Source organism: Lithobates pipiens, unplaced genomic scaffold (genome assembly GCF_037356315.1).
Source record: "Lithobates pipiens isolate NorthernLeopardFrog02 unplaced genomic scaffold, aLitPip1_a1.2 Scaffold_10, whole genome shotgun sequence".
In the NCBI taxonomy this organism is placed as follows: Eukaryota; Metazoa; Chordata; class Amphibia; order Anura; family Ranidae; genus Lithobates; species Lithobates pipiens.
The window spans coordinates 10,682,592-10,826,770 of NW_027507686.1; positions in this window are offsets into that span (position 1 = coordinate 10,682,592).

A 144,179-nucleotide genomic window follows, 5' to 3' on the forward strand; every position below is an offset into this window, starting at 1 on the left:
CCCCCTACAGTTAGAATCACTCCCTAGGTAACACATTTAACCCCTTGATCGCCCCCTAGTGTTAGCCCCTTCCCGGCCAGCGACATTTATACAGTTATCAGTGAATTTTTATAGCATCGATCGCTGTATAAATGTGAATGGTCCCAAAATAGTGTCAAAAGTGTCCGATCTGCCAGCCGCAATGTCGCAGTCACGATAAAAAATCACAGATCGCCGGCCAATTACTAGTAAAAAAAATAAAAATAATAAAAATTCCATAAATCTAGCCCCTATCTTGTATAACTTTGTGTAAACCAATCAATATACACTTATTGAATTATTTTTCTACCAAAAATATGTAGAAGAATACATATCGGCCTTAACTGAGGAAAAAGGAAAAAAATACTTTTTTTTTTAAACTGGGATATTTATTATAGCAAAAAGTAAAAAATATTGTGTCTTTTTTATTCAAACTTGTCGCTTTTCTTTTGTTTATAGCGCAAAAAATAAGAGTCGCAGAGCTGATCGAATACCACCAAAAGAAAGCTCTATTTGTGGGGAGAAAATGATAAAAATATCATATGTGTACAGTTTAGCATGACCGCGCAATTGTCATTCAAAATGCAACGACGCTGAAAACAGAAAATTGGCCTGGGCAGGAAAGGGGGTGAAAATTCCCTGTATTGATGTGGTTTTAAAGTTGAACTTTTTAGTATTTTTTAAATGGTGCTCCAGCCATAGACAAAAAGCAGCCCTGGCCTCAATATTCACCTCCTCTATGGTGATGTGCCTTGCAGTGATTTAATTTGACCACTAGATGTCCTCAGTCTTCCAGGTTAGAATGACGCCCAGCATCTTGGAAGACTGAGGACATACTGTGAGTGTATAGCAGGCCATAGATGATGTGATTTTCTTTCCTGCAACCACAGGTTGCAGGACAGAAAAACACTTGATTCCCCTATCAGCACTGACTAAAAGAAAACTAATGGAGCCATCACATCCAAGAATTTGAAAGCTACAATATAAAAAATGTTTGTTTTTGGGTTTAATACCTCTTTAAGGCTGCAACCTGCAAGACCCCAGTGCTAGGAGATCTTCAGTTGTACTTCTGTTACTCGTGGTTCTGCTTCTGGTCCTGATCACCGTTACTGACCGGGCTTGTTGCCTAACTCCTTCCGTGGTTCTCCTCTTCCTGCTTAACTGCTTCTGTAATGACTCCAACTTTCCCAACTACGATTGTTGCCTACCACTACCACTTTGTCTGAAAGTTGCTGGCCCAGCTTGTCTTTGACTCCATTCCTGTCTACCGTATTGTTATCAACCCCCCCCCCCCCCCCCCACCCAACTGGTAGGCAGGTGAAGCTTGTCTGCAGCAGCAATGCAGGTGGAGGAGGAACCCAGTTTCTCTATGGCTTCCTCGGTCATAGGGAGGCAGTTATCTGATTGGATACTGGCACCCCATGTAACTTTGGTGGCCATCTTGGGTCAGCCAGTATCTATTTAAGTCCCTGGCTCCCGGGTTTGGCATGCATTTCACGAGTGATTAGAGAAGGGACAGGTCACCTGTCTGGCAGGGACAGTGCTTAGCATTAGGGAAAGGCTCCAGAGGAGTAAGAAAAGTGAAGGAACATGCTGTTCTTCCTGTAAGCCTTTTTGTTTTTGTGCAGACCAGCCAGGCTGCACTTTGCCCCTCGAGACAGACGCTGTTGGCACCTCTGGTCCACCGCTCTACTGTGATTTTGCTGTTTCGACTTGTGAGTGCTTTTGGTTGGGTTGCCTTTCTGCTGGGCCTGTTTGTATTGCTGGACTTTTGTTACAATATATTTCTGGTACTGCACCTGGACTCTGTGTGTTTCCCTTTGCCACATCACACTGCATCCCACCCACACGTTGACCTTGGCTTGTTCTGTTTCTCTTATTATTGGCGTCCTGCATCATCTGTCACCATGGGATGGCAGCACTCATGAACTCCATTGATATCAGTGGCACCGAAATCCACCGATACTTGCCACTCCTTTCTTTGTCCCCACACTCTCTGCCCCACTGCTCAGGCATGCTTGGACTGGAACAGTAAGAGAGATTGGCTTATTATCTCAGGCACCCCATTAAGGTTTGCGGCACTCCCCTTAGGTTGTAAGGTGGCCTTGGAGCCATGAGTAAACTTCTGAAAAGTTCAACAATTTGTAGTTTTGCCAAACTTTTTAATTCCTTCTAATCCTATGAAATTCAACATTTCTGAATTGGAAGTCCCACTGAGATCAATGAAAATCCAAACTGAGCCCCAAAAAAGTGTGTATTACAGAAGTGAAAATGATTATGCAGAATGGTTTAGGAAGCCCTGATGAGATGATGGGGACAGCCGGAGCCACGTCCTCTAAAAATTCTACCAGGGACACTAAGCCCCTGTACACACGGTTGGAGATTCCGACAACCAAATCCGTCGGATTTTGTGTCACGGATCTTGTCCGAAACTGTTGCATACACACGGTCGGACAAAGTTGTCAGAAAATCCGATCTTTCAGAACGTGATGACGTAATTTCGTTACGATGGGACTACGTTCAGGCTAGTAGCCAATAGCTTTGATGTAGGAATTTGATCTGAGCATGCGTGGCACTTTGTCCGATCGGAATTCTCTACACATGATCGGAGTATGTCCGATCGGAGCGGTTTGTCTGAAAATATTTCTAGCAAGTTGGAAAATTTGGTCCGACCGATATTCAGACGGAAACAGTCCGATGCAGACCACACACAGTCGGAATATTCGACAAACCGATCCGATCGGACACATTCCGACGGAATCTCCGATCGTGTGTACAAGGGCTAAGATAGAAGGAGTTGAACCTCAGGTCTCTTTGTAAACATGGTAGACCCAGATTTCAGGTTCCTTTGTAAACCCAGTAGACCCGGATCTAATGTCTCTGCAAGGGATCTTAGCACTGAAAGCCAAGCGAAGGGTGCTCGGGCATCAGCAGAAGTAGATATAATGCAAAAATAGCGTTTGGAATCTTTGTCCCAGAATCTTTTTGGAGACTTGAAACACCGACATTAATATTGAAATAAAGATCCAGATTTGGCCACCCAAATCCAATAAATTTGTTCTGGATTTAGCATAATTTACTTTATCTTTAGGGTGCCCAACCATCAACATCTTTTTTTATGAAAATATTCAAAACGCCATCATTTTTCAATGCATAGCCCTCTTCTTCTCACTGCTGTAACTTCCTGTTGGCCAGCAAGCCTCCCTATCCCATTTGCTGGCCAGTGCTTGTATGTATTGTTGCAGGGCCTGGGGGGATTAGGTATGGCTGCTCCCACTGCAGGTTATGGATGCATACAGAAGAAAGGGTTACTTTAGCATCAGAGATTAATTTAGAAATCCAAGATGAAGTGGGGTTGCTAAAATGGATATGGATCCTCCTCCAACAAGAATGAATCCCTTAGTGGAGCCAAATGGCTTGGGTTTGGCAACTCTTAATTCACTGAGAGGCCATGATGATTTATTGGTTCAATGCAGGACAATAGAAAGGTCTATAAACATGGGCCCATAGGTCTCTTCCTTCCATATGGCTTAAGTACAATAAAATGGTTGAGGGCAGCCATTCTCAATCATGGTCCTGGGGAGACCTAGGGTTCCTCCAGAGGTTAACAGAGTTTCCTTGGGTTGAGGCTGATTCCCCCCCGCCCCTTTTGATGGTGCCTGCACAGTTCTAGGGCCAACACCAGCTGGCAAAGCCAGAAGCATAACATCAAGTATCTATTTAGCTGTCTGTAAAGGTGGTATTCTGACCAACACTGTAAAGATTGCAGTCTTCCTACTGATGACCAACAAGTGGCATCTTTGCTATTGCTCCATAATGAATTGGTTTTAGCAAGTGTCCCCCAAGACCGGAATATTACGTTAGGGTCTCCTCTGAGGTACAAAAGGTTGAGAATCTGAAGTGACATCATCACTAGGGTTTGAATGCTTACTGTGTGAAAAGTCAGATATGATCAGGATCAGTGAATCAATGAATTGGCAATGGACAATAATAGCTCATTGTTGGACTCTATGATTGTGTATTTAGAGCACTTTCTGGTGCAACAGATGTTAGTTGAGAGTGGCCTTTCTTAAAACAGTATAAATCCCAAAAACACAACTTTATTATTTTGCAGTTTGCCAATCCTTAGATGTGGTAGCTACATTACTTTTTTTTTATAGGATTTTTTCCCCCTTTATTTTCACCTGGTGATCAAGCCAGTAACAAGTCTTATATAAAAAAACAAAAACAAAAAAAAAAACAATGGCAGTTGTTTATGATACACAATGCTTCGGCAAACCAAATAGAATTCAACTAAGGTCTATGTCCACTATGGCCCCTTTCACACATGCGGACAGTATGTCCGTATTTCATCCATCCGTTCGCGGATGAAATACGGACATACATGCATCCCTATGGGACAGCGGGTGTCTGCGGATGAACATCCGCAGACACCCGCTATTGTCCGCCTCCGCAACAGTCCAATTCTGCAGACGGAGGAAAATCCTATTTTTCTATTCGTCTGCAGAGCGGACCGGATGAACACGGACAGACGGTCCGTGCTCATCCGATCCCCATAGAGGAGAATGGAGAGCTGACAGGGCGGTCCCTGCACAGTGTGCAGCGACTGCCCTGTCCGCCGCCGGCTCAGAGGGGACAACGGAGCGATCCCCGCTGAGCGAGCGGATCATCACGGGGCAGATCATTACTGATCCGCCCCGTGTGAAAGGGGCCTTAGAGATATTATTTTAGGGTCAGAATTATGTTTCCAGGTAAGAAGCAGTTAGATGTTCGCAGTGCTTTATTTTTCGGGACATAAAGTAGAACAATATAACTTTAACCTGTTTGTGGCACTGGAAACCTGACTCCAAAAACTTCCATCTCTCTGGACATTCTCATTCTTACTATTGCAGAATGCCATGGTGTTGAAAACCTCAAACCTGGTTTACAAAGAGACCTGAGATCGGGGTCTACCAGGTTTACAAAGATACCTGAGATCTGGGTCTGCCAGGTTTACAAAGAGACCTGAGATCCGGGTCTACCGGGTTTACAAAGAGACCTGAGATCTGGGTCTGCCAGGTTTACAAAGATACCTGAGATCGGGGTCTACGGGGGAGTTTACAAAGAGACCTGAGATCCGGGTCTACCAGGTTTACAAAGATACCTGAGATCTGGGTCTGCCAGGTTTACAAAGATACCTGAGATCGGGGTCTGCCAGGTTTACAAAGATACCTGAGATCGGGGTCTACGGGGGAGTTTACAAAGAGACCTGAGATCCAGGTCTACCAGGTTTACAAAGATACCTGAGATCTGGGTCTGTCAGGTTTACAAAGATACCTGAGATCTGGGTCTGCCAGGTTTACAAAGATACCTGAGATCGGGGTCTACGGGGGAGTTTACAAAGAGACCTGAGATCCGGGTCTACCAGGTTTAACAAGAGACCTGAGATCCGGGTCTACCGGTTTACAAAGAGACCTGAGATCCATGTCTACCTAGTTTACAAAGAGATCGGAGATCCGTGTCTACCAGGTTTACAAAGAGATCTGAGATACAGGTCTATCAGGTTTACTAAGAGACCTGAGACCTGGGTCTTGCAGGTTTACAAAGGTAGCCGAGATCTGGGTCTACCAGATTTATTAAAAGCACTGAGATCCGGGTCTACCTAGTTTACAAAGAGACCTGAGATCCACATCTACCAGGTTTACAAAGAGACCTGAGATCCACATCTACCAGGTTTAAAAAAGAGACCTGAGATCCAGACCTACCGGGTCTACCAGGCCTATGGAAGATGATTTAGTAGAAGTTTGTTGAATGGTTGTTGGGTTAATAACTTTGTATCATAGTCCATGGATTAGCCTGACAACAAAACAATTTTTTTTTTAGGTGGGGTCAATGGCGACCTACATATTTCCTTTATTATAGATCCCTTTTATACAAGTGTGTGGTAAGGGTGAAAACTGCACCATGAATAAACCTTTAGCAACTTATATATTACTATCCAAGCACAGGTCTCAGTTTGGACGTTATCCTGCTCAGCTGTCATTGGTGGTGATGATGGGATGGGGGGCGGGGGGGGGGGGTGTAGGTGTACCTACAGTGGAAAGCACCATTAGCCAATAGACTTGCAGGGCCTACCCTAGCCCAAATATTGTACAAGCAGTAATGCTTATCCAGCAAATGCAAAAATAAGCGTTTAGGCTTGCTAAGCCCGTTCAGATCCGAAGGCTGCGTGGCGCTCGGCGAGATCCGCCACCCATCTGAAAGAGGCCTTGAGAATGATTTATACCCCATTTCCATCCTACTAGAAAGAAATTGGCAACACAAAAGTCTCGCTGAAGTGACATCATGATTCAAAAAGAGAGTTTTGCTTTCAAAGAAAAACGTTTGCCCTCGCCTCGAGTGCTGGGATTGTCTGCAATTCTTCCATCGGCGCACGGGGGAAGCTGATTGGGCAGATAGATTGCTCTGTTTAAAGGTAGCTGGGAGCCTTGCCAGCCGCTCAGTCATAAGGCAGTAAAAGAATTTTAAAATCAATAGACTGCTGCACCAAAGTCAATAAAGATTATGCAGGAGCAGACTAATACCAAGCAGCGGATAGTGATGTGAAAGAGGCGAGACATTGGCATTCTGAACTGCGAGGAACTAACGGGGCAGCTGGTCAGGTTTGAATTATAGCAGCAGAGCTCTGGGAGCGCCGGGGCACCGGATACAGAGGCGGCAGGGGCAGCTAACGCTTTCTACGAAGCTGGGTTGCCTAAAGCTGAACCGACACACACATTACCATATTTTTTTAATTTTTTTTTCTAAGATATTGTCAAGCAATGCCAATACAAATCATTAGGTGCCCAGCCACTGGTCCAATGCCTTTCCCTGAATTACTGCACGTATGTATTATGCATGCTAATGTGCATTGCAATAAAGCTGACAATTCCTATTTTAATGGATATGCAGCATTTTTTCTAACGCAGCGAACCACAATACACAGCAGCCCCTGGTTTGGGGGGGGGGGGCAAGGTCTCCCCCCCCCCCCATAATTTAGATGCACCCCCCAGGTCTCTGAGAGTACATCCACTGATCCATGAGACAGTCTGTTTGCGCCAGTTGTTATAAGAAGGTATTCTGATGGGTACACTTGATGTAAGGGAGGAGCCTTAAGGGGCAATTGATGTAATGAGGCACTCTGATACGAATGGTTGGAGTAAGAGGGAACTCTGCTGGGGACAGTTGATGTAAGGGGTCACTCTGCTGGGGACAGTTGATGTAAGGGGGCACTCTGCTGGGGACAGTTGATGTAAGGGGGCACTCTGCTGGGTACAGTTGATGTAAGGGGCACTCTGCTGGGGACAGTTGATGTAAGGGGCACTCTGCTGGGTACAGTTGATGTAAGGGGCACTCTGCTGGTGACAGTTGATGTAAGGGGCACTCTGCTGGGTACAGTTGATGTAAGGGGGTACTCTGCTGGGGACAGTTGATGTAAGGGGGTACTCTGCTGGGGACAGTTGATGTAAGGGGCACTCTGCTGGGTACAGTTGATGTAAGGGGGTACTCTGCTGGGGACAGTTGATGTAAGGGGGTACTCTGCTGGGGACAGTTGATGTAAGTTGGCACACTGCTGGGGACAGTTGATGTAAGGGGGTACTCTGCTGGGGACAGTCGGTGTAAGGTGCACTCTGCTGGGGACAGGGACTAAGGGTGTCAAACTCGATTTCATTGTTTGAGGCATCAGCCCTCAAAGGACCGGTTGTATCTGCCAAGAGAACCCTACCCCTCTTAACATCAAATGTTAAGAGCCTCCCCCCCCCCCCACCATTAGATGTGAAGAGTCCCCCTCCCTCTTTTACATCACAGTGCATTCCCCATACCTTGTGCTGTTGCTGGGAAGAAGCTGGGGGCAGAGATGGGAAGCAGAAAGTGCAGGATCTGGAGGAGGACCAGAGAAGGGCTGGAGTCAGCTGCCGGAGTCTATTGAATACTGAGACCAGGGGGTGCTGCGGCTGCACAGAGAGGCACAGGATCTGCTGGAGGAGTTTTGTCCTCCTCTCTGCTGCTGGGGGCAGAGCTGGGAAGCAGAAAGGGCAGGACCTGGAGCAAGGTAAATAAACACATGGATGAGCGAGTTTGGGGTGGAGGAACTTGAGTGAGTTCCTCCACCTTCACCCTGTTTTCTCAAAAAAAAAAAAAAGAAAGGAATTTAAATATGAACAACAGAAATCATCTTTCCCTTTTAAACATACATTGGTTCAGCTTGGTTACATAGAATGCTCAGCATAAATGAGTACACCCCTTTTTGAAAAGTAACATTTTATTTAATATCTCAATGAACACAAGAACAAGTTTCAAAATTTTGACAAAGCTGAGTTTTATAGAAGAATTATTTAGCTCATTATATGAAAGTAAGATTAATAATATAACTTAGATTCCAAAATCTTCAATTTTATTCAAACTCGTTGATGCAAAAAAATGAATACACCCCACAACAAAAACGACTCCATCTAGTATTTTGTATGACCTCCATGATGTGTAAAGCCTCGTACACATGATCAGATTTTCCGCAGGCAAAACCTCAGACTTTTGTTCGAAAGGCGTTGGCCAGGAACTTGTTTTGCATACAAACGGCAAGGGATTGATGGCCAACAAACACAAACATAGTGACTTACTACATGGTTTTCAGCTCTTTAGCGCCACCCTTTGGACTCCTTCTGCTAATTTAGTGTTAGTAGAGTGTTGGTTCGCGCTTTTCATTTCGCACTTTTCAGCTCGTTTCTGAACGGCCGTTCGTCAACCAGACATGTTGCGGAATCGTAGGAGATAACATGTTATTTATTATTGCTTTGACCCAAGTTCAGTCCAGGAACAGGAGGAGGAGGATTTCTCGAACCCAAAATTGGTTGCTTCATTAATCGTGACCAATTATGTCATATGCCTTTGCTGCGGGAGCTCCAGGAGAATAATCCGGATGATTTTCGGTATTATCTCCGGATGACGGACCCCTGCTTTCACCAACTCTTGGCATTGGTGACCCTCCTATATTAAGAAGCAGGACACATGCATGAGGCTTTTATTTTATTTTTTGGTTAAATAATAATGATTTGATTTGGTATATTTTCTATATTTTTGGATGCATAGAATGCACGTTTTGGTTAAGTTCTATTGGCAGATAGCATGTCTAATTTTATTTGTTTTCTTTTTTTAATGCACAATAAAAAAATTGTGTAGAATAATACTATGGCTATATGTTTTACTTCAAATGACAGTTTGGGAGTAGGCAGTTACATTTAAAAAAATACAATGTAATTGTAATACAATGTAATAAATACAATTGTTAATTAACATGGGACACCAACATAGTTGTATCGTTGATCTTAAAAACTACGGGATAATGGTGTTGTGGTAACTTGCACCAAAAAAAAAGCATAATAATATTATTCTTGATATCACTAGAAAAAAAAAGCCTTTGAAAATGTGTTTGCTATAACGCCATCAGTATCACCAGAAAAGCAGCTTCATTATTATCCCATTATAGAAGAAGAGAATTGTGCTCTGCATTTCAAGATTTCATAATTTTCAGCATCACGAATGTTAATTCTCCATTACGAATGCTCGTTTACAAGACCGACCGCTTCCGGCTCATCCTTGCTTCCGATCATGCGTGTTTGTACTTTGGACTTTTGTCCGACGGACTTGTGTACACACGATCGGAAAATCCGACAACAGACATTTATCCGTGGAAAATTTTAAAGCCTGCCATCCAACATTTGTCCGCGGAAAATCCAGCAACAGTTGTCCGATGGAGCATACAAACGGTCGGATTTTCCCGCCAACAGCCTGTCATCACGCATTTCCCGTCGGAAAATCCGATCGAGTGTACACGGCTTAAGGACAGCACCAAGTCTTCTAGGCATGGAATGAACATGAATGATGGCGACATGTTGAAACATTTATCTGTTTTCATTCTTCAAGAACGACCTCTTTTAGAGCCTGGATGCTGGATGGAGAGTGATGCTCGTCTCTTCAGAATTCCCCATAGGTGTTCCCCGTTGGGTTTAGATCGGGAGACATACTTGGCCACCGAATCACTTTCACCCCGTTCTTCTTCAGAAATGCAACAGTGGCCTTAGATGTGAGTTTTGGATCATTGTCATGTTGGAAAAGTGCATGACGACCAAGGGCGCGGAGTGATGGTGGCATCTTCTCATTCAATATAGAGCAGTACATCTGGGAGTTGATGATTCCATCAATGAAATGCAGCTCCCCGACACCACCAGCCCTCATGCAGCCCCACAGAAGGACACGACCACCACCATGTTTCACTGTAGGCACCATACATTTTTCTTTGTACTCCTCACCTTTGTGACGCCATAAAGTTTTTAAGCCATCAGTTCCAACAACATTTTTCTTGGTCTCATCCCTCCAGAGTACAGAGTCCCAGTAGTCTTCTTTTTCAGCATGGGCCCTGGCACTAGACGGGCTTTTCTGTGCATGGGCTATAGGAGAGGCTTCCTCCGTGGAGGACACCCATGCATTCCATTCCTCTGCAGTGTACGCCGTATTGTGTCACGGGAAACAATCACCCCAATTTGGCTTTACACTTCTTAAGCTAACTGTAGTGAACTTTGCATGGCGATTTTCTTCAACCCTTCTTATCAGAAGACGCTCCTGTCGAACTTCCGTGGACGTCTCTGTGAGATGGTTGCAGCTCCATCTTTGTTACATTTCTTTGTATCTCTTTTGCTCCAGAATTCTGACTGATAAGTAAAGCTTTGCTGATCTTCTTGTAGCCGTCACCTTTCTTTTTTTAAGAAATGATTTCCTTTCTCAGGCCTTGTGATGTTTCTATTCCTTGTGGTGCCATTGCTGACAGCATGAAATGGGCGGGGTTTTCTTTGTTAAGCAACGCCCTTTTATAATCCCCGGTCTGCCGGACACCTGTTTAACCACGAGCGCCCACCGCATATATACTGCGGCAGGGCGGCTCTATTGTGCGAAGCAAGGTGCCTGTACGTCATCTCGTGCAATAGACACTGTGTGCACACGCGTGTCCGCCGGGCCACCCGGGATCACTCCACAGAGAGCCAGAACGGGGATCTGCCTATGTAAACAAGGTACCTGTACGTCATCTCAGGCAATAGATATTGTGTGCACACGCGTGTCCGTTGCATGCCAATCAGCGGGTCCGGCGGACCCGGTGTCTCCGCCCGGCCACCCGGGATCGCTCCACAGAGAGCCAGAACGGGGATCTGCCTATGTAAACAAGGTACCTGTACATCATCTCATGCAATAGATACTCTGTGCACACCTGTGTCCGCTGCATGCCAATCAGCGGGTCCGGCGGACCCGGTGTCTCCGCCCGGCCACCCGGGATCGCTCCACAGAGAGCCAGAATGGGGATCTGCCTATGTAAACAAGGTACCTGTACATCATCTCGTGCAATAGATACTGTGTGCACACCTGTGTCCGCTGCATGCCAATCAGCGGGTCCGGCGGACCCGGTGTCTCCGCCCGGCCACCCGGGATCGCTCCACAGAGAGCCAGAACGGGGATCTGCCTATGTAAAAAAGGCAGATTCCTGTTCTGACAAGGAAACTACACAGAGATCTTCTGTTCCTTGTAAGCGGAAGCACAGATCTCTGTGTTCTTCCTGTCAGTTCATCCCCCACACTCCCAGAGAGCACACTTATGCCGCGTACACACGACCGGACTTTCTGGCAGAAAAAATCAGACGGAATCATTTAATCGGATATTCCAATCCTGTGTGAGCTTCAGCGGATTTTTTTTTTAAAAAATTCTGACAGACCTAGAATTAGAACATGTTTTAAATCTTTCTGACGGAATCAATTCTTATCGGGAAAACCGTTCGTCTGTGTGCTATTCTCACGGACCAAATAGGACGCAAGGGCAGCTATTGGCTACTGGCTATTGAACTTCCTTTTTCTAGTCCCGTCGTACGTCACCGCATTCTAAACGAACGGACTGTGGTGTGATCGTGTGTAGGCAAGTCAGTTTCAGCGCAACTCCATAGGAACGGAAGGGCCGTCAGAGTTTATTCTGAGGGAAAGTCTGGTCGTGTGTACGCGGCATAACCCTTTCATCACCCCTGATGTTAACCCCTTCCCTGCCAGTGTCATTTATACAGTAACGGTGCATTTTTTTTAGCACTGATCACTGTATTGGTGGTCCCCAAAAAGTGTCACTTAGGGTCAGATTTGTCCGCTGCAATGTCGCAGTCCCGCTAAAAATCGCTGATCACTGCAATTACCAGTAAAAACAATAAATAAAATAAAAGTCCATAGATCTTTTCCATAGTTGGTAGCTGCTATAACTTTTGTGCAAACCAATCAATATACACTTATTGTGATTTTTTTTTTTTTACCAAAAACATCTAGCAGAATACACATTGGCCTAAATTGATGAAGAAATTTGATTGTTTTACTTTTTTTTTTTGGATATGTTTTATAGCAGGAAGTAAAAAAATATTGTTTGTTTTTTTTTTTTCCAAAATTGTCGCTCTTTTTTTGTTTATAGCGCAACAAATAAAAACCGCAGAGGTGATCAAATACCACCAGAAAAAAGCTCTATTTGTGGGGAAAAAAAGGACAAACTTTATTTGGGTACAGAGTCGCACGACCGCGCAATTTTCAGTTAAAGTAACGCAGTGACGTATAGCAAAAAATGGCCTGGTCAGGAAGTGGGTAAAAACTTACAGGGGTGAAGTGGTTAATAAATAACTACACTAACCTGTAGTTGAATTCTGCTTAAAGTTGAATTCCACCGACATTTTGCTATTTTTTTATTTTAAAACCATCTGCTGTTATCATCCTAATGTAATGCCATGTAAGTGAACCCACTGGGTTGAAATTTGGAGGCAGTCATGTTTTGCCCCCCGCCCCCCAACTGAAAGTGTAAACCTAGATTGGATACATCTAATTATTCATATCTCACATCTGGAGGGCTGCTGGACATGCAGAAATTCTCCGTAATAGCCTGTGCCCACGTACAGTCAGTGCCCATCTCCTCCAGGTGCTGCTCATGCCACATACCTTCTGTATACTGAACAAAGGGGGGGGGGCACATACTTGGCATTTCCAACATACAGAGAACATCAATAAATACAAGACATTCTCCGATTGGACAAGGCAGAAAGGAGAAGCAGATGGCATCACAATCTCTGTCCAATAAGAGAGCTCCTTGTAATCACTGAAAAAAAAGAGTTCTCCCAATGGATGCCAAAAGTTCTCCCAATGGATGCCAAGAGTTCTCCCAATGGATGCCAAGAGATCTCCCAATGGATGCCAAGAGTTCTCCCAATGGGTGCCAAGAGTTCTCCCAATGGATGCCAAGAGATCTCCCAATGGGTGCCAAGAGTTCTCCCAATGGATGCCAAGAGATCTCCCAATGGATGCCAAGAGTTCTCCCAATGGGTGCCAAGAGTTCTCCCAATGGATGCCAAGAGATCTCCCAATGGGTGCCAAGAGTTTTCCCAATGGATGCCAAGAGATCTCCCAAAGGATGCCAAGAGATCTCCAAATGGGTGCCAAGAGATCTCCCAATGGATGCCAAGAGATCACCCAATGGATGCCAAGAGTTCTCCCAATGGATGCCAAGAGATCTCCCAATGGATGCCAATAGATCTCCCAATGGGTGCCAAGAGATCTCCCAATGGATGCCAAGAGATCACCCAATGGATGCCAAGAGTTCTCCCAATGGATGCCAAGAGATCTCCCAATGGATGCCAAGAGTTCTCCCAATGGGTGCCAAGAGTTCTCCCAATGGATGCCAAGAGATCTCCCAATGGGTGCCAAGAGTTCTCCCAATGGATGCCAAGAAATCTCCCAATGGGTGCCAAGAGTTTTCCCAATGGATGCCAAGAGATCTCCCAAAGGATGCCAAGAGATCTCCAAATGGGTGCCAAGAGATCTCCCAATGGATGCCAAGAGATCACCCAATGGATGCCAAGAGTTCTCCCAATGGATGCCAAGAGATCTCCCAATGGATGCCAAGAGATCTCCCAATGGGTGCCAAGAGATCTCCCACAGGATGCCAAGAGATCACCCAATGGATGCCAAGAGTTCTCCCAAAGGATGCCAAGAGTTTTCCCAATGGGTGCCAAGAGATCTCCCAATGGATGCCAAGAGTTCTCCCAATGGGTGCCAAGAGATCTCCCAATGGATGCCAAGAGTTCTCCCAATGGATGCCAAGAGTTCTCCCAATGGGTGTCAAGAGTTCTCCCAATGGGTGTCAAGCAAGTGACCCCACCAGTGTTCAGTTTATAGATGGCAAAATGCTCCAGCAGCACCCATAGGAGATCAATTCTGCACAGGCTACTGCAGTGAATTTCTGCATCCCCAGCAGGCCCCTGGATGTAAGATGTACAGTGCTTAGCACAAGTGAGTACACCCCAACAGATTTGTCAGAAAAACTTTACAGTAAAACCTTGGTTTGAGAGAGTTTTGCAAGACAAGCAACAATTAAAAAAAAACTTTGACTTGATAGACAAGTGATGCCTTGATATACAAGTAGTATAATTTCACAACTGGCCATAAAAGAGAAGAGAGGCGCCTCTAAGTGTAGCAATATGGTTACATTTAATGAAGAAGGACGGTCTATGTGGTCTATGTTTATCCCAGATGCCTGCAATGCCGCGTACACATGACTGGACTTTTCGATGGACTAGGTTCTGACGGTCTTCCCGAAGGACTTTTGGCGGAGTTCCGACTGACTTTCTGAACAAACAGACTTGGCCACACACAATCACACCAAAGTCCAACGGATTTGAATGTGATGACGTACAACTGGACTATAATAAGGAAGTTCATAGCCAGTAGCCAATAGCTGCCCTAGCGTCGGTTTTCGTCCATCGGAATAGCATACAGACAAATGGATTTTTTGGCCGGATTTGAGTCCGTCGGAAAGATTTGAAACATGTTTTAAATCTAAAGTCCGTCTGATTTCTAGACAGCAAAGGTCCGATGAAGCCCACACACAATCGAATTGTCCGGCGGATTCGGTCCCTCGAAAAGTCCGGTCGTGTGTATGCGGCATTAGATGTGCCCGTTTATATCATCAACCATGTGAGTTGCTAAATGTTGTACCTTCATTAAATGTAACCATATTGCTACACTTAGAGGTGCCTCCCTTCGCTACTTGTATATCAAGACATCGCTTGTTTATTAAGTCAAAGTTTATTTAAAATTTTTGCTTGTCTTGCAAAACGCTCTCAAACCAAGTTACTCTCAAACCAAGGTTTTACTGTAAAGGTTTTCTGACAAATCTGTTGGGGTGTACTCACTTGTGCTAAGCACTTAATATCTTACATGCGGAGGCCTGCTGGGGATGCAGAAATTCACTGCAGTGGACCTGTGCAGCATTGATCTCCTATGGGTGTTGCTGGAGCGACTTGCCGTCTGTAAACTGAACACTGGGGGGGTCACTCGCTTGGCACATTGGGAGATCACTTGGCATCCATTGGGAGATCACTTGGCATCCATTGGGAGAACTCTTGGCATCCATTGGGAGAACTCTTCGCATCCATTGGGAGAACTCTTGGCACCCATTGGGAGAACTCTTGGCATCCATTGGGAGAACTCTTCGCACCCATTGGGAGATCTCTTGGCACCCATTGGGAGATCTCTTGGCACCCATTGGGAGAACTCTTGGCACCCATTGGGAGATATCTTGGCACCTATTGGGAGAACTCTTGGCACCCATTGGGAGAACTCTTGGCATACATTGGGAGATCTCTTGGCACCCATTATGAGAACTCTTGGCACCCATTGGGAGATCTCTTGGCATTCATTGGGAGATCTCTTGGCACCCATAGGCAGAACTCTTTTTTTTTCAGTGATTACAAGGAGCTCTCTTATTGGACAGAGATTTTGATGCCATCTGCTTCTCCTTTCTGCCTTGTCCAATCAAAGAATATCTTGTATTTATTGATGTTCTCTGAATGTTGGAGATGCCAAGTATGTTGCCCCCCCTTTGTTCAGTATACAGAAGGTATGTGGCATGAGCAACACCTGGAGGAGACAGGTACTGACTGTACGTGGGCACAGGCTATTACAGAAGAATTTCTGCATGTCCAGCAGCCCTCCAGATGTGAGATATGAATAATTGTATATTGGATGTATCCAAGCTAGGTTTACACTTGCAGTTGGGGGGGGGGGGGGCAGTAAAAACATGACTGCCTCCAAATTTCAACCCAGTGGGTTCACTTTAAGAGCACGCCATGCCTTTCTCACACTCCACCTTCCTCGCTGATCCAAGGACTCAATGAAAGTCCTTGATGTGTGATGAAGCTTTTTCTTCTGTTCCTGCTGGAAGAAGGAAGTACCTCATTGCCACGTTGCTAAGTGTATCCTTAATTATACCCAAGTGACCAAATACAGATGAGGTCATCACGGCTCAGTAATTAGAGGGGATGTTTAGTCATTCTAATAAGCCCAGGTGTTTAATTCCACTCAAGCTAAGAGTAGGAGGGCGCGCTGGGAGCAGCAAGGCGAAAAACGTGATGACCATCGATGACATTGGGGTTCTTTTTTTACCCTTTCGGTGAATGTAGGTAAGCTATATGTCTGCTATGCATCTGCTTAAAGAGAGGCACCACCCAAAAGGAATTTGTGTTTTGGGTAGTCACTGGAGGCTTGAACCCCCCCATCTGGATTCTTGCATCTCTAGTGACCCCAATGGAAAATCTCAAGGGAGTGGTATTCCCCGGTTATAAAGTCACCAATAGAAACACAGAAACATAGAAGATTGACAGAAGAAAAAAGACCAAATGGTCCATCAAGTCTGTCCTAGATATACACTCACCGGCCACTTTATTAGGTACACTTTGCTAGTATCGGGTTGGACTCCCTTTTGCCTTCAGAACTGCCTTCATTCTTCATGGCATAGATTCAACAAGGTGTTGGAAACATTCCTCAGAGATTTTGGTCCATAGTGACATGATAACATCATGCAGTTGCTGCAGATTTGTCAGCTTCACATCCATGATGCAAATTTCCCAATCCACCACATCCCAAAGGTCCTCTATTGGATTGAGATCTGGTGAGTGTGGAGCTCTATCTGATTGAGATCTGGTGAGTGTGGAGGCCATTGGAGTACAGTGACCTCATTGTCCAGTGGTGAGATGATTGGAGCTTTGTGACATGGGGCATTATCCTGCTGGAAGGAGCCATCAGAAGATGAGGACACTGTAGTCATAAAGGGGTGGACATGGTCAGCAACAATACTCAGGGTGGCCGTGGTGTTTAAACGGTACTAAGGGTCCCAAAGTGTGCCAAGAAAATATCTCCCACACCATTACACCACCACCAGCCTGAACCGGTGATACAAGGCAGGATGGATCCATGTTTTCATGTTGTTTACTCCAAATTCTGACCCCACCATTTGAATGTCACAGCTGAAATCCAGACTCATCAGACCAGGCAACTTTTCTCCAATCTCCTATTGTCCAATTTTGGTGAGCTTGTGCAAATTTTAGCCTCAGTTTCCTGTTCAGAAGTTGCACCTGGTGTGGTCTTCTGCATCTGTAGCCCATCTGCTTCAAGGTTCAATGTGTTGTGCATTTAGAGATGGTATTCTGCATACCTTGGATGTAACGAGTGGTTATTTAAGTTACTGTTGCCTTTCTATCATCTGGAACCAGTCTGCCCATTCTCCTCTGACCTCAACAAGGCATTTTCCTCCACACAACAATGGACAAGTTCCTCCGCTCACTGGATATTTTCTCTTTTTGGACCATTCTCTGTAAATCCGAGATATGGTTGTGCGAGAAAGCTTTTGAAAAACTCAGACCAGCCTGTCTGCACTGCGTGCAGAAAATGTTTTAGGGAATGCATTAAAGTAAAAAAACAAAAAATAAAAAAACTTCTGCCTTTAGAACTACTGAAGTAATTATTTTCTTTAAGTTTTAAAGTAGAGAGGGATTAGAACACCTGTCAGGCTTTTATCGATTGTCGTATATTAATACCAAAGAGAGTTGCACAGCCAATGGAGACAATATAAAAATCCATAAACAAAAATGGGCAGCACACCGGGATTTTACTGTGGTTTGTGTCCCTGTTTGGAAGGGGAGGGAGGAAAGAAAGAATAAGGAAGGAAAAAAAAGAAAGGACATGAAGGTGGGAGGAAAAAAAAAGAGAGAAGGGAGGAAGAAAGGGGGATGAAGTAAGAAAGGGAAGGGAAGGAAGGGATTTAAGGAAGGAAAGAAAAGGAAAGGGAAGAAAGAAGGGTAGGAAGGAAAGGAAAGGAATGGATGGAAGGGGAAGGATAAAAGGAACAAGAAGGGAGTGGAAAGAACAGGAAGGGAAGGAAGGAGGGAGGGAAAGGAAAGGGAGGAGAAAAAGAAAGAAAAGAAAGGGGGCGGGGGATAGAACGAAAGGGGGGGGGCACAGAACGTAAGAAAGGGGATGGGGGGGTAGAACGAAAGGGGGGGGGAGAAAGAAAGAAAGAAAGAAAGAGAGACAGAAAAAGGAAGAAATGATGGGGGGGGGGGGGGGGGGGGAGAAAGAAGAGCAAAGAATGGAAAGGGGAGAAAGAAATAAAGAGAGAAAGAAAGGGAGGGGGTAGAAAGAGGGGGGAAGAGAATAAATAAAGAGGAGGGAAAGAAAGTGGGCCGAAAGAAAGGGACAGGGAAGAAAAGGGGGGGGGGAAGGGGAAGGGGGGAAAGAAAGTAAGAAAGAGAGAGTGAGAAAGAAAAAGGAAGGAAGGGGTGTAGAACGAAAGAAAGGAAGAGGGGAGAAAGAAGGGGGCAGGATGAAAGAAAAAGAAAGAAAAGAAGAGGGGGGGGGGGGAAGAAGGGGGAAGGAAAGAAATAAAGAGGAAGGAGAGAAAGTGAGCATAAATAAAGGGGAAGGAAAGAAAGAAAGAGAGAGAGTGAAAAAAAGAAAGAAAGGAAGGGGGGGGAGGGGGAAAAAGAAAGGGGAAGGAAAGAAAGAATGTAAGGGGGGCAGAAAGAAAGAGAGAAAGAAAGGGGAGGGGGTAGAAAGAAGGGGAATGAAAGAAAGAAAGAAGAAGGAAAGAACATGGGCAGAAAGAAAGAGGAAGGAAAAAAAGGGGGGGGGGGGGTTTGAAAGAAAGGGGAAGGAAAGAAAGAAAGAAAGAGAGAGAGAAAAAGGAAGAAAGGGGGGTAGAAAGAAAGAAAGGAAAGGGGGGAGAAAGAAAGGGTAAGGAAATAAAGAAAGAAAATAAAAGAAAGGAAAAGGGGAGGGGGGAGAAAGAAAGAAATAGAGAAATAAAGGGGAGGGGGTAGAAAGAAGGGGAAAGGAAAGAAAGGAAGAGGGAGGAAACAAAGTGGGCAGAAAGAAAGGGGAAAGAAGAAAAGGGGGGGTGGAGAAGGTGAAGGAAAAAAAAAAAAGAAAGAAAGGAAGGGGGGCAGAAAGAAAGAAAAGGAGAAAGAAAGGGGAGGGGGTAGAAAAAAGGGTGAAGGAAAGAAAGAAAGAGCAAGAAAAGAAAATGGGCAGAAAGAAAGCGGAAGGGAAAAAAAAGGGGTGGAATGAAAGAAATAAAGAAAGAGAGAGAGAAAAGAAATAAAGGAAGGAGGAGAAAGAAAGGGGAAGGAAAGAAAGAAAGAAAATGAAAGATAGGAAAGGGGGGGAAGAAGAAAGAAATAGAGAAAGAACGGGTGGGGGGGTAGAAAGAAGGGGGAAGGAAAGAAAGAAAGAAAGAGGAAGCAAAGAGGGCAGGAAAGAAAGGGGAGGAGAAATAGGGGGGGGGGGGGGAGAGAGAAAGGGGGAAGGAAAAAAATAAAAGAACAGAAAGGAAGGAAGTAGTTGAAAGAAGGAAAGGGGGGCAGAAAGAAAGAGAAAGAGAGAAAAAAGAAAGAAAGGGAAGGGGGGTTAGAAGGAAAGAAAGGAAAGGGGGGAGGAAGGAAGGAAGAAGAAAGAAGATGAAAGAAAGGAAAGGGGAGGGGAGAAGGAAAGAGTGAGGGGGGGAAAGAAGGGGGAAGCAAAGAAAGTGGACAGAAAGAAAGGGGAAGGAAGAAAAAGGGGGGGGTGGAGGGAAGAAAAAAAAGAATGAAAAGAAAGAAAAAATTAAAGGAAAGAGAAATGGAGAGGAAGGAAAAGAAACTGGAGGAAGGAAGGGAACCTGGAGGAAGGAAGGAAAGAAACTGGAAGGAAGAAAAGGGAGGGGGGAGAAGAAAGGTTGAAGGAAAAAAAGGAAAAAAAAAGGAATTTAAGAAAGGAAGGGGGAGAGGGTAGAAAGAAGAGGGAAGGAAAGAAAGAAAGAGCAAGGAAAGAAAATGGGCAGAAAGAAAGGGGAAGGAAAAAAGAAAAAGGAAAGAAAGAAAATAAAAGAAAGGAAGGGGGGAAGAAAGAAAGAAAGAAAGAAAGAAAGAAAAAGAAAAGAAAGAAACCATGCAGGCACTGAAACAAACCTTTTAGTCTCTCGAGGTCTGATATCAGATTGGGGTCACAGACAGTGAACACCCCCAGATTCCACTGCCTGCGTTGCTCACATACAGTATAATGCAGTATATATGGGCCGGTAGCCCCCATGGGGCCCTTGCTCACCTCACTTGCATATTTTACACAGACACTAAGGGGGTTATTTACGAAAGGCAAATCCACTTTGCTCTGCAAGTGCACTTGGAAGTGAAGTCGCTCTAAATCTAAAGGGGTAGATCTGAAATGAGGGGAAGCTCTGCCGATTTTATCATCCAATCATGTGCAAGCTAAAATGCTGTTTTTTTTATTTTCCTCGCACGTCCCCCTCGGATCTACATCGACTGCACTTCCAAGTGCAAGTTCAGTGCAAAGTGGATTTTCCTTTAGTAAATAACCCCCCTGAGTCTGTCCAGCTTTTAGAAAAGAAGCAATAAAAAGAAGCTCGGAGCTTCTCTAAAGTCACTTCCGATAAACACAGACCAAGCCGCTCTGGTAACCAAATGCCAGAAATGGGCGTTGTGTGTGGGTGACGCTCTCACCTGAAGCGGGTGGTTTGATATATTTGAATCCATCGGGGGGAGGGGGGGGGGGTGACACCACAATAAATCTTATTTGTGTAATGATAAAGCAGCGTGTTTATTGCTCGGCCTGTTTATGTTTATCAGCTGTTAGAGAAAAGCATCTTAGTCATTTTAATAATTATGTAGGAAGCGGCACTGATGAGCGGGTCCCGCTGACCCGGCGCCGGGGATATTACTTTGTCACAACAAAGAGGCTGAATTATCTCCCGAGCAACGGCGGGAAAGGTCGCAGGTATTGTTTGATGTTGGATATGGAAATGTGTTTATAGCGCAGCACAAATGGCATGTAATAAAGCAGAAGGGGGGGGGGGGGGGACACGCAGATGTTTGGAGCTTAGAGGGAGCCGTGTAAACAGAGGAGAGGTGGGGGGAGCCGCGCTCAGTCCTACGTCTGGATTGGGGAAAGACGACCAATCACATTTACTTTCTTTTACTATATATATATATATATTTCATGCAAATTTCACCAAGATTCTAGTTTTATAAAAAAAAAAAAAAAAGATTTTTTTTTAATATATTTTACTATTCTTTGCGCGGTGGAGGACACCATTTTGAATAATTGAAGGCTGACAAATAGCGAGAGAAGAGAGGATGTCAATACTTATGCAGCTAAGCAGAGAATTTTGTAAGTACAAAGAAAACTGTGAGATGGAAGAGCAGAGGAGATATTCTTACAGGGTAACCCACCGACCGCGGGCATGTGATGGGTAGATCGTGACGGAGGCCACTGTGCCCCCGGCTCCTGACCCCTTCACCACCTTTCAGGCCTCAGATCAGAGCTGCCATATGAATGCTCTGCATTGCAACTGAACTCTGAACTCCGCATTACTACTTACCCCTGCACGCTACATGAATACTAACCTCTGCATTACTACTGACCTGTGACCTGTACGTTACTACTTACATCTGCACTCTACATTACTGCTAACCTCTGCAATATATGCTCCTTGTACTCTGCATTGCATGCTCCTGGCCCCAGCACTCTGCGTTACATACAGTACTACTGACCCCTAAACTCTGCGCTACCTACTGACCCTTGCACTCCGCATTACTACTGACCCCTGTACCCTGCATTACTACTGACCCCTGCACTCTGCATTACTACTGACCCCTGCACTCTGCATTACTACTGACTCCTGCACTCTGCATTACTACTGCCCCTTGCACTCTGCATTACTACTGACCCAACACTCTGCATTACTACCGATCCTTGCACTCTGCAATACTACTGACCCCTGCACTCTGCATTACTACTGACCCCTGCACTCTGCATTATTACGGACCCCTGCACTCTGCATTACTATTGACCCCTGCACTCTGCATTACTACTGACCCCTGTACTCTGCATTACTACTGACCCCTGCACTCTGCATTGCTACTGATCGTTGCACTCTGCATTACTACCGACCCCTGCACTCTGCATTACTACTGACCCTTGCACTCTGCATTACTGCTGACCCCTGCACTCTGCATTACTACTTAACTTTGCATTTCTAATGCCCTCTCTGTATTAATGTCTAATGTATCTCTGCATTACTATTGAACTCTGACCTGTGAATTACTGCTAACCTTTAAAGTGGTTGTAAACCCACTACAAAAAAATAAAAAATAAAAACCTGCAAGACAAAAGCACAATGAGCTAGTATGCATAGCATACTAGCTCATTATGAAATACTCACCTTAGATCGAAGCCCCCGCAAAGTGCACCGGCCAGTGACATCGCTCCTGGAGTTATTTCCAGGTATTGCAGGCTCCAGCACTGTGATTGGCCAGAGCCGCGATGATGTCACACCCGTGCATGTTTCATAGTTAGTTTGAATAAAGACACCAGTCCATCCAGTTCAACCTGAGTGAGTGTCTACAATTGTCCCTATCCCTGTACATTGCACACTCACATCAGTCCCTACCCTAAAGGAGCCCACAATCCAAGGTCCCCATTCATATACTAGGGGCCAATTTTCGACAGAAGCCAATTAACCTACCTGCATGTCTTTGGAGTGTGGGAGGAAACCAGAGTACCCGGAGGAAACCCACACAGGCACAGGGAGAACGTGCAAACTCCAGGCAGGGAGTGTCATGGTTGGGATTTGAACTAACAACCCTTCTTTACTGCTAGATGAGAGTGCTAACCACTACACCACTGTGCTGCCCGTGTGCGCGGGCACGAACAAGCCATTGCTTCAATGCGCATGTGCAGATGACGTCAGTACATGCTGATACAGGGGATATCGCCTAAACTGTGCAGGTTTAGGAGATATCCGGGGTAGCTACAGGTAAGCCTTATTATGTGCTTACCTGTAGTAAAAAGTGGATTGTAAGGGTTTACAAGCACTTTAAAGTCTGTATTACTACATACCTCTGCACTCTACATTACTACTGGCCTCTGCTCTCTGCATTACATACTACTGATCCCTGAACTCCGCATCACTTACTCCTGGCCCCTGCACTCCGTGTTATGCACAGTACTACTGACCTCTAAACTACCTACTAATGTCCTCTGCACTCTTCATTACTACTGACTTCTGAACACTGCATTATATACCACTGACCCCCGCGCTCTGTCCAGTACTGGCCCTTTTAAAGAATACACAACCAAGTATCATTTTGTGGTGCTAAGTCATTTGTATGGAACGTATTAATGATAACAAGAAAAGCTGTAAAATAGAACTCTTGCAGCCAACAGTCACCCCCAGCAACAATAGACCCCCCCACAACAAAATAGACCCCCCACAACAAAATAGACCCCCCACACAACAAAATAGACCCTCCCCACAACAAAATAGACCCCCCCACAGCAAAACAGACCCCCCCACAGCAAAACAGACCCCCCACAACAAAACAGACCCCCCACAACAAAACAGACCCCCCACAACAAAATAGACCCCCCCACAACAAAACAGACCCCCCACAACAAAACAGACCCCCCACACAACAAAATAGACCCTCCCCACAACAAAATAGAGCCCCCCACAACAAAATAGACCCCCCACAGCAAAACAGACCCCCCCACAGCAAAACAGACCCCCCACAACAAAACAGACCCCCCACAACAAAACAGACCCCCCACAACAAAATAGACCCCCCCACAACAAAACAGACCCCCCACAACAAAATAGACCCCCCACAACAAAACAGACCCCCCCACAACAAAATAGACCCTCCCCCCACAAAAAAACAGACATGTGCAATTTGTTTCGGTAAATTTCTGGATGTATCAGAATCTCCGAATTAAATAGTAACAAATTAAGTTGAAATTCATTTAATTTTGTTTATTCGCCTTCTAACAAATTACAAATTTTAAGAGCGATTAGAATTTGGATCGGTCTAAAAAAGGTTGACCGATTCTAATTCTGCGTGAAGAATAGCTGTTTGTTAAGGAGCAGGCCGGGGAAGCCGGCCGCCGCCGCGTCCTTACTCACCCGTACGCGGGCTTCCCTGCTGAGAGCTGAAATGTAAGCAGAAGAATACCGGCAATAGAAAAGTCAGAAAAAAGAACAGCATGAGCCCCCCCCCCCCACCCCCCCAATCCATACCAGGCCCCTCAGTTCTGATATGAATTTTATGGGGAACCCAACGCCAGAATAAAAAAAAGCAGTGTGGGGGTCCCCCCAACAATCCATACCAGACCCTTATCCGAGCATGCAGGCCAGGATGGGGGGATGTGCGAGGCCTCTTCGGGTCTGGTATGGATTTAAAGGGGAACCCCATTAGAAAATGTAAAAAGAAAAAACGGTGTGTGGGCCCCCCCCCAAAATCCATACCAGACCCTTATCCGAGCATACAGGAAAGGAGCAGGGACAAGCGAGCACCTCCCCCCCCTTCTGAACCATACCAGGCCACATGCCCCCCCCCCAACACCTTCCTGAACCAAACCAGGCTCTGCCCCGCCCCTCCACCACAAAGAACCTCCCCCTTGTTGATGGATGGGGACAAGGGCCTCTTCCCTACAACCTAGGCTGTGGTTATGGGGGTCTACGGGTGGGGGGCTTATCGGAATCTGTAAATCCCCTTAACAACCGCTAACCACTTAACAACCAGCCCATAGCCGAATGACGGCTACAGGGCGGTTGTTTAACTCTGGGAGGCCGTCATATGACGTCCTCCCAGAATTCCGCTCTCGCACGCCTCCTGGGGCGCGCACTCGAGAGCATCCGTGTGCGCCGGGTCCTGTGGATCACAGATCATGGTAAACGGCCGCTCATCGTGGCTGTTTACCACGTGATCGCTCCGTCAAATGACGGAGTGATCACTTGTAAACAAACCGGCGTCATGTTATGACGCCGGTTCCTCCCTCCCCCTCTCTGTACCGATCGGTACAGCTGAGGGGGAAGAGATCGGTGTCAGCAGTGCTGTGGGCTGCACCGAAATTTAACCCCTCAATTCCCTGCCATTACTCTGCATTACTCTGCAATACCCTGCAATACTCTGCAATACTCTGCATTACTCTGCAACACTCTGCAACACCCGCCAATACCCTGCAACACTCTGCAATGCTCTGCAACACCCGCAAATACCCTGCAACACTCTGCAATGCTCTGCAACACCCGCCAATACCCTGCAATGCTCTGCAACGCAATACTCTGAGATACCCAGCCATAGTCGGTGATACCCTGCAATACCCAGCCATAGACACCCCCCCCCCCCGCCGCCCTCCGGTGCTTCTACCGACTCACCAATACGATCAAAGCCAGAATCTTTTTTTTTTTTCAGGCTTCCCAGCTTAGAGGTGAGATGTGGGGTCTTATTGACCCCCAGATCTCACTTTAAAGAGGACCTGTCATGCCATATTCCTATTACAAGGGATGTTTACATTCCTTGTAATAGGAATAAAAGTGATCAAAAAATTTATTTTTGGGGAAAAAAATGTCAAACTAAAATAAATAAAGTAAAATGAACAATAAATATATATTTTTTTAAAGCGCCCCTGTCCCCATGTGCTCGCATGCAGAAGCGAACGCATACCTAAGTCCCGCCCACATATGAAAACGGTGTTCAAACCACACATGTGAGGTATCGCTGCGAACGTTAGAGCCAGAGCAATAATTCTAGCCCTAGACCTCCTCTGTAACTCAAAACATGTAACCAGTAAAAAAAAATTAAATCGTCGCCTATGGGGATTTTTAAGTAGCAACGTTTGGCGCCATTCCACAAGCGTGTGCAATTTTGAAGAGTGACATGTTGGGTATCGATTTACTCGGCGTAACTTCATCTTTCACATTATGCAAAAATTGGGCTAACTTTACTGTGTGTTTTTTTTTTTTTTTAAGCACAAAACTGTTTTTTTTTCCAAAAAAAAGCATTCGAAAAATTGCTGCGCAAATACCGTGCGAGATAAAAAGTTGCAATGACCACCATTGTATTCTCCAGGGTCTTTGCTAAAAAAAACATATATAATATTTTGGGGTTCTATGTAATTTTCTAGCAAATAAATGATGATTTTTACATGTAGGAGAGAAATGTCAGAATTGTCCTGGGTGCTCCAGAACGCCTGATGGCGCTCCCTGCATGTTGGGCCTCTGTATGTGGCCACACTGTGTAAAAGTCTCACACATGTGGTATCGCCGTACTCGGGAGTAATAGCAGAATGTGTTTTGGGGTGTAATTTGTGGTATGCATATGCTGTGTGTGAGAAATAAACTGATATAATATGACAATTTTGTGAAAAAAAAAAAAAAAGTAAAAAATATCTTGATTTTGCAAAGAATTGTGGGAAAAAATGACAACTTCAAAAAACTCATCATGCCTCTTACTAAATACCTTGGAATGTCTTCTTTCCAAAAAGGGGTCATTTGGGGGGTATTTGTACTTTTCTGGCATGTTAGGGTCTCAAGAATTGAAATAGGCCGTCAGTACTTCAGGTGTGATCAATTTTCAGATATTGGCACCATAGCTTGTGGACTCTATAACTTTCACAAAGACCAAATAATATCCACCAATTTGTACTTATTTTTACCAAAGATATGTAGTAGTATAAATTTTGGCCAAAATTTATGAAGAAAAAATTACTAATCTGCTAAATTTTATAACAGAAACAAAGAAAAATTCCTTTTTTTTACAGAATTTTCTGTATTTTTTCTTTTATAACACAAAAAATAAAAAACCCAGCGGTGATTAAATACCACCAAAAGAAAGCTCCATTTGTGTGAAAAAAAGGACAAAAATTTCATATAGGTCCAGTGTTGCATGACTGAGTAATTGTCATTCAAAATGTGAGAGCACCGAAAGCTGAAAATTGGTCTGATTATTAAGGGTGTTTAAAGAGGAAGTAAACCCTGATGAGTTTACTTCCTGTTTTTTTCCCTGCAAAGGTAAAGCATAATGGACTACTATGCATCGCATCGCATCGCATAGTAGCCCATTATGTGTCACTTACCTGACACAGGAGCCAGCGAAGTCGCCGCTGTCCCCTGTAGTCCGTCGCATCCATCTTGCTTGTGGCGTCTCGCAGCTCCGCCGAATGACAGTGGCGAAGCCGCGATGACGTCACTCCCGCGCATGCGCACGGGAGTGGCGTCTCGCAGCTCCGCCGCTGTCATTCGGCAAAGCCCCGATGACGTCAGTCCCGCGCATGCGCACGGAAGTCGACAAATGCGGCAGCTCCATTCTTGGAACTGCCGCGTTTAGTGCGCCTGCGCGCCGCTGTCTACGGCGCATGCGCCGTAGACAGCGGTGCCCGTTTTCGGGCAAATATCTCCTAAACCATATAGGTTTAGGAGATATAATCTAGGCTTACCTGTAGGTCAAAGTGGTTTGTAAGGGTTTACTTCCTCTTTAAGTGCCCAGTGGTCAAGTGGTTAATAATCTGACACTTACCTGTCCCAGGGTCCAGCAAGGAATGAAGACCCCCCCTCATTCCCCACTTTGCTCGTGGCAGCCGGACACCCACTGCGCATGCGCGAGCGGCGCCGCACGACGTGATACGCCACACAGTCATCTGGGACACGTGACAGGTCCCAGATGACTGTGCGGCGCCAAGGGGAAGTGATGTCACCAGCCTGGGGCAATGAAGGAGGCAGACTACGAGGGACCCCCTAGCAACAGGCATTTAGAGGTGAGTAAAAAAATGTTTTTTTCCAATTATTTATTTTTACATTTTTTTATGAATTTTAAGAATTTTTTTTTTTTGGTGGCAACACCACTTTAAATAGCTAAGGGGCGGAGTCACCTGTTGACCCCGCCCCTTGCAATGTTATTGATCCAGCATGTCTTGGTCGGTGATGCCACAAGGGACGGGGTCACCCGCTGTTTAGGGCATGTGGCCTGGTATGGTTCAGGAAGGGGGAGGAGGTGCTCGCTTTTCCCTGCTCCTTTCCTGGCATGCCAGGCTATATGCTCGGATAAGGGTCTGGTATGGATTTTGGGCAGGAGGCGCCCACACTGTTTTTTTTTTTTTACATTTTGGAATGGGGTTCCCCTTTAAATCCATACCAGACCCAAAGAGGCCTGGTGGATTGATCTCCCAGCAACAAGAGACCCCCACCTGCAACAATAGATCTCACAGCAACCAGCAGACATGCGCACAACAAAAAAAAATGTAGTTTTGTTTCATTTCTTTCGTTGATTCGTAATTTCGTAAGATGCGAGTTTTCACATTCGGACTCGTTCGTATTTTCGTAACAGTTTTATTTTCGTTGATACGAAATGATTCGTAATTCCGTTTGTAGTCTCATTTTCTTTGATTCGAAATTCGTTATTTTGTTAGATAATAATTTTCTTTTATTCGGCACGCTACTCGGAATTTAGTAATGGTGACTTTCGTGAGATCGCCTTTTTCCTGGATTCGCACTTTGGTAGGAGATAAAGAATAATAATCCTATGCTTGCTTTTCTAATATGTCCTGTACTTACCTCAGTCACGGGACCGGACTCAAAGGGGATAAGCTGATTGGCTAAAGATATTAACCACTTCCCGTCCGCACTATAGCTGAAAGACGGCTGCAGCGCAGACTTAAGTTGCTGGAAGGGCTTCCCTGGACGTCCTCCCGTGCTTGAGCGGCCTGTGCGCCCCTTGCGTGCCCCCTGCTTGCCCACGCAGAGCATTCTGTGATCAGCCGAGTCTATTAGACTCAGCTGATCACAGACCGGAGTAGGGGGTCAATCCCGACCCCTTACCACGTGATCAGCTGTCAGCCAATGACAGCTGATCATGTGAGGTAAACAATGCCGGTAATAGGCTGTTTTTTCTCTTCACGCTGGTAGCGAGAGGGAAATCGGACCCGATCGTGGAGAGGCTTCTGTGCCCACCAGCATCACCTACCAGTGCCACCTACCAGTGCCCACAGTGCAACCTATCAGTGCCCACAGTGCCACCTATCAGTGCCCACAGTGCCACCTATCAGTGCCCACAGTGTCACCCATCAATGCCACCTATCAGTACCCACAGCGTCACCTATCAGTGCCCACAGTGCCACCTATCAGTGCCTACAATGCCACTTATCAGTGCCCACAGTGTCACTCATCAGTGCCCACAGTGCCACCTATCAGTACCCACAGCGTGACCTATCAGTGCCCACAGTGCCACCTATCAGTACCTACAATGCCACTTATCAGTGCCCACAGTGTCACCCATCAGTGCCCACAGTGCCACCTATCAGTACCCACATTGCCACCTATCAGTGCCTACAGTGCCACTTATCAGTGCCCACAGTGTCACCCATCAGTGCCCACAGGGTCACCTATCAGTACCCACAGTGCCACCTATCAGTGCCTACAGTGCCACTTATCAGTGCCCACAGTGTCACCCATCAGTGCCCACAGGGCCACCTATCAGTACCCACAGTGCCACCTATCAGTGCCTACAGTCCCACTTATCGGTGCCCACAGTGTCACCCATTAGTGCCCACAGGGCCACCTATCAGTGCCCACAGTGACACCTATCAGCCTAGCTCCCAACTGTCCCTAAATTCAAGAGACTGTCCATGATGTGGAGCAATGTCCCTCTGTCCCTCTCTCCCTCTTCCCCCCTCATTTTGGTCTGATCTATATAGTTGTATATAAAATGCACTTTTTATCTTTCAAAAAGTATTTCCCAGAGCTAAACCTTTCATCTGATTTCTAAATTGCTGCATTTGTAAATGTTAAAAGCCAATATAAAGGAATAGGAGCGGCAAAAAAAAAGTCCTTGTTGATTTAATTAACCTTTTTTGGGTCAATTCTGCTTTAAGGGGGTGTGTCAGGGGGCGTGTCCTCTGCCTACATACGTTTGCAAGTAGGTGTCCCTCATTCCCATCTCAAAATGTTGAGAGGTGTGTATCAGTGCCACCTATAAATCGCCCATCAGTATGTCATCACCAGTGCTGTCTATCAATACGACCTACCAGTGCCCATCAGTGCCACCTGCCAATGCCCATCAGTGCCAACCATCAGGGCCCATCAGTGCCCATTAGTGTCGCCTAGAGGCGATTCAGTTCGCATTGTGCGCTATACAAGTATTTCATTCATTCATTCATTATCTGTGCCCATCAGTGAAGCCCATCAGTGCCCATCAGTGTCACCTTATCTGTGCCCATCAGTGTCACCTTATCTGTGCCCATCAGTGAAGCCTCATCAGTGCTCATCAGCGAATATCAATGAAGGAGAAAAATTACCCGTTTGCAAAATTTTATAACAAACTATGAAACATATATATATTTTTTTTTTTCAAAAATGTGACTTTTTTTGTTTGGTTAGCAAAAAATAAAAACCCCAGCAGTGATTAAATACCACCAAAAGAAAGCTCTATTTGTGCCCAGTAAGCAAGAGGTTACAGGGGCATTCCGGACGCTATTTTTTATTTTTTTTTAAAGTCAGCAGCTACAAACCCCCTCCAGCAACACAAGATCCCCCTACAACTTTAGACCCCTCACTCAACAGTAGATCCCTCACAGGAACAATTGACCCCCTCCAACAACATAAGACCCCCCTACAACAATAGACCCCTCCCTCAACAATAGGTCCCTCCCAGGAACAATTGACCCCCCTCCAGCAACATAAGACCCCCTACAAAAATAGACCCCTCCCTCAACAATAGGTCCCTCCCAGGAACAATTGATAACCCTCCAGCAACATAAGACCCCCCCCTACAACAACAGACCCCCTATCAGAAACATTAGACCTCCCCAACAACAATAAATTCTCCCGCAGTGACAATAGAGGCCTCAGTAGACCCTCCAGCACATCCCGGCACCCCTTACCATTACATGCACTCAATGCATGTGGTGGCCCTGTGTTCCCTCTGAAGACAAATCCTGTTTTTTCTATAGAGAATAAATGCCTTCTAATTCGGAGAAAGAATCTGTAAGTGCGCCCACCCACTCACCAGTCCCAGAATAAGGCCATGGCCTGTTCGGATGGCTTCGCCATCTGCAAGCTTGTTCTCCAGGCTCTGTGGGTGACATTGGCTGTCCTTGACGTGGTGGCATACATGTCACATGTCTATCATGTCACTTTATCTCTGCCAACCGACTCCTTCTATCCCCTCGTCCTCCTCCACGCCCCGCTCCGGCCAGGCTCTCTCTCTCTCTCTCTCTCTCTCTCTCTCTCTCTCTCTCTCTCTCTCCATTTGTACAGATTGACATATTTCCCGCGATTCTATTTCAGCCGGACATATGTCGGAATGGCATTTTTTTTTTTTTTTTCATTCCCGCGCCAGATTATTAGGCTTGCTAAAAGATATTGAAACATGACCCGTTAAATTCAAATAAATGTTAATTATAACTCGACACTTTTTTTTTTTTTTTTTTTTTAAAGATATAAATTATATTGAAATGCCGGAGAAGTAATATAATGTTCCCGGATCAGTAATAAGAAGCGCAAATTAAAATTAATAATCCATTTATCGTGATTGTTTTGTGCAGTTGCCTCTGGGCGCAAAGATGCTCATTCCCCACTTTATAAATAAGAAAGTACCTAGAGCAGATTGGGAGACGAGTGATTTAACCGCTCAGGAAGAAGAAAAAAAAAAGAAATGCGTCGGGCAGGCCTGGGCTATCAGGAGGAGGATTTCGAACTTAAAATAAAAGTTTAATAAACGCAGATAGGCGAGGCGTAATGGATTTTTTTTGCCGGGGCGGCCTATTTAGGAGGGCCGGTTTTTTTCGGGGGGCTCTTGACGGCGCATTAGGATTTTTTAGATTAGTGTCGTGAAACGTGGCGGCCGTGTCACGCCGTGACGGATGACCCCTAAGGGTACCATCCAGGGAAACATGAAAATTTTACATTGCCGCTCAGTCAGGGGGACGTGGCCGGCTACCGGCTGACTGGCTCACTTATATTCATAGAGACATTCATCATGCGCTGAGGGAGACCTGACCCCGTCTGTCGTCTGAGATACGGCCCAGTATGACCAGTTCACCAGCCGCTGATATACTGGTCATCCCACTAGGTCGCCATTTTTTTTAACCATTTTTTGCTCCTTTTTTTTATTAAAAAAAAAACGTTTTAAATTGCACATTCCTTTACAGACAATTGTCTGTCACAGCGACTTTTTATTTTTAACTTGTCTTATTGCACGGTGTCTACCCACTTCAATATCAGGCACTTTTACCCCCCTTTCCTGCCCAGGACAATTTTCAGCTTTCAGCGCGGTCGCACTTTGAACGACAATTGCGCGGTCATGCAACACTGTACCCAATATGACATTTTTAGCATTTTCTTCCCACAAATGAAGCTTTCTTTTGGGGGTATTTGATCACCACTGGGGGGGTGGGGGGGGGGGGGGGTGGGGGGTATTTTTTGCTAAACAAACTAAAAAAGACTGACATTTTTGAAAAAAATACGTTTTTCTTTTGTTTTTGTTATAAAACTTTGTTTTCTCCTTCACTGACGGGCAATGAAGAGGTTGCACTGATAGGCACTGATGAGGCGGCACTGATGGGCACTGATGATTTGCCACTGATAAGGTGGCACTGATGAGGAGGCACTAATATGTAGAGTTGATGGGCACTAATAGGCGGCACTGATATGCAGCACTGATGGGCACCGATAGATGACCACTGATATGCAGCACTGATAGGCGGCACTCATAGGTGGCAATGATGGGCACTGACAGGCAGCACTGATGGGCACTGATAGATGGCACTGGGCACCGATAGGTGAGCACTGATATGCAGCACTGATAGGCTGCACTGATAGGCACTGATGAGGCGGCACCGCTGAGGCGGCACTGATGGGCACTGATGAGTTGCCACTGATAAGGTGTCACTGATGAGGAGGCCCTAATATGTAGAGTTGATGGGCACTAATAGGCGGCACTGATATGCAGCACTGATGGGCACCGATAGATTACCACTGATATGCAGCATTGATGGGCACTGATAGGCGGCACTCATAGGTGGCAATGATGGGCACTGACAGGCAGCACTGATGGGCACTGATAGATGGCACTGGGCACCGATAGGTGACCAGTGATATGCAGCACTGATAGGCGGCACTGATAGATGGCACTGATAGGCGGCACTGATGGAGACTGACAGGTGGCACTGATGGGCATTAATAGATGGCACTGATGGGCAGCACTGATGATGATGATGAGGTACTGACAGGCATTACTGATGGGCACTAAACCACCTCTCCACCCCTAGTTTTTGGATATTTAAAAAAATGTTTTTACTTTCTCTCGCACTTTTTTAGAAGTATTGAGAGTATTTCCGATCCAGCTGGGTCATGGCCGAGGACGTCACATCCTCTTCTGCAGCAAGTCCGCCCCCCCCAAACCCCCCCCCCCCCCGTTGTCTTCCGAAGACAAGCTGGCGATCCACAAAATTCCGCACGACTCACGCATGCTCGGTCGGAAACCGGCAGTGAAGCCGCAGGGCTCCACTGCCGGTTTCCCTTAGTTGGAATGGTGGCACCTGCACCGATCTGATGGACGAATCGGCCCTGGGGGGGGGGGGGGGGGGGCTGACATCGTAAGTGTCCTTCTTGTCCTTATTAAAATTCAGCAGCTACAGTGTTTGCAGCTGCTGACTTTTAAAAAAAAACCTGAGAACTGCGCGCAGATTAACCACTTCAATACCGGACACTTTTACCCCCTTCCTGCCCAGGCCAATTTTCAGCTTTCAGCGCTATCGCACCTAGAATGACAATTGCGCGGTCATGCAACGCTGTACTCATATGATTTTTTTTTTTTCCCACACAAATAGAGCTTTCTTTTTGTTGGTATTTCATCACCGCGGGGTGTTTTATTTTTTGCTAAAGAAATAAAAGAAATTGAAAAAGAAAATGAGTTTTGCTTTATTTCTATTAAAAAGTTTTGCAAATAAATAATCTTTCTTCATAAATTTAGGTCTAGAGCTGTCTTCCGGCTGCCAAATCTTACTGCTGCAGGTCCACGGTGCCGGCATCTTGGAAATGAGAGCTGTCTGTGGCTTCCTGAAGAACCACATCCGCCCCCCCCCCCCCCGCTGTGCATGCGTAGGCTCGCACAGCACTCTGTGAATGGTCCTGCAGTCTTCAGGAGGCTGAAGGGGGTGGACAAGCACTAAACGGACACAGGTAGTATTAGGAGTTTTAACCTAATTGATTTAAAACTTTAATGCAACAATATTACTATTTACAATACTTACTAATCAGCCTCCTGTTTGCTTTCCCTGTAAAAATAAGAGCTGGGATGCCATTGGATAATATACAGTGCCTTGAAAAAGTATTCACACCCCTTGAAATTTTCCACATTTTGTTATGCTACAAGCAAAAACATAAATGTATTTTATTGGGATTTTATGTGATGGGCCAACACAAAGTGGCACATAATTGTGAAGTGGAAGGAAAATGATAAATGGTTTTCAAAACTTTTTACAAATAAATATGTGAAAAGTGTGGCGGGCATTTGTATGGCACCCCCCCCCCCCCGGAGTCAATACTTTGTAGAACCGCCTTTCACTGCAATTACAGCTGTAAGGCCGCGTACACACGGGCGGACTGTTCGCCCAACCTTGCCCGCTGAACAGTGTTTGGGCGGACAGTCCGCTCGTGTGTGGGCTTTCAGCGGACAGTTTCAGCGGACAGTTTCAGCGGACAGTTGGACGGACAAAGTCTTTCGGAAATTCCGAAAAACTGTCCGCTGAAACTGTGTTTGAGCGAACAGTCCGCCCGTGTGTGGGCCTGTCCGCTGTACTTTCGAAATGAGCGGACTGTTCCCGCTCGGAAAGTCCGCCCATTTCGAGCGCGTGTACAGGTAGGTGGGGCCCGCGAAGGAGACATCGCGGGCTCCGCCGCCTGGAATGGGCTTAAAGGGGAACCCCCACGCCGAAAAAAATCGGCGTGGGGGTTCCCCCAAAGTCCACACCAGACCCTTGTCCGAGCACGCTACCCGGCCGGCCAGGAAAGGGGGGCGAGCGAGCGCGCCCCCCCTCCTGAGCCGTACCAGGCCGCGTGCCCTCAACATGGGGGGTGCCTTGGGGAAGGGGGGGCCGCGCGGCCCCCCCACCCCAAAGCACCTTGTCCCCATGTTGATGAGGACAAGGGCCTCTTCCCGACAACCCTGGCCGTTGGTTGTCGGGGTCTGCGGGCGGGGGGCTTATCGGAATCCGGGAGCCCCCTTTAAGAAGGGGGCCCCTGGATACCGGCCCCCCACCCTATGTGAATGAGTATGGGGTACAATGTACCCCTACCCATTCACCTGTGAAATAAAGTACAAAAAAAAACACAACACAGGGAAAAAATATTTTATTGCACAGCTCCGGGGGGTCTTCCGTCTTCGGGGGTCTTCTCGCCGGACTCCTCCGCTATCTGTGTGTAGCTCTTTTACTAGCGGAGGAGTCCGGCTTTCTTCCTCCCCGCCGCCGGCCTCTTCTCCCGACTTCGGGGGTCTTGTCCCCCTCTTCGGTTCTTCTGCCGGGCCACCGCGCCTTCTTGTAGCTCTTTTGCAGGCGGTGGCCCGGTCTTCTGTCGCCGCTGCCTTCCGTTCTTCTGTCGCCGCCTTCGGTTCTTCTGCCGGGCCACCGCGCCTTCTTGTAGCTCTTTTACAGGCGGTGGCCCGGTCTTCTGTCGCCGCTGTCATCGCCGCCGCCGCCTTCCGTTCTTCTTCTTCTTCTTGTTCTTCTTCTTCTTCTCCTGGAGATGTTGACTCGACGAGCTCTGTGCGGTCACTTATATAGTGACAATGGGGCGGTGTCACATGGTATATGTCACATGGGTTGGTCACATGGGTTGATGTCACATGGGGACTATGACATCGTAAGGGGGCGGGGTCACCATGTGACCAACCCATGTGACATATACCATGTGACACCGCCCCATTGTCACTATATAAGTGGCAGCGGAGCGTGTCCCTGGCATTCCGGCCGGAGAGCTCGTCGAGTCAACATCTCCAGGAGAAGAAGAAGAAGAACAAGAAGAAGAAGAAGAAGAACGGAAGGCGGCGGCGGCGACGACAGCGGCGACAGAAGACCGGGCCACCGCCTGTAAAAGAGCTACAAGAAGGCGCGGTGGCCCGGCAGAAGAACCGAAGAGGCGGACAAGACCCCCGAAGTCGGGAGAAGAGGCCGGCGGCGGGGAGGAAGAAAGCCGGACTCCTCCGCTAGTAAAAGAGCTACACACAGATAGCGGAGGAGTCCGGCGAGAAGACCCCCGAAGACGGAAGACCCCCGGAGCTGTGCAATAAAATATTTTTTCCCTGTGTTGTGTTTTTTTTTGTACTTTATTTCACAGGTGAATGGGTAGGGGTACATTGTACCCCATACTCATTCACATAGGGTGGGGGGCCGGTATCCGGGGGCCCCCTTCTTAAAGGGGGCTCCCGGATTCCGATAAGCCCCCCGCCCGCAGACCCCGACAACCAACGGCCAGGGTTGTCGGGAAGAGGCCCTTGTCCTCATCAACATGGGGACAAGGTGCTTTGGGGTGGGGGGGCCGCACGGCCCCCCCTTCCCCAAGGCACCCCCCATGTTGAGGGCACGCGGCCTGGTACGGCTCAGGAGGGGGGGCGCGCTCGCTCGCCCCCTTTCCTGGCCGGCCGGGTAGCGTGCTCGGACAAGGGTCTGGTGTGGACTTTGGGGGAACCCCCACGCCGATTTTTTTCGGCGTTGGGGTTCCCCTTTAAGCCCATTCCAGGCGGCGGAGCCCGCGACGTCTCCTTCGCGGGCCCCGCCTACCTGTACACGCGCTCGAAATGGGCGGATTTGCCTCCTCCTTACGTGGGCGAGTCCGTTCATTTCAAAAGTTGAGCGAACTGTTTGGCAAACAGTTTGCTGAAACAGTCCGCTCGTGTGTGGGCAAGTCCGCTCATGCAAATTTTGAGCGGACTGTTTGCCGAAACTGTTTGACGAACAAGGTTGGGCAAACAGTCCGCGCGTGTGTACGCGGCCTAAGTCTTTTTGTGGATGTCTCTTCTTTGCAAAATATCTCAAGCTCTCTCAGATGGAGAGCATCTGTGAACAGCAATTTTCAAGTCTTGTCACAGATTCTCAATTGGATTTAGGTCTGGCCATTCTAATGCCGCGTACACACGATCGAATTGTATGACGTACTTAGTCCGTTGAAACGCATTTCAACGGACAATCCGCTCGTGTGTGGGCTTCAGCGGACTTTTTCAGCGTGAAGTCCGGAGTACTAAGAAGTTCGGTTTGCACAACAATCTTTCCGTCGTACTTTGGTTTCAGCGGACAATACGGTCGTCAGTAGGCTAGTCCGACGGACTAAGAATGGCGCATGCCCAGAAAGGATTTACAGGGCGGAAGCGCTCTGTCTTGTAAAACTAGTGTTCGTATTGAAGCTAGCATATTCGTCATGCTGCTAATTTTGTGATCTTTTAATATAGCACATTCTTTTCTTCTTCATAATGCGAGAAAAGTGAAGTTGCTTTGCTGCTTATTCACACAGAGTTATCACAAATGTCTTTATTCATCCTCATCCTATGATTAATATTATAATTTGAGAATAAATTAAAAAAACAAAAACGGACGAATTAAGCTGAAGTCTGAAAAGCGCAAATTGTCTCTAACCAAACTTCCACTAACGCAAAGTCAGCAGAAGGAGCCCAAAGGTTGCATTGCTGTGTCTTGGACTTCCTATTTCTAGTCCCGTCGTACGTGCTGTACACGTCATCGCGCAAGCTTTCGGCGGACTGTTTGTGTATCCGTGTGTGGTCAAGTCCGTTCGGTACAAAGTACGCCGGATTGTCCGCCGGATTGTATGACGGACTAAGTACGTCATACAATTCGACCGTGTGTACGCGGCATAACACATAAATATGCTTTGATCTAAACCATTCCATTGTAGCTCTGGCTGGATGTTTCGGGTCGTTGTCCTGCTGGAAGGTGAACCTCCGCCCCGGTCTCAAGTCTTTTGCCGACTCTAACAGGTTTTCTTCTAAGATTGTCCTGTATTTGGCTCCATCCGTCTTCCTCTCAACTCTGACCAGCTTCCCTGTCCCTGCTGAAGAAAAGCAACCCCACAACATGATGCTGCCACCACCATGTTTCACAGTGGGGATGGTGTGTTCAGGGTGATGTTCAGTGTTAGTTTTCCGCCCCACATAGCGTTTTGCTTTTAGGCCAAAAAGTTCAGTTTTGGTCTCATCTGACCAGAGCACCTTCTTCCACATGTTTGCTGTGTCCTCCACATGGCTTCTCACAAAATGCAAACGGGACTTCTTATGACTTTCTTTCACCAATGTCTTTCTTCTTGTCACTCTTCCATAAAGGGCAGATTTGTGGAGAGACGACTAATAGTTGTCCTGTGGACAGATTCTCCCCCCTGAGCTGTGGATCTCTGCAGCTCCTCCAGAGTTATCATGGACCTCTTGGCTCTTCTCTGATGAATGCTCTCCTTGCCCGGCCCGGTCAGTTTAGGTGGACGGCCATGTGTTGGTAGGTTTGCAGTTGTGCCATACTCTTTCCCTTTTCGGATAATGGATTGAACAGAGCTCCGTGAGATGTTCAAAGCTTGGGTTATTTTTTTTATAACCTAACCCTGCTTTAAAGCGGTTGTATACGCTGACACTTTTTTTTTTAATACCCCTGTAAGGCCCCTTTCACACATGCGGACAGTATGTCCGTATTTCATCCATCCGTTTGCGGATGAAATACAACAGACATACATTCATCCCTATGGGATAGCGGGTGTCTGCGGATGAACATCCACAGACACCCGCTATTGTCCGCCTCCGCTATGGTCCGATTCTGCAGACGGAGGAAAATCCTATTTTTCTATCCGTCTGCAGAGCGGATCAGATGAACACGGACAGACGGTCCGTGTTCATCCAATCCCCCATAGAGGAGAGCTGACAGGATGGTCCCTGCACTGTGTGCGGAGACCGCCCTGTCTGCCGCCAGCTCAGCGGGGACAACGGAGCGATCCCCACTGAGCGAGCGGATCATCACGGGGCGGATTATTACGGATCTGCCCCGTGTGAAAGGGGCCTAAGGCAAAAGGCATAATGAGCTAGTATGCACCGCATACTAGCTCATTATAAAATACTTACCTTAGAACGAGGCGTCGGTATCTCACCTGGTCCACGCCGAGGGAGATGACACGTTGCCTCGGCGTGTCTTCCGGGTATGGTGGCTCCAGCGCTGTGAGTGGGTGGAGATGTCATCACTCCCGCGGGAGACTTCTTTCCGGCAAGGTCCCACGTCTGCTGAGAATCCCCTGCTGTAGTCAGTGGCTCATTGCAAGGGGAATCTCCTAAACCGTACAGGTTTAGTAGATTTTTATTTTTTTCTTACCTACAGGTAAGCCTTATTATATTTATATTATTGTTATTTTTCTCACCTACAGGTAAGCCTTATTATATTTATATTATTATTATTTTTCTCACCTACAGGTAAGCCTTATTATATTTATATTATTATTATTTTTCTTACCTACAGGTAAGCCTTATTATATTTATATTATTATTATTTTTCTCACCTACAGGTAAGCCTTATTATATTTATATTATTATTATTTTTCTCACCTACAGGTAAGCCTTATTATATTTATATTATTATTATTTTTCTTACCTACAGGTAAGCCTTATTATATTTATATTATTATTATTATTTTTCTCACCTACAGGTAAGCCTTATTATATTTATATTATTATTATTTTTCTTACCTACAGGTAAGCCTTATTATATTTATATTATTATTATTTTTCTCACCTACAAGTAAGCCTTATTATATTTATATTATTATTATTTTTCTTATCTACAGGTAATCCTTATTATATTTATATTATTATTATTTTTCTCACCTACAGGTAATCCTTATTATATTTATATTATTATTATTTTTCTCACCTACAGGTAAGCCTTATTATATTTATATTATTGTTATTTTTCTCACCTACAGGTAAGCCTTATTATATTTATATTATTATTTTTCTCACCTACAGGTAAGCCTTATATTTATATTATTATTATTTTTCTTACCTACAGGTAATCCTTATTATATTTTTATTATTATTATTTTTCTATAATAAGGCTTACCTGTAGGTAAAAGTTAAAAAATAGACTATACTACCGCTTTAAACTTCTCCACAACTTTATCCCTGACCTGTCTGGGGTGTTCCTTGGCCCGCATGATGCTATTTGTTCACTAAGATTCTCTAACAAACCTCTGAGAGTTTCACAGAACAGCTGTATTTAAACTGAGATTAAATCGCACACAGGTGGACCCTATTTACTAATTGGGTGACTTCTGAAGGTATCAGAGTAAAAGGGGGCTGAATACAAACGCACGCCACACTTTTCAGAGATTTATCCGTAAAACATTTTGAGAATCATTTATCATTTTCCTTCCACTTCCACAATGACGCGCCGCTTTGTGTTGGTCGATCACATAAAATCCCAATAAAATACATCTTTACGTTTTTTTGGGTTTGTAACCTGACAAAATGTGGAAAATTCAAGGGGTACGAATACTTTTTTCAAGGCGCTGTAGCTAGTTTGTTTGCTGTAGCTGTGCTCTGTCTATCTCTGTACATCTCATTTTATTTGCTAAGCTCTCAATCATCCCCAGCGCTTAACGTTAAACAATAAACTATAGAATCCCCCCCCCCCACACATCATCAGTATTATTACCAAATAACACCCCCCCCCCCCCCCCCCCCGCACACACAATATCTATTATTCATTAAGTGTAACCAATATATAATTTAAAACAGTGTTTTTTTTCTGTTTTTTTTTTTCGTCAAATAAAGTGCGGTCAGCACATTCTGCGCATATAACTAATATCTATAGCATCTTTGCAATAGTCAGCGTGATTTAAATATGCATTTACAGCTCTCGCAAGTATATATGAGCCGGTCTCGATATCCAATATTCAACCACTACAAATTTTATGCTGACATCAATGGCAAACTATTAAAGACAGTATTTCATTATTGCGTTTTTTTTTTCATCCCGAAATGTTATTTACAATGCGACGTGGCCTAAGCAAGAGATATTAAAGGCAGAGCTATTTAAATGAGGTGCTACCGCCTTTAACAATACGTCTGTCAGGGCCTCGAGATTGTATTTAAAGATTTTATCGAGAATTTTTTTTTTTTTTCTTTATTATTATTATTTTTTTTTTTTTTTTTTTTTTGCGTCGCGAGGTTATGTTTTGTCCATGAAATATGCATTTCATATCTCTTTCATTTCATTAACATAATTTAATTTGTACTTTGCATTTTGTGCATAATACATATTTGATTTACAAAACAAATATTTCCATTACGAAATGAATTTCATGCAGGCAAAAAAGCAGAACCGAATGATGTATTGGGAGGAAAATAAGAAGAAATGGAATGCATTTTCTCAGTCTATTAAAAAATCTATGGCATTGACAGAAAGAGCACTCACAGCTACATTTAAAAAATAGCACATATGTCAATGTATTAACAAATAGAAGAAGGTGGGGTGGGGGGGGAGGGGGGGTGGGGAGAAGGAATACAAATACATGGCCGGATCAAGCCAAGAATCTCTTTATTTTAATTAAATTGAGTTAAATGTCCCCACTACAATTTCATTTTTATTTTCGGGATGTCGAAGTAACTCATGCCACTGCCGATAGGTAGGACGGGGAGGTAATATAGAAAGTGATTTGACCTTAGAAGGTTCTATAAATTATGTCCGATGGCTTTGGAGCTGCAAAAACATTTATTTTAATGGTTGTCCTTAAAGTTTAAGAAGAAACATGGCCGCTTTCTGAACAGGAGGAAATGGTTTGTTAAGGGAAAAGTCACGTACAGAGAAGAATAAAATTGGGAGATGTTGCATGTGGCCACCATTTTCATGAAAAATCATATCAAGAGTAAGCCCTTGTACACACGGTCGGACATTCCGATGGACAATGTCCGATCGGACCGTGTTGTCGGATAATCCGACAGTGTGTGGGCTCCATCGGACTGTTTCCGTCGGAGTATCCGACGGACCAAGTTTTCCAGCTCGGCTATAAAATTTTCTCGACAACATGATCCGATCGGACTTTGTCCGATCATGTGTAGAGAATTCCGATCGGACAAAGTGCCACGCATGCTCAGATCAAATTGCTAGACCAAAGCTATTGGCTACTAGCCTGAACGTAGTCCCGTCCTAATAAAATAACGTCATCACGTTAAGTACGATCGGATTTTCTGACAACTTTGTCCGACTGTGTGTATGCAACAGTTTCGGACAAAATCCGTCGGACAAAATCCGACGGATTTGGTTGTCGGAATATCTGACCGTGTGTACAAGGGCTAATACCTACCTGGCCTACTGACTACTGTACATGGTGTACACTTTCTTTAAATTTCCCCATATCTAATGCCCATGTAGTACCCAAGGGTCTGGTCTTTATGCTGCCCCATCTACTCTCTGGTCTATAGCTCTGAGACCGCCTATACATTCCTAGGTGTTTAGCGTTTATAATGCCTGTATACTCCCTGGAGTTCAGTATGTACAGCCGTGGCCAAAAGTTTTGAGAATGACACAAATATTAATTTTCACAAAGTCTGCTGCTTCAGTGTTTTTTGATCTTTTTGTCAGATGTTACTATGGTATACTGAAGTATAATTACAAGCATTTCATAAGTGTCAAAGGCTTGATTAGGGTAGTTCAGTTGATTTACTTCCCCAACTCAATTACAGTGGTGTGAAAAAGTGTTTGCCCCCTTCCTCATTTCCTGTTCCTTTGCATGTTTGTCACACTTAAGTGTTTCGGAACATCAAACCAATTTAAACAATAGTCAAGGACAACACAAGTAAACACAAAATGCAATTTGTAAATGAAGGTGTTTATTATTAAAGGTGAAAAAAAATCCAAACCATCATGGCCCTGTGTGAAAAAGTGATTGCCCCCCTTGTTAAAACATACTATAACTGTGATTGTCCACACCTGAGTTCAATTTCTCTAGCCACACCCAGGCCTGATTATTACCACACCTGTTCACAATCAAGGCATCACTTAAATAGGAGCTGCTTGACACAGTAAGGTCCACCAGAAGATCCTTAAAAGCTACACATCATGCCGAGACCCAAAGAAATTCAGGAACAATTGAGAAAGAAAGTAATTGAGATCTATCAGTCTGGAAAGGGTTATAAAGCCATTTCCAAAGCTTTGGGAATCCAGCGAACCACAGTGAGAGCCATTATCCACAAATGGCGAAGACATGGAACAGTGGTGAACCTTCCCAGGAGTGGCCGGCCGCCCAAAATTACCCCAAGAGCGCAGCGACGACTCATCCAAGAGGTCACAAAAGACCCCACAACAACGTCCAAGGAACTGCAGGCCTCACTTGCCTCAGTTAAGGTCAGCGTTCATGCCTCCACCATCAGGAAAAGACTGGGCAAAAATGGCCTGCATGGCAGAGTTCCAAGGAGAAAACCACTGCTGAGCAAAAAGAACATCAAAGCTTGTCTCAATTTCTCCACAACACATCTTGATGATCCCCAAGACTTTTGGGACAACATTCTGTGGACCGATGAGACAAAAGTGGAACTCTTTGGAAGGTGTGTGTCCAAGTATATCTGGCGTAGAAGGAACACTGCATTTCATAAAAAGAACATTATACCAACAGTAAAATATGGTGGTGGTAGTGTGATGGTCTGGGGCTGTTTTGCTGCTTCAGGATCTGGAAGACTTGCCGTGATAAAAGGAACTATGAATTCTGCTGTCTACCAAGAGATCCTGAAGGAGAATGTCCGACCATCTGTTCGTGTACTCAAGCTGAAACGAACTTGGGTTCTGCAGCAGGACAATGATCCTAAACACACCAGCAAGTCCACCACCGAATGGCTGAAGAAAAACAAAATGAAGACTTTGGAGTGGCCTAGCCAAAGTCCTGACCTGAATCCTATTGAGATGTTGTGGTATGACCTTAAAAAGGCCGCTCATGCTCGAAAACCCTCTAATGTAACTGAATTAGGACAATTCTGCAAAGATGAGTGGGCCAAAATTCCTCCAGGACGCTGGAAAAGCCTCATTGCACGTTATCGCAAACGCTTGGTTGCAGTTGTTGCTGCTAAGGGTGGCCCAACCAGTTATTAGGTTTAGGGGGCAATCACTTTTTCACACAGGGCCATGATGGTTTGGATTTTTTTTCACCTTTAATAATAAACACCTTCATTTACAAATTGCATTTTGTGTTTACTTGTGTTGTCCTTGACTATTGTTTAAATTGGTTTGAAGTTCCGAAACACTTAAGTGTGACAAACATGCAAAGGAACAGGAAATGAGGAAGGGGGCAAACACTTTTTCACACCACTGTATGTACCTGCCAACGCCCTTCCCTTTCTCCTCAGTAATGTCACTGACATTGTGTTGGATTTAAATGGCCGCTTGGGCTTTTATTAACTCAAAACATATTTAAACATAAACCTTATCTGAATAGATCAGCCTTTCTCAACACAGAGGAACCTTTGAAATAGTTCTCCAGTCTCGGGGAACCCCCTGCTAAAAATTAGAAATCTACAACTCATGATACATTAGATGGTCAGTGGGAAAAATGGTCCTTAAGCCGCGTACACACGGGCGGATTGTATGGCCTACTTAGTCCGCCGAAACACATTTCAGCGGACAGTCCGCTCGTGTGTGGGCTTCAGCGGACTTTTTTAGCGTGCAGTCTGGCGGACTAAGTATTTCGGAATTTCCGTAATATTGTCCGTCGTACTTTGGTTTCAGCGGACAATCCGCTCGTGAGTAGGCTAGTTGGACGGACTAAGAATGGCGCATGCTCAGAAAGGATTTACACGGCGGAAGGTTGCATTGCTGTGTATTGGACTTCCTATTTCTAGTCCCGTCGTACGTGCCGTACACGTCATCGCGCAAGCTTTCAACGGACTGTTTGGCTATCCGTGTGTGGTCAAGTCCGTTCATTCGAAAGTATGACGGACTGTCCGTCGGATTGTATGACGGACTAAGTAGGCCAGACAGTCTGCCCGTGTGTACGCGGCCTTACACTTGTGGTCATTGGGAAGAATGACCTCCTTACAGATAGCTAAAAAGATCAATGGTATCGGTGGGAACTTATCGGAGAGGCAGAAATGGCCCAATGCTGAAGGAACCTCTAGCAACCTCTGGAGGGACTCTAGGGTTCCATGGAACCTTGGTTGAGAATCACTGGAATAGATGATTGCAGATCCTTGACGACACCAATCCAAACTTTTGAAATCTGTGGTACCTCTAAGTTAGATTCTGTCCCCAGCCACAACACCGCCTCGGGGACTTACTAACTGAAAATAAACCCCTACCACCTTACTACCCGGTAGTCTAGACTGGTACAAACCAGGAGGACTCCACACCTGAGATGGTTCCCACCATTTTATCGAAATACCTCAATTTTTGTACCGTCGTCAAGGACTCCAATCACCACACCTTTTGCATGAAGTACCTCCAAACATCTCCTCTAAGGTGGGAGGGCGGGATGTTCCACCACCGACTTTCACCTGCAACTAATGCCTCCTACTTCCTCCCTTCCCTAACTATCCAGCTCCCCCTATCCTGAAATAAACTCCTCCAATCAGGAAAGAGGCCAGTTTATTTTCTCTGAACCATCCCAACCCCTCTTTAACCTATTGCCATCTGATCGTTCCTTCCACCCCGTCAGGTATGCCCTGCGCTTACATTTCCTTCCAGCTCTGTACATGTCTTTTATTGACAATTACATGAAGTTTATGCAAAGAGTCAATATTTGCAGTGTTGACCCTTCTTTTTCAAGACCTTTGCAATTCGCCCTGACAACTTCTGGGCTACATCCTGACTGGTGGCAGCCCATTCTTGCATAATCAATTCTTGGAGTCTGTCTAAATTTGTGGGGGGGGGGGAGGTTTGTTCACCCTCCTCTTCAGAATTGACAAGTTCTCAATGGGATTAAGATCTGGGGAGTTTCCTGGCCATGGACCCAACATTTCGATGTTTTGTTCCCCAAGCCACTTAGTTATCACTTTTGCCTTATGGCAAGATGCTCCATCCTGTTGGAAAATACATTGTTCCTCCTCAAACTGTTCTTGGATGGTTGGGAGAAGTTGCTCTCAGAGGATATTTTTTGTACCATTCTTTATTCATGGCTGTGTTCTTAGGGCAAAATTCTGAGTGAGCCCACCACTCCCTTGGCCAAGAAACAGCCCCACACATGAATGGTCTCAGGATGCTTTACTGTTGGCATGACACAGGATTGATGGTCATGGTTTTCTTTTCTGGACAAGGTTTTTTTCCAGATGCCCCAAACAATCGGAAAGGGGATTCATCAGAGAAAATTACTTCACCCCAGTCCTCAGCAGTCCAATCCATATACCTTTTGCAGAATATCAGTCTGTCCCTGATGTTTTTCCTGTAGAGAAGTGGCTTCTTTGCTGCCCTTCTTAACACCAGGCCATCCTCCAAAAGTCTTCTTCTCACTGTGCGTGCCAATGTATTCTCACCTGCTTGCTGCCATTCCTGAGCAAGCTCCGCACTGGTGGTGCCACCGATCCCGCAGCTGAATCAACTGTAGGAGACGACCCTGACGCTTGCTGGACTTTCTTGGGTCCCCTGAAGCCTTCTTCACAAAGGCAGTGGAAATTTTTTTTTATAGGATTAAGTTCATTTTTATGGCAAAGTGTGATTTTGCAATTAATTGCAATTCATCTGATCACTCTTCATAACATTCTGGAGTAAATGAAAATTGCCATCATAAAAACTGAGGCAGCAGACTTTGTGAAAATTAATATTTGTGTTGCTCTCCAAACTTTTGACCACGGTTGTATTTACTCACTGGTGTCTAGTACATTTTGTGGTTGAACTAGATGGACTTGTGTCATTTTTCAACCTGACTAACTATGTAACTATGTAACTATGTAGTATGTTTGGATCCTTCCACATATATTCACTTATGTCTAGTGATTGTATTTCTAATGTTTTCCTATGCCAAAAAATGACATTAGCAAGATACACTCTAATCTTTCGTTTTTACATTATCCAGTCTAGTATTTATATTGCCCCTATACTCTTTGGTGTGGTGTTTATACTTTTAATATACCACTGATGTCTAATTTTTATACTACCCATATACTGCCTTATGCCATTTCATACTGCCCGTATACTCCCGGGTTGTTTAGTATTTATGCTGCCCTTTTTCTCAGGACCCGGGTCTGAACCTGCGACTTCTGCTGTGTCTGGCGATGTCTCTTCTTGCTGAGCCACCTGGAACGCTGCACAACTCTGGATAACTCCTTAAATAAGTGTTTCTCAACTCCAGTCCTCAAGGAGCCCCAACAGGTCATGTTTTCAGGATTTCCCTCAAATGAAACGGCTGTGATAATTACTAAGGCAGTGAAACTGATCAAATCACCTGTGCACAATAATGGAAAGCCTGAAAACATGACCTGTTGGGGCACATTGAGGACTGGAGTTGAGAAACACTGCCTTGAATGATCCTGCTTTGAACTTTGTTTGTCTTGAACCTTGAACCCTTTATTCCTCCCATGAACTTCCTGTTAAAGCCATGCCTTTGGACTTCCAGTTTGCCAGATTATTGTGCTCTCTCCAGCCAACATTTCAGTCTTGTCACTTCTGCTACCGTCTGTATCTTTGCTACCACTCGTTACCGACCTCTGGTTGTTCCATGACTATGCTACTGCTTTATCCCTACCTGCTAGATCTGCTACTGGACCCCAGCTTACTCACCACCTGGTGGGGCGATCCTGAGGACCACAACCTGGTGCTAACACGCAGCAAAACCCATCTCCACCATTAGGAACTCTGGTGAATACCAGTTGGTACTTAGACCCCGCACCTCGGGTGAGCCTGCACATAGCACCCATCTGTCCCTGATTTCCAGAGATTGTCCCTGATTTGGAACAAAGTCCCTCTGTCCCTCTTTCTTCCTCATTTGTCCCTCATTTTGGTCTGATCTATATAGTTTTATATAAAATGCAATTTTTATCTTCTAAAAGTGTTTCCCAGTGCTAAACCTTTCATCCTAATTTTTAAATGGCTGCATTTGTAAATTTCAAAAGCCAGTATAATGTAATAGTCGTGGTCAAAAAACTGGGTGGGCATAACAGGGGGCGTGTCCTATGCCCACATACTTTTGCTAATTGGTGTCCCTCATTCCCATCTCAAAATGTTGGGAGTTGGGAGGGTGACCTACTTATGTACTTATCCTGCTGGTCGGTGGGAGTCTCCAGGGATTTTTTTCTCAGAGAATAGGTGCATGTACCCTTCTGAGTCACTTGTTGTCTCCACCCCCTACCCACCTCCAAGCACCATTCTCTGGATCCACCCCCTACCCATATCCCAGTATTGCCCCTTTTAGAGAATACAGAACTAATATTAGAGAATACAGAACTAATATTAGAGAATACAGAACTATCATTTTGTGGTGCCAATAATTTGTGATGGAATGTGTTAATAATACCAAGAAAAGCATTAAAGTAGAATCCTCTGCATCAAACAGCAATAGACTATCCCCAACAACCATAGACCACAAGCAACAGAGGACTCCAACAACAATAGACCCCAAGCAACAGAGCACCCCAACAACAATAGACCCCAAGCAACAGAGGACCCCAACAACCATAGACCCTGGCAGCAACAACAGCTTTCCCAGCAGGCAACCCAGCATCAATAGACTCTCCAGCAGCCAGCAACAATAGACCCCTCCCTCAAACGTAGATCCCTTTCAGCAACAACTGACACCCCAGCGAAAATATAACCCCCCACCAGTAACAACAGACCTCCCCGATGTAGCACCCTGATGTTTAGGCAGGGTTTCTATTAAATATATTTGCCAAGTGATAGTTGCCTTGGCCAATTGTTAGGAGGTCAATCGAGTTCACCCTAATTCTGGAATTGCTACACTTCTCTCTTCTGTCATTAGATGGCCGGAACTGGTTACATTAGATAAGACAAAGGAATTGCAAGGACAGATTAAAAATGAATGGGGTGTCTCAGCCAATAAGCAGGGATTTTCTTGGGTCCCTTTGTCTGCTGGGAGAACCTATTTATTTGGGTGGAGTCAGGTGATCGGGATTCTGTGCCACCTGGATGGCTGTCTGGGTGGAGGTGTGCCATACTGCCCTGGGCTGCTAGGCCAGAAACCTAAGGCCTATAATGGGGACATCTGGCTGCTAGGCTATCTGAGAGCCTACCCAGAAGGGTATATATACATACACACACACGTATATTATGTATATGTGTATGCCTGCCCAAGCATATTACTTTCTTTACTTTGCTGCTATGGGCTCGAGCCCTGGATCTTTTTCTAGACCTATTAACGCCCCTGCCCTTAACTAAAATCTAGTGGAACCAATTGCCTTTCATAAGTCACCAAATTTGTAAATAGAGTCCACTTGTGTGTAATTTAATCTCAGTATAAATACAACTGTTCTGTGAAGCCCCCAGAGGTTTGTTAGAGAATCTTAGTGAACAAACACCATCATGAAGGCCAAGGAACACACCAGACAAGTCAGGGATAAAGTTGTGGAGAAGTTTAAAGCAGGGTTAGGTTATAAAAGAAAAATTCCAAGCTTTGAACTTCTCATGGAGCTCTGTTCAATCCATCATTCGAAAATGGAAAGAGTATGGCACAACTGCAAACCTACCAAGACATGGCCGTCCACCTAAACTGACCGGCCGGGCAAGGAGAGCATTCATCAGAGAAGCAGCCAAGAGGTCCATGGTGACTCTGGAGGAGCTGCAGAGATCCACAGCTCAGGTGGGAGAATCTGTCCACAGGACAACTATTAGTCGTCTCTCCACAAATCTGCCCTTTATGGAAGAGTGACAAGAAGAAAGACATTGGTGAAAGAAAGTCATAAGAAGTCCTGTTTGTAGTTTGTGAGAAGCCATGTGGGGGACACAGCAAACATGTGGAAGAAGGTGATCTGGTCAGATGAGACCAAAATGTAACTTTTTGGCCTGAAAGCAAAACGCTATGTGTGGCGGAAAACTAACACTGCACATCACCCTGAACACACCATCCCCAGCGTGAAACGTGGTGGTGGCAGCATCATGTGGTGGGGATGGTTTTCTTCAGCAGGGACAGGGAAGCTGGTCAGAGTTTATGGGAAGATGGATGGAGCCAAATGCAGGACAATCTTAGAAGAAAACCTGTTAGAGTCTGCAAAAGACTTGAGACTGGATTGGAGGTTCACCTTCCAGCAGGACAACGACCCGAAACATACAGCCAGAGCTACAATGGAATGGTTTGGATCAAAGCATATTCATGTGTTAGAATGGCCCAGTCACAGTCCAGACCCAAATCCAATTGAGAATCTGTGGCAAGACTTGGAAGTTGCTGTTCACAGACGCTCTCCATCCAATCTGACAGAGCTTGAGATATTTTTCAAAGAAGAATGGGCAAAAATGTCCTCTCTAGATGTGCAAAGCTGGTAGAGACACCCCCAAAAAAGACTTGCAGCTGTAATTGCAGCGAAAGGCGGTTCTACAAAGTATTGACTCCGGGGGGCGCCAAAGCAAATGCCCCCCACACTTTTCACATATTTATTTGTAAAACATTTTGAAAACCATTTATCATTTTCCTTCTACTTCACAATTATGTGCCACTTTGTGTTGGTCTATCACATAAAATCCCAATAAAATACATTTACGTTTTTTGGTTGTTACATGACAAAATGTTGAAAATTTCAAGGGGTATGAATACTTTTTCAAGACACTGTATACTCCATGGTGTCCATAGCTTACAATCTCCATGTACCATGCTGCCTGGTATCTATGGTTAATTCTGCCTATATGCTCTCTGGTTTCTAATGTACGGCTGATATTTTCTAATGTGTCGTGTTTATACAGGTCACATGCCCCTGTTCTCTAGAGATTAGTGTCATGTAGTGTTTTGTCTGCACATATTTTTTATGGTCATGCACAATTACCGCTTTGACATTACTCTGTCCCCTTCTTCTCTTCTTCTGCACAGATTAGCCACCTATCTTTAGAGCATCTTGCCTAATGTAACACACACACTATTGTGGTCAAACTGTAGTTGCATATTATATGTGAGCACGCTCATTGCTAGCTACATGAGCAGGGGGATATTGACACAAAATGGTCTTGTGACTATACTTCAACTGCCTCTTGCAAAGGGCTATGTAATCTCTTATTATATAGTTAATTCTAACTCAGCTTACCAATATGCAAAATTGAGGCCTAATGACTTATGAACTTATATGAAACAGCATGGATAGGGAACACCTGAGACCAAGCAGCTGTGATCAGTGTAAGGCTGTAGGCAAATGCTTGCATGCAATGCATGCAAAGTACCTGGAAACGCATCACGCACACCCCCTCTCATGAAATCCACCAGGCATTTTGACAGCTGTCATCGTTGTTTGCAGCGTAGAATGCCGCTGCTAATATCCAAACTTTGAGATGGCTGGCTCCCTGTCATTCCCAGTCTCTGTTTGCTTTGTGATGCCTACAGCCTGACACTGATCACAGCTGCTTGGTCTCAGGTGTTCCCTATCCATGCTGTTTCATGCTAACTTCAATCTAAGTGTGCTGCTTATTTTAATAAAGTATTTTTTTCATTTGGTACTGACCTCAGCACCCTGATGTTCATTTTCTTCTACATTGGAGTGATCCTACCCAGATCTTCTGCTGGAGCTGCAGAGGTTTCAGTCTCGGTCCCTTTCTCCTGTTCAGCCATCCCACCATCCAGTTGCCTCATCTATTCCTCTACCCTGTTGATGGTCTACAGATACAGATGGAAGTTCCAATGGATTAGTGATGGACGAATTTCCGACGGGACATTTTGCGAACGTGGACCGCGAACGCGGCCGATAGTTCGCGAACCGGAACGTTTGCGGCGGGCCCCATTGACTTCGATGGGAGGCGAACTTCGCAAACCTACAGGTCAAATTTGCAGCCACAAAATAATTAATAGCTGTGCAAACATAGTCCCACCACATGGCCAATGACATAACACATGTATGAGGTGAATCTGGGATCGACAACTACGAGCATTCTTTTTTTATATGGGAAATTGTTGTGACAATTCAGGACTGTGGAGCGCATGAAGGCAATGGAGGAGAGGGAAGGTCAGGGACCAGGGTAGGCAAAGAAGAGGGTGCAGGAGATGATCACCAGCAGCGTGACATACAGCAATGACACCTGCACCGTGATAGAGTCATCTGACAACAGCACCGTGATAGAGAGCACTGACATCAGCAGCGTGACATAAAGCACTAACACCAGCACCGTGATATACAGAACTGACAGCAGCACCGTGATAGAGAGCACTGACATCAGCAGCGTGACATAAAGCACTAACACCAGCACCGTGATATACAGCACTGACAGCAGCACCGTGATAGAGAGCACTGACATCAGCAGCGTGACATAAATCACTAACACCAGCACCGTGATATACAGCACTGACAGCAGCACCGTGATAGAGAGCACTGACATCAGCAGCGTGACATACAGCAATGACACCTGCACCGTGATAGAGTCATCTGACAACAGCACCGTGATAGAAAGCACTGACATCAGCATCGTGACATAAAGCACTAACACCAGCACCGTGAAATGCAGCACTGACAGCAGCACCGTGATAGAGAGCACTGACATCAGCAGCGTGACATACAGCAATGACACCTGCACCGTGATAGAGTCATCTGACAACAGCACCGTGATAGAAAGCACTGACATCAGCATCGTGACATAAAGCACTAACACCAGCACCGTGAAATGCAGCACTGACAGCAGCACCGTGATAGAGAGCACTGACATCAGCAGCGTGACATAAAGCACTCACACCAGCACCGTGATATACAGCACTGACAGCAGCACCGTGATAAAGAGTACTGACATCAGCACCGTGATATACAGCACTGACAGCAGCACCGTGATAAAGAGTACTGACATCAGCACCGTGATATACAGCCCTGACACCTGCACCGTAAGTAGCCCCAGGAGGAAGTCAGCATAGCACAGGGATGGTGGGAGCCCCTCATAATGAGCATAGCACAGGGATGGTGGGAGCCCCTCATAATGAGCATAGCACAGGGATGGTGGAAGCCCCTCATAATGAGCATAGCACAGGGATGGTGGGAGCCCCTCATAATGAGCATAGCACAGGGATGGTGGGAGCCCCTCATAATAAGCAGCTCCAGGAGGATGTCAGCATAGCACAGGGATGGTGGGAGCCCCTCATAATAAGCAGCCCAGGAGGAAGTCAGCACAGCACGGGCATGGTGGGAGCCCCTCATAATAAGCATAGCACAGGGATGGTGGGAGCACCTCAAAATATGCACAGCAGAGGTACAGCCCCAGGAGGAAGTCAGCACAGCACAGGGATGGTGGGAGCCCCTCATAATATGCACAGCAGAGGTACAGCCCCAGGAGGATGTCAGCACAGCACAGGGATGGTGGGAGCCCCTCATAATAAGCAGCCCCAGTAGAAATATGACACCGCTCAACCTCTTCAAAGAGGAGGGTATGGGCATATAGTACGGTGTGCTTTTTTTGGACAAGGAAGTGAGCCAAATGAAGAAAGAAGGTCTCTGTGCTCGATTAAAAAAATTGTTTATAGACATATACATGGTCTACTGGTCACATGTGCTGAATTCCTCCGAGATCCATGCCTCATTCATTTTTAGAAATGTGAGGTAGTTAACACTGTCGTGAGCTAGGCGAGTACGCTTATCGGTCACGATCCCCCCTGCTGCGCTGAACGTCCTTTCGGACAGGACACTGGATGAGGGGCAAGCCAACAGTTCGATTGCAAATTGGGCAAGCTCTGGCCAGAGGTCAAGTCTGCCCACCCAGTAGTCCAGGGGTTCATCACTCCTCAGAGCGTCCACATCGGCCATTAACCCGAAGTAGTCGGACACCTGACGGTCTAGGCGGTCCAGCATTTCTCGAAGCAAGGCCTGTAAGTGCTCCATTCTGCCAGCCCTCTGTGACAGCGGTAACATTTCCGCCATTTTGTGTTTGTACCGGGGGTCTAAGTACGTTGCCACCCAGTACTGGTCCTTGACCCTTATGCTTTTTATACGGGGGTCCCTATTAAAACACTGGAGCATGAAGGCCCCCATTTGCACTAAACTGGAAGCGGTGTGGTGGCCTGGCTCCTGCTCATCATCCAGGATAATGTCGTCCTCTTCATTCTCCTCTCCCCATCCACGCACAACAGGGATCCCAGAAAGGTTTAAAGCATGCTCTTCTTGCTCCTCCTAATCCGCCCCGGCACCATCCTCCTCTGACTCCTCTTCAGACTCCTGTTGTTTACTTGTCTCAGATAGAGTAGCCCCCCCTGGGAATTCATCCAGCATTGCGACTTTCTCATCTTCCCGCTCCTGCTCCTCCACAGCTTGATTAATGACACGATGCAATGCACGCTCCATAAAGAAGGCATAAGGTACCATGTCACTGATGGCGCCATGGCTGCGACTGACCAGTTTGGTGATCTCCTCAAATGGGCGCAGAAGTCTGCATGCCTCGCGCATGAGCAGCCACTGGCGCGGTGAAAAAAAAACCCAGCTCCCCAGAACCGGTTCTGCCGCAGAGTTCATACAGGTAGATGTTAACTGCACGTTTCTGCTGGAGCAGCCTATCAAGCATATAGAAGGTTGAGTTCCATCGCGTCGGGCAATCGCAAATAAGACGTCTGACCGGCAGATGGTGTCGCCACTGAATGTCAGCAAGGCGAGCCATGGCCGTGTAAGATCTTCTGAAATGGGCCGAGATTTTCCTTGCCTGCCACAAGATGTCCTGGACCCCAGGGTATTTGACAAGGAATCGCTGCAGGACAAAGTTTAAGACGTGTGCCATGCATGGCACGTGCGTGATTTTGCCCTGTTTCAATGTGCTAAGCAGATTGGCACCGTGGTCACACACCACTTTACCAACTGTCAAATTGAGCGGTGTTAGCCACTGATCTGCCTGTGAACGCAAAGCTGAAAGGAGTGCCGGGCCAGTGTGGCTCTTGGCTTCCAGGCACAACAGACGCATCGCGGCATGGCAACGTCTCACCTGGCATGTGGAATAGGTTCTGGGGAGCTTGGGCGGTGCAGCGGAAGAAACGCTAGCAGCGGAAAAGGAGGAGTCAGCTGAGGAGGAGAGGGAGGAGGATGGAGTAGGAGGAGGAGGAGAAGAAGAGTCAGGCCTGCATGCAATCCGTGGCGGTAAAACCAAATCTACACGGGTGCCACGGGTTACATGCTTGACGGCCGTCAGAAGGTTCACCCAGTGGGCAGTAAAAGTGATATACCTTCCCTGCCCGTGTTTGCTAGACCACGTGTCTGTGGTCCACTTGCCGCTGAACATGGCCATATAGCTCTGGGATGCCCTTCTCTGAGAAATACTTCCTTCCTGGGACCTTCCATTGTGGTGTTCCAATGGCCACAAATTTGCGAAAGGCCTCCGAGTCCACCAGTTTATATGGCAGTAGTTGGCGGGCTATGAGTTCTGACAAGCCAGCTGTGAACCGTTGGGGAAGAGGGTTATCCGGCGTCATTTTTTTACGCTCGAACATTAGGCCCACGGAAGCCTGCCTTTTTGCAGAAAAACGTGAGCTTGGCGTGATGGAAAGTGGAGTGGAGGACAATTGTGAGGAGAGAGGAGAAGGAGAAGTAGAAGACGAGGCTGGACGGTGAGAGCCTGGAGTGTGGCTTTGTGTGTTCCGTTGCTCCCACTCAGCTTGGTGATGGCTGCTCATGTGCCTTCTTAAGGCGGTCCTCCCTAGGTGAGTGTTGGGCTTACCACGACTAATGCGTTGACTGCAAAGATTGCAGATGGCAACGCTATTGTCAGCAGCGGACACGTTAAAAAAAGCCCACACTGCAGAGCCATGTGCCGGTGTCCTGGGAGCGCCAGATGTGACCTACATGGTCGATGACTTGCTCCTGATACATTTGCAGTCTGCTTTGTCCCTCCTGTGCAATGTAAGTTATTCCTGCTTCTCCTCCCTATCTGCTGGTCCATATCTCCCTCTGAACTCCCCTCCTCTTCCTCTCTTGTGGGCACCCACGTGACATCACTAGACACGTCATCATCAACATCACCTTCCCCACCGCTATAAGTAGAGATCTCGGAGTAGGCAGCAACACCGGGGACCAACCTCCTCCTTGGGCTGATCTGGTTACTGTCGTCAGACTGCTGAGTAGCGGTTGTTGCTGCCTCCTCTTCCTGATCCAATACCAAGAGTGGCTGCGCATCAGAAATGTCTTGTAATGGATAGGAAAATAATTCCTGTGACTCAAGCGGAAGGTATGTGGTGGTGGTGGTGGTGGTGTTGTTGGTGGTAGTGTCTTTGGGGGTGCACATAGCAGAGAGTGAAGAAGAGGGTGCAGATCGAGAGGATGAGGAGGGTGCAGAAGAGTAAGGCTGAGCGAGCCACTCAACCAAGTCTGGTGCATCCTTTAAAGTAATTGAACGCACCTTCTGCAACTTCCCACTTTGGCTCAAGCCTGTTGCTCCTGCCCTACCCCTACCACCCCTGCGGAAGGGCCTGCCTCTTCCTCTGCCTGTCATTTTTTAAATGACCCTGTGACAAAACTCTCAGTCCCTATACCGCTGAAGGACTGCTGCAGTATAGGGCAGTGGTCAGCAGTGGTGCACCTCAACCCTATGTATTGTGGACCGATACCAGTCCTTATAGAATGGCAGACTGTACCTCACTCAACCCTATGTACTGTAGTACCCTATACCAAGTTACCAGTCCTTATAAGGACCTTTGTGGACCAAGTAGGTTGTGTGTGAGTGATTAGCAGACTGTACGTCAGTCCGTATACCGATGAAGGACTGCTGCAGTATAGGGCAGTGGTCAGCAGTAGTGCACCTCAACCCTATGTATTGTGGACCTATACCAGTCCTTATAGAATGGCAGACTGTACCTCACTCAACCCTATGTACTGTAGCACCCTAGACAGACCAAGTTATCAGTCCTTATAAGGAGCTTTGTGGAACAAGTGGGTTGTGAATGATTAGCAGACTGCAGCAGAAGGGCAGCAGTCAAGTATAATATTCTTTCTATATTTGGAAGAAAGAATATTATACGTGTACAAGCCTATTACCGTACCACTGATACCAGTCCTGAAAAGAACCTTTGTGGACCTAATATAGTAACAGCTACTGATTAAACTGACCCTCACTGCCTCACACACTGCTTCCTGCCTGTCCCTATATAAACTGACAAAACAGAGGCTACTGGAACAATAATTGAAATAGCACTTTTGTGGACCTGATAGTAACAGCTAATGATTAAACTGACTGTCCCTGCAGCACACACCGTCCTGTCCCTTTCTCTACACTGACAAAAGACACTCAGGCTGCTGCAACAATCAGTAGCACAGCACTGCCTCAAATCTATATCAGGAACTACACCTAACACCTATACCAGTCCTGAAAAGAACTTTTGTGTACCAAATAGCTAGCGATTTATCTCTCCCTGCTCCACACAGCAACCTCTCCCTATAGTGACAGAAGAAAGAATGTAAAATGGCCGCCGGATCGGGTGTATTTATAAGTTAGGGGGAATGTCCAAGTGTCCATGTGCTGTAATGTCTCAATTGGCTGTCCTGTACCCCATGATGGATGTGTCATCATAGGTCAAAGTTCTTTTACACAGTAAACACGGAAGTCCGCCGGGCGAACGGCGCCAATAGTCCACTGAACGGGCGGACCGCGAACAGCCGAAATTCGCCGCGAAACGACCGCCGGGCGAACCGTTCGGCCATCACTACACTGTGTACAGTACTTACACCTCACCCACTCTTGCCCCACACACCTAAAACAGAATACTACTCTTCTAGTCTTTGGCTCTAGGTGTATTGACACAAGTTTCTTCATGTTTTGTATGTTTATCACTTACTATCTTTCTAGTGTCATTTTTTTCTTTATTTTCTAATTTATTTCCCCACGAAAGTGGAGTTACCCTTTATACTTTGACAATAAAACCTGGAAGCTGATTGGTTTCTATGCAGAACTACACCAGATTTTGCGCTCTCCAGTTTCAGAAAGTCTCCCCATATGTGCCCATGCACACATAGGCATTTAGAGGAGTTTAGAGGCAGAAAAAAATAAAATAAAAATAAAACCACTGCCAGCGCGCCAAGAACTGTGGCGTTTTGGCAGGAAAAAAAGAGTGTAAACGCGTCTAAGCGCGCGTCAGTGCTAGGCACAGTTAGTGCTTAACTACTTGCCGACCAACTGCTCCCCTGCGCAAATCGCCATAGCTGTACGCCGGCCGTTTTAAGGGCTATAGGGAGCACGCTAGTGACCAGGAACTCCCTGTCAGTCAGTCCCCCCCCCCCCCACAGTTACAGATATCTCCTTAGGGAACACTTAACCCCTTGATCGCCCCCCAGTGTTAAACCCTTCCCTGCCAGTTTACATTTATACAGTTTACATTTATACAGTAATCAGTGGCTATTTTTAGCTCTGATAGCTGTATAGATATCAATGGTCCCAAAAAAAGTGTTCGATCTGTCTGCCGCAATGTCGCAGTCCTGCTAAAAATTGCTGATCGCTGCCATTACTAGTAAAAAAAATAAAATAAGAAAAAAATTATAATAAAAATGCCATAATTTTATCCCCTATTTTGTAGACGCTATAACTTTTGCGCAAACCAATCAATATACGCTTGTTGCGTTTTATTTTTTATTTTATTTTTTTACCAAAAATATGTAGAAGAATACAAATTGGCCTAAACTGATGAAGTTTAGACCAATTAGTTATTTTATTTATTTTTTAGATATTTATTATAGAAAAAAAGTAAAAAATATTGTTTTTTTTTTTTTTTTTTTGCTAAATTGTCTGTTTGTTTATAGCGCAAAATAAAAAAAAAGCAGAGGTGATGAAATACCACCAAAAGAAAGCTCTATTTGTGGGGAAAAAAAAGGACGTCAATTTTGTTTGGGTACAACGTCGCACGACCGCGCAATTGTCAGTTAAAGCGACGCAGTGCCGCATCGCAAAAAAAATGGCCCGGTCATTAAGGGGGCGAATCCTTTCCGGTCCTTAAGTGGTTCATGAAATTTCTGGAATAGCTTTATGTTGCACCTAAAAAGTCCCATAAAATTGCGACCATAATGTATGGCAAATACTTTAATGAGACCAAGTAAGTAATCATAGGTAAAAAAAAAAAAATTTACTCTAATGCCCCATACACACGGTCGGAAATTCCGACAGAAAAGGTCCAATTGGATTATATTGTCGGAAAATCCGATCGTGTGTATCTGACTTTTTCCGTTAGAGATTCCAAAGGAAAAAAAAATTGAGAGCAGGATCTAAAATTTTCCGCCAAAAAAAAACCGATCGGACTTTTTCGATCGTTTGTAGAGGATTCCAATCGGACAAAGTGCCACGCATGCTCAGATCAAATTACGGGACCAAAGCTATTGGCTACTAGCCTCAACGTAGTCCCTGTCGAAAAACAAACGAATGCCATCGCGTTCCGAACGATCGGATTTTCCGTCAACTTTGCCCGACCGTGCGTATGCAACACCAGTTTAGGACAAAATCCTAAAATTCGTCGGATTTTTTCTGACGGATTTTGTGGTTGGAACGTCCGACCGCGTGTACGGGCAGGGCCGTCTTTAAGGCAGGGCAAAAGGGGCAGCTGCCCTGGGCTCTGTCATTGTTGTGGGGCCCAAAGCAGCTGCCTCATACTTGCCAACTACCCCAGTTTACATTCCCTTGAGGTTTTAGTCCTGTGCTGTGTCCTGATAGCTGCTGCCCAGCTCTGCCCTATTGTTGTGTACAGATGATTCACCTGCAGACCTGTGTTTATCATGTAAATAACCTGCATTCATATGTAAATAGCAGTCACATGCATATGTAATTAGCTGAGGCCAACTGCATTGATATGTAAATAAGGCAGCATCCATATCTATATGTGAGTGAGGAGATGATGTGCTGTAACCTATAGCAACCAGTGAACAGTATTACTGTACAGTAATCTCTAGCAGCCAATCAGCAAGCAGAAATCATATGCTGCAACCTCTGGCAACTAATCAGTGAGCCTTAAGGAGTGCTGTAACCTCTAGCAACCAGTCAGTAAGTGGTAATGATATGCTGTAACTTTTGGCAACTAATCTCAATCGCTGCCTGATCTGATACAGTAACTGATTTCAAGTCTAGCTGCTATTTATTGTATGTCTCAGAGAAGGTGGAGAGCGAAATTGAATGGGGGGGGGGGCAAGAAAAATTTTGCCCAGGGCCCAATCAATATTAAAGACGACCCTGTGTAGGGGGCATAATTCCCCGTACACACGCTCGGATTTTCCATCGGAAAAAACTTGGATGGTTTTTCCGACGGAATTCTGCTCAAGCTCGGCTTTGCATACACGCGGGTCACACAAAAGTTCGCTGAACTTTCGACCCTCAAGAACGCGGTGACGTACGACACTACGACGAGCCGAGAAAATGAAGTCCGACGCTTCCGATCATGCGTCAAATTGTTTTCCGAGCGCGCGTAGGAATTTCACGCGTCGGAATTGCTACAGACGATCTGAACTTTTTCCGACCGAAAAAAAAAATTTGAGAACCTGCTCTCGATCTTTTGCTGGCTGGAATTCGGGCCAGCAAAAGTCAGATTGGAGCATTACACACGGTCGCATTTTCCGACCAAAAGCATCTCATCGGACTTTTGCTGGCCTGAATTTCCGATCGTGTGTACGGGGAATTCGATAAAAAAACAGTAGAGCCCAGTAACCTTGCAGGCTACCACCAGGAGTGGCGCTGTAACACAGTGCGACCATTACTTTAATACTTGCAAAGTTTTTCAGGCTTTTAAAAATGGCTGCTAACGTGTAACAATCCAACCGCATGGCTTCTATCACGCTAAAGGCCTATGGGAATACTTAGCTACTTGACGCTTATGACTCCCGTTGGCTCATTGAGCATTAAAGAAAATATCTGTATTATTATCAAAGCATCATTTATAATGAAAATGACTGATTTGGGATAAGAAAATATTTTGGCAGCCTCCTATCATTAGACTGCCCATCTGCAGCCTACCGAAAAAAGGTGCATTTTTAAAAAGACTTTCATATGCTTTAATGGTTTTTCTTTCTTTTGCCTCAACGTAACTAAGCAGATGTTCTTAGAACAGAAAAAAAAAAAAAAAAGTTAGTACAAAAGACATCCAGATGCGAAATTCTAAGACCTATGTTAATTTTTATTTTATTTTTTTTTTACTTTTGTTTCTTTTTCTTTTTTTTTTTTTTAAGTGAGCAAATTATTCATTGCAGCTTGAAATTATTAATCATCAGCACTGGTGATTTCTTAAATAGCTAAGGATTATTTAGAAGTAGTAATCAACGTATTAAATTAAACATATTTGACACCAAAGATACTCATTTAGAATAACAATGGGAAGAGAGACGTCTACAAAGGAAGGATTTGAGAAAAAAAATAAAAATAAAAATGTGAATGTTGTCAATGACAAACATTTCATTTATGGAAAAAAAAAAAAGGGAACTGAGAACAGCCTTTTCTAAACGCTTCTCTCAAATATTTTTTTTTTTTCCGCTTTTGTTTTTCTTTTTTTTTTTTTTTTTTTTTTTATTGAAACAAACATCCATCTGTTAAAAAAAAAACAAAAAAAAAATAAGCTTTGTTTTTTTTTGTGTTTTTTCTTAAATATGAATCAAGATTTTCTATGCATAGCGTAGATTTTTATAAAACAAATTTTATATTTATCCAAACAGTACAATTAATCTCGATAGGAATTTAAAAATGTGAATGTTGTCAATGACAAACATTTCATTTATGGAAAAAAAAATAAAAAAATGGAACTGAGAACAGCCTTTTCTAAACGCTTCTCTCAAATATTTTTTTTTTCCGCTTTTGTTTTTCTTTTTATTGAAACAAACATCCATCTGTTAAAAAAAAAAAAAAAAAAAAAAAAAGCTAAGCTTTGTTTTTTTTTTTTGTTTTTTTTATTATGAATCAAGATTTTCTATGCATAGCGTAGATTCTTATAAAACAAATTTTATATTTAACCAAACAGTAGAATTAATCTCGATGGGAATTTAGTCATCTTCATCCGTTAAATGTTAAATATAAAATAAGAAGAAACACTGAATAAATTGGCCAAAAAATAAAAAAATAAATAAAAAAGTTAAGCTTTGTTTTTTTTTTTTTTTTTTTTTATATGAATCAAGATTTTCTATGCATAGCGTAGATTTTTATAAAACAAATTTTATATTTAACCAAACACTACAATTAATCTCGATAGGAATTTAGCCATCTTCATCTGTTAAATGTTAAATATAAAATAAGAAAAAACACTGAATAAATTGGCCAAAAAAAATAAAAAATAAAAGAAATAAAAAAAGCTAAGCTTTGTGTTTTTTTTTGTTTTTTTTATACGAATCAAGATTTTCTATGCATAGCGTAGATTCTTATAAAACAAATTTTAGATTTAACCAAACAGTACAATTAATCTCGATAGGAATTTAGTCATCTTCATCCGTTAAATGTTAAATATAAAATAAGAAGAAACACTGAATAAATTGGCCAAAAAAAAAAAAAAAAGCTAAGCTTTGTTTTTTTGGTTTTTTTTTTAAAATGAATCAAGATTTTCTATGCATAGCATAGATTTTTCTAAAACAAATTTTATATTTAACCAAACACTACAATTAATCTCGATGGGAATTTAGTCATCTTCATCCGTTAAATGTTAAATATAAAATAAGAAGAAACACTGAATAAATTGGCCTAAAAAATAAAAAAAATAATAAAAAGCTAAGCTTTGTTTTTTTTTTGTTTTTTTTATACGAATCAAGATTTTCTATGCATAGCGTAGATTCTTATAAAACAAATTTTATATTTAACCAAACAGTACAATTAATCTCGATAGGAATTTAGTCATCTTCATCCGTTAAATGTTAAATATAAAATAAGAAGAAACACTGAATAAATTGGCCAAAAAAAAAGCTAAGTTTTGTTTTTTTGTTTTGTAGATTTTTATAAAACAAATTTTATATTTAACCAAGCAGTACAATTAATCTCGATAGGAATTTAGTCATCTTCATCCTTTAAATGTTAAATATAAAATAAGAAAAAACACTGAATAAAATGGGCAAAAAAAAAAAAAAAGTTAAGCTTTGTTTTTTTGTTTTTTTTTAAAAATGAATCAAGATTTTCTATGCATAGCGTAGATTTTTATAAAACAAATTTTATATTTAACCAAACACTACAATTAATCTCGATAGGAATTTAGCCATCTTCATCCGTTAAATGTTAAATATAAAATAAGAAGAAAAACTGAATAAATTGGCAAAAAAAAAAAAAAACCTAAGCTTTGTTTTTTTTTTGTTTTTTTAAAAATGAATCAAGATTTTCTATGCATAGCGTAGATTTTTATAAAACAAATTTTATATTTAACCATACAGTACAATTAATCTCGATAGGAATTTAGCCATCTTCATCCGTTAAATGTTAAATATAAAATAAGAAGAAAAACTGAATAAATTGGCAAAAAAAAAAAAAATACCTAAGCTTTGTTTTTTTTGGGGTTTTTTAAAAATGAATCAAGATTTTCTATGCATAGCGTAGATTTTTATAAAACAAATTTTATATTTTAACCATACAGTACAATTAATCTCGATAGGAATTTAGCCATCTTCATCCGTTAAATGTTAAATATAAAATAAGAAGAAAAACTGAATAAATTGGCAAAAAAAAAAAAAAAACCTAAGCTTTGTTTTTTTTTTGGTTTTTTAAAAATGAATCAAGATTTTCTATGCATAGCGTAGATTTTTATAAAACAAATTTTATATTTAACCATACAGTACAATTAATCTCGATAGGAATTTAGCCATCTTCATCCGTTAAATATAAAATAAGAAGAAACACTGAATAAATTGGCCCAGGAACTTTTTTTTTTTTTTTTAACAAAGGGACACTTCTTTTTTTTTCTTTTTTTTTTATTTCTTTTTATTATTATTTTATTTTGTAAAACCAACATACAGGCCAGCCTTGGACTCGCGTTAGTTTATTGTTAGCAGCTGATAACGTTTAATGGAAATAGTACTACGGTGCCAAAGAATTTTAATTATTTCTGTGATAAAGTTATATGTTCGGCCTTGGAAAAAAAAAAAAAAAGAAAAAAGAAAAAAAAAAAAAAAAAGTGTAGATAATGCTGGGATTCATTATTATTCCCAGTGTGTTTAAACAGACGACGCAGAACGCAAACAAAAGCAGATGAAATTTGAAAAGTATTATCAATACGCTAGATAGCAGATGCCCTTTCCAATCAGAACAAGCATATCTTCCACTGCAACTTTATGCTTGAGTAGCTTATTCATTTCTATTAGAAGGTTGTTCGTTTTCAAAAATATGTAGATGCTATCTAGAAAAAACCAACCAACCAGCAGGCCTATTTTGCTTGTTTAGCTAAATTTATTATTGCAGGCATGGCGGCTGGAGTAGAGGTGCATTAAACTAAAAAAAAAAAAAAAAAAAAGAAAAAAAAATGTAGCTTTTTTTTATTTTTTATTTTTTATTTTATTTTATTTTTTTTATTTATTTTATGTCAAGGCCTGTCTCCTCTTTGACCTTTTGTTGGTTATCTCCAGTGCTTTTTTAAATAGGCTTTAGATGAAAATAATCTAATTTGCGTTATTATTTAAGGCACGACAATGAGCCAATCAAGTAATGGGCTTAACTTAAGCACAAGACACTAATTACGAAAAAAAAAAAAAAAAAGACATTTTTAGTAGGGTGAGTAAAAAATTTCTGATTTTCTCCACCATGTAAAAATAGTCACTTTAAAAAAAAAGGGCTGCTTAGTAGCGGAAATGCTTATCCACGGGTTTACAATTTAAATTTATGTACAATGCTAGCAATTGTGTATTTATTATGCTTTGGGTTGAAACGAAGGTCATCTTTAGTGTTTTCTTTTGCTTTAGCTCTTGCGAAAAAAGTGCTTTGATGTAGAAAACAAAAAAAAATAAAAATCGTAATTCGCTTATCGTGGGAGAAATATGGATCACCATTACTGACCTTCTGAAAATGCTTGTCCCCTGGCCGTTATCATGACCCCATTGGCTTAATATTTTGGGTTACTGACCTCAGGGCGGCTGCAGGGCTCCCAGATAGAAAAGCAATTGAGCTGCAAGTTTGAAAATGACTTGCTAAGCTCATGGGCGTGCGCACAGGGTGTGCCAGGTGTGCCTAGGCACACTCTGATCACCCAATTATCATGACCCTATCGGCTTAATATTTTGGGTTACTGACCTCAGGGTGGCTGTAGGGCTCCCAGATAGCAAAGCAATTGAGCTGCAAGTTTGAAAATGACTTGCTAAGCTCATTGGCGTGCGCACAGGGTGTGCCAGGTGTGACTGGGCACACTCTGATCACCCAGTTATGATGACCCCATTTGGCTTGTTTTGGGTTATTGACCTCAGGATGGCTGCAGGGCTCCCAGATAGAAAATCAATTGAGCTGCAAGTTTGAAAATGACTTGCTAAGCTCATAGGCGTGCGCAGAGGGTGTGCCAGGTGTGCCTGGGCACACTCTAATCACCCAGTTATCATGAGCCCATTGGCTTAATATTTTGGGTTACTGACCTCAGGGTGGTTGCAGGGCTCCCAGATAGCAAAGCAATTGAGCTGCAAGTTTGAAAATGACTTGCTAAGCTCATAGGCATGCGCAGAGGGTGTGACAGGTGTGACTGGGCACACTCTAATCACCCAATTATCATGACCCCATTTGGCTTGTTTTGGGTTATTGACCTCAGGGTGGCTGCAGGGCTCCCAGATAGCAAAGCAATTGAGCTGCAAGTTTGAAAATGACTTGCTAAGCTAATGGGCGTGAGCACAGCGTATGCCAGGTGTACCTGGGCACACCCTGATCACCCAGTTATCATGAGCCCATTGGCTTAATATTTTGGGTTACTGACCTCAGGGCCGCTGATATGGCAGTACAGCCAGGCCTCCTGTACCGGGCCCACGTCGCATCAGTTCAAAAGGGGGGCACCTGTTGAGCAGGAGGGCCGGTGTTCTGGCATGTAGTGTCCTGCCATCATATAGTGTCCGCCCCGTACTGCACATGCGCAGCGCTTGCGCGGTATGGAGCAGAAGGAGCTTCGGAAAATCTCCGAAGATGAACGACGCCTGCGCCATGAGTCGAGGTGGTAGCCCCACCATCCAAGTGGACATAGGGCTGGCAAAATTAGAGGGCCCCCCGCGGGCTCGCATCGCTCGCCACGCTTCGGGCTCGGCCTCGCTTCACTCGGCTCTTTTTATTCCAACTCTATGTCCACTTGGATGGTGGGGATAGAACCTGAACTCAAGGCGCCGTTCATCTTCTGGTATTTTCGGAATCTGTGTGTGCTGTGTACTGCGCATGCGCAGTACACAGCGGACACTATTCAATGGGGGACTCTATGTGACAGGACACCGGCTGTGCTGTCTTATTGCAGACACCGATCCTCTTCTACTCCCCCCCCCCCCCGCAGCCCTGCTAGCCTCTCCTCTTCTTTCCTCCTCTGGCTGCACTGCAGGGGGATCGGTTGTAGCACATGCGCCCCTTCCATCTGCTGTCTGGGCCCCCTTGTGTACCCCCTTCCCCTGCAGAGCTCCCAGATAGCAAGCAATTGAGCTGCATGTTTGAAAACGAATTGCTAAGCTCATAGGCATGCGCACATGGTGTGCCAGGTGTGCCTGGGCACACTCTAATCACCCTGTTATCATGAGCCCATTGGCTTAATGTTTTGGGTTACTGACCTCAGGGCTGCTGATAAGGCAGTAGAGCCAGCCCTTCTGTACCAGGCCCACGCCCCATCAGTTCAAAGGGGGCTTGTTGAGCAGGAGGGCTGGCTGTACTGTCTTATTGCAGACACCGATCCTCTTCTGCCTCCCCCCTGCAGCCCTGCTAGCCTCTCCTCTTCTTTCCTCCTCCGGCTGCACTGCAGGGGGATCGGCTCTAGCACATGCGTACCTTCCCTCTGCTGTCTGGGCCCCCTCGTGTACCCCTTTCCCCTGCAGTGCTCCCTGATAGCAAGCAATTGAGTTGCAAGTTTGAAAATTACTTGCTAAGCTCATAGGCATGCGCACAGGGTGTGCCAGGTGTGCCTGGGCACACCCTCATCACCCTGTTTGATGTAGATTCCCCCTGTTTAGACCCCTGATATTTCACCAAAGCCCCCTAACAGGGCTCCTAAACAATTGTAAAAGAAATTTAAAAAAATTCAAAATGTAATAATAATGTAAACTTATCTTCTGGCACCATCCATGCTCTGCTGACACACATGCAAATATGTTTGAGCTTTGGGGTGCACGGCCTATTACATTAGGCTAAACTATTGCTAGACTTGCCAGGCTTCACAAGTTTGTTGCACAATTGCAACAAGTCCGCATTGCATGACTCCAGATCAACTTTCTTTGCAAACATTCTGCAAGTCTGCTGCAAGTTCTGGTTCAGATATGTTGTGCAATACAGTCCTCCCACCACAGGGGGCCACTGTGGCTGAATTTTCATGCTGTAGACTTGCAGAGCTCTTGCTGTAGACTCACCGCTGCAACGTTGCTCTTGCTAGAGACCTGCCAAGCAAATTTGCTGCAAATTGGAAAAGGGGCAACTAGAGCTCGTGCTTCAAGTTCTCTGCAAGTGTACAATTTGTCAGTGCAAATGTGCAGCAAGTTAACAAAACTTACAATTCAACACTGCCAGAAATTTAAGGCAAGTTATCTGGGCTTCCCTCCTCTCCCGCCAGAAGCTTCTGCAGGCGCACAGGGGGATGTTTCAAGATGGAGAGCGGGAGAAGGAGCTGGTAAATATACCAGTCATTTACTGGCCCCTTCCTTTCCTGAATGAACACAGTGAGTGATCAGTACCAGTCAGTGGCGTAACTAGAACCTTCAGGGCCCCGATGCAAGAAACCATGAAGGGCCCCCCTGAACCCCAGCCAGGGCTTCCCTCCGAATCCGGCGGTGGAACTCCAGGGCGTGGTCACAGGTATGACCTTTGTGAGCCCTGTAGTTCCACCACTGGTATCAGTAGTTTTTATTTATTTTTTAAAATTTTTTAGGTGCCCCATTGGGGGACTGTTCCTAGGCAGGATGGGGTCCCCGTCCCCAGAAGAGATGAGGTCCTTTTCTCCAGGGCAGATGAAGTTACTGCCCCCAGGTGAGAAGGGGTCCCTGTCCCCAGGGGAGGTGGGGGTCCCTGTCCCCAGGGGGATATGAAGGGGGTATGTAATAGTGTGTGCTAGCTGCCTATGCTGCTGCCGGCCATATGCAGAGGGGGCTGCATGGGCCCCCTGCATCACAGGGCCCAGTTGCAGTCGCGACTGCTGCACCCCCTATAGTTACGCCCCTGGTACCAGTCACACACGTGTCCATTCATCACTGAAGCATAGTAAATTGTGTTTATTATGCATCAGTTTGTGAATGAGCAGGAAGCCTCGGAACGCTTCCTATTCATTCATCTGTGCAGCTGAGGCTACACAGAAAAGGAATGATAAGTCTAAGTCACTTTCGGGCAGGGGAGGTCCGGTAAGCTCTATGGGGCCCCTGTGATTTCTCAGCCTTGACTGACCTGGAACAAGCATGCACATAGAGGAAGGCAGATGAAGGTCAAGCATCCTGATCTGTATACTTTGTACACTTTTTTAATGCATTGAAGAAGAAGGGACGCACCCAGGTAGGGAAAACTTAAAGTGGGAGTTCAGTCAACCACTAACTATACTTAAATCTACTCCCGCCGACATTCTATGCCTATTCTATGTAGCCTGTGAAAGGAAAGATGTGTATACTTACCTATTCTGAGGGCTCTTCAGTCTGGTCACATAATAGGGTCACAGTGCTGCCTTCAGTGTAGAGATGGGCCAGCCAGGACCGTCTTTTATATTGATTGGACCCTGGGCAAAACTTTTCTTGGGCCCCCCCCCATGCAGTTTTGCTCTCCACCTGCTCTGAGACATACAATAAATAGCAGCTAGACTCAAAATCAGTTTACTGAATCAGATCAGGCAGCTATTGCGATTGGTTGCCAGAGGTTACAGTGTATCATTACCGCTCACTGACTGGTTGCTAGAGGTTACAGCACACATTACAGCTCACTGATTAGTTGCTAGAGGTTACAGCACATGATTTCTGCTTGTTGAAATTACTGTACAGTAATACTCCTCACTGATTCATTGCTAGAGGTTACAGCACATCATCTCCTCACTCCAGGGGTCATGCTATACATATGGATGCCGTATTTATTTACATATCTATGCAGCTATTTACATATGAATGCTGGTTATATACATGTAAACACAGGGTCTGCAGGTGAGTCATCTGTACACAACAATAGGGCAGAGCTGGGCAGCATTAGTAGTAACACTTCACACTGAGATATCAGGACACAGCAAGAGACAAGGAAATTTAAACTGGGATAGTTGGCAAGTATGAGGCAGCTGCTTTGGGCCCCACAACAATGACAGGGCCCAGGGCAGCTGCCCCTTTTGCCCTGCCTTAAAAACTGCCCTGGGGCCAGCCGAAAACAAATGCCCCATAGTAAGCCTATGGGCGACGTCTTCACCCAGGCTCTGCAGCCGTTGTCGGGGATCTCTCCTCTTTGCTCAGGCCGGTGCTGCAGAGATCATGTGACCGGACCGTAGCCCCCTCAGAACAGATAAGTATACAGATCTTTCCAGGGTGGATAGAATAAGCTTAGAATGCATATACACTCACCAGCCACTTTACTAGGTACACCTTGCTAGTAGCGGGTTGGACCTCCTTTGCCTGAAAAATTGCCTTCATTATGCATGGCACAGATTTAACAAGGTGTTGGAAACTTTCCTCTGAGATTTTGGCCCATAGTGACATGATGGCATCACGCAGTTGCTGCAGATTTGTCGGCTGCCCATCCATGATGCCAATTTCCTGTTCCACCACATCTCAAAGGTTCTCTATTGGATGAGATCTGGTGAGTGTGGAGCTCTATTGGGTGAGATCTGGTGAGTGTGGAGACCATTGGCGTACAGTGACCTCATTGTCCAGTGGTGAGATGATTGGAGATTTGTGACAAGGGAGCTCTTAAGGCCTCAGCATACCAAAACATTTTGGACAATTTCATGCTCCCAACTTTGTGGGAACAGTTTGGTGATGGCCCCTTCCTGTTCCAACGTGACTGCGCACCAATGCATGTTCCTCACCCCCAAACTCGTTCATCCATGTCTTTATGGACCTTGCTTTGCGCACTGGTGCACAGTCATGTTGAAACAGGATGGGGCCATCCCCAAACTGTCTTGGTATGCTGACACCTCAAGTGTTCCCTTCACTGGAACTAATGGGCCAAACCCAACCCCTGAAAAACAACCCCCCACACCATAATCCCCCTCCACTAAATGATGTGGACCAGTGCACAAAGCAAGGTTCATAAAGACATGGATAAGCGAGCTTGAGGTGGAGGGATTTGACTGGCCTGCAGTCCTGACCTCAACCCGATAGAACACCTTTGGAATGAATTAGAGCAGAGACTGTGAGCCAGGCCTTCTTGTCCACATCAGTGTCTGACCTCACAAATGCACTTCTGGAAGAATGGTCAAACATTCCCATAGACACCCTCCTAAACCTTGTGGACGGCCTTCCCAGAAGATGTGAAGCTGTTATAGCTGCAAAGGGTGGGCCAACTCAATATTGAACCCTACGGACTTATGCCGCGTACACATGATCGGATTTTCAGACGGGAAATGTTGGATGTGAGCTAGTTGTTGGTAAGCCGGACTGTGTGTATGCGCCATCAGACATTTATTGTATCGGATTTTCTGGCAACAAATGTCGGCTAGCATGTTCTCAAAGTTTCGATCGTTTGTACACAAGTTCGTCGGGCAAAAGTCCAAAGTACAAACATGCATGCTCGGAATAAAGGATGAGCTGGTCTTGTAAAACTAGTGTTCATAATGGAGATATCACATATATAGTTAGTAAGGTTGAATAAAGACACCAGTCCACCCTGAGTGAGTGTCTACAATTGTCCCTATCCCTGTACATTGCACACTCACATCAGTCCCTACCCTCAAGGAGCCAACAATCCAAGGTCCCCATTCATATACTAGGGGCCAATATTGGACAGAAGCCAATTAACCTACCTGCATGTCTTTGGAGCTGGAGTGCCTGGAGGAAGCCCATGCAGGCACAGGGAGAACATGTAAACTCCAGGCGGGTAGTGTCGTGGTTGGTATTCGAACCAGTGAACCTTTTTGCTGCTAGGCAAGAGCACCAACCACTACACCACTTTGCTGCCCCCATCTTGTACCTCACTACGTTCTTAATTGTTGGCCAACATTTGTGTGACCATGTGTATGCAAGACAAGTTGGAGCCAACACCCTTCGAACAAAATTCCACAGTTTTGTTGTCGGAAAGTCTGAACGTGTGTGTGTATGTGTGTGAGGCTTTAGACTGGGATGACCTTAAAGTTCATGAGCGTGCAAGGCAGGCGTCCCAATACTTTTGTTAATATAGTGTATATCAGCTTTGGCAATGAGAATGTTGTTGTCTTCAGAGGTCAATCAGTCATTGATTGAAATCTAACAATAAAAAATTAGAGATCCAAGAATCCCAGATTTTCGTAAATTTGGCCACTGAATCCATACGTTTAGCCGTCAACTTCTCATTTTGAAAATGTGTTTTGAATTCTACTACTAACTTCACTTAATAAGAGAGTAGTAGACAACTAGGCTTTTGTAATCTTTTGCTTAGTTGCTGTTAGGAGGAATGTCATCATGTCATCATTTTAAATTGGTGTTTTGGGAACCCGTCCAGCAGAGCTTCCGATGGTTAGGTGGGGATTGGGCAAAATGTATTTTTTTAAAGCAATTTTTGGGGTGAAGACTAAATATGAACCACCTTTTGTTGGTCATATGCTGCCTGCATTTTTTAAGAGATACAGTCCACATGTTAACCACTTGCTTACTGGGCACTTAAACCCACCTCCTGCCCAGACCAATTTTCAGCTTTCAGCGCTGATGCACTTTGAATGACAATTGCGCGGTCATACAACACTGTATCATTTTTTTCCCCACAAATAGAGCTTTCTTTTGGTGGTATTTAATTACAGCTCGGAGTTTTATTTTTTGCTAAACAAACAAAAAAAAAGATGCAAAAAAAAAAAAAATCATGTTTAATAGTTTGTTATACAATTTTGCAAACAGGTCATTTTTCTCCTTCACTGAGGCGCACTGATAGGCTGCACTGGTGGGCACTGATAGGCTGCACTGGTGGGCACTGATAGGCTGCACTGGTGGGCACTGATAGGCTGCACTGGTGGGCACTGATAGGCATAGTTAAGTTGGCACTAATAGGCACAGAGAAGGTGGCACCGATAGGCACAGATAAGGCAGTACTGATGGGCACAGATAAGGCGGCACTGATGGGCAAAGATGGGCACAGATAAGATGGCACGGATGGGTGGCACTAAGGGGCACTGATAGGTACCACTGATAGATGGGACTGATGGGCACTGATAGGTGGCACTGATAGGTGGCTCTGATAGGTGGCACTGCTGGGCACTGATGGGCGGCACTGATGGGCATTGATGGGCACTGGTAGATGACACTGATGGGCACGGATATGTGGCACTGGGGTGCAGCACTGTTGTTGAGGCAGATTGTGGGTGGCACTGTGGGCACTGTGGGCACTGCTGGGTGGCACTGTGGGCACTTCTGGGTGGCACTATGGGCACTGCTGGGTGGCACTTACGGGGGGCACTTATTTATTCCTGAGGGTGGCAGGTGGGCACTGGTAAGCTGGCCGGTGATCGGCTCTTTTTTTTTCTCCTCGCGCTGTCAGCGCGAGGAGGAATAATAGCCAATTACCGGCTCCGTACTATCACATGATCAGCTGTCATTGGCTGACAGCTGATCACGTGGTAAGGGGTCGGGATCGACCCCTTGCTCGGATCCGTGATCAGGCGAGTCTCATAGACTCGCCGATCACAGAGCGTGCCGCGCGCGCCCCTCAGGGGGCGCGCAGGCCGCTCGTGCATGGGACGACGTCAATAGACGTAGTCCCGACAAAGGAGGTCCGCGCTGTAGCCATCATTTGGCTATAGCGCGGATCTCTAGTGGTTAAGAAGTCGAGTATTGATAGTCTTTGTGTTTTTGTCCACCAGGAACAGTTTCACTTACAGACTTTTTTTCTTCCCGTATGACTACCAATTTGTACTCTTGCTGCTCAGACCTTCTCTTATGTTGCTTCCGTAATTTTTAGCTACCTTCTAAATCCATTTTGCATTCACCAACCCTCTAAAATTGGCCATACACTAAGCACATTTCGGATGGTTTCTAGATGAGCCTTGGACAACCATGGATTAGATCTCACAATTTCTTTATTCCCCCCCCCCCCCCCCCCCGGCTTTCACGCTACTTCCATCAATGCTTACCTTTACCTGTTTTGTCTATTCACTCTCACTTAGGTTGAAAGCTCTGTAGGGTACATTTTTTATTCATATTGTTTTATGTACTTGTTCAGGGCCAGATTTATCATTAGGCACAGTTGGCCCACTTAAAGGTGGCAGAGGCAAAGAGATGGATTCTCTCCGTAAAGCTATTAGCTACAGATTTTTTTTCCCATCATCAACAGAATTGCAGTCATAACAGCAGTAGAACGAGAAATCTTTGAAAAGCTATGTTGATCATAGGCTTCAGTGAGGGAAAGGGTCTGTTTTTGTTATAATGTCACGTTGTGTAGAGAGGTGATGAGTCCTTTCTACAGGTGTGTGTGTGTGATAGTTTGGTCTAGAAGGCTTAGATGTTTCTGCGTGAATTTGTTCCATCATAGATTGGAGGCTCAAGTTTGGAGTAACATGACAAGACAATCAAATGCAGTAAAATCACAGTACAGTGGAACCTTGGATTACAAGCATAATCCGTTCCAGGAGAATGCTTGTAATCCAAAGCACTTGCATATCAAAGCGAGTTTACCCATAGAAGTCAATGGAAACAAAGAAGGAATTGTTCCAAACTCCCTCAAGCAAGGCATAGTCAAACCCCTCCTAAAAAAACCCAACCTGGACCCCAGAGACCCTAACCACCGTAAGACCGATAACTAGCCTGAACACCATCTCCAAGATTGTGGAGAAAGCAGTAGTGCAACAGCTACAACTCCATCTGGACACACACAATCTTCTGGACCCTCTGCAATCAGGCTTCCGCCCGGGCCATGGCACAGAAACAGCACTCCTCAAAATATGGGACGATGCCTTGGAAGCAGCAGATGACGGAGAATCATTTCTCCTGGTACTCCTGGACCTTAGTGCTGCGTTCGACACACTGGATCACAACACTCTACTCATCCGCCTCAAAGAAGTAGCAGGAGTCACAGATTCAGACCTACTATGGGTCGCTTCCTTCTTAGGAAATCGGTCACAGACAGTGAAACTTGGAGTCTTCACCTCTGAATCTCGTGCAGTTTCCTATGGAGTCCCTGAAGGATCACCTTTGTCATCCGTGCTCTTCAACATTTACATCCGTCCACTCCTCAAAATCATCAGCAAACCGAACCTATGCTTCCACTCATACGCGGATGATACTCAACTCTACCTTCGGATCCCCGGACAAAAAGACCAATATCAGGAATTAGAAAAATGCCTCATATCGATAGATGACTGGTTGTCCACGAGCTCCCTCAAACTTAATGGATCCAAAACAGAACTCTGACCTCATGGACTTCACCCACCCTCCTTGGACAGACCATCCCCCTAAGCACAAAAGCCAAAAGTCTCGGAGTCATCTTCGATTCAGAAATGTCAATGGATGCACAAATAGGATCAGTGGTCAGTAGGGGTGCAACGGATCAAAAAACTCACGGATTGGATCGTTCCTCCGGTCACAGTGACGGATCGGATCATTTTTCGGATCAGCAAATAATAATTTAATTTGCAAAAACCTGTGAAAATTCCACCACCATATAGTCCCCACTGTAATATATAGAGTATGGCTGGATACGGCTGAGTATGGCTGGGCACGGCTGGGCATGGCTGGGTATCGCAGAGTATGGCTGGGTATCGCAGAGTATTGGCAGGCAGGGTATTGCTGAGTATTGGCAGGGTATCGCTGAGTATTGGCAGGGTATCGCAGAGTATCGCTAGAGTATTGGCAGGGTATCGCTAGAGTATTGGCAGGGTATCTCAGAGTATTGGGGTATTGCTAGAGTATTGCTAGAGTATTGGGGTATTGCAGAGTATTGGGGTATTGCAGAGTATTGCTAGAGTATTGGGGTATTGCAGAGTATTGCTAGATTATTAGGGTATTGTAGAGTATTGGCAGGGTATTGCTGGGTACTGCAGGGTATGGAGGGGTGACTGCTTCCATCTCAGGATCTCTCCCCTCCACTGTACAGATCAGTACAGAGAGGGGAGAGAGGAACCGGCGTCATGACATTACGCCGGTTTGTTTACAAGTGATCGCTCCATCGGAGCGATCAGTGTAAACAGCCTGGGTGTAGAAAGATGGCCGCCACTTCGGAGCTAGGCCGAAGCCGCGGCCTTTCCTAAGGCCGAGACCGCGGATCCGTTGCACCCCTAGTAGTCAGTGGATCCTACCATCTTCTACGCCTGCTACGTAGACTCATCCCCTTCATTGCAGAAGAGGAAAAATAAATAATAGTAGGAACAATCATCAACTCTCGACTCGACTACGCAAATTCCCTCTACATAGGACTACCTAAATTCCAGATTGCACGCCTACAAGTCATCCAAAACAAGGCAGCAAGACTAGTCACGGGAAAAAAACCATGGGAATCCATCTCCCCCTCACTCAGGATCATACACTGGCTAACCATAAAGGATCGGATCACATTCAAGGCCCTCTGCCTGACCCACAAATGCACACAAGGAGACGCTCCTCAATACTTATGCGAAAAAATAAAACACTACACACCCAATTGCAACCTCCAATCAACCAACCAAAACCTCCTCCTCATCCCCAAGTCCCGGTACAGATCAAGGGGAGAATGAAGATTTGCAGTCCAAGGATCATGGCTATGGAACACTCTAACCACGAACATCTGCTTGGAAGGAAACCATTGGGCCTTCAGGAAAAAACTCAAGACCCACCTCTTATAAGAAGGAATCAACGCAGGTCGGATCAAGCACCTCGAGGCGATTCAGTTCGCAGTTGCAGCGCTATAAAAGTCATTCATTCATTCAAAGAGAAATCGTTCTGCATTGACTTCTATTGCATGCAATACCGCATGTGGCCAGAGGTGGGGGGGGCGCCGGAGAACCTCAGAAATACTCGGGGACAGCTCGGCTGAACTCAGAAAGCCTCCGAAATTCTCGGAAACACTCGGGAACAGAGTATTTCTGAGTGTTTCCGAGTATTTCCAGTGATTCCGAGTATTTCCAAACGGCTCCCAACAGTTCTGAGTGTCACTGGCGTCCCCGCACCTTTGGCCAAATGCAGTACTGCACACCCCATTAGCTTGAATTCTGCTCGTTTTGCGAGACTACACCGAGTCAGAATAAAAAAAAAAAGAAAAGTTGCTTGTCTTTCAAAACGCTCGTTAACCACGTTATTTGTAAACCAAGGATCCACTGTATTGTATTCCTGATGGGTGTGACCATAGCTGGAGATGGACGGCAACATACCAATGTGGAAGTAGACATCCACAACTCCTAAGTGACCAGGAACAGGAGTCAGGAATAATGGCAAAGATAAGCTTTTGGAGTTTGAAAGTTTAAAAGAAGTCAGGGCTGGCTTAGCCCAGTGGCTGCAACTATAACTAAAATATTGCATTTGGGTGGACTGACACTTTAAATACTATACATAGGAATGAAATATGACTTTTGAAATATCAACGCACATTGATAGCTTTTTTTCACCATAAGGCTGCGTTCACAAACATGCAAATTAGATGCAGGTTTCCCCCATACTGACCGGACAGACTGGGTCTAAGTGGGGTTTGTCAATGCGTAAAGTGGCATTTGAAACAGAACAGAGTTTAAGAAGTCATTGGGGTCAATTTACTGAAACTGGAGAGTGCCGCTCTGCGTAGAAACCAATCAGCTTCCAGGTTTATTTTTGTTGTGAAAGCTTACTTGAACAAGCTGAAGTTAAGACAATGATTGGCTGCCATGCACAGCTGAAACTATTTTTGTACTCTCCGGTTTTAGTAAATCAACCCAACGTCTTCTTAAGCCGCGTACACACGGGCGGACTGTATGGCCAACTTAGTCCGTCAGACAATCCGACGGACAGTCCGTCCTACTTTCGAATGAACGGACTTGACCACACACGGATGCACAAACAGTCCGTCGAAAGCTTGCGCGATGACGTGTACAGCACGTACGACGGGACTAGAAATAGGAAGTCCAATACACAGCAATGCACCCTTCCGCCGTGTAAATCCTTTCTGAGCATGCGCCATACTTAGTCCGTCGAACTAGCCTACTGACGAGCGGATTGTCCGCTGAAACCAAAGTACGACGGACAATATTACGGAAATTCGGAAATACTTAGTCCGCCAGACTGCACGCTGAAAAAGTCCGCTGAAGCCCACACATGAGCGGATTGTCCGCTGAAATGTGTTTCGACGGACTAAGGCCGCGTACACACGGGCGGATTGTCTGGCCAACTAAGTTCGTCAGACAATCCGACGGACAGTCCGTCCTACTTTCGATTGAACGGACTTGACCACACACGGATGCACAAACAGTCCGTTGAAAGCTTGCGCGATGACGTGTACAGCACGTACGACGGGACTAGAAATAGGAAGTCCAATACACAGCAATGCAACCTTCCGCCGTGTAAATCCTTTCTGAGCATGCGCCATACTTAGTCCGTCGAACTAGCCTACTCACGAGCGGATTGTCCGCTGAAACCAAAGTACGACGGACAATATTACGGAAATTCCAAAATACTTAGTCCGCCAGACTGCACGCTGAAAAAGTCAGCTGAAGCCCACACACGAGCGGACTGTCCGCTGAAATGTGTTTCGACGGACTAAGTTGGCCAGACAGTCCGCCCGTGTGTACGCGGCTTTACCCTTTATTCATAAATGATATAGAGCAGTGGTCTCCAAACTGTGGCCCGGGGGAAGAAGAAACAAATCACATACAGGTATGTGATTTTGCGCTTATGTGCCGTGCTGCTGCAGTATATGTACGTGTGACGGTCCTTAAAGCTGAGGTTCACACAAAAATTGAACCTCCGCTTTTCGGAACCACCCCCCTCCGGTGTCACATTTGGCACCTTTCTGGGGGAGGGGGGTGCAGATACCTGTCTAAGACAGGTATTTGCACCCACTTCTGGGCATAGACTCCCCCGGGAGTCTGCGCCTCTTCCCGTCCCACCGCGCTGTCTGCTGGAACACACACGGGTCCCAGAGACAGTGCTGACCATTCGGATTGCACAGCGTGATTCGCGCATGCGCAGTAGCGAACCGGGAAGTGAAGCCGCAAGGCTTCATTTCCTGATTCCCTTACCGAAGATGGCGGCGGCAGCACCTGAGGACCGATGCCGGTGCTGGGCACCCTGGACAGGTGAGTGTTCTTATTTTAAAAGTCAGCAGATGCAGTATTTGTAGCTGCTGAGTTAAAAAAAAAAATAATTGCACCACTTCCGCTTTAAGCGGTTAAAAGACTGGGGAAAAAAAACATCCTTTGTACTGCAATTGCCTAAAGTAAAATTATGCTGGATTCAACTTCTGTGACTTATTGAACAATTATATTGCCTGTAGATGGCGCTAAGTTAGCATGTGGCTGTAATGTCCGGACAGACTGGGATTAAGGAGGTACCGTATTTATCGGCGTATAACACGCGCCCCAAGTTAAGGAGGTAATTTTAAGGAAAAAAACTTTTAGGAGGGAAGTTTAAAGCAGTTGTATACCCGCTGAATTTTGTATTTTTTTTGCTCACCTGCAAAGGAAAAGGCATAATGAGCTAGTATGCACCGCATACTAGCTCATTATGAAATACTTACCTTAGAACGAGGCCCCGACATCAGTCCCGATCCACGCCGAGGGAGCTGACATGTTCCCTCAGCATTTCTCCCGGGTATCGCGGCTCCGGCGCTGTGAGTGGCCGGAGCCGCGATATCGTCACTCCCGCGCATTAGCGTGGGAGATTTCTCTCCGACAGGGTCCGTCTGCCAGGCTTCCAGCCAAGAGTCCCCTGTGCGCATGCGCCGCTGCAGTCAGCGGGGCATTGCAAGGGGAATATTTACTAAACCGTACAGGTTTAGGAGATAATCTTTTTACCTACAGGTAAGCCTTATTATAGGCTTTCCTGTAGGTAAAAGTCCCAAATTTTACTATACAACCACTTTAAGGGAAAAAAACCGAGAACGGCCGAAGGTGGCCGAAAGCCGCTGAGAACGGCCGAAGGTGGCTGAAAGTGTCCGAAAGCCGTCGAGAACGGCCGAAGGCGGCTGAAAGCCGCCCAAGGCTCACAATCAGCGGGGGATCGCCGTATAACACGCACCCCCGATTTTCCCCTGATTTTAAGGGGAAAAAAGTGCGTGTTATACGCCGATAAATACGGGTATGTAACTACATAAATTGCCATTTCAAACAGAAGAGGGTTTAGAAAAGTCATTGGCTTCTTACGCTTTAAAAGACTGGAAAAAAAAAACAACAACATCTTTTGTGCTGTAATTATCTGAAGTAAAATTGCTTTGTGTCTTCTGGAATAATTAAAGTGGTTGTAAACCCTTACAACCAACTTTGACCTACAGGTAAGCCTAGGTTAAGGCTTACCTGTAGGTCCAATAAATATCTCCTAAACCTACATGGTTTAGGAGATATTTGCCGAAAGACAGGCACCACTGTCAGCGGCGTGCAGGCGCACTGAGCGCGCCGTGGTCAACGGCGATATGCCGCGAGTGGCGGCTCCCGTGCGCATGCGCGGGAGTGACGTCATCGCGGCTTCGCCCGATTGACAGCGCTGGAGCAGCGAGGCCCACCGAGAAGATGGATGCGCCGGACTACAGGGGACAGCGGTGGCTTCGCTGGCTCCTGTGTCAGGTAAGGCTGCGTACACACGGGCGGATTGTCTGCCCAACTTAGTCCGCTGAACCGTGTTTCAGTGGACAATCCGCTCGTGTGTGGGCTTCAGCGGACTTTTTCAGTGGACAGTCTGACGGACTTTGTCTTTCGGAATTTCCGTAATTTTGTCCGTCCAAACTTGGTTTTGTCCGTCCAAACTTGGTTTCAGCGGACAGTCCGCTCGTGTGTAGGCAAGTTGGACGGACTAAGTATGGCGCATGCTCAGAAAGGATTTACACGGCCGAAGGTTGCATTGCAGTGTATTGGACGTCGTTTTTCTAGTCCCGTCGTACGTGCTGTACACGTCATCGCGCAAGTTTTCAGCGGACTGTCTGTTCATCGTGTGTGGTCAAGTCCGTTCATTCAAAATTTGGACGGACTGTCTGTCGGATTGTCTGACGAACTTAGTTGGCCAGACAATCCGCCCGTGTGTACGCGGCCTTAGTGACACATAATGGACTACTATGCGATGCGATGCAATGCATAGTAGTCCATTATGCTTTACCCTTGCAGGAAATCAAAGAGGAAGTAAACTCATCAGGGTTTACTTCCTCTTTAAGCTGCCTGTGGATAGTGACCAGTTAGCAGGTGACCATACTGTCTGGAGGTAAAAAATTTTTTTCAAGCATAACAAGATCCTGTAGGCATCTCGGCTAAAGATCTCATCACCAGGTCCAGCAATAAATGTCCCCTTCCTGCATCAAAGGGACGCCCTACAATAACAAGTGGGCAGAGCTGGGAGCTCAGGTGCAAAGACCACACAACACCACCGGGTTTCCCTATAAATTTTACAAACCGGGGAATTATTCATTTTAAAAAATCAAAGTAAGCTCTACAAATGCCCCATTATATTTGCAGTTCGGAAAAAGTAAGCTGTTATTGCCCCAGAGGATTCTGGTCCGCCTGTGATTTAAACAGCAGAAGCTTGACAACCTTCCAGACCCCATCCGAGCAATAATCCCCCCTGATCCTGTATATTCAGCCTGCCCGGTCATGTGCACTGATATCGTTAGCATGAATCGAATAACATTCTTCAATCCTGCGTATTCTCGTTTTTTTTTTTTGTTTTTTTTTTACTGTCCTGCGTTCCATCGTTGTGTGTTCTTTTATGAAACTTTAAAATCACATAAGCTGCTGGTAAAGAGTCTTGACGACAAGGTCACAAAATTAAAATTTAGACTGTGTGAAAACAGTTCACCAAATCTACAGAAAGTGTTTCGAAAAAGAATTAGAATTTACAAAGAAGGAAAAAAATTGGCAACATGGTTATGTAGAAAAATTTACAAAGGACCTACAATCAGATATATACTCACCAGCCACTTTATTAGGTACACCTGTTCAATTGCTCGGTGACACACATTGCTAATTGGCCAATCACATGGCAGCAACTCAATGCCTTTAGAGCCTGTTCACACTGAGGCAGCACGACTTGCAGCGCGACTGCCTCAGGCGACCGGAATCCGACTTTAGCGGCGGCTTGTGAAATGACTTCTGTATAGAAGTCAATGCAAGTCGCCCCAAAAGTCGTACAGGAACCTTTTTCTAAGTCGGAGCGACTTGAGTCGCTCCGATTAGAACGGTTCCATTGCATAGAGCGGGACGTGACTTGCCAGGTGGCTAAGTCGCCTGACGGGTCGCCCCTGTGTGAACCGACCCTTAGGCATCTAGACGTAGTAAAGACGACTCGCTGAAGTTCAAACTGAGCATCAGAATGGGGAAGAAAGGGGATTTAAAGTGGTTGTAAACCCTTACAACACACTTTGACCTACAGGTAAGACTAGATTAAGGCTTACCTGTAGGTCCAAGAAATATCTCCTAAACCTACACGGTTTAGGAGATATTTGCCGAAAGACAGGCACCGCTGTCTACGGCGCATGCCCTGTAGACAGCAGCGTGCAGGCGCACTGAGCGCGCCGCCGTCAACGGCGATATGCCGCGAGTGGCGGCTCCCGTGCGCATGCACGGGAGTGACGTCATCGCGGCTTCGCCGAATGACAGCGGCGGAGCAGCGAGACCCACCGAGATGGTGGATGCTCCGGACTACAGGGGACAGCGGTGACTTCGCTGGCTCCTGTGTCAGGTAAGTGACACATAATGGACTATGCGATGCATAGTAGTCCATTATTCTTTACCTTTGCATGGAATGAAAGAGGAAGTAAACTCATCAGGGTTTACTTCCTCTTTAAGTGACTTTGGACATGGCATGGTTGTTGGTGCCAGACGGGCTGGTCTGAGTATTTCAAAAACTGCTGATCTACTGGGATTTTCACACGCAACCATCTCTCGGGATTACAGAGAATGGTCCAAAAAAGAGAAAATATCCAGTACGCGAAAGTTGTGTGGAGGAAAAAGCCTTGTTGATGTCAGAGGAGAATGAACAGGTTTGAGATGATAGAAAAGGTTGGAGATGATAGAAAGGCCTCAGTAACTCAAATAACTACTTGCTACTACCAAGGTTTGCAGAATACCATCTCTGAATGCACAACACATCGAACCTTGAAGCAGATGGGCTACAAACGCAGGAGATCCCACCGGGTGCCACTCCTGTCAGCTAAGAACAGCAAACTTTTATTGAGTGGATATCATGTACCTGGTTGAAGGCTAAGATTGCATTAGGGCTTCCCTTACACTCTGAGACACTCCAGACATCCCTGAAATATAGTACAGGGAGTGAGAAGGCACAGATTGGCACAGGTGCCAGATGTTCAGCCCACGGAAGCTCCCTTCTAGAGGCAGTCTTGGCTGTGAGGTGCTCCTGGAACAAGGGTCCTGGAAAGAGGTAGACTGGAAGGCAGGAGGCCAGGACACTGGAACACGTAGAAGGCTGGAATCGTGGCCTGCAGAGGTGGTCGAGGAGACAAACAGCAGGCAAGTGGCAGAAAGAGTCATGAGCAGAAGGCAAGCAGAGGTCAAACCAGAGGGTCAGCAGAGACATGGCCAGGAGCTAGCTGAGATCAAACTGGGAATCAGTGGAGACAAGCCTTGGTCAGGAACTAGCCATGGTCAAAGAAACAACAGAGACAAGCCATGGTCAGGAACTAGCCAAGGTCAAAAGAATCAGCAGAGACAAACAGTGGTGAGGAATTAGCCAAGGTCAAACTGTAAATTAGCAGAGACAAGCCTTTGTCAGTAACTAGACTGAGATCAAACTGGGAATTAGGAATTACAAGCCATGGTCAGGAACTAGCCATGGTCAAAGAATGAGCAGACAAGCCATGGTCAGGAACTAGCTGAGGTCAAAGAATCAGCAGAAACAAGCAGTGATCAGAAACTAGCAGAGGCCAAACTGGAAATAAGCAGAGACAGGCCGTGGTCAGTAACTAGCCGAGATCAAACTGGGAATTAGGATTGACAAGCCATGGTCAGGAACTAGCCAATGTCAAAGAATCAGCAGAGACAAGCCTTGGTCAGGAACTAGAAATAGCCGAAGTTAGACTGGGAATTAGCAGAGACAAGCCATGGTCAGAAACTAGCTGAGGTCAAATCATAAATTAGCAGAGATAAGTCAAATTCAGGAACTAGCTGAGGTCAACCCGGGAATTAGGAGAGACAAACCGAGGTCAAGAACTAGCTGAGATGAAACCAGGAATCAACAGAGAAAAACTAAGGTCACTAGCAGGAAGACAGAGCAGTTACAAGTCTAAAGCCTCATACACACAATTGTGTGTTGACAGACTGTTGACCTAAAATCCGACCGTTTGTACGCTCCGTCGGACAATTGTCGGATTTTCCAAGGGCAAATGTTGGATGGCAGGATTATAAATTTTCCGTGGATAACGGTCTGATTTTCTGAACGTTTGTACACAAGTCCATCACACAAAAGTCCAAAGTAGAAACACGCATGCTCGGAAGCAAGGAGGAGCTGGAAACGGTCGGTCTTGTAAACTAGCGTGCGTAATGGAGAATTAACATTCATGACTTGGCAAATTATGAAATCTGGAAATGCAGCGCACAATTCTCTTCTTTAATGGGATAATAATGAAGCTGCTTTGCTGGTGATACTGATGGTTACGGCAAACAAATTTTCAAAGGCTTTTTTTTCTAGTGATATCAAGAATAATAATATTATGCTTTTTATTTATTTTTGGTGCAAGTTACCACCCCCTTGTTAATTTTACATGATTGTATGATTCTCCACAATTTTTTTATTGTGTATTAAAAAAAGAAAACAAATATAATTAGACACGCTATCTGCCGATAGAACTTAACCAAAAAGTGCATTTTATGCATCCAAAAATATAGAAAATATACCAAATCAAATCATTATTCAACCAAAAAATTAAATAAAAGTTTCATGCATGTGTCCTGCTTCTCAATATAGGGGGTCAACAATGCCAAGAGTTGGCGAAAGCAGGGATCCGTCCTCCGGAGATAATTCCAAAAATCATCCGGATTATTCTCCTGGAGCTCCCGCAGCAAAGGCATATGACATAATTGGTTATGATTAATAAACCAAACAATTTTTGGTCCAAGAAGTCCTCCTCCTCCTGTGCCTGGACTGGACTTGGGTCAAAGCAATAACTCCAAGGACAATAATAAATAACACGTTATCTCCTCCGATTCCGCAACATGTCTGGTTGACGAACGGCCGTTCAAAAACTAACTGAAAAGCGCGAAATGAAAAGTGCGAAAAGAAAAGTGCGAATTAATACTTAATACCAAACTTCTACTAACACAAAATTAGCAGAAGGAGCCCAAAGGGTGGCACATGACAATTGAACTTCCTCTTTTATCAGCTTGTAGAATGTCTAGTACTTCGCCACATTCGTGTTTGTTGGCCGACAATTGCGTACCGTGTGTATGCAAGACATAATCCAGGCACACGCCCTTCGGACAAAAGTCTGACGCTTTGTCTGCGGAAAATCCGATCGTGTGTACGAGGCTTTAGAGCAGGCTGGGTCAGCAATGGGAAAGAAGATCTCAGGAACAGGTCCAGGGTACAAGTGGCAGAGTAACAGCCGAAGGCCATCCAGTAACTTCCTGGCTCATCTCTGTTCACTAAATTGGCCTTCTTGCACTAAGATTGAGATGAGGCATGCATGTTTCACATTCTCAAGCCCTGATAAAGGGGACAAAATCAAAGCCTAAAAGATACGTTTGCTCTGTAAACACCTTATTGAAATAAACTTTTATCAGCATGGTGTTTATTCTATAATATAATGCCGCGTACACACGATCGAAATTTTCGGCCAGCAAAAGACCGATGAGAGCTTCTCATCGGAAAATGCGACCGCGTGTACGCTCCGTCGGAATTTAGCTGGCCGAATTCCCGCCAGCAAAAATTTGAGAGCATGTTCTCAATTTTTCAGACGGAAAAACTTTCTATCGGTAATTCCGATCCTATGTATGCAATTCCGATGCGTAAAAACTCACACATGCTCAGATTCAACTACGAGACGGAAGCTATTGGCTACTGGTTATTGAACTTCATTTTTCTAGTCCCATCGTACGTATTGTATGTCACCGGGTTCTTGACAGTCGGAATTTGGTGTGACCGTGTGTAGGCAAGACAGCTTAAGCGGAATTCCGTCAGGGAAAACCATCAGACCTTTTTCCGACCATAATTCCGATCGTGTGTACGCGGCATAATTGCTCAGTAATAACCCCTTGCTGCCAAGCGTATGCAGATGTGCGTACTCGGCTTCCGGGGGGTATACCGGGATGATGCCCGCACCTGCAGGCACCATCCCGGTACCGTTTTTCAGAGCGGGCGATCGGCTTTCCAGACATAACAACCGATGCGGCTAAAAGCCGCTCGGCTGTTATGCCGGAGGAGTGGGAGGGGACATCACCCCCTCCCGCCACCTCCCGCCGCTCTTACCGGGGCTCCCGTTCAGTCGGGAGCACTGATCACACATCCGCTGCTTCTAGCTGCTAGGAAGGGACTGGAATGAAGCCGTAAGCGGCTTCATTCCAGTCTCCTAATTGTAAACACGGAAGCGACATCATGACGTCACTTCCCGTTTACTCGGCTGCCAATGGCGCCGGATTTAAAAATATATACAGTATTCAGAGTCGCCGAAAATGGCGATCTGAATACTTTGAAGTGTAAAGGAGGGATTGAGGGTCTTTTAGACCCCCCGATCCCTCCATAAAAAGTACCTGTCACCATCTATTACTGTCACAAGGGATGTTTACATTCCTTGTGACAGCAATAAAAGTGATCAAAATTTTATTTATTTATTTATTTATTTATTTATTAATTTTAAAATAAATAAGAATTTTTTTTTTTTAAAGCGCCACCCGTCCCCGCGAGCTCGCGCAGCAAAGAAAACGCATACGGAAGTCATGCCTGCATATGTAAACGGTGTTCAAATCCCACATGTGAGGTATCGCCGCGATCGTGAGAGCGAGAGCAATAATTCTAGCACTATACCTCCTCTGTAACTCTAACCTGGTAACCGGAATTATTTTTTTAAAAGCGTCGCCTACTGAGATTCTTAGGTACCGTAGTTTGTCGTCATTCCACGAGTGCGTGCAATTATAAAGTGTGACATGCTTGGTATCTATTATCTTTCACATTATGCAAAAAAAATAATTGGGCTAATTTTACTGTTTCGTTTTTTTAAAATTCATGAAAGTGTCCCTTTTCCAAAAAAGTTGTGTTTAAAACACCGCTGCGCAAATACCGCATGACATAAAATATTGCAACAATCGCCGTTTTATTCTCTAGAGTCTCTGCTCTGCTAAAAAAAAAAAAATATATATATATATATATATATATATATATATATATATATATATATATATATATATATATATAATGTTTTGGGGGTTCCAAGTAATTTTCCGTGTGACATAAATATTGCAACAATCGCCGTTTTATTCTCTAGAGTCTCTTCTAAAAAAAAAATATATGTGATGTTTGGGGGTTCCAAGTAATTTTCCGTGTGACAAAAAATATTGCAACAATCGCCGTTTTATTCTCTAGAGTCTCTTCTAAAAAAAATATATATATGTAATGTTTGGGGGTTCCAAGTAATTTTCCGTGTGACATAAAATATTGCAACAATCGCTGTTTTATTCTGTTTTATTCTCTAGAGTCTCTGCTAAAAAAAAAAATATATATATATATATATATATAATGTTTTGGGGGTTCCAAGTAATTTTCTGTCTGACATAAAATATTGAGACAATCGCCGTTTTATTCTCTAGAGTCTCTGCTAAAAAAAATATATATATATGTAATGTTTGGGGGTTCCAAGTAATTTTCGAGCAAAAAAATATGGATTTTAACTTGTAAACACTTAATGTCAAAAATAGGCTTAGTCATGAAAGGGATAAAAATCTGACAAGGGTTCTAAAACCTTCCTTACTCCATTCAAAACAACAAAAAAACTTTTAGTTATACATATACATAAAATAATCCACTTTACTTTACCTTTAAATATTCATTTCTTAATGCAATGCGACTTTGAGTTTGTCCGGCCGGCGTGGCAAGTTCCAGCGTGATGCGACTTGTTGGAAGACATGAACAGCTCATACTGGCTTGGATCTGTATAGGTGGGCCTTTCAAATGACCGCTACTGCATTACGGTTTTTAAATAAATGAGTAACACCTAACTTATGCTTGAGTGTAACATTTCCATAATAAATCAAAGCCTGGCAACCATTCTGTCCAGCAATTAGAATTAATTATTTGGTTTGCCTTACAACAGGTTCTCCCTTTCTGCTCGGCCTTGAAGGTTTATTAAACAATTCTCTGAGTGACGTTCAAGTTTTCTTTGTCCTTGTGGCTGTTCCTGGGAGAAAATTTAAGATTAGAGTATATAATAATTTCATTAGGTGGGGGGGGAATGTGGAGCGTACAATCTCACAGAATTTACCATATAATACACTGTAACTCTTTTTATCTTTCTGTTCTTTTGTTTCATGCATTGGTGGTGACAAAGAGCTTGATAATTGAACGTTTCATTTCCTTGTAGGTTCCTTAAAGAGAATCAGTCCCATCTAAGCTTATGGGAGAATCCACGTTTCCAGTCTTTACCTGATTTTTAAAAAAAAATATGAAGATTTACTATTTTCTAGGGATCATCTAGAGCAAGAAGCACCCTGAAAATAATATCTTTTGTCTTGCGTTCTTGTTGAAAAATAGCAATGCACTCCTTGTAGACGATGCTGTACCTTGAGCTTCAAAGCAGTGGCATCACTATGGGGGGGCTGTGAGAGTGTTTCTCCCACCCCCCACTTTCTCCTATCAGCAGTGCAGGAGAAAAGAGAACGGCTCTTATTCGCCGCCCAGCTTGCTGCCCGGTCTGTTTCTCCCCCTATTGGCCACAGCTAGGCTTGCCACCCTTTCTTTAAGCAAAACCTGAACACTTTATGGATGCATGGCAACAAAAAAATTTGCCCCCTCCCTTTGAATAACCCCATTAGATCAGGGTCCCCTTAAATAGGCACCCCACTTAGAGACCTCCCATTAGATCAGAATTTCCTTAAATTCGCACCCCCCCAAGGCTACATTCACACCGGAGATTAGGGCCGCAGGGAGCAGGGTACGGCCCCCAGCATGTACTCTGCTGGGGGGGGAGACCCTGGAACCTGAGGCAGTGAGTGCTACAGGAGACAGGAAAAAGAAAGAGAGGGCTGTATTAGGGGAAGCTAGAGAGGGAGCCACACTGTACCTTCACCACCAGAGAGAGGACCACACTGCCCAGCAACACCAGGGAGAGGGCCACGCTGTACCCATACCACCAGAGAGAGAGCCACGCTGTGCCCCCACCACCAGAGAGAGAGCCAGGCTATACCTGCACTACCAGGGAGAGAGCCATGCTGTACCCGCACCACCAGAGAGAGAGCTACACTGTACCTGCACCACCAGAAGAGAGCCACACTGCCCAGCACTACCAGAGAGAGAGAGAGAGACACACTACCCAGCACCACCAGAGAGAGAGCCACGCTGCTGCCCAGCACCACCAAAGAGAGAGCCACCCTACCCAGCACCACCAGAGAGAGAGCCATGCTGCGGCCCAACACCACCAGCGAGAGAGCCACACTGTCCAGCACCACCAGAGAGAGAGCCACCCTGCCCAGCACCACCAAAGAGAGAGCCGCACTTCCCAGCACCACCAGAGAGAAGGCCATGGTGCTGCCCAGCACCACCAAAGAGAGAAAGACTGAGCCACTGCCAGGGCACAGACGTGCTACACTACTGACCAGAGTCCGCCTGGGCAACCCAGAGTGAGTGAACGTCCAGTTGGAAAGACCACCGCTGCAGTTTTGCTGGGTCTGGTAAGAAGGCCTGTTGGCCATTATCCATTACTGCTCCTAGGGACAGAGCCATTAGGAAGTGCCTAACCTGCTAGGTCCTCTAGGTCTTATTGACCGCTGCAATGCGCTCCAACATGCACCAACGAGCTCCAACACTAGGCTGCTGCCCAAAAATAGGAGGAGGGGTGTGTGACACCTTGTTTTAACACATCAGGTGACACCAACCCTAGTGACGCCACTGCCTCAAGGTTGTATATCTGCAGTGTTAGTTCATCTAAGACACTGTTGTCCCTGACTGCTATTCTCAGGAGATTTGGTGATGTCACCATTTTCCTTGATGGAGAGGAAGCTGTACCAGAGGATCCTCAGTGCAAGCATCTCCCTGCTTCTGGTTCATTCATTCTATGGATCTGTGCTTCCCCAACTTATGTGCTTCTTGAATATGCCCTTCCAGTCATCAGGTCACCAGTCATCAGGGGGGCAGCTCCAGCAATAAGGAAGCAAAGCCCTGCTCCTCTACCAAAATCCTGCTTCCACACAGAGATACGGTACAAAACAAGACATGGTTAGTCATTTATGGGCAAAATATCAGCTGCAGGGACACTAGTGGTGAGTAGGGGTGAGTTTAGGATCGGTCGGGTTTTGCTGACATTGCTGGGCCAACGAGCTGTGGGTGGGTGATTCCTGACCCTGAAGCTGCACATATACAAAAGAGTGGGAATATTGGTTACATCGCTTGACCTAATATGGCTATGTACCCATATTATGTCAATGATCTCACATACATCCCCACCCCTTAGTGTACATCAGCTGCGGATCAGGAAGTCTCCTGCCCACAACTCATTGAACAAGCAATAATGGTTAACTTCTCAGTTCTGATCAATAGACTTGTGCACAACGGAAAATTTTGTTTCGTTTCGGTTCGTTGTCATTCGTAAAATACATCACTTCGTTCTGTTATATTCGTTATGTTACGTTAATACGTTTTCGGATAATTTGTTATTATTCGTAGAGTGTCGAATTCATTCGTTCGTATTCGTTGAAATTCGCTATTTATATATGTATAGACATTCGTGATAATGATTCGTAGTTTGGAAAGTCGTTTGTTTATTGAATCTTTTAACACACACAATGACAACGTCTCTTCTCCTCGGCTCAAATACAATACAACACCCTTCTAACTCAGTTCTCAGGAATGCACTTTGCCAGTAATCCAACCTCCGGCACAAAATTAATTAGCTGATTGGCCTATAAGATTTACTTTGAGCTGACCTTTTGTTTCATTAGGTCTTTAAAGAATTACCGAATTCATTCAAATTCATTCGAATTCACTCGTTATATTCCTTTCGTATTCGTTGTTATTCGTTATGTTATTATTCGGACATTCGGATGCATCTGAATGTCCGAAAGATGCAAAATTCGGCCGAATTTTGATTCGTTACGAAACAAATTGCACAAGCCTACTGATCAAACCCAAGCCAAAACCCAAGCTCATCACTACTGGTGAGTGACTGGTCCTATACCCTCTGCTTACCTTTTTTTAGGCACAACTTCCACAAACCGGGTCTTTTAAAGTGCACCTAAAGCCAAAACCTTTTTTTACAATTCTTGGATGGAGTAGGGAAGGGTTGGCAACCCTTTCAGATTTGTATTGTTGTCTGTGTCTCCGTTTGGAAGATTCAACCTTTCTATTGGACCCGGAGACCATTGACTCCATTATAATAAATAATGGCAAATCCAACATTTTTGAGTTTTCTCCAGAGGTGAGGGGAAATCGTTCAGTGAGAAAACCTGTTCTGATAACAACTGTCTTAGCCCTTGTACACACGGTCGGAGATTCCGACAACCAAATTAATTCCGGAAGAGGTCCGGAAGTGATGTTGCATACACACGGTCGGACTAAGTTGTCGGAAAATCCGATTGTACATAACGTGATGACGTTATTTCGTTATGACAGGACTACGTTTAGGCTAGTAGCCAATAGCTTTGGTCTAGGAATTTGATTTGAGCATGCGCGGCACTTTGTCCGTCTGAGTAGGCTACACATGATCGGAGTATGTCCGATCGGAGCATTTTGTCGGAAAATATTTCCGGCAAGTTGGAAAAGTTGGTCCGACGGATATTCCGACGGAAACAGTCCGATGCAGACTCACTTGGCAGAGATTTCCTCTAACTTCCTGTTGCATCTCTAGGTCAAAGGAAGTGAGGAAAATTCTCTCTAATAGGCCATAGACAGCAAAAAAAAAAGTTAAAACTTCAAAAAAGTTTTGGCTTTCCCTATACTTTCAAATGAGTCAGCATGGAAAGTTCCTGAAGTGGTGACTATGTGGATTTACATAAACAAAACACTGTCAATGCAATAGACAGACGGACATACAATATTATACAATGCCTATTACCAACTCCATCTGAAAAAGGACAATTTATTTTTTGTCGCCTCTTTTATCTCAGAATTCCAGGTTATTTCCTGACAATAAAGAAAGGTTAAACGTCAGGGACGGCACTCTTTACAGCAGGCATAAAAGTAGCACTTTCAATATCTATTTTCTATTTTACAAGTACAAGAAAACGAGACGGAGTCTCTTTACCCCCCTTCCTTCTCCAGCGCACGATCTAACAAGCCGCGGACTTGAAAAATCTACTCAACAGCTTTCAGAATCTCTTCACTGTTAACCTTCCCTTCAGGTTGCCTTTGAACGGAACGCTTTGAGAGTGGCTATATATTTCATTCTGAGATTCACCACCCATGAGGCTTGCGCACGTATAACGTTTGTTGAAAATTTGTGTAGATTAAAACCTGTCTACGGGTAGGTATTAATTTGGATAAGTACTGTAATTTTCCTTCTCGGAATATTGGAGCCCCCGAATTACAAAAAAATATATATCTGTAGCCACTTTGTAAAGGTTCCTAATTGCTTCTTTGTGGCACGGCTCTAATGATTAGTCTCTTTATCCTGTTAACCTAAGGGGTGACTGCTTGTTGGAGTAGCTTGAGAAAGCCTTGGGACCACAGGTCACTTAATTCCTATGTTAATTTCCTTGTGCTGGCTGAATCGTTCTCCGTGGGCCTGCCACTCGGTGAAGGACTTTCGGCACTGTGAAACAAATATGAGAAGCTAAATGGAGAGCCGGGATATATAAATCGGAGTGCTGGGGCAAAACTTAAAGCTGAGCTCCGGCTTTACCTTGAGTCTTGAACAGTTGTACGGGCTCCTCTCCTGTACTGAAATGGCTTATTCTGAATTAACTGCACACTGTGAGCTTCTCAGGTAGTAAGCATTGAATCGTGGGAAGAAGGGCAGCAGGTTCCCTATATCTGAAAATGTAAGGAATTGGGAAGTTGAACTGGGAAACACAAAAAAGTATCAGTGGTAAGCAAATGGCTATCAAGCGAACCTGTTCATTTGCTGTAAATGACATGTGCTTAAAGATCCAACTTCACCTTTGGTGTGTGAGCAGGTCCCAGGAACGTGACTGAATCACCTGTTTGTCCTCCTCCAGGGACCTGCTTGTATCAGGGCTCACCAAGGCCTAACACTGGCCATAATTTAGTCCAGTGGTCTCCAAACTGTGGCTCTTTGATTACCTTTATATGGCCTTTGGAGCACTATTTTTCCCCACTGATGACAATAATGGGGCACTATTCCTTCCCATTACACCAATAATGGGGCACAATTCCTGCCACCGAGACCAATAATATGGAACTATTCCTCCAACTGATACCAACAATGGGGCACCATTCCTCCCATTAGAACCAATAATGGGGTATTGCTTAATCCCAATGACAGTAGAGCATTTTCTACTCCTGCCAGCTACAGCCTGCCCCCCCCTAAAGCCTGAAGGACAATAAAGTGGCCCTTTGTGTAGAGAATTTGGAGACCCCCTGCTCTGGTCAGTAGCCCTCTAGTACTTCATTCTTCCCTCACTCCTGTACATATGATGTGTCTGAAACATGGGACACTTAATGCACACACTCACCATACTCCTGGTCCTCCTTGACAATTCTGACTGGGGACACCTTCTGTGACGGGCCCGTTGTCTTATCCACTTGCCGACTGCCTTATAGCAGTTTTACTGCTACAGGGCGGCCACGCTGAGCGGCATCTTGAATATATATATGTGATCTTGCACTTCTGGGTGTTGGACGCGAGTGCATGCCACCAGCAGCTTGCTTCCACTGTGATTCTACACAGCAGGACCCACGGACCTGATTTCCACGGGCACCCACTGATTGTTCGGTACACAGGCAGAATGGCAGTCTGCATATTTAAACAAAGTGGGTCGCTGTTCTGTCAGTAAGGAAGGCATGGATCCTGTGTTCCTGTAAAGCAGGGACATGGATCTATGCCTTCCTCTAGTAAAAGCACCTCCCACACTACAGTAAAATACCAACTAGGCACACAGTTAACCCTTTGATCGCTCCTGATTAGGGATGAGCCAAACACACCCCAATTTGGTTTGCAGCAGTATGTGAACAGGCAAAAAATGTGTGCGCACACACGAACACCGTTAAAGTCTATGGGACACAAATGTGAAAAATCAAAAGTGCTAATTTGAAAGGTTTATATGCAAGTTATTGCCATAAAAAAACATTTGGGGATCCGGGTCCTGCCCTGCCCCAGGGGACATGTATAAATCCAAAAAAAGATATTTTTTCAGGAGTAGTGATTTTAAAAATGCTCAAAGTGAAACAATAAAAATGAAATATTCCTTTAAATATCGTGCCTGGGGGGTGTCCTTAGTATGCCTGTAAAGTAGCGCAGCATTCCCATGTTTATAGTGCCACAGCAAAATGAAATTTCTAAAGGAAAAAATGTAATTTACAACTTATCATGTCTGTAATGTATTGTCGGATCCCGGCAATATAGAAAAAAATACCAAAAATACCCCAAAAAGTGGCATTAATATGCCCCCCCAAAATCCATACCAGGCCCTTCAGGTCTGGTATGGATTATAAGGGGAATCCTACACCAAAATTGATAGAAAAATGGCGTGGGGGCCCCCCAGGCCCCCAGGCACTATAAACTCTGAACAGCAGTATATATGCTATATGGCCTGCCAATATATACTCTGCAGAAAAACTGGGCCTCAGGTGTTGGTAGTACCAGAACACTGTAAGCCCTCACAGTTACTCTTGTTGGGGGCATGAATGGCCCTGCTGTGAAATATTATATCAACATTTTTAATTACATGGCCTTGTTAAACAGGGGCAGAAAAATTGGGCCTTGGGTGGTGGTGGCACCAGAACACTGTAAGCCCTCACAGTTACTCTTGTTGGGTACAGGAACAGGCCCTGTGTTAAAATATTATATAAAAAATTGTAATTACATGCCCCTGTTAAACAAGGGCAGAAAAATTGTGCCTTGGGTGGTGGTGGTGGTGCCTTAAACCCAAAATATTGTTAGAAGCTAGCATCATCAAGATTGAGGAGGAATAGCATAGACAGAATAAGCAGTATTTAAGGGATCCCAGATCCATAGCAAATTCAATGAGTTACATCAGCATCAGGTGCTTAATAGCTGCTGATCCAAAACTAATTAATTTTTATGAATGTGAGCCTATCAACGGAGTCTGTGGACAGGCGCACTCTTTGATCCGTTACAAACCCTCCAGCAGCACTGAATGTTCAGAAAGCACGCTGAATGCAGGACAGGCCAGTAGCTCAATTGCATATTGAGCAAGTTCTGGCAAGTGGTCCATCCTCAAGACCCAGTAACTCAGTGGATGCTCTGTTGGAAAGGTCTCCAAGTCTGCTCTTGCCAAAGGTTTCTTCAAAAGTCCATTAAACCACATCCCCTCAATTGTAATCATCAGTTCCCAGTTAATCAGTCAGTCAACAGTTCTCTCTCAGATGGTGATGTAGCTGTGTGCCCAGTAGCAGGAATGCCCATCCTAGGGGTAGAAAAAAAAATTCTCCTTTGGTCTTGACACTCTCTCTGGCTGTTCTTCCCAAACTCTTTGCTACTTTTCCCCAAAAGAAGACCCTTAGCTAAGCTCCACCTATTATTTACATAATCATGCCAGGAGGAAATTAACTTATTTTCCTTTCCTAGGATTTTAATCAGGCAACATAGTGACCCCTGCCTACAGATGATTCGCCCTTTTGTTAGCGATTCAGGTCATTTCTATCTTCCACGGTTACCAATTCTCTTTGCACCTGGGTAAACTAGGTGTTAGAGCCGAAGCAGGAAATATGGAACTATTTTGGTATGTTTCTCTGGCAAGTCCCCCACTTAAAGCGGTTGTATACCCGCAGACATTTTTATTTCATTTTTATAAACCTGTAAGGCAAAAAGGCATAATGAGCTAGTATGCACCGCATACTAGCTCAATTTGAAATACTTACCTTTGAACAAGGCTTCGGCAGCTGATCCCGGTCCACGCCGAGGGAGCTGACATTTCCCCCTCAGCGTGTCTTACAGGTTCACGGCTCCGGTGCTGTGAGTGGCCGGAGCCGCAATGAAGTCTGCCGGACCTTCAGCCAGACCTTCACAGCGTATGTGTCGCTGATATCAGCAGCTGCATGCAAAGTGAATATCTCCTAAACCCTACAGGTTTAGGAGATATTCATTTTACCTACAGATAAGCCTTGTTATAGTCTTACCTGTAGGTAAAAATACAAAAAAAAGGTATACAACTGCTTTAATTGGACCTTGAGCATTGTAAGTGAAACCTCCAACTGTAATTACAGATATTAATTCCCCTTATAGAAAGGTATTCCAGTCCATGAATATTTTTTAAAGCCTATCTCTGGGCAAAGATAAAGATGCTCCTCTGCAATAAGGAATATAGAAGACTTTGGATTTAGACAAGAAAAAACTAGTTTGAGCTTAGCTTAGCTTTTAGTAGCCGATTGATTAGTTGGGAAGAGGGGCAATGCCAAGAGGTCAATTTTAGGATTTTATTACAAAATCCAAGTCCACGAGGTGGAATATCCATAAAGATGCTCCTCATTGATGTGTGACGGTCATGGGTCAGGCTTGGAGACCAGTAGCTATAGTGGTAGAGAGGCTCCCACTGACTAACTGGATAAGTGAACAAGCAGGTAACCCTGGCAGATGACGTGGGTTCACCCGAGGTGTTGGGTCTAAGTATTAACCGATGTTCAACAGAGCTCCTAATGGTGGCGATGGCTTTTGCTGTGTGTTAGGTCCTAAGGATCGCCCCACCAGGAGGTAAGCAAGCCGGAGTCTAGTAGCAGATAAAGCAGGGAGGGAGCAAGCCGAAGTGTAGTCAGTAAACAAGACAAAGGTCGGTAACAAGTGGTTGCAGGTTGGGATCAAGCAGAAGTGTAGACTAGGAACAAAGGTGGTAGCAAAGACATGGATGGCAGAGTGACAAGAGTGAGATATTGGCTTTAGAGAGCCCAATAATCTGGCACACAGTAAATGAGCAACATATAAAAAATTATATACATTTCTATACATACTCATTTAAAGTCCCACGGGCGTAATTCTTCTTTGTTGGTATAAAAAACAAAACGAAAAAAGATTTCCAAGCTCATCTTACCAACCAGCCTGCCACCAATCTAATTGACCTGTCCAACAGTATGCGTTAAAAACAGGGGTTTAGATGCACACATTTGCACGTATAAGCATAAGCCAAAAACTCTAATTTCTGTGAGTCTCCAACAATGGAAGCATGTGCATTTAGATGGACAGGTGTAGGGCAGAAAAACCTGGAGGGAGCCCACTCCTCTTTAAAGGCAGAGAGGCAAACTGAACACCCAGCCCATAGCACTATGGCAGCAAAGGTGTATATAGTTCATAGTACAAACAGGTGGTTACTGCCCCCACACCGTAACTGGTCACTGCAGCAAGGAACATCAGAAAGGCAACACATAAAAAAAAGACATTTCCAAGCTCAACTTACCGACCAGCCTGCAACCAACCAAATTGACCTGTCTAACAGCATGCGTTAAAAACATGGGTTTAGCTGCACACATTTACAAATACATGCGTAAGCCACAGAGCCCCGGCAAGGCACCCCATCTTTTGCGGACCTAAACTCTAATTTCTGTGAGTCTCCAACAATGGAAGCACATGTTTGTGCTATGAATTATATTGGCAAGGCAACGCACTGACAATGACCTTTTTAACACGTAGGAACCCTTGAAATAACTTTCTAGTCTCAAAGAACCCCTGCTAATAATTACATTAGTGTGAGTCATTATATTTGTGGTAATTGGGCCCTCCCCTTACAGATGGCTAAAAAGATCTCTGGTATTAGTGGTTACTTATCTGAAAGGCAGAAATTGCATATTGCTCAAGAAGCCCCCTAGCAACCTCTGGAGGAATCCTAGGCTTCCACTGAACCCATTTTGAGAAAGGTTGATCTAGATGATGGAGATGTGAGAAGGCCCTGTCTGTCAGGCATGAGAAAAGTTACTGATAAGTTTTGAGGGATAAGCCCCAAGGAAGAGGGATTGCCCCTCAAAATGCATCAAATAACACGTAGCAATAGAAAATTGCTGAAGGGGCCCTTCATCTGATCACCTAGATCAGAATTTCTCAACCAGGGTTTAATTGGAACCTTAGGGTTCCTCCAGAGGTTGCTAGGGGTTCCTTGAGCAATGAGCAATTTCCACCTCTCAGATAAGTTCCCACTGACACCATTGATCTTTTTAGCTATCTGTAAGGGGGTAATTCTACCCAATGGCCACAAGTGTAAGGCGCATTCTTCTAACTGACCATCACACTATCGTACCCTGAGTTGTAGGTATAGTAATATTCAGGGGTCAAGTCCTGGGCAAAAAAGTGTGGGAACTCCCACCCAAGATCCACTCCCCCACCAAAAAAATAAATAAAAATGATACACTCATATGCACGAACGCTTCAAAAGTGGTATTTTTCATCCAATTTTCGTATTGTGTGTATGAAGCTTAACTGTTAGTACATAAAAAAACAATCCTCAATAAACATAAATACGGTAATTCTCTGAATAATCAGCATTCATTCAATTGTGCTTCTATGCAAATGTGAACATCATGTTCTGATCTTTATTGGGGAATGTTATTTTGTATATAGAGTGTTTATGTGGTGAGTTTACACTTTTCATTGAACAGAGTTTGGATAACACAGGGTTAAACGGAAAGGTCATAAATGAACTGCACATTATCTGGACAGAATGTTGGGGGGATAGTGATGTGTTCCTGCTTAGGAGATGTATGTTAGCTTGATGGGCTGCAAACTCTGCAGGGGCTCCAACACACACTCGCTGCTATTCCAACCCTTCACATATTTCCACATAAACTTCCCTCCTGGCATTAAACTTTGCCAGGTATTGTGCTCAGCTTACCACCCCAATCTGATGTTCCTCCCTCAGCTCACCTCTCTCCCTGCATGTCCTGTGAGCAGAATAGCTGTGCTCCTCCTCTGGGTTCTCTCATCATATGGCACTGAAGATAGAGGAGGGGGGGATTCAGGGGGACAAACAGAGCAAGTATGTAGGAGACTGGGGGGGGAGTGAGGAGACAGAAAATCAGGAGGGGCTGGCGGGGAGGAGGATCACGAGAGGTCTGACTAAATACAATCTCTTAGCAGCAGGGACCTGATCTATCCGTCAGCTAGCTGCGATTGACAGGTAGATTGAAGCGGAAGCTGTCATGGGGCCCCTTACTGGCAATGCCTGAATGGTCAGGTGTGCGGCACTTACTATTGCGAGCTGTGTCGGTGTAGCACCTGCCACACACCTCACATACTTCAAAGTCTCGCAGGACACGGCTGCTAACGGGAACTGAGTTACTGTTGGGAAAAAAGTACAGGAACTCTGTTCCCATACATTCCCGCAGGACTTGAGCCCTGGTAATATTTAGCAGGAGTTCCTTGAGACCGGAAAGTAATTTGAAGGGTTCCTGTGTGTTGAAAAAGTTGAGAAAGGCTGGTCTAGATGATGTAGATGTGAGAAGGTCCTGTCCATTGGCTATGATGGATGCTTACATTCCTGTAATTTTAATACCTTTGTGAGTATTTTATTCTAAAATAACGAGGTTCCAAAGGCGTCACACGAAACTGAAGCTAACGTGACCCCCACTGACGGCAATGTAGTAGCCCCCTTTTTTTTAGTCCCATCTCACCAACAAAATGTCTGGTTATTAATGCCTCAATTAAGGAGAGCAGTCTCTTCTTTTAAGTCGCTAGCAATATTTTCTTCTTCGTCGTGAATCTGGTTCTGGCAAATAGTAAACAATCAGATACTTTCTCATTCTGTTTCAGTCTCCTCCTGGGAGTTATTTTCCAATTTTTATTAACTCGGGTGAGATAAATTGGGCAATACACTACCCCAATATGATTTACTGGAACATAATACGACTCGATCTGTATACGTATTGTCATTCGCCCCTCACATGAGTAACACAATGCTTTACAGGCGCAGTGGGGAACAATGCAAGCGAGCAATAAATATTCAGGATGGAGAGAGATAAGCAGATTCACTGATCAATGCTCCAGCTGAAATATCATGAGCCGAAGATGAGTTTGCTCACCGCTGATCTGTAAGGGTAAAACTTCTGACACAACAGGCATACATCTGAAACTTTCCTTTGGGGTTTTCTTATGACGGAGCTCAATTATTCCGAGCAGAATCTGTGAAGGATAAGGTACTGTACTTTAAATACGTGCTAGCACGTTTTTCTGTACCCTGGGACGCCAGGTAACTTTTCACATATGACTTCTATTTCTCTTTTATTTGCCTGTGAGAACTGCCACTTCAGGATTAGACCAATGTCAGCATTGCTTTGTTGCACCCGGGCTGTCTGCAGTTTGCATTGTACAGCATTTCTGCATACCAGGACTAAGAATGAATAAGCTATTACAGAGCCTTGTTCTTTTTCATTTGCATTTACAATCATATGAGATGGGGGAAGCAAGGCTTACCATAAGTTCACATCTATGCGGCTGCGATTGATGCGGTTTTTAGGCGCGTTTTACGTTTTTGAACATGCGCTTTTAATGCATTTTTCATGTGTTTTTTTCTCTTCAACTATATGTATCACTAACCCCCGAAGGAGCTGCTGGTTATTTTTGGGCTTACCGTTACCTTCTATTCTCCTTGTGGCACGTCTAGGGGATGTCCCGTGTTAAATAGCCCAGTAACTCAAGACTGACGACAGATCCACCCCAATGGATTTTATTTGCAAAACTCAGTCAGTTGAACAGTCTTTCAACTTGGGATCAGAGGGTTGGAAAGGAAGTTCAGGTACTCTTATGCCGCGTACACACGTAGCCAACTATCCGGCGGACTTAGTCTGACGGACTTCCCGCCGGACTGTCCGCCGGACTTTCCGAACGAGCTACTTTCAGCGGACTAATACAGCGTACTAAGTCCGCCGGACTATCCGCCGTACTTTTGAAATGAACCGACTGGCCCACACACGCGGAGGAAAGTCCGCTCATTGTGAGCGCATCTCCAGGTAGCCAGGGCCAGCGAAGGAGGCGTCGCTGAACCCGCCACCTGGTATGGACTTAAAGGGGAATCCCTACGCCGAAAAATCAGCGTGGGGGTCCCCCCCTAGGTCCACATCAGACCCTTATCCGAGCACGCTACCCGGCCGGCCAGGAAAGGGGGTGGGGACGAGCGAGCGCCCCCGCCCTCCTGAGCCGTGCCAGGCCGCATGCACTCAACATGGGGGGGTGCCCCCCACCCCAAAGCACCTTGTCCCCATGTTGATGAGGACAAGGGCCTCTTCCCGACAACCCTGGCCGTTGGTTGTCGGGGTCTGCGGGCGGGGGGCTTATTTAAAAAAACGCAATTTAAAAAAAAAAGAAGAAGCTGAGGGTAAAGGTGATGGGCTGGCCAAGCATGTCTCCAGACCTAAACCCTATTGATCATCTGTGGGACATCCTCAAACAGAAGGTGGAGGAGCGCAAGGTCTCCAACATCCACCAGCTCTGTGATGTCGTCATGGAGGAGGGGAAGAGGACTCCAGTGGCAACCTGTGACGCTCTGGTGACCTCCATGCCCAAGAGGGTTAAGGCAGTGCTGGAAAATAATGGCGGCCACACAAAATATCGACAATTTGGGCCCCATTTGGACATTTTCACTTAGGCGTGTACTCACTTTTGTTGCCAGCGGTTTAGACATTAATGGCTGTGTGTTGAGTTATTTTGAGAGGACAGTAAATTTACACTGTTATACAAGCTGTACACTCACTACTTTACATTGTAGCAATATATATATATATATATATATATATATATATATATATAGACAGAAAAATTCTAAATCAAATTCCATTCAGTGTCAAATGAATGACGGTTTCGGGCTATACAGGTAGCGCTCTTCTGTAGTGCCCTGGGGTTTAGTTAGGGAGCTCCTCACCAAATACCTTGGCAAGAGTAGCTAATGTAGTTAATTATTGGGGATCCATTGATTTCTCCCTAAGTTTGGCCTGGTTGTACTTTCCTCTTCTACCACCAGGTGGCTGGGCACTTGGAGATTATTAGATTGAGAATGACAACTCAAGGTCAGGTTATGGGTATATAGGGTACCTCAGCCAATGGGCAGGGATTTTGTTGAACCCCTTGCCCTGCTTGGAGAGCCTATATATTTGGGTGAGGTCAGGTGATCGAGGTTCTTGTGTGCCACCATGACCGCTGTCTGGGTGGACATGTGTCACATGCCCCGGGTTGATAGGTCGGAGATTGGGCCTATCCAGGGGGGCACCAGGCTGTGTGAGGGCCTATCCAGAAGTAAGGGGGCAGTGCAGGGTTGGTTCTGCCGGCCAGAGAATCTGTCAGTGGTTGGAGGTAGAAGGGAAGCTGTTGCCACGAAGGGACCAATTGCCTTTACCAAGGATCACAGTGAGTAACTGAAGCAAGTACCGGAGCAGTATTTTAACCAAATGGGCGCGGTGGAGAATCAGGTAACTTCAGGCGGTGATCAAGTCAGGGACCCAACCAGCAGAAGTGATACTTGCAAAGCAACCTTGTGTGTCAAGCTAGGGACCGCGCCGGTCAGCAGGGGTGAAGCATGAAGGTATCTGATGTGCCAAGCTAGGGACCAAGCAGGAAAGCGTGGGTGACGCTTGAGGGAGATACCACTGCAAAAGCCTTGAGGAGCTCACAGGATTCAGAGTTTGTGAATCAGAGGGTCCAGTGAGAGACCGGGAGCTCAAGGTGCTGAAGAACTACAAGGACAAGTTGTAGTACAGCTGAGAGAACTATTACTTTGAGTTAGGAACTGTTTAAGTACTGTTACCATAAGAGACAGCAATCTTGCACGTGCAGATACGGTGCCTTGCTCGGGCCTTTCCCTGTATGGCTGACCTCCTATTGAAGTCTGCCATTTGAAATTGCAACTATTTAAGGGTATCCTGGCCCTAACCCTCTTCCCCCTACAAAATATAAAAAGGACAGTCAAAGAAATAAAACCTCTTTTACATCCAAGAACTGTCTGTCGCCCAATGATTTTTACCACCTTTGCACCCACTATGCCTCACAACCCACCACTTATTGAAGGATGTCGGCTATCTTTGGCCTTGAAGGTTCCCATTAGACTGGAAGAGGTCAGAGATTCTGCTACATACATATATGCAGTATATATATATACAGTGCCTTGCGAAAGTATTCGGCCCCCTTGAACTTTTCAACCTTTTGCCACATTTCAGTCTTCAAACATAAAGATATAACATTTTTATTTTTTGTGAAGAATCACCAACAAGTGGGACACAATTGTGAAGTGGAACGAAATCTATTGGATTTTTGAAACTTTTTTAACTAATAAAAAAAAATGAAAAGTGGGGCGTGCAAAATGATTGGGCCCCCTTGCGTTAATACTTTGTAGAGCCACCTTTTGCTGCGATTACAGCTGCAAGTCGCTTGGGGTATGTCTCTATCAGTTTTGCACATCGAGAGACTGAAATTCTTGCCCATTCTTCCTTGCAAAACAGCTGGAGCTCAGTGAGGTTGGATGGAGAGCGTTTGTGAACAGCAGTTTTCAGCTCTTTACACAGATTCTCGATTGGATTCAGGTCTGGACTTTGACTTGGCCATTCTAACACCTGGATACGTTTATTTGTGAACCATTCCTTTGTAGATTTTGCTGTATATTTGGGATCGTTGTCTTGTTGGAAGATAAATCTCCGTTCCAGTTTCAGGTCTTTTGCAGACTCCAACAGGTTTTCATCCAGAATGGTCCTGTATTTGGCTGCATCCATCTTCCCCTCAATTTTAACCATCTTCCCTGTCCCTGCTGAAGAAAAGCAGGCCCAAACCATGATGCTGCCACCACCATGTGTGACAGTGGGGATGGTGTGTTGAGGGTGATGAGCTGTGTTGCTTTTACGCCAAACATATCATTTTGCATTGTGGGCAAAAAGTTTGATTTTGGTTTCATCTGACCAGAGCACCTTCTTCCACATGTTTGGTGTGTCTCCCAGGTGGCTTGTGGCAAACTTTAGACGAGACTTTTTATGGATATCTTTGAGAAATGGCTTTCTTCTTGCCACTCTTCCATAAAGGGCAGATTTGTGCAGTGTACGACTGATTGTTGTCCTATGGACAGACTCTCCCACCTCAGCTGTAGTTCTCTGCAGTTCATCCAGAGTGATCATGGGCCTCTTGGCTGCATCTCTGATCAGTCTTCTCCTTGTCTGAGCTGAAAGTTTAGAGGGACGGCCAGGTCTTGGTAGATTTGCAGTGGTCTGATACTCCTTCCATTTCAAAATGATCGCTTGCACAGTGCTCCTTGGGATGTTTAAAGCTTGGCAAATCTTTTTGTATCCAAATCCGGCTTTAAACTTCTCCACAACAGTATTACGGACCTGCCTGGTGTGTTCCTTGGTCTTCATGATGCTCTCTGCGCTTTCAACAGAACCCTGAGACTATCACAGAGCAGGTGCATTTATACAGAGACTTGATTACACACAGGTGGATTCTATTTATCACCATCAGTCATTTAGGACAACATTGGATCATTCAGTGATCCTCGCTGAACTTCTGGAGTGAGTTTGCTGCACTGAAAGTAAAGGGGCCGAATAATTTTGCACGCACCACTTTTCAGTTTTTTATTTGCTAAAAAAGTTTAATTATCCAATAGATTTCGTTCCACTTCACAATTGTGTCCCACTTGTTGGTGATTCTTCACAAAAAATTAAAATGTTATATCTTTATGTTTGAAGCCTGAAATGTGGCAAAAGGTTGAAAAGTTCAAGGGGGCCGAATACTTTCGCAAGCCACTGTATATATATATATATATATATATATATATATATATATATATATATATATATAGTACTGTATGTCTAAATATAAAAATGTAATCTGTCTATTTACAGTACCTTGCAAAAGCATTCACCCCCCCTTGGCTTTTTACCTATTTTGTTACATTACAGCCTTTAGTTTTTTGTTTTTTTTAAATCTGAATTATATATGATGGCTCAAAACACAATAGTCTAAGTTGGTGAAGTAAAATTAGGAAAATATATAAACAGAACAATTTTTCAGAAATAAAAATCTGATAACTGGCATGTGCGTATGTATTCACCCCCTTTGTTATGAAGCCCATAAAAAGCTCTGGTGCCACCAATTACCTTCAGAAGTCACATAATTAGTGAAATGATGTCCACCTGTGTGCAATCTCAGTGTCACATGATCTGACATTACATATACACATCTTTTTGAAAGGCCCCAGAGGCTGCAACACCTAAGAGGCACCACTAACCAAACACTGCCATGAAGACCAAGGGACTCTCCTAACAAGTAAGGGACAATGTTGTTGAGAAGTACAAGTCAGGGTTAAGTTATAAAAAAATATCCAAATCTTTGATGATCCCTAGGTGTACTATCAAATCTATCATAACCAAATGGAAAGGACATGGCACAACAGCAAACCTGCCAAGAGACGGCCGCACACCGAAACTCACGGACCGGGCAAGGAGGGCATTAATCAGAGAGGCAGCATAGAGACCTAAGGTAACCCTGGAGGAGCTGCAGAGTTCCACAGCAGAGACTGGAGTATCTGTACATAGGACGACAATAAGCCGTACTCTCCATAGAGTTGGGCTTTATGGCAGAGTGGCCAGAAGAAAACCCATTACTTTCAGCAAAAAACAAAATGGCACGTTTTGAGTTTGCGAAAAGGCATGTGGGAGACTCACAAAATGTATGGAGGAAGGTGCGCTTGTCCGATTAGACTAAAATTTAACTTTTTGGCCATCAATGAAAACGTTATGTCTGGCGCAATCCCAACACATCACATCACCCAAAGAACACCATCCCCACTGTGAAACATGGTGGTGGCAGCATCATGCTGTGGGGATGTTTTTCAGCAGTCGGGACTGGGAAACTGGTCAGAGTTGAGGAGATGATGGATGGTGCTTAATATAGGGATATTCTTGAGAAAAATCTGTACCACTCTGTGTGTGATGTGAGGCTAGGACGGAGGTTCACCTTCCAGCAGGACAATGACCCCAAACACACTGCTAAAGCAACACTTGAGTGGTTTAAGGGGAAACATGTAAATGTGTTGGAATGGCCTAGTCAAAGCCCAGACCTCAATCCAATAGAAAATTTGTGGTCAGACTTAAAGATTGCTTTCCACAAGCGCAAACCATCCAACTTGAAGGAGCTGGAGCAGTTTTTCAAGGAGGAATGGGCAAAAATCCCAGTGGTAAGATATGGCAAGCCCAGAGAGACTTATCCAAAGCCACTTGGAGCTGTGATAGTCGCAAAAGGTGGCTCTACAAAGTATTGACTTTAGGGGGGTGAATAGTTATGCACATTGACTTTTTCTGTTATTTTGTCCTATTTGTTGTTTCCTTCACAATAAAATAAAAAAACAAACAAACAAACATCTTCAAAGTTGGGGGCATGTTCTGTAAATTAAATGATGCAAATCCTCAAACAATCCATGTTAAAGGGGTTCGTTTTTTATTTTCTAAATAGGTTCCTTTAAGCTAGTGCATTGTTGGTTTACTTACCTTTTCCTTCGATTTCCCTTCTAAATGTTTTTTTTCTTTGTCTGAATTTCTTACTTCCTGTTCCTCCTCAGAAAGCTGTTCTGGCTGACTAACCACCAGCTCGGATGATGGTGTGAAGTTTACTGAGGAGAAACAGGAAGTGAGAAATTCAGACAAAGAAAAAAAAAACATTTAGAAGGGAAATCGAAGGAAAAGGTAAGTGAACCAACAATGCACTAGCTTAAAGGAACCTATTTAGAAAATAAAAAACAAAGCTTTACAACCCCTTTAACCACTTCCCGACCAGCGCACGCCGATGTACGTCGGCAGAATGGCACGGGCAGGCAAATGGGCGTACCTGTACGTCCCTTTAAATTTGCCGCCCTGACATCGGGAGCGCGCCGCCGGCGGCGCACTCCTGCGCTGGTCGGGATCCCCGTGAGTCCGGTCGCGGGACCCGCGGACTCGATCGCCGCAGGCTTACCCGCGATCATCTCATGGAGCGGCCGAATGAAGAAATGCCGTTGTAAACAGCATTTCTTCATTCTGCCTAGCAACTAGTGACGCTGATCTCTGCTCCATGTGATTGGAGCAGAGATCAGTGTTCACTAAATGAAAGCCCAACCCCCCCACAGTTAGTAACACACCCCTAGGAACACTTAACCTCTACACTGCCACCCACTGGTTAACCCCTTCACTGCCAGTGTCATTTACACAGGAATCACTGCATTTATATAGCAGTGATTACTGTATAAATGACAATGGTCCCAAAAATGTGTCAAAAATGTCCGATGTGTCCACCACAATGTCGCAGTCACAATAAAAATCGCTGATCGCCGCCATTACTAGTAAAAAATAATAATAAAAAATTAATAATAAAAATGCCATAAAACTATCCCTATTTTGTAAACGCTATAACTTTTGCGCAAACCAATCAATAATCGCTTATTGCGATTTTTTTTACCAAAAATATGTAGAAGAATACGTATCGGCCTAAACTGAGGGAAAAAAATGTTTTTTTATATATTTTTGGGGTATATTTATTATAACAAAAAGTAAAAAATGATGCGTTTTTTTTCAAAATTGTCGCTCTATTTTTGTTTACAGTGCAAAAAATAAAAACCGCCGAGGTGATCAAATACCACCAAAAGAAAGCTCTATTTGTGGGAAAAAAAGGACGTCAATTTTGTTTGGGAGCCACGTCACACGACCGCGCAATTGTCAGTTAAAGCGACGCAGTGCCGAATCGCAAAAAGTGGTCTGGTCTTTGACCAGCAAAATGGTCCGGTCTGCAAGTGGTTAATACCAGGTTGTTAGGCAACAAAACACGAAAAAATGCCAAGGGGGATGAATACTTTTGCAAGGCACTGTATCTATCTATCTATCTATCTATCTATCTATCTATCTATCTATCTATCTATCTATCTATCTATCTATCTATGTTTTGATGATTCCCATAACCCAGAAACCATCCTTGTTCTCTCCATAGACAGGTCCCCTTTAAAGCCGTTGTATACGGGGCAATCCTCAATGTCTGATAAAGCATTTAGACGGAGGAATTTTTCGCTCATAAAGACATTAGCAGGAAGCGCATAAAAATTACATCTCCGATTTCAATTCTTTCCCAGAAAATAATTACCAGGAAACAGGATAATGATTAAAAGTTGAAATATCTGTTAAAATAATACAGTCATTCTATGGCAGGTATTTAAGTGGAGGATACTTTGGCCTGGGAACGGCATAATAGAAGTTAATTATCTTTGCCTATATGGTTACGGGTTCTTGGGATGTAACGCGTTTGATATTCCGCGCAGACCGCGGTTTCCTTTGAGCAGTGAAGTGTACAGACGCCTTTTTTCTTTTTTTTTTTTTCATAAATTGGCTTTCTAATATTTTCAGGCCATAAGCGCAGTCATATTTACTTGGCATGGATCAGATACTAAGACTTGGTCATTGCTTTGCCATCTGGGTCCATGGGTAGTAGGCACCGCTTTGGTCCAAATAAATAATTTGTTTCTTATAATTTATGCAAATTGCTTTTATGCGTCCTTTCCAAACCATCTAAAGAACAATGGAAATGTGTTTTACGTTATACCGCCTTAAAAAAAAAAAAAAAAAAAAAAAACAACAACATACAGCTTTCTGGGGAAAAAAAAGAAAGGATTCTTTATATTGAAAGCTGAAATCCAGACTAATACACAGATGACATACATGTATTGGGCCTGCCAATGTATTTATAATTCTGTCCATACAGTCTTCGCTGCAGTTCCCGTACAGCGTATAGGTCTTGCCCCTCCCCCCCCCCCTCCAGTCTGTGGCTGGACAGTGAAGGTAGAAGCAGCAGACTGATGAGGTCACCTCTCTCACACTCTTCTCTCTCCTCCAATCAGCATGCTGCTTGTACTGATTGGCACCTTGTGCTGCTTCTCCATCCCTCAGTGTGTGCTTAGATGTACAGGAAATTGTGAGAGAGGTGCCAGGTTCAATTCCGGTACTTAAGCTGACTGCCTGCAAATGAGGCATTAACGATTACAGCGCTGCATTAATTATTCATTTGCGTCATTTATATCTGCCTGGAGTACAGCTTTAACCCCTTTATGACATTTACAGCGCCTTCAAAAAGTATACACGCCCCTTGACATTTTCCACATTTTTGCCATGTTACAACCAAATACGTAAATATATTTTATTGGCATTTGATGTTATTATTCTGACTCCGAAATTGTTGTGAAGCGACTATCCCTTGTGAGATCTCTATGCCTGGCCTGTATAAGATACAATCCTCATCAGATAGCTTGAACTCACCAAATACCGATTCCATCCACAAGATGCATTTATTCTGAACATCAGGTTACAGCAGATGAAAGGATACAAACAGATTAGGGCTGTTACGGATTAAAATTTTTGTGTCCGATTAATCGATTTTTTTTTTTAATCGATTAATCGACTAATTTCGATTAATTATAACGCACATACAGATCCAACTACTTTTAGCTGATCTCCTTGCATTGCAACTCTATATTGGTCAGTGGTAAATGTGGTATACACTCTATACAATCATCCGACACTAGTTAGTTTCCACAATCCATGACTTAACTTCACAGTTCACACAAATACGTATTAAATTCAAACTGTAGCACTGAGGTAAGTCATTTTTTTCCCCACAGTATTGTGACAATCCCTCCACTTCCTGTCTAACTAATCGCTCTCACCTTATTGCATGGACCCCTGTGCAAACAGGTGGTCATGCAAGCGGGTATCAAAAGGGTTAACACGGACCGTAAACTTCTCTCACGTCTCCTTAGATCTCAGCAAGGACGCCGGGTCATGGGTAGAAAGAAAAGATCGAAGTGCTCACTGCTTAAGTATAACATTTCATTTTTGTGTTCAAACACAAACTACTAACATAAAGATGATAAAAACACAGCATGTAAAGCCGACAATCGCGTTAGTTCCGTAGGGCAGCAGCGGGTGACGTCATGCTTAGCTCCTCCCCCGTACGCGTTGCGTTCTATCAGAACTTCGACATCACCGGACTCCTCCCCCCTTCCCTACGTTAGCAGACGGAGGCACTTGGGGAAGGGGGGAGGAGTCCGGTGATGTTGATGACCGTGACTTCACCGGATCTCCGACGGAACTCCCTGAAGACCCGGAAGCTGGCGGAGAGGTGAGTACCGATCAAAAGAATTTTGATCGATCAAAAAAAAATAATCGATTAAACGAGGAATTAATATTTAATTTCCACAGCCCTAAAACAGATGAATAGGTTGTAGTATTTATGCGGTCAAAAGATGATGTTGTCTGTAGCTTTCAATGCAGAATACATGTGCCCTGCTACATGTGGCTTGTTGCTGCATCCATGACACAGGAAGTACAAACACAGGAAGAAGGGTGGAGCATTACATATAAAAGGAAGTGTGTCATAACATAAGGGGAAATAAACTTGAGAAAACAAGTGCATTACCACGAAAGGTCACTAGATGGCAGCATGTGAACTAAATATAAACGTCCATAGAAAACAGTCTATATAAATTCTATGCCCTGTTGGGGCAGCACAGTGATAGAACAACACAAAGTGGCACATAATTGTGAAGTGGAAGGAAAATGATAAATGGTTTTCAACATTTTTATAAATAAATATGTGAAAAGTGTGGGGGGTACATTTGTATTCAGCCCCCTTTATTCTGATACCCCTAACTGAAATCTAGTGGAACCAATTGCCTTCAGAAGTCACCTAATTAGTAAATAGAGTCCACCTGTGTGTAATTTCATCTCAGTATAAATGCAGCTGTTCTGTGAAGCCTTCAGATGTTTGTTAGAGAATGGTAGTGAACAAACAGCATCATGAAGGCCAAGGAACACACCAGACAGGTCAGGGATAAGGTTGTGGAGAAGTTTAAAGCAGGGTTAGGTTATAAAAAATATCCCAAGCTTTGAACATCTCACAGAGCTCTGTTCAATCCATTATTTGAGAATGGAAAGAGTATGACACAACCGCAAACCTACTAAGACATGGCCGCCACCTAAACTGACAGGCTGGGCAAGGAGAGCATTCATCAGAGAAGCAGCCAAGAGGCCCATGGTAATTCTGGAGGAGCTGCAGAGATCCACAGCTGAGGTGGGAGAATCTTTCCACAGGACAACTATTAGTCGTGCACTAACCCAGCATCCTCCGGGACTGTGACATCATAAGGGGCGGGGTCACCATGTGACATCACCAGGTGACCCCGCCCCTTGTCCCTATATAAGTCAACGCACAACGCGTCTCTGCCATTGTGGCCAGAGAGAGCATCATGTCAATATCGCAAGGAAGAAGAAGAAGAAGAGAGGAAGAGAAGAGAAGAAGGCGGTGGCGGAGGCGACAGAAGACCGGTGTTCTGGCAGATAGTGTCCTGCCATCATATAGTGTCCGCCCCATACTGCGCATGCGCAGTACGGGGCAGAAGAAGCTTTGGAAAATCTCCGAATATGAACGGCGCCTGCGCCGTGAGTGGAGGTGGTAGCCCCACCATGCAAGCGGACATAGGGTTGGGAAAATTAGAGGGCCCCTCGCGGGCGAGCTTCGCTCGCCACGCTTCGGGCTCGGCCTCGCTGCGCTCGGCTCTTTTATATTCCTACTCTGTGTCCACTTGGATGGTGGGGAAAGAACCTGGACTCATGGCGCAGGCACCGGTCATCCTCGGGTATTTCCGGAATCTGTGTGTGCTGTGTACTGCGCGGGGACCATATATGATAGGACACTGGGCCAACGCTAGTAAAAGAGCTATAAGAAGATAGCGGAGGCCCGGCAAGAAGAACCGAAGAGCGGGACAAGACCCCCAAAGAGCGGGACAAGACCCCGAAGTCGGAAGAAGACCCCCGCATGGCGGCGGTGACGACGAAGAAGAAAGCCGGGCTCCTCCGCTAGTAAAACAGCTAGTAGAAGATAGTGGAGGAGTCAGGCGAGAAGACTCCCCAAGACGGAAGGAGAGAAGACCACCGGAGCTGTCTAATAAATTATTTTAAAAACTTGTGTTGTTTTTTTATTTACACTTTTTTTCACCAGGTGAATGGGTAGGGGTACAATGTACCCCATACTCATTCACATCATGTATCTGGAGGCCCCCTTATTAAAGGGGGCTCCCGTTTCCGATAAGCCCCCTGCCCACAGACCCCGACAACCAACGGCCAGGGTTGTCGGGAAGAGGCCCTTGTCCTCATCAACATGGGGACAAGGTGCTTTGGGGTGGGGGGACCCCATGTTGAGGGAACACGGCCTGGTACGGCCGCCCGCTGGTCCCCACCCCCTTTCCTGACTGGCCGGGCTGCGTGCTCGGATAAGGGCCTGCTATGAACTTTGGGGGGACCCCCACACCGTTTTTTCGGCGTAGGGGTTCCCCTTTAAATCCAAACCAGGTGACAGGGGGTAGCGAGGTGTCAATCTTCACTTCCTTCGCTAGTCCCATCTACCTGGAGCCCCGTTCAAAATTAACGGACTTTTCTCCGTGTGTGGGCAAGCCGTTCATTTCAAAAGTCCGGCGGACTCCAGGTCGTGTGTGGGCAGGTCCGCTCATTCGGAAAGTCCGGCGGACCTCAGCTGCAAAGTCCGGCGGTTTGTCCGCCGGATAATCTGATCATGTGTACGCGGCATTAGAAGAAAACCTGTTAAGGCCCATACACACGATGCGAAAATCGGATGGAAAAATTCATATGACGAGCTGTCTGCCAATTTTCGGGTCTTTAATAAAGTGCTTTCGACAGCCGATTTCGCTTTTTCGTCAGACAAAAGCTGGATGCGCAGACTATAAAATTTTTGTCTCAGATGTGAACTCAACATCCGATTTTTGTTTCATTAGTATGGTTTTCACTTTCAAAAAATCGTAAGAGCAAGACTAATGTGTTGCAAGAGCAAGAGCAAGAGCAACACATAAAACTATTCAACACACTACGTCACTTAGTTCTGACGTATTCTGTCCTACGAAAATTTTCTTATTGTGAGTAACCTCTTTACTTTTGACATGAGACTAGCATGCTACAAAAAACAGACGTCTGAAAATCTTACCGTTTGTAGGAGGCTTAAGAGACTGCAAAAGACTTGAGACTGGATTGGAGGTTCACCTTCCAGCAGGACAACGACCCTAAACATACAGCCAGAGCTACAATGGAATGGTTTACATCAAAGCATATTCATGGGTTAGAATGGCCCAGTCAAAGTCCAGACCTAAATCCAACTGAGAATCTGTGGTAAGACTTAAAAATTACTGTTCACAGACGCTCTCCATCCAATCTGACAGAGCCTGAGCTATTTTGCAAAGAAGAATGGTGAAAAAATGTCCTCTCTAGATGTGCAAAGCTGGTAGAGACATCCCCAAAAAGGCTTGCAGCTGTAATTGCAGTGAAAGGCGGTTCTACAAAGTATTGACTCCGGGGGGCGCCATACAAATGTACCCCCCACACTTTTCACATATTTATTTGTTAAAAATGTTGAAAGCCATTTATAATTTTCCTTCCACTTCACAATTATGTGCAACTTTGTGTTGGTCCATCACATAAAATCCCAATAAAATACATTTACGTTTTTGGTTGCAACATGACAAAACATGGAAAATTTCAAGGGGTGTGAATACCTTTCAAGGCACTGCATGCAATGCCAAGGAGGAGGGCTTTCTTCCTGGGGGCCGAATACATTGCTGTGCAAAAGACTTAGGCAGGTATGAAGAAAAGCTGTAAAGTAAGAATACTTTCAGAAATATACACCAACAAAAAACGTAAGGAGCACTTTTTAATCAGAGTATAGCATTAAGTCAGTTAAGCTCCTAGGACAGTGATGGCGAACCTTGGCACCCCAGATATTTTGGAACTACATTTCCCACGATGTTCATGCACTCTGCAGTGTAGTGGAGTATCATGTAGTTCTAAAACATCTGGGGTGCCAAGGTTCACCATCACTGTCCTAGGATATTGAATCTGGTCAGTTAAGTAGCAGACGGGGTTGTTAATCAGTTTCAGCTGCTTTGGTGTTAATTAAATTAACAATAGGTGCACTAGATGGGCAACAGTGAGATGACCTCCAAAACAGGAATGGCTTTACAGGTGGAGGCCACTGACATTTTTTTCCTACTCCTCTTTTCTGACTGTTTTTCACTAGTTTTGCATTTGGCTAGGCTCGGTGTCACTACTGAGGTTGCCACTCCATTCACCTCTCTAGGACACCTTAGATGTACGACTTCCAGGAGCTACCCTTCTTTATTGAACCCTTGCAGATGCCAGGACAGGCTCCATCCCCTGTCAGCACTCTAACAGCAGCTGTGGATGTACCATTTACTTACCCCCTCTCTACTGAGCCTAAGCAGCACACACATCCTTTTCAGGCCAGTGTCACTACTGGTAGCATGAGGCGATACCTGGACCCTATAGAGGTTGCACAGGAAGTCCAACTCCTCCAGGATGGCACATCAATATGTGCCATAGCCAGAAGGTTTGCTGTGTCTCCCAGTCTCAAGAGCATGGAGGAGATTCCAGGAGACGGGAAGTTACTCTAGGAGAGGTGGACAGGGCCATAGAAGGTCCTTATTCCATCAGCAGGACCGGCATCTGCTCCTTTGTGCAAGGAGGAACAGGATGAGCAGTGCCAGAACCCTACAAAATGACCTCCAGCAGGTAACTGGTATGAATATCTCTGACCAAACAATCTGAAACAGATTTCATGAGGGTGGCCTGAGGGCCCAACATCCTCTAGTGGGCCCTGTGCTCACTGCCTGGCACCATGGAGCTCAAATGGCATTTGCAATTGACCACCAGAATTGGCAGGTCCACCACTGGTGCCCTGTGCTTTTCACAGATGAGAGCAGGTTCACCCTGAGCACATGTGACAGACGTGAAAGGGTCTGGAGAAGCCGTGGAGAACGTTATGCTGCCTGTAACATCCTTCAGCATGACCAGTTGGGTGGTGGGTCAGTGATGGTCTGGGGAGGGATATCCATGGAGGGATGCACAGATCTCTACAGGCTAGACAATGGCACCCCAACTGCCATTAGGTATCGGGATGAAATCCTTGGACCCGTTGTCAGACCGGATGCAATGGGTCCCGGGTTCCTCCTGGTGCACGACAATACCCGGCCTCATGTGGCGAGAGTATGCAGCCAGTTCCTGAAAGATGAAGGAATCGATACCATTGAATGGCCCCTACGCTGCCCTGATCCAACTCCAATAGAACACCTCTACGACATTATGTGGCTATTTGGCAGGGCATCGGTATAATGCCGCGTACACACAATCGGAATTCTTGTCAGAAAAAGCTCTGATAGTTTTCCAGACGGAATTCCGATGGAATTCGGCTCAAGCTGTCTTGCCTACACACGGTCGCATCAAATTCCAATCGTTTATAACGCGGTGACGTACAACACGTACGACGGGACTAGAAAAAGTAAGTTCAATAGCCAGTAACCAATAGCTTCTGTCTTGTAGAGCTGGGACATAGATCTGGTCATCAGTCCAGAATCTCAGCATTCGTGATTTTTGGCGTGTCGGAATTGCATACACGCAATTGGAATTACCGATAGAAAGTTTTTCCGTCGGGAAAATTGAGAACATGCTATCATTTTTTGGCTGGCGGAAATTCGGACAGCTAAATTCCGATGGAACATACACACGGTCGCATTTTCCGATGAAAAGCTCTCATCTGTCTTTTTCTGGCCGGAATTCTGATCGTGTGTACGCGGCATAAGAGGCACTTAGAAGACTGATGACCAGATCTATGTCCCAGCTCTAGATTCCCAGCTCTAGAGTTCCAGCGATAGTATAGCCAGCAATAATATCTCTATTCTGTCCCTCTTCATCAGGAACCTTTCCCTAGGGCTAATTACACTGTCCTTATCCAGCATGGATCCTGCCCCTACACTATCCACTTACCAAATCGATGCCAACTACAGTTGGGCAGTGCCATCGATTAGCATTGTCCCACTAAAGATGGCGCTGAGGTCATCCGGTATTACAGCGTTCAATCAGACCACTGCTCTCCTGGAGACACCTATGGAGGCTTCAGGAGGTACAAAGCTCCTTTTATCCCCCAATCCCTCTGTACAATGGCCAGCAATACAGCACCACCTAGAGAGTGGAGGGTAAGCTCCACCTGCCTACATGTGCACTGGATGCTTGGAATAGGGGGAGATGGTTCTCCCATACTTTGGAGAGCTGGATAGGCCCATGGATTCCAACAGGCAAATAAACCAGTGGGGGTGCATGGTATTATCAGTGGTTGATTTGATACTAATACTAGTGACTGGCCAATCAGTTCTATGCACTGGATCCTTGGAATAAAGAGAGGTGGTCACATGTTCTCCCATACCTTAACTGGATATGCCCATGGGTTCCAACAGGTAAATGGAAAAGTGGAGCACATGGCATTATCCTTGGGTGGTGGGTCATCTGTCAAGAGAACCTGTCATTTAGCCCTGAATTGGAGCTCCAGAGAGCACATTCAGTAGTACATATGGACCGGCTTGGATACTCGCAATTCTCTTCTACATTTTTCTTTAAATATGGCTAATAAACTCATCTAGGGCCGGAACGAATTAAAATGACCAAGTGTTTTGTGACCTAGCTCTTCAAAATATATCAACACTATAGAAAACGGGGAAAAAAAATAAACACAAAACACATTAAATTCATTTTATAAAATCACAACCTCTGGAGTTGCCAGTCAATCTTTGTTTGAAAATTCTCTGGTTACATCAATGTTGTTCACTCTCTTCATATTGAAAAGGAATCCCATGTGCAACCGTTTGTGCGTTTAACCCGATCGCCGGTTCAAGAGCGGCGCTCTTTGTTTCCTCCATCTTGCCTTGGCACAGAAATCTTTGTGCTTTTGTCGAGCATTATTTCACTCAAGGACCCATCAGCATTACAACCGGCTCTCTTCTCAGTCTTTGTATTGTGATACAGTCAAAGCGTTATACATCTATCCAGGAGAGTAAAGGGGAAGAGGGGGGGAGGCGGGCGACGACTTACCAGGTTGATGTTCTTAAGTTAATGAAGCGGTGATCAGCGCCGAACGAGCCGGTTAACAGAACTTGTTTTCTTCTCGGTGACGGGCGTTCATTAATAAATTAAATTAATTAGTTAACTCGCAGGCTGCTCTCCGACGGAAAGGACGCACGTGTAATTTTTAACCACTGTGTAAACACTATTACCATTAACGATTAGGCTCTTCTCGCGCTGGCATCAATCTGCCACGAGTAAGTTATCCTTTTAGTTTTGGTGGCCTGGGAGTCTTTTTGAGAGATGTACGGCCGTAATGGAGACACCAATTTGCATAAATAAAAAAAAAAAAAAAAAAAAAGAGAGCAGAATTCTCAGATATGAATTGCGCACAATGCCTGGCATTTACATTGCAGATCCCAGTAAGAGATACAACTATGGGATTCGCATTGTTTAAAAAAAAAAATAGATATATAATACCCTTTTTTTCCCAAAAATATTTTTATAAGGATAAATTACATATTACAAAAGTTACAATGCAGTAAAATAGGGGAAAAAACTGTTGTAACATTGTAACAACAGTTGCATACCAGGTAGGGTAAATTTTGGATAGTCACTTTGGTCAAGCTTGGACCAACTTAAGAATGTAGGTGTCAAACCTGTAGGATCCTTCTGAAAGCTAAAGATGCCTGTAGTAGGCACCACTACTCCAGTGATCTCCACTAGCTTCTGGGTCCTGTGCTATTCAAGGAATACTTTGCATATTTCTCAGAAAGTGTTCTCTGTTTGGACAAGGTTAGATATTGTGACATCATTGTCTTGCCTCTGCAACTCATCCATTTAGAGAATGCTTTGTAGTCATGGAGGAAATGCAAAGACTTCTCTAGCCCTACAAATAGCCAGAATTAAATCACAAGATTTGCAACCCCCTCATCAACATCTACCGTCAAGCAAGATTCGCAAAACTGTTCGTAAAGTGAACGCAAGCAGATGAGCTCATTCCTACTGCTGAACACCACCATCTTGGATTTGATGTTAACAGTCCCAGTAGATACAGATCTGTCACTCAAGTGACATTCTACAGCTGCCATTCTCATCAAGGGTTCGTTGGAACTCTAGGGTTCCTCTAGAGGTTGCTAGAGCTTCCTGGAGCTATGGTTGATCTCCCATCTGATGGTACCCGCATAGTTCCATCTCAAGTGCTACATAGCAGAGCCAGTGACATTATACCAGTGAACATTATGGGTGTCAGTAAGGGTGGTAGTCTGACCACCATGATAAGGGGAGCATTCTTCCTATTGAACCCCAATGTAAGGGGAGCATTCTTCCCACTGACCCCCAATGTGAGGGGAGCATTCTTCCCACTGAACGCCAATGTAAGGGGAAATGTCTTCCCACTGACCCCCAATGTGAGCGGAGCATTCTTCTCACTGAACCTCAATGTAAGGGGAGCATTCTTCCCACTGACCCCCAATGTAAGGGGAAATGTCTTCCCACTGACCCCAATGTAAGGGGAGCATTCTTGGCACTGACCTACCAACATAAGAGGAGCAGTCTTTCCACTGACCACCAATGTAAGGGGAGAATTTTTCCCACTGACCACCAATGTAGGGGAAGCATTTTTCCCACAGACACCAAAGGTAAGGGGAGCATTCTTCCCACTTATCCCCAATGTCATAGGAGCATTCTTCCCACTGACCCCCAATGTAAGGGAAGCATTCTTCCCACTGACCCCCAATGTAAGGGGAGCATTCTTCCCACTGACCCCCAATGTAAGGGGAGCATTCTTCCCACTGACCCCCACGGTAAGAAGAGCATTCTTCCCACTGACCCCCAATGTAAGGGGAGCATTCTTCCCATTGAACTCCAATGTAAGGGGATCATTCTTGCCACTGACCCCCAAGGTAAGGGTAACAACAATGTCTGGAAAATGCCCAGGAAAAAAACAAAGCCTACTTACCACCAGTTCGCAGACAACCAAATTGACCTGTCTAATGCCCCGTACACACGACCAGACTTTTCAACATCAAAAGTCTGACGGAATGATTCCGGCAGACTATTCGAACATGTGTGGGCTGCAGCGGACTTTTGATTTGCAAAAGTCTGACAGACTTTAGAAATGGAACATGTTTCAAATTTTTCCGACAGAACTCTGCCGGACCCAGAAATCCGCTCGTGTGTGTGCTAGTCTGACGGACTAAAACCGACACTAGGGCAGCTATTGGCTACTGGCTATGAACTTCCTTATTCTAGTCCAGTCATACGTCATCACATTCGAATCCGTCGGACTTTGGTGTGATTGTGTGTGGCCAAGTCTGTTCATTCGGAAAGTCCGTCAGAACTCTGTCAGAACTCCGTCAGAACTCCGTCGAAAGTCTGCCGGACTTAAGTCCTGTTGTGTGTACGCGGCATAACAGTATGCGTTAAAAACAGGGGCTTAGTCCACACGCATTTGCAAACGCATGCGTGAGCCTCAGAGCCACATCACAGCACCCTGGTATCTGTGGCCCTAACACTAAAATATAAGTGTCCCCACAGTGGTGACACGTGCATTCTGATGGATAAATGAGAGCAGGTGGACTGAAGGGGAGCCCACCCAGCGATAGCACAATGGCTGCAAAGGTGTCGGTGCACTGCTGGACCAATACAACACGCCTTGAGGCAATTCAGTTCACATTGTGCGCTATACAAGTATTCCATTCATTCACTCATGTGATAACAAAAATCAGTGGGAGTATTCCTCCCACTGATCCCCAACCTAAGAGCAGCAGTCTTTCCACTGACCACCAATGTAAGGGGAGCATTCTTCCCAAGGACCACCAATGTAGGGGGAGCATTCCTCCCACTGACCCCCAAGGTAAGGGGAGCAGTCTTCCCACTGACCCCCAAGGTAAGGGGAGCAGTCTTCCCACTGACCCCCAACGTAAGGGGTGCAGTCTTCAAATTGAACTCCAATGTAAGTGGAGCATTCTTCCTACTGACCCCCCAGGTAAAGGGTGCATTCCTTCCACTGACCCCCAAGGTAAGGGAAGCATTCTTTCCACTGATCACCAATGTAAGAGGCATGCTTCCCACTGACCACCAATGTAAGGAACATTCTTTCCACTGATCACCAATGTAAGAGGCATGCTTCCCACTGACCACCAATGTAAGGAACATTCTTTCCACTGATCACCAATGTAAGAGGCATGCTTCCCACTGACCACCAATGTAAGGAACATTCTTTCCACTGATTGCCAATGTAAGAGCCATTCTTCCCACTGACCACCAATTTAAGGGGCATTCTTCCCACTGATCACCAATGTAGAGGCCACTCTTTAAACTGTCCCCCTATTAATGTTACCAGGGGTTCCCTGATACCTAATATTTGTTTAAAGAGTTCCTCTGGGGTTAAAAGGCTGAGAAAGGCTGCACTACAGCCTTCACTGTTTCTCTGGATACTGCATATAAGCTTATGTAGAGAGGCGATGTGGAGGAGCTGGGCCACCACTGACAGTAATTTGAGACTTCCACAAATGAAGAATGTAAGGTTGCTGGGGATTGTGCTACGGTACTGACCCACCTGGAGTCACTTCCCTTTCACAGCCCCCTTCCTCCTTGCAAGTTCAAAGGCACAAATGAACAAAGGAATCATTAATAGAATTTAAAAAAAAGAACAAATACAGAAACTACTCATTAAAAAAAAAAATCTGATGTGTTTACCTGCAAGTTTTCAAGTCGATGACAGGGTCTTTTTTAATGCTAATCATTACATTTTGCAGCAGCACTAAAGAAAAGTCAATTCAATCAACCTTTTATAAAAGTCAGTTTTTCCATTGCCAGACTAAGAAAGCTGTCACATGACCTCTGGCTGGGACTACGGCCTCTTGCCTTTTATTCCTCAAATTCAGATCCACTAGCATGTAATGCTCTCAGTAGGGAGACACAGTAGTGCTCATGTGAGTGCAGTCAGGGCCGTCTTTAAGGCAGGGCAAAAGGGACAGCTGCCCTGGGCCCTGTCATTGTTGTGGGGCCCAAAACAGCTGCCTCATACTTGCCAACTATCCAGGTTTAAATTCCCTCGTCCCTTGAAGTTTTAGTCCCTTGCTGTGTCCCGATATCTCAGTGTGAAGTGCTGGTCCTAATGCTGCCCAGCTCTGCCCTATTGTTGTGTACAGATGACTCACCTGCAGACCCTGTGTTTACATGTAAATAACCGGCATTCATATGTAAATAGCGGCTGCAATACTAAGTAAATAGCTGCGGCCGGCGGCATTGATATGCTATGCATACTAGCTCATTATGCCTTTGCCTTGCAGGTTGCATTTAAAAAAATATATATATATAAAGTGCCTTTACTTCCTCTTTAACAATGGGACCAACATACTAAGAATTGTGAATTATCATCATTTATGATCTATTTGGATACACATATTGACAATAATTTGCCCCATACTCCACTTGCCACTCTCCAAGTGCCGCTGTATACCCCCATCTTTTCCATGTAATGCTCTCAGTAGACGGCCATAGCTATAAATGCTTCCTCTATAAAAAATTAAAGCCCAACTCAAGGCAAAAATTAACCCCCTCTCATTCCTCCCTCACTCTACCCTATAGCAGATTGCTGGAATGAAAAAAAAAAAAATCATAATCCCTATCTAAATACCCTTTTTACCTATAGTATCTCACAAAAGTGAGTACCCCCCCACATTATTGTAAAAATGTATTATATCTTTTCATGTGACAACACTGAAGAAATTACACTTTGCTACAATGTAAAGTAGTGAGTGTACAGCTTGTATAAAAGTGTAAATTTGCCGTCCCCTCAAAATAACTCAACACACAGCCATGAATGTCTAAACCGCTGGCAACAAAAGTGAGTACACCCCTAGGTGAAAATGTCCAAATTGGACCCAAAGTGTCAATATTTTGTGTGGCCGCCATTATTTCCCAGCACTGCCTTAACCCTCTTGGGCATGGAGTTCACCAGAGCTTCACAGGTCACCACTGGAATCCTCTTCCCCTCCTCCATGATGACATCACAGAGCTGGTAGATGTTAGAGACCTTGTGTTCCTTCACCTTCTGTTTGAGGATGCCCAATAGGGTTTAGGTCCGAAGTTATGCTTGGCCAGCCCATCACCTTTACCCTCATAGTGACATAGGTGAGGTTGAAAAAGACACAAGTCCATCAAGTCCAACCTATGTGTGTGATTATATGTCAGTATTACATTGTATATCTCTATACGTTGCTGTCATTCAGGTGCTTATCTAATAGTTTTTTGAAACTATGGATGCCCCCCGCTGAGCCCACCGCCTGTGGAAGGGAATTCCACATCCTTGCCGCTTTTACAGTAAAGAACCCTCTATGCAGTTTAAAGTGGTTGTAAACTAAATTTTTTAACTTTTACCTACAGGAAAGCCTATAATAAGGCTTACCTGTAGGTAAAAAAAATATATATATATTCCCCTCGGTATGCGCCGCTGACTGCAGCGGCGCATGCGCACAAGGGGATTCTCGGCCTGAAAATCCGGCAGTGGCCGACCGGCCGGAATGAAATCTCCTGCGCGCATGCGCGGGAGTGACGATATCGCGGCTCCAGCCACTCACAGAGCCGGAGCCGCGATACCCGGAAGAAACGCAGAGGGAGCATGTCAGCTCCCTCGGCGTGGATCGGGCCAGATGTCGGGGCCTCGTTCGAAGGTAAGTATTTCATAATGAGCTAGTATGCGGTGCATACTAGTTCATTATGCCTTTTGCTTTGCAGGTTTAAAAAAATAAATAAAAAATTTGCGGGTTTACTACCGCTTTAAGGTTAAACCTCTTTTCTTCTAATTTTAATGAGTGGTCACGTGTCTTATTAAACTCCCTTCCGCAAAAAAGTTTTATCCCTATTGTGGGGTCACCACCAGTACGGTATTTGTAAATTTAAATCATATCCCTTCTCAAGCGTCTCTTCTCCAGAGAGAATAAGTTCAGAGCGTGCAACCTTTCCTCATAACTAATATCCTCCAGACTCATTTTTAGCCTTTTTGTCCTTCTTTGCACTCGCTCCATTTCCAGTACATCCTTCCTGAGGACTGGTGCCCAGGACTGGACAGCATACTCCAGGTGAGGCCGGACCAAAGCGTTGTAGAGGGGAGAATTATAGTTTTATCTCTGGAGTTAACCCCCTTTTTAATGCCAATATTCTGTTTGCTTTGTTAGCAGGAGCTTGGCATTGCATGCCATTTCTGAGCATGTCATCTACAAGGACCCCCAGGTCCTTTTCCATTCTAGATTCCCCCAAAGGTTCTCCCTCCAGTCTATAGATTGCATTCATATTTTTGCCACCCAAATGTATTACTTTACATTTTTCTACATTAAACCTCATTTGCCATGTAGTTGCCCACCCCATTAATTTGTTCAGATCTTCTTGCAAGGTTTCCACATCCTGCGGATAGGTTATTGCCCTGATTAGCTTAGTATCGTCCGCAAATACAGAGATTGAACTGTTTACCCATCCTCCAGGTTGTTTATGAACAAATTAAACAGGATTGGTCCCAGCACAGAACACTGGGGGACCCCACTACCCACCCCTGACCCTGAGTATCACCATTCTCTGAACTCGCCCTTGTAGACAGTTTTCAATCCATGTACTCATCCTATGATCCATGCCAACAGACCTTACTTTGTACAGTAAACATTTATGGGGAACTGTGTCAAATGCTTTTGCAAAATCCAGATACACCACATCTACGGGCCTTCCTTTATCTAGATGGCAACTCACCTCCTCATAGAAGGTTGATAGATTGGTTTGGCAAGAACGATTCTTCATGAATCCATGCAGATTACTGCTAATGATAACATTCTCATTACTAAAATCTTGTATATAGTCCCTTATCATCCCCTCCAAGAGCTTGCATACTATTGATGTTAGGCTAACTGGTCTGTAATTCCCAGTGATGTATTTTGGCCCTTTTTTAAATATTGGTACTACATTGGCTTTTCTCTAATCAGCTGGTACCATTCTAGTCAGTAGACTGTCAGTAAAAATTAGGAACAATGGTCTGGCAACTCCTTGACTGAGTTTCCTAAGTACCCTCGGGTGCAAGCCATCTGGTCCCGGTGATTTATTTCTAATTCTGCCCTTTGTTATCCATGTGGGTGCTTCCTGTGATGTGTCATGAGGATAAACACTGCAGTTTTGGTTACTGAAGCCCCTCGATTCCCTTGTGAAGACTGAGGAGAAGAATAAACTCAATACCTTCGCCATCTCCCTATCCTTTGTAACCAGATGTCCTTCCTCATTCTTTATGGGGCCAATATAGTCTGTCCTCTCTTTTTTACTGTTTATATACTTAAATCATTTCTAGGAATTTTTTTTTCTCTCTTCCACTATGTGTCTTTCGTGTTCTATCGTAGCCGCCTTAATTGCACCCTTATATATCTTGTTGCATTCTTTGTAAAGTCTGAATGCTGATAATGATCCCTCAGCCTTGTATTTTTTGAAGACCATCTCATTTGCTTTTATATGCATTTTTACATTGGTGTTAAACCATCCAGGACTTTTGTTGTCTCTTTTAAATTTATTTCCCAATGGGATGCACTGGCAAATGCCCTTATTCAATATGCTCTTAAAGCAAACCAATCTCTCCTCCGTGTTCTTTGTTTCTACGATTTTATCCAAATTTATATCTTCTAGCAAGATTAATAGTTTAGGGAAGTTGGCTCTTTTAAAATTCAGTGTCTTTGTGTTCCCCTTGTGTTTCCTATTTGTGTGATTTATACTCAAGCCAATTGACCTGTGATCGCTGTTTCCTAAATTGCCCCGTATTTCCACATCCGTGATCAGGTCTGTATTGTTGGTAATCAGTAGATCTAGTAACGCTTTATTTCTAGTTAGTGCATCTACCATCTGACCCATGAAATTGTCCTGCAAAACATTTAGGAACTGGCGAGCCTTAGATGAATATGTAGTTCCCTCCGCCAGTCTATGTCTGATGTCTGGATAATTAAAATCCCCTATTATGATAACACTTCCCATCCTTGCTGCTAATCTAAATTGTGATAAGAGGTTCATCTCCCCCCCCCCCCCTCAGGTAAGGTGCCTATAGCATGCTCCCAGCATTATTTTCCCCTCAGCTTCATTCCTTTGGAGCTCTACCCATAAGGATTCCACCTCATCCCTAGCTTCCTTATTGATGTCATCTCTCACATTCACTTGTAGTTTTTTCTTGATATATAGACATACCCATCCCCCTTTTTTACTCTCTATATCCTTGTGATAAGGGGAATACCCTTGAATGGTTGCCAGCCAATCAAGAGCTGTTGAACCAGGTCTCTGAAATTCCCACAAAATCGAAATCCTCCTCATACAACAGTATCTCTAGTTCACCCATCTTGTCCGCCAGGCATGGGTCCTCTGGTCCCCCCCCCCCCCTCCTCCTCGTCACCTAGTTTAAAAACCCCTCTAACTTTTCAGCCATCTTCACTCCAAAACAGATCTGCACCCTCCTCATTTAGGTGCAGTCCGTCCCTTCTATAGAACTGGTGACTGACTGAGAAGTCGGCCCAGTTCTCCAGGAACCCAAACCTCTCCTTACTACACCAGCTCCTATGCCACTTGTTTACTTCCCTAATCTCCCTTTGCCTTTCTGGTGTGGCTCGAGGTACCGTTAATATTCCTGAGAATACTACCTTGGAGGTCCTTTTACTCAATTTAGCTCCTAAGTCCTTAAAATCCTTCTTTAGAACACTCCATCTGCCTCTGACTTTGTCATTGGTGCCAACGTGCACCATGACAGCCGGGTATTCCCCAGCCCCTCCCATTAATCTGTCCACCATATCCGTGATGTGCCGAATCCGAGCGCCCAGTAGACAGCATACAGTTCGGCACTTCAGGTCTTTGTCACAGATTGCCCTCTCTGTCCTTCTAAGAATCGAGTCCCCTACCACCAGAATCTGCCTATCCTTTCCCTTCGCTTCCCCCCACATTCTCTGGAGGAGTTCTTCCCCTGACAGCTAGAAGAGTCCCTCAGCTCCAGCAGTGCTGGTATCTGACTGGTTTCACCAATGTCACTCTATGGAGCATAATTATTGGGATGCTCCAGCCCAGGATTGGCCTCCCTGGCACTTCCCCCTCTATCCTTCCTGACTGTCACAGCAGTATTCCCCCTCCATCAGATGATCAAGGAACGCATGCATGCTGCAAGATGTCCACTCAGTCGCATCTCCACACCCACCGGGCACCGTACCTACTAATTTAATGAGGATTGAGGATTATACCCTGTCCAAATTACCTAACAACAACTAGCTTCCTGACACTATTACTAACTTAGCAAGGCAGTGGTGGTGTTGGAGGTGTGTTTGGGGTGGTTATCATGTTGGAATACTGCCCTGCGGCCCAGTCTCCGAAGGGAGGGGATCATGCTCTGCTTCAGTATGTCACAGTACATGTTGGCATTAATGGTCCCCTCAATGAACTGTAGCCCCCCAGTGCCGGCAGCACTCATGCAGCCCCAGACCATGACACTCCCACCACCATGCCTGACTGTAGGCAAGACACACTTGTCTTTGTCCTCCTCACCTGGTTGCCGCCACACACGCTTTACATCATCTGAATAAAATAAGTTTATCTTTGTCTCATCAGACCACAGGACATGGTTCCAGTAATTCATGTCCTTAGTCTGCTTGTCTTCAGCAAACTGTTTGCGGGCTTTCTTGTGCATCATATTTAGAAGAGGCTTTGTTCTGGGATGACAGCCATGCAGACCAATTTGATGCAGTGTGCGGCGTATGGTCTGAGCACTGACAGGCTGACCCTCCACCCTTTCAACTTCTGGAGCAATGCTGGCAGCACTCATACGTCTATTTCCCAAAGACAACCTCTGGATATGATACTGAGCATTTGCACTTCCTTGGTTAACCATGGTGAGGCCTGTTCTGAGTGGAACCTGTACTGTTAAACTACTTTATGGTCTTGGGCACCATGCTGCAGCTCATTTTAAGGGTCTTGGCAATCTTCTTATAGCCTAGGCCATCTTTATGTAGGTTAACAATTCTTTTTTTCAGATCCTCAGAAAGTTCTTTGCCATGAGGTGCCATGTTGAATTTCCAGTGACCAGTATAAGAGAGTGAGGACAATACCACCAAATTTAACAAACCTGCTCCCCGTTCACACCTGAGACCTTGTAACACTAATGAGTCATTTGGACATTTTCACTTAGGGGGTGTACTCACTTTTGTTGCCAGCAGTTTAGACATGAATGGCTGTGTGTTGAGTTATTTTGAGGGGACAGCAAATTTATAGAAGCTGTAGACTCACTACTTTACATTGTAGACAAGTGTCATTTCTTCAGTGTTGTCACATGAAAAGATAGAAGAAAATATTTACAAAAATGTGAGGGGTGTACTTACTTTTGTGAGATACTGTACCTAAATCTGCAGTCACGTGACTTTCAGGTCATGATCCTTCACTCCCCCTGTTTTATTCCACTGGGGTCTTTCTCTGGGTGTGTGATGTGGACACGTTTTATTGTCTGTCCAACGTCAAGGTTCAGTCAGGATCAAGAAGTCTTATCACGAGGGGTATCTTAGGGGACCACGACGGAGAGCTAACCTTCACATCTGAAAGTTAAACAATAGCCAAGATCACCCGCCCACTTAGTCCCTCGTGGCTGAAGACTGGTGCTCAAGTCAAAGTGTTCCCACACTCGAGCACAAGTTCCATAGCAGAAATGAGCCAGAAATAGGTAAATCTTGGCTACACATACATCACATCACAAGTACGCTAACGTATTTCGGCTGTAGCAGCTTTCCTCATAGCACCAGCACCTATGAGGAAGGCTGCTACAGCCAAAACGCGTTAGCGTACTTGTGATGTGACTTATGTGTAGCCAATAAAGACTTTTCATTTGACGGATTTAACGGGTGCCAGCTCATCTCTACTATGAACCTCCACATCTGGATCGATGGTCCTCGCAACAGGAAACGGACAGCACACTTTGGTGAGTTTCTCTTACTAAAACAGGTAGGACAGAAGCATAGCTTTACACTGACTTTCTCATCCTTTTTACCCCAGCAGAGCCTTTGAAATCATTTTCAGGTCTTGGGGAACTCCTGCTAAAACCAACTCATCTGGAGGGGCCAGTGGGAAAAATGACCCTTACATAAGTAGTTAGTGGGAAAAATTATCTCCTTACAGTGGTGATCAGAATGTTAACCTTCCAGATAGCTAAAAAAGATGGCATGATGCTGTCTTTTCCCCCGTGGAACTGGCCCTGGAAGTTTGCAGGCACCCTCAAATGGGAGGTTACATAGTCACAGTACAAGAAACCATGAGCAACCTCGGGGGTGTCAAATTCAATTTCATTGCAGGCCACATCAGCATAATGGTTGCCCTCAAAGGGCTGGTTGTGTCTGTAAGACTGGATGTCCAGAGCACCGCTCCCCCTTACGTCAGATGTTAAGGGCCCCCCCACTATCAGAATTCAAGGGTTCACCCTTCTTACCTTGTGCTGCTACTGGGAAGAGGCTGGGGCGGAGCTGCAAAGCAGAAAGTGCAGGGTCTGCAGGAGGACCAAAGGAAGGCTGGAGTCAGCTGAATCCTGAGACCAGGGGAGGCAGTAATGAGGAGGCGTTGCACAGACAGACACAGGATCAGTAGGAGGAGTTGTCCTCCTCTCTGCTACTGACTGTTGGGAAAAGTTGAGGGCCTGAGATGAGGGGGGTGTTGCAGCTGCAGGAGAGGTGCGAGGGCAACATGAAATATCCTGGCAGGCCGAATTTAGCTCGTGGTCCTTGTGTTTGACATATATGCTCTCGAGCAGCCATTCTCAACCAGGGTTCCTCCAGAGGTTGCTAGGGGTTCCTTGAGCTGTGGCTGATGAACCACCCTTTTGATGGTGCCTACAGAGTTCGAGGTTCAGCATCACTTAGCAAAGCCAGCATAATGACACCAAATATCTTTTTAGCTGCCTTTAAGGGTGGCATTCTGAGCACCACTTTAAGGGGGACATTCTTCCTATTGGACACCAGTATAAGGGGCATTGTTCCATTGACCCCTGATGAATTGGATTTAGTAGGGTTCCTCAAGACCTGAGAATTATTTTTGGGGTTCCTCCAGGGTTAAAAGGCTGAGAAAGGCTGCTCTAGAGGAACCCCAGGATTCCATGGATCCCTAGCTGAGAATGTCTGGCCTAACAAGTTAAATGGAGGTGGAAGGGAGGGTTGGAAACATTTTTGCCTGGAGTTGCGCTGTAAGGGGTGCAGTACAGACCGCAGAGAGACTTTTATGGCTGGAGCTTAGAACCCCTGGTTTGAAGGGCCTTTGATGAGACCTATTGAAAAACCTTGGGTTGATTTTAGGTGCTCCTAGAAAACCAGGTTATTCGGAAGGAGAAGTGTACTCAAGAAGTATCAGAATCAGAGCCGTCTTTAATATTGATTGGACCCTGGGCAAAAATGTTCTTGCCCCCCCCCATTCAATTTCACTATCCCCCTGCTCTGAGACATAAAATAAATAGCAGCTAGACTTAAAATCAGTTTACTATATCAGATCAGGCAGCAATTGTGATTGGTTGCCAGCGGTTACAGCATATCATTACTGCTTACTGACTGGTTGCTAGAGGTTATAGCACACCTTTCAGCTCACTGATTCGTTGCTAGAGGTTACAGCAAATGATTTATGCTTGTTAAAGCGGGAGTCCGCCGGGACACCGCGTTTTTTTTTTTTTTTTAAAGCCAGCAGCTATAAATACTGCAGCTGCTGACTTTCAAAATAAGGACACTTACCCGCCCAGCGCGCCCGCGATGTCGGCACCCGAAGCCGATCTCTCGATCGTCTCTTGGGTGCTGCCGCCGCCATCTTGGGTATGGGAATCAGAAAGTGGAGCCTTTTCCGCTTCATTTCCCGGTTCCCTACTGCGCATGCGCGAGTCACGATGCGCAATAAGGATGGACCCGCTGCCTCTGGGATCCGTGTGTTTCCCAGCAGGCAGTGGGGGACTTTCGGAAAGGGGCGTAATCTACGCCCCTTTCCGCAGAGAGCTATCCCGGAAGTGGGTGCAGATACCTGTACTGTACAGGTACCTGCACCCCCCTCCCCCCTGAAAGGTGCCAATTGTGGCGCCGGAGGGGCGGAGGGTTCCGATGAGCGGAAGGTCCACTTTAGGGTGGACCTCCGCTTTAATTGGTTGCTAGAGATTACAGTGCAGTATTACTGCTCACTGATTGGTTGCTAGAGATTAAAGCACATCATCTCCTCACTGCAGGGGGGCATATGAATGCCGCCTTTATTTACATATCAGTGCCACAGCACTTACTTATGAATGCCACTACTATTTACATATGAATGCCTGTTATTTACATGTAAACACAGGGTCTGCAGGTGAGTCATCTGTACACAACAATAGGGCAGAGCTGGGCAGCATTAGCACCAGCATTTCACACTGAGATATCGGGACACAGCACGGGACTAAAACTTCAAAGGACAAGGGAATTTAAACCTGGATAGTTGGCAAGTATGAGGCAGCTGCTTTGGGCCCCACAACAATGACAGGGCTCAGGACAACTGTCCCTTTTGCCCTGCCTTAAAGACGGCCCTGATCAGAATAAATAATAAAGCCTTGATTATGTAGCTCTTGATTTTCAGTATGACAGGTCCACTTTAATTGTGATGGGTTTACTTTAAATTCTATTTGTAGAAACAATTAAATGAGAAGTCACCTAATCCAGCATGTATTATAACAGCTTGTTCATTTCCCTCTATCATGCAAATATCTGATCAGACATCGAATTCAACATCAATAACTTTATTGGTACACATAAACCTTCCCCCGTCTTGACACACACAGTCATCTCAACCTCATTTTACAAAACAAAAAGGCGCACATAACTTCTTAGCCTTTGTACACATCTGCAATATTAAAAATGCTAATAAAATTCTGCCATGATAAATAATTAAACAATTGTCATGAATCAATAAGTTTAGCACATTGTTTTCATCAGCAAATTCTACTCTATAAACAAGAAATGATGAATTACCAAGTCTAATTTTCACAGAAAATTGGAAACAATTTATGACTAATAATTAAAAAAGTATTAGAATTCAAACCACCATACAGTGAAGCTTGTCTTTACTTTCCTCTGCAGTTTTTCAAATTGACTTTGTTTTGTTTTTTGCTTTTTTGTCTAGGTGAACCTGTAGCAAGGCTGTGGAATAGTTTTATTATTTCTATAAACGTTCAGATTGTGTTTCCAGATGCTCTTGGGGAAGAACGTGAGATTAGGATCTACAAACAAGGCCCAACCCTTCCAAGTGATAATTGGGCAAGGATTGGGTCGTGTAAAGATTCCTTTGGAGGGGAGATTTACTAAAACTGGGTAGTGCAAAATTTGATGCAGCTTTGCATATGTAGCACTAACCCACCGAAGGAGCTGCTGGTTATTTTTGGGCTTACCGTTGTCTTCCGTTATCCTTGTTGCACGTCTAGGGGATGTCCCGTGGTAGATGGCCCAGTAACTTGAGACTGACAATAGATCCACTTGAATGGATTTTATTTGTAAAACTCAAACAATTGAACAGTCTTTCAACTTGAGATCAGAGGGTTGGGAAGGATGTTCAGGTACTCTTATGCCCCGTACACACGACCGGACTTTTCAACATCTAAAGTCTGACGGAACGATTCCGGCAGACTATTCGATCGTGTGTGGGCTGCAACGGACTTTTGATTCGCAAAAGTCTGACAGACTTTAGAAATGGAACATGCTTCAAATTTTTCCGCCAGAACTCTGCCGGACCCAGTTCCTACCGAGAAATTCGCACGTGTGTATGCTAGTACGACGGACTAAAACCAACGCTAGGGCAGCTATTGGCTACTGGCTATGAACTTCCTTATTCGAGTCCGGTCGTACGTCATCACGTTCGAATCTGTCGGAGTTTGGTGTGATTGTGTGTGGCCAAGTCCGCTCATTCGGAAAGTCCGTCAGAACTCTGCCGGAACGCCGTCAGAACTCCTTCGAAAGTCTGTCGGACATAAGTCTGGTCGTGTGTACGCGGCATTAGCCCACGTACACACGGTCAGAGATTTTTCCAACCAAATCCGTCGGATTTTGCCCGTCGGATTTAGTCCGACGGATTGTGTCCGAAACTGTTGCATACACACGGTCGGACTAAGTTGTCGAAAAATCCGATCATTCAGAACGTGATGACGTAATTTCGTTACGATGGGACTACGTTCAGGCTAGTAGCCAATAGGTTTGATGTAGGAATTTGATCTGAGCATGCGTGGCACTTGGTCCGATCAAACTTCTCTACACATGATCGGAGTATGTCTGATCGAACCAGTTGGTCGGGAAATATTTCCAACAAGTTGGAAAATTGGGTCCGACGGATATTCCGACGGAATCAGTCCGATGCAGACCACACACAGTCGGATTATCTGACAACACGGTCCGATAGGACACATTCCGACGAATTCTCTGACCGTGTGTACAAGGGCTTAGAGCCGGTTCACACAGGGGCAACTCAGATCCGACTTCAGGTCGCCCCTAGTCGCCTTAGGTCGTGCTACATGTAAAAATCAATGTCATTGAATGAGAGCCGTCTTAATGCACACTACTAAAGTCGCTCCGACTTCAGAAAAGGTTCCTGTACTACTTGTATCCGACTTGTAGGCGACTGGTACCCATTGATTTCAATGGAAGTCGCCTCCAAGTCGGATCTCCGTCTATGCGGAGGCGACTCTCACAGAATTATCAGCTCTCGAGAGGGAACTACACCAAATTTATTATTAAAAAAATTTGGCGTGGGTTCCCCCTCCGGGAGCATACCAGGCCCTTAGGTCTGGTATGGATTTTAAGGAGAACCCCCTACACCGAAAAAACGGCGTGGGGGCCCCCCCCAGATCCATACCAGACCCTTATCCGAGCACGAAGCCTGGTCGGTCAGGAAGGGGGTGGGGACGAGCGAGCGACCCCCCCCTGGACCGTACCAGGTCACGTGCCCTCAACATGGGGGGGTTGGTGCTTTGGGAAAAGGGGGGCGCCCTGCGGCCCACCCATCCCAAAGCACCTTGTCCCCATGTTGATGAGGACAAGGGCCTCTTCCCGACAATCCTGGCCGTTGGTTGTCGGGGTCTGTGGGCGGGGGGCTTATCGGAATCCGGGGGCCCCAGATCCCAGCCCCCCACCCTATGTGAATGAGTAAGGGGTACATTGTACCCCTACCTATTTACCTGGGGAAAAAATGGCAATAAAAAACACAACACAAGTTTTAAAAGTCCTTTATTAAGCAGCTGGACAGTTCTTCTCTCACAAGGCCTAGCAGCCAACTTGGTGCTTACTCTGGAATAAAGTCTCTGCCACAGACGTTGTTGTAGAAATGTACAAGATAATGTCTCTGCCAGAGAAGTTTTTGTAGAACCCGTAGGAAAACTAAGCTTGAGAACACTTGTAGGATATCTGGATCTTTCAGCCTGCTTGGCGATAGCCACAAGACCGGATTCTCTTGGTTACTTCAGCTCTTCCAGGCTCTTGCTAAAAAAACCAACCCGTACGTGATGTTCTTCTGAAGAGTCCTCCCCTGGAATGTTTGAAGTACACTGGGTCTCTCCCGAACCGGACACGGCACCTAACCACCTCAGAATCCTTCTTTTAGTTTCCTTGCCTCGGGCTAGCCAGCCCCAAGACATTGAAGTCGGGTGGATGCGCACCCCAGGCCATAGCCTTCCTGGGGGCTGGTCAGGAGGACCAGGACCATGAAGTCAGCACATCATTCTGGACCGGAACCCCGAACCACGTGACGTCCACATCTTAAATACCCTCTCCCAGAAAGCAAAGGGAGAGCGCCACTCCCACTGGGCGGGCTCCGAGAGAGAGTAACTTAAACACCTGACCAGACCATAGTTCCATGCCTGCCAGAAGAGACAGTGCCCCCTGTGGCCAGGCTAAACATCTCACAGTCTAGTTAAACTGATGCTGAGGCCCAATTTCGGCAATTGTACCCAAACCAAACTGCAGTTTAGGCAACTTCAGAAAAAGGCATAGCGCGTGCTCTTCAGGAGCCGCTGCTACACATATAAACCAATCAGCTTCTTTTTTAATGTTTTATTGTAAAAACTTAACTGGACAAGCTAAAGTTAGAAGCTGATTGGCTACCATGCACAGCTGCACCAGATTCTGAGTGCTCCAGTTTTAGTAAACCCCTCCAGAGTGTAATGACCGGCATGTGTTTACCCTGTGCCAGTGTTGGCTGGTTCTCAATTTTCTTGGGGGGATGGCCCCTCCCCAGCCAGCCAGCAAAACCTCCACCACCCCCCAGTCGATCGATCGCTGCTGCTCACCCTGTCACTTGATGGCCGCATCACTCAATCAGTTCAAACTTAGGAAGGCCTTGGGAGCTCTACTTGGACCCAACACTGTGGGGGCAGCCTGTAGTGTTGTTTCAGGCACTGTACCCTGCATGGGTGCTCACCTTGGCACTTTGTGCAATGATTAGCCAGTAGCCACAGGGAATTATAAATGTCCACTTTCATCAATATGGACCCCAAACTCTGAGGACCCCTTCGGGGTATGCCCACAGTGATGAGAAAGGCCTGGACTCTGTATAGGGACATTGACTTTTTCTGATAGTACTGTACATAGAGTGTAAGGACCAGCATTTGTTTACCTTATGCACAGTGCCCCCCTGCCTGGTCCGGGCAGCCCTACTGTGGCCAATAACCTTAGTGTTCTCTGATAATGAGAAAACTACTGTGGACATTCACCCGTGTCACCTGATTTACTAGCTTGTTCATATCTTGGCATGTTGTTCTTGGTTCACTCTGATCTGCTACTTTTGACCTGGTTTGGACTTTGATGCCTGGCCCTGTCCTTCTGTCCTGGTACTGACCCAATGGAGGAGACTTCCATCATTCAGTCAAGTGCAAGCAAAAATTCAGCTGTTTCTCTCGGAAAGCAATTTAATGTTCTTTGCAAAGTGAAATTTTACCACATTCACTAAGCTCTGAGGAAGACTTCCTTGCAAAGCGAACAGCCTATTTGCTTTTGGTAAATCAAGCCCAAGGAAACAAATTGTTCACTGAGCATGTACAGCCATCATTTGTTAGGTGACTAGGGGAATAGATCACATTAATAAGGTCTTAAGGCCCATACACACTATCGGACTTTTCTGACAACAAACATGCAAATTAGCTGTTTTAAGGCAACATCCGACCGTGTGTACGCTCCATCGGACAAACTTTCTCGGTTTTCATCGGACTTTTGTTGTCTGTGCGAATGGACAAACTTTCCAGCAACAAAAGTCCGATGGAGCAAAGTTTGATCGTGTTTACACAAAACCATAGCACTTTTGTACAAAGTACAAATAGGCATGCTCAGAACCAATGCAAAAGATCAGACAACAATACAGAAGTTGACCAAAGGTGGCGGTAAAGAGCAGAAAAAAACATGTGATTTGGTGAAAGTTGGCTGAAAAAGTCCTGCTGTGTGTATGCAATACAAGTTCACGGCCGACGCCCTTTGTACAAAAATCCACAGGAAAGTTTGTACAAAGTCCGATCTTGTGTATGAGGCTTTAAGGCCCATACACACGATCAGACTTTTTGATAACAAACATGCAAATTAGCTGTTTTGGAGCAACATCTGACCGTGTGTATGCTCCATCAGACAAACTTTTTTGGTTTTCATCTGACTTGTTGGCTGTGCGAACGGGCAAACTTTCTGGCAACAAAAGTCCGATGGATCAAAGTCTGATTGTGTGCACAGAAAACCATAGGACTTTTGTACAAAGTAAAAACAGGCATGCTCAGAACCAATGCAAAAGATCAGACAACAATACAGAAGTTGACCAAAGGTGGCGGTAAAGAGCAGAAAAAACACATGATTTGGCGAAAGTTGGCTGAAAAAGTCCAGCCGTGTGTATGCAATACAAGTTCTTGGCCGACGCCCTTTGTACAAAAATCCACAGGAAAGTTTGTACAAAGTCCAATCGTGTGTATGAGGCTTTACAAGTGCCACAATAAGGTTGCCCTATGGGACTGATGATCTTACGTTTTATGGAGTTCAGCTTCTAGGAAAAGTCTTATGCCCCGTACACACAATCGGACTTTCCGACAACAAAACCGTGTATTTTTATTCGAAGGATGTTGGCTCCAACTTATCTTGCATGCACACGGTCACTCAAATGTTGGCCAACAATTACGAATGTAGTGACATACAAGACGTACGTGATATCTCCATTACGAACACTAGTTATATATCTCCGGCTCGTACTTGATTCTGAGCATGCATGGACTTTTGTCCGAGGGACTTGTGTACACACGATCAGAAAGTTCAGACAAAAAACATTTGTTGGCGGAAAATGTAAGAACCTGCTAGCCAATTTGTTGGTGGAAAGTCTGACAAATGTTCGACGGAGCGTACACACGGTTGGACGTTCCACCAACAAGCTCACATCCAACATTTGTTGTCGGAAAATCCAATCGTGTGTACGGGGCATTAGAGTGAGTCGTGGCTGCTACAAATTTAAAAGGGCCATTTGAAGTGGTTTGGATATCTTATGTGGGTTTTTCCTGAGAGGTCATAGAAGTTGTTATACATACTTTCACCTAAGAGGGGGTCATTAGGAAGACGCTAAAGAACTTGAGTCAATAAAAGATCTGGGCTTGTATATTAAGCCTGGTTCTTACATAAATTCCACTACAACAAGTCACTGAAAGATGAAACGGCAGATGTCTAGATAAAATAGCCAACCAGATGTTTTTAATGTTCTAACTTGCTTAGTCCTTTTCCTGTTTCTTTTTTTATTAACACACACTACTCCTCAATAGTACCTGTAACACCATAGTGGAGGAGGAGATGGCACCATCATGGAGTAGATATTTGGCAGCATTCCATATAAACATTAGTAACTTTTGGTCTTTGATCTTTGGGTTCTCATCCCATGGTCATCTAGACCGCTGGTCTCGAAAATGCAGCCCGGAGGCCGAATGTGGCCCTTTGTTTGCCTTTGGTCAGCCCTTGGGACACTATTTCTAACACTGGCACCAAGAATGGGGCATTAATTACTGCACTGACACCATAAACGGAGCATTCAATCCTCCCACATACACCAATGATGGGGCACTAGTCTTTCCACTGACACCAATGATTGAGCACTATTCCTTCCACTGATACAACCAATAGGGCACTATTCCCCACACTGACACCAATGATGGGGCACTATTCCCCCCACTGACACCAATGATGGGGCACTATTTCTCCCACTGACACTAGCAATGGGGCACTGATACCAAAGATGGGACATTGTTTACTCCCACCGATACCAGGACATTTTCTACTTCCACTGGCCACGGTCCAGCCCCCCTAAAGTCTGAAGCACAGTAAACTGGCCCTTTGTTTAGAAAGTTTGGAGACCCCTGATCTAGACCAGTGGCGCTCAACTGAACACCAAATGTTTACTTGTGTCACCCTTAACGCAGGTAGTCAGACACTATAGCTAGTTTCTCTGTTCTTCACCCCATTCTGATAGGGCAAGCAGGCCTACCAATACTCAGTTGCCCCCAGGACTTATACACAATGCTGTAGTGCCTGGCCACTATGCTGGGGGGAGGCGCAAACTGAGCAAAGCAAACAGGCACTTTGCGGCTGGCAGACAGGCAGAGTGGTTCAGTGACTGTCCAGGTAAAAGGCAGACAAAATTCAAAATAGTCAGGGTCAATCCATTGTCAAAAGGGAGCCAAAGTTCAGTGAATAGTCTCATAGTTAGTAAGGTTGAATAAAGACACCAGTCCATCCAGTTCAACCCAAGTGAGGTGTCTAAAATTGCTCCTATCCCTATACATTGCACACTCACATCACACGTCCCTACCCTCAAGGCGCCCACAAACCAAGGTCCCCATTCATATACTAGGGCCAATTTTGGACAGAAGCCAATTAACCTACCTGCATGTCTTTGGATTGTGGGAGGAAACCGGAGGAAACCCACGCAGGCACAGGGAGAACATGCAAACTCCAGGCAGGTAGTGTCATGGTTGGGATTTAAACCAACGACCCTGCTTACTGCTAGGCAAGAATGCTAATCCCTACACCACTGTGCCACCCATAGTTGACATCCATTCTGAGGTAGTCAATGAAGGAGTCCAATCTGGCAGAGCAGGGCAGACAAGTAGGGAGCCTGGAACAAGTATTACACATGCTATCATAAGTATGAGACTGTAGGCTTGGCTGGCTTAAATCAGGTTTGGTCTCCACCCAGAGACTGACTACATCAATGGCCTTGCAGGTGGACAGACGGAAAGAAAGTATCACAACCAAAACCAAGATGCTGGAATGAGACCAGCAGTTGTTAAAGAACAGGATCGTTTACACGCTCCTGCCAACTTGCCATTTGTTTGGGAATCCAAAATATCAACTTCTAATTATAAAATGACTTGTGGACAATTTGTCTTGCCCTAATGATTAAAAAAAATAAAACAATACATGTCGGTTTACTTGGAAACCCCAAAAATACATTTTGGGATCTCTTATGGAGTTCACAGGTGGCTTATCCCTTAGCCCTTGTACACACGGTCGGACATTTCGATGGACAATGTCCGATAGGATCGTGTTGTCGGATAATCCGACAGTGTGTGGGCTCCATCGGACTGTATCCGACGGACCAAGTTTTCCAGCTGGGCTATAAAATTTTCCGACAACATGATCCGATCGGACTTTGTCCGATCATGTGTAGAGAATTCCGATCGGACAAAGTGCCACGCATGCTGAGATCAAATTCCTAGACCTAAAGCTATTGGCTACTAGCCTGAACGTAGTCCCGTCCTAACGAAATAACGTCATCACGTTAACTACGATCGGATTTTCTGACAACTTTGTCCGACTGTGTGTATGCAACAGTTTCGGACAAAATCCGACGGATTTGGTTGTCGGAATGTCCGACCCGTGTGTACAAGGGCTAATACCAACAATGACCTGGCCATGGCCAATCAACCAAACCATCATCCCGAATTTTCTCCTCCAAATCACAAACTGGTTGACCAGAATTATTTGCCTAAAATAAATTAGGATTCTTTTTTTGTTGACACTCAGGGCTTTAGGTTAAAATAACAGAATCGTTCAACCCAAAGTCCCTTATTACCTCTTTAGATATCAGTCTGCAGCGTTCTATAATTATCAACAGCTGTTAGAGTCTTCAGATTGAGGTTCTTGTACTTACAAACCACAAAGTGCTTGTGTGGCATCTTATACATTTAGCTCAAGTACAGAAGAAAGATTCAAATAAAAGGTTCACGAAAATATCGACCTCTTATTTCGTTCGTTGTATGTGATGCTGTTACTGCAATAGCTGCACATCAACGGTATAACAAAAAAAAAAAAATCCTCATTAGCCATATTATTACCATGATTTTCCCGTATGGCTTCCTAGATTCAATTAAAGTACAATTCCATCTTTCAGGAATAAATGCAGTGTAAGCACTACATAAATATCACAAATATAATTGACCCCTTTTTTGTTCTTCTCTAGACATCTCCACTTTCCCCTCTTAGTCAGAGTATTCTTTATAAGTTGCAATTCCGTCTTCAGTTTTTTTTTATTTTTTAATTGAGTGCAGACAAGCTTTCCCACCATTTTTCACCGTGGTCTGTAAACCATGTGAGCACCCCCCCCGCCTTTCCCTTTCCCACTTACTGATGATATTTCCTCTACTATGCTTAAAAATATTGGAAAAATTACTAAAAAGTATAAATTTATCACACACCATCTAAAACTTCGCGCCATCCCGATATAACCACTTCAGCTCCACAAGGTTTTACCCCCTTCATGACCAGGCCATTTTTTGCTATTCAGAACTGTGCGCAGTCGTGCAGCGCTGTCTAAATTAATTTTTCTCATACAAAAAGGGGTATTTTTGGTGGTATTTGATCACCACTACGTTTTTTAATTTTTTGCGATATAAATAAAAAAAGACCGAAAATTTTGAAAAAAAAAAAAAGAATGATATTTCTTACTTTCTGCTATAAAGCATATCCAATAAAAAAAATGTTAAAAAAAATCTAATTTAAGCCAATATGCGTTTGCTACATATTTTTTTTCTTTCTATTAAATTAAATTTAAAAAATAAAATGTCTTCATAAATTTAGGCCAAAATGTATTCTGCTACATGTCTTTGGTAAAAGAAAATCCCACAATGAGGGGATATTAATTGGTTTGCGTGAAAGTTATAGTGTCTACAAACTACTGGATATACACTATATCAGGGCTCAAAATATCAGGCCAGGCCTCAAGGGTTACCCGCCACCCAACCCCTACTCCGCCCCTTATTCCATCCCTAAACACGCTCTCATATATTATCTCAGGAAATGACACTAAAATGTTTTATGCAGAATTAAGTTATAAAAATAAATATTAACAACAACTTCCATGCCCAATGCAGCCTGCCCGTGTCCACCAATGCAGCCTGTGCCCACCAATGCAGCCTGTGTTCACCAATGCAGCCTGCCTCTATCCATCAATGCAGCCTGCCCGTGTCCATCAATGCAGCCTGCCCATGTCCACCAATGCAGCCTGTGTCCACCAATGCAGCCTGCCTGAGTCCATCAATGCAGCCTGCCCGTGTCCATCAATGCAGCCTGCCCGTGTCCACCAATGCAGCCTGAGTCCACCAATGCAGCCTGCCCGTGTCCACCAATGCAGCCTGAGTCCACCAATGCAGCCTGCCCGTGTCCACCAATGCAGCCTGCCCATGTCCATCAATGCAGCCTGCCCGTGTCCACCAATGCAGCCCGTGTCCACCAATGCAGCCTGTGACTAGGGTTGCCACATCATCCCTTTAATCCAAGACACACATTAATTACACAGGTTCTGTGGTTGATTAAGGTGGTAATTAAACTCATTTGGTACCTTATCTGCATTAAATCAACCTCAGAACCTGTCTAATTAATGTGTGTCCTGGATTAAAGGGATGATCTGGCAACCTTAACTGTGTCCACCAATGCAACCTGTACCTAACAATGCAGCATGTGCCCACCAATGCAGCCTCTGTCCACCAATGCAGGCTGTGTCCAACAATGCAGTCTGTACCTAACAATGCAGCCTGTGCCCACCAACGCAGCCTGTGTCTGCCAATGCAGGCTGTTCCCACCAATGCAGCCTGTGCCCGCCAATGCAGCCTGTTCCCACCAATGCAGTCTGTGTCCGCCAATGCAGCCTGTGACCGACAATGCAGCCTGTGTCTGCCAATGCAGGCTGTTCCCACCAATGCAGCCTGTGCCCGCCAATGCAGCCTGTTCCCACCAATGCAGTCTGTGTCCGCCAATGCAGCCTGTGCCCACCAACGCAGCCTGTGTCTGCCAATGCAGGCTGTTCCTACCAATGCAGCCTGTGCCCGCCAATGCAGCCTGTTCCCACCAATGCAGTCTGTGTCCGCCAATGCAGCCTGTGACCGCCAATGCAGCCTGTGTCCACCAATGCAGCCTGTGACTGCCAATGCAGGCTGTTTCCACCAATGCAGCCTGTGTCTAACAATGCAGCCTACCTGTGCAGGGGAAGAGAGGAAGGGAATTGAGTGAGGTCAGGCACTGATGTTGGACAAGAAGGCCTGGATCGCAGTCTGTGCAGGCCAGTCAACTTCCTCCACCCCAAACTCGCTCATCCATGTCTTTATGGATCTTGCTTTGTGCACTGGTCCAAATGATTTGGTGGAAGAGGGATTATAGTGTGAGGTTGTCTTTCAGGGGTTGGGCTTGGCCTCTTAGTTCCAGTGAAGGGAACTCTTAAGGCGTCAGCATACCAAGACATTTTGGACAATTTCATGCTCCCAACTTTGTGGGAACAGTTTGGGGATGGCCCCTTCCAGTTCCAACATGACTGCGAACCAGTGCATGAAGCAAGGTCCATAAAGACATGGATGAGTGAGTTTGGGGTGGAGGAACCTGACTGGCCTGCACAAAGTCCTGACCTCAACCCCGATAGAACACCTTTGGTATGAATAAGGCCGTGTACACACGCGCGGACTGTTCGCCCAACTTTGTCCGTCCAACAGTTTCGGCAAACAGTCCGCTCAAACTTAGCATGGACGGACATGGCCACACACGACGAACGAACAGTTTGCTGAAACCGTGCGTGATGACGTGAATGGCACGTACGACGGGACGAAAAATACGACGTCCTATACACTGCATTATAGCTTTCGGCGTGAAAATCCTTTCTGAGCATGCGTGCAACTTTGTTTGACGAACAAGCCTACACACGAGCGGACTGTTCGCTGAAACAAGGTTTCAGCGGACAGTTTTACGGAATTTCCGAAAAACCTTGTTCGTCCAACTGTCCGCTGAAACTGTCTGCTGAAAGCCCACACACGAGCGGACTGTCCGCCCAAACACTGTTCAGCGGACAAAGTTGGGCGAACAGTCCGCCCGTGTGTACGCGGCCTTAGAGCGGAGACTGTGAGCCAGATCTTCTCAACCAACATCAGTGTAGAATCTGATAATATTAATTCTGAAAATGAACCCATTGCATGCTATCCAGGGTGTTTTACGATTGTTAGGCACATGATTGTATCAGCCACAGTTATTTTTGCATTATAATATGTTTTATTGTAGTCCTGATGGACCCCGGAAATGCGTTGAATGCCTTTTAACCCATTCATTTAAAATAGCTCTGGTTTAAACCCTGTCCCCCATTGTCTGAAGGTAATTATATTCTAGGGCAGGGGTCTCCAAACTTTTCAAACAAAGGGCCACTTTATTGTCCTTCCAGTAGGGGCAGGAAATATCACAGCCCAGCATCAGTGAGAAAGAATATGGCCTCAGGATTGGTGGTCAATAGGAGGAGGAGTATTCCCCCTATTAGTAGGAAGGAATAGTATCCCATCATTGGTATCGGTGGACGATATAGTGCCCCATTGCTGGTGTCAGTAGGAGGAATAATGCCTCTTATCAGTGGGAGGAATTGTGCCCCAAGGGCCGACTAAAGGATAGCAAGGGGCCACATCTGGCCCTCAGGCCGCAGTTTAGAACCACTGTTCTAGGGGAATATGAAATAGTTGTGGAAGTTTTTCGTAGTCTATGTACTTTTCATTACAGCATTATAATCATGTGGTTCAAAATGCAGATAACCTATCCCCCCCTGAGGAAGATTACGATTTTTATAATCGAAACGCCTTGGAGGACTGTTGGCAGGATCCATTTTGAGGAAATGAATTCCTAAGCCCTTGTACACACGGTCGGAGATTCCGAGAACCAAATCCGTCAGATTTTGTCCGACGGATTTTGTCCGAAACTGTTGCATACACACGGTCGGACAAAGTTGTCGGAAAATCTGACGTGATGACGTTATTTCGTTACGATGGGACTACGTTCAGGCTAGTAGCCAATAGCTTTGGTGTAGGAATTTGATCTGAGCATGCGTGGCACTTTGTACGATCGGAATTCTCTACACATGATCGGAGTTATGTCCGATCGGAGCATTTTGTCGGAAAATTTTTCCAACAAGTTGGAAAACTTGGTCCGTCGGATACTCCGACGGAAACAGTCCGATGCAGACCACACACAGTCGGATTATCCAACAAAACGGTCCGATCGGACACATTCCGTCGGAATCTCCGACCGTGTGTACAAGGGCTTAGAGCCAGCACCTGCCTTTGTCAGGGTATTATCATTTTTGTATCAGACTGGGGTTGTTATGTTGCCAAAGCTCATATTTTTTAAGCTAATGTTGGTTTTAATTTTGTAATAATTAAATGATGATTTTTACAACAATGCTTGTACTTGTTTGATCTATCTTTTACTGCATTAAAACTCCCTGGGGAAACAATTTCTTTAGCAATTACTTGACGCTATATCTATCGCAACCAACTTTTACATCTATCAGTCCTGCATTATCAAATAAACATCAAATACCAGTACCTGACCTCAGAAATGCTCTTTTTCCTGAATGGGCACAAATTCCCATAGACATGCCTTTCTAACTCTTGTAGAAAGCCTTCAAAGAAGAGTGGAGGCTGATAAAGTTATAAGGGGAGGCCTTTATTTCACCAAACCGGTCATATCTCATGCGCACTGAGCGTGCCGCTGTCAGCGGCGATTTGCAGCGAGTGGCGGCTCCCGTGCGCATGCGCGGGAGTGACGTCATCGCGGTTTCGTCGATGTGACAACGGCGGAGCAGCGAGACCCACCGAGAAGATGGATGCTCCGGACTACAGGGGACAGCGGTGACTTCGCTGGCTCCTGTGTCAGGTAAGTGACACATAATGGACTGCTATGCGATGCAATGCGATGCGATGCGATGCATAGTAGTCCATTATGCTTTACCTTTGCAGGGAATCAAAGAGGAAGTAAACCCATCAGGGTTTACTTCCTCTTTAAAGGTTACAAAATATATTTTGTCTATTGCTCCTGGTCCTTCT